At 35.6% G+C, this 144,179-nt stretch overlaps 4 protein-coding genes across 6 annotated transcripts; 2 read left to right on the top strand and 2 right to left on the bottom strand.

Moving 5' to 3' along the window:
* Nucleotides 1–15,813: 15,813 nt before the first annotated feature.
* LOC129264645 (POU domain, class 3, transcription factor 3-like) lies at nt 15,814–29,231 on the bottom strand. Of its 2 annotated transcripts, XM_054902555.2 has the most exons (6): nt 29,126–29,211; nt 22,245–22,458; nt 21,068–21,109; nt 19,758–20,013; nt 18,744–18,931; nt 15,814–17,760 (listed from the first exon to the last, which is right to left on the bottom strand). In XM_054902555.2, exons 2-6 carry the CDS (start codon nt 22,279–22,281, stop codon nt 17,237–17,239), a joined length of 1,047 nt encoding a protein of 348 aa, XP_054758530.2. In that variant the 5' UTR covers nt 22,282–22,458; nt 29,126–29,211; the 3' UTR covers nt 15,814–17,236. The 2 variants fall into 2 exon arrangements, with proteins under 2 accessions (XP_054758530.2, XP_063958437.1); XM_064102367.1 differs by lacking the exon at nt 22,245–22,458 and having other exon boundaries at nt 29,126–29,231.
* An 18,564-nt stretch (nt 29,232–47,795) lies between these two features.
* LOC129264646 (neutral alpha-glucosidase AB-like) lies at nt 47,796–77,115 on the top strand. Of its 2 annotated transcripts, none has more exons than XM_064102365.1 (25): nt 47,796–47,908; nt 49,627–49,866; nt 50,452–50,625; nt 55,411–55,435; nt 57,618–57,738; nt 58,521–58,617; nt 59,254–59,355; nt 60,090–60,168; nt 60,887–61,060; nt 61,347–61,408; nt 62,212–62,289; nt 63,037–63,112; nt 63,701–63,827; nt 64,515–64,738; nt 65,429–65,525; nt 66,592–66,693; nt 67,596–67,654; nt 68,228–68,412; nt 69,037–69,101; nt 69,856–69,929; nt 70,374–70,448; nt 71,567–71,680; nt 72,693–72,802; nt 73,126–73,226; nt 74,604–77,115. In XM_064102365.1, exons 1-25 carry the CDS (start codon nt 47,796–47,798, stop codon nt 74,705–74,707), a joined length of 2,778 nt encoding a protein of 925 aa, XP_063958435.1. In that variant the 3' UTR covers nt 74,708–77,115. The 2 variants fall into 2 exon arrangements, with proteins under 2 accessions (XP_063958435.1, XP_063958434.1); XM_064102364.1 differs by having other exon boundaries at nt 55,333–55,435.
* Nucleotides 77,116–77,294: 179 nt separating this feature from the next.
* Nucleotides 77,295–111,466, bottom strand: LOC129264647 (nuclear valosin-containing protein-like). Its single transcript, XM_054902559.2, has 26 exons — nt 111,297–111,466; nt 106,371–106,506; nt 104,268–104,341; nt 103,088–103,137; nt 102,078–102,171; nt 100,997–101,063; nt 100,285–100,566; nt 98,882–99,077; nt 98,470–98,534; nt 97,922–98,056; nt 97,215–97,316; nt 96,349–96,466; nt 95,554–95,692; nt 94,315–94,452; nt 92,921–93,183; nt 92,321–92,400; nt 91,171–91,293; nt 89,852–89,956; nt 88,689–88,751; nt 88,327–88,449; nt 87,812–87,911; nt 87,219–87,325; nt 86,677–86,753; nt 85,323–85,509; nt 78,291–79,596; nt 77,295–77,604 (listed from the first exon to the last, which is right to left on the bottom strand). The coding sequence occupies exons 2-25, from the start codon at nt 106,467–106,469 to the stop codon at nt 79,483–79,485; spliced, it is 2,901 nt and encodes a 966-aa protein (XP_054758534.2). The 5' UTR covers nt 106,470–106,506; nt 111,297–111,466; the 3' UTR covers nt 77,295–77,604; nt 78,291–79,482.
* Nucleotides 111,198–137,142, top strand: LOC129264648 (elongation factor 1-gamma-like). The gene is made up of 10 exons (XM_054902560.2): nt 111,198–111,563; nt 111,703–111,861; nt 114,484–114,547; nt 114,927–115,069; nt 116,147–116,290; nt 120,169–120,298; nt 121,176–121,362; nt 124,210–124,388; nt 129,048–129,172; nt 135,843–137,142. Exons 1-10 carry the CDS (start codon nt 111,552–111,554, stop codon nt 135,993–135,995), a joined length of 1,296 nt encoding a protein of 431 aa, XP_054758535.1. The 5' UTR covers nt 111,198–111,551; the 3' UTR covers nt 135,996–137,142.
* The last annotated feature ends 7,037 nt before the right edge of the window (nt 137,143–144,179 follow it).

Genomic DNA, 144,179 nt, shown 5'->3' with positions numbered 1-144,179 from the left:
GCAAAGTAATATCTCTAATCATGAAGGGCCCAAAATTGAAATAATGTTGGATTTGTGGTTCAATCTACCCAAATTGCAAACCTTGCAATCCTACACTCACATTCTTACAAAATGACAGGTGTCCAAACTCATTAACTTTCAGGTACAATAATAATACTCTCTTTTCTCCTGCAGCAAAGCTGAACAAAATGGATGAAATTCACTATTTTAATTGTAGCCGTTTCATATACTAATGCCCATGAAGAAAACTAAATAGAACAAATTTGCAATTTTCTTTCTAGCCATTTTTGGATAGGTCTACAAAACATCGTAAACAGCTTTAAAAAGGAGGAAAAAGGGGTAAAAAATGGCCACAAAACACCGAGTTGCTCACTGTGTATATATCATCTACGCATGGACCCTATATAAACCAACCTGCCCTTTTCTCAATGTCTAAAATGACTGCCCTACCCTCATGTGAAAACAGCTTGTGCAAATATTCTTTGGTGTTTCTATTCAGAAAGGAAAAGAAGACGAAAGAAGACCAAAAGACCACAGGAAATGGTGGACTAAAATGTCAGCCCATAAACCACACCCCCAAAAGACTAAAACACAATGTCAGTCACATTATTAAAGATCCCCCTTTAAATTTAGCCCGACCTACTATTTCCTGAATTTAAGGAAAATTTTTGTTGTCTGAAAAGTAAATAATTATCAGCTTATTGCCATTAGCACAATGCAAAAAATTTCATTTGTAAATCAATCCACCATTTACAGCTATGAAAACGGCTTTGAAAAATCCCATTAAATACGAAATTTAAAAATCTAACTGCCCATATAATGGATCAAGATCATCAACCACACATACAGGAAAAGCCACAAAAATCATTTGAAGGTGTAAAAGAAAAGGGCTAATGTCTATCAAGGATAGTCGTTTTATGACAATTGAATTGTTCATGCCTGAGTGCCTTATGTCATCGGAATATATATTGGCTGCATTTTAACATGGTTCACACCGCAGTGTGTGTGTGTATGAGAAAACCAAATGAAAGAAATCTCATGTTTGCTGCTATATATAAAAAAGATTCATGCAGATCAAATGTATTCTCCATCGCCAATCATTCAGACTTGTATACTGTCGAAGTTACAATGCTGAATTTTTTTAGCTAGTATTCATTCTTCAAACTTTTTTTTGTTCCATTTCTCTCTTGACAAAAATCAATGTCTTGCCTGGTTGAGTCCGTTATTCAACCAGTATTTACTCAAGAATTCAACAGACTGTAATTCAATGGATGAAGAAATCGAAAGCCCAAGGGTAGGGCAGATAACTTCCTGTATGACAGACAAAGCTAACTATGCATACACTCAGAGTTCTTCTAGATAATTTGATCAATGACCAATATATAAAAAAAACTCTGACGAGTGAAAAATTGCGCAGATATGAGGCAACTTCTCAAAATGGCACCAGACCATGCAGGGTCCCTATCAAAACCTACTTTGCGGACACATCTCGGCAGTCAAACACAGAACACCATTTGATTTTTAGCTTGTTGGTAATATTAGAAGACAGATTTTATGCAAGAGGGCCCCAGATGTATTCTGAGACATTATCACATATAGGTCCCTACCACAGAGCTTTAGAGATGGAGTCACAGAGCAATGTTCAAATGTGATGCCACATATCCTAAAAATGGTCTGAGAATATGCCTAGATATGCAGTATGTAGCAGCCTCACGAATAAAAGTTATAATTCATCAATAGTTTATACATGTACTTTATCATTTAGTTTCCTAGCTCTTACATCCCTTCAACATAGCCTACACTATAACTTTTTCAAACAAATAGTAAGGTAACTGCATGTATGAGTGTAAACCAGGCTATACAGAGAGACTCTTCCTGGTTTTGCAGGAGAGCTGTGGATCATGCAGCCTTGGTATAAATTGGTTCAGGTAATTCTTTAGCCCACTAATCAACCAGTATCCTGCTCAATTACTCATGAAAATTTGGAGAAGAAAAAAAAGGAGTGAACTGAACTGAGTGCGATTGAACCATGGAGCTGTTAATAGCTCTATGATTGAACATTGGGTAAAATCTAACTACATGTAGCTGGTGTGTATTATTTTACAATGAAGTATATCACATAAGTTTAAGGTGGAATGGTGTACACCTTTGTTCTAATTTGAATTGTACAATTTTGTTCCATCATCTTTTAGCAGCTGGAGATAATTTTCACTTGTTGGTTTAATTCCTTTGTTCAAACTAGTTTTAATTCATGACTAGGATTTTAAATTATGTGAAGTACAAATATCTGCATACACATTTCAGGCATAACCTAATCAGAAAAAAGGTTAAGAAACACCAGTTGCCCCTTCTTGTTCTTAATCTAATTCAATGCATTTTTATCAACATCTCACATTCTACTTTCGAGAACATCACAATTTCAAGTCTAGTTCTTTAGTGTAAGAACATTCTACCAGCTCAAACCATCAAGCATCTTCCAAACAAACAAAAATTACCAAAATAAAATTTCCACAGGAAATCTTAAGAATTAGCATTCTGTTATCTGCTGTTTTCATGCTGACAACTGTTAATGAGTTATCTTAATTACATGTAGGAATGGCTCCAAGTTACTCATTAACTTTATATGGTCACAGTGTAGTACAAGACCAATACAAGGCCTATACAAATATCAGGCTGGGTACTTAAAATATAGATATGACTTCAGCACGTCTTAAAAATATCTCCATCAACTTTTCAAGAGTATTTCATTGTGTTTCACAAGAAACACAGTTGTAAAAGATTTTTTAGCCTAGAATCATAAACAATTACTTTTTTAACTTGGGCTTTAATACACAATGATGATGATGATGATGATAATAATAATAATAATAAACTGTGCTTATAATATATACTTGGTAGCACACAGTCAATTAAAACTGCTCTATGCACTTTACATATACAGCTCTCCAATATAACACTACCAAAAAAATAGTGTTCTGTAATGTGACAGGGATGCTTCAAAAATGAAAACCAGAAAGCGGAAGAAAAAATCACCCAAAAAACGGTCTAAATATCGCAAATAAATGTGCAGCAAATTACTCTCCTACCCTTTGGACCCTGTAAACAGCATTATTTTATGCAAGCCAGCCGAACCACGTCGGCCATTGCAGTACATCGCATGCACTCGCGCAACAGATGTCGACTTTTTCCTATAAGGCATTGCAAATTTCGGCCTGTCCGCTGCAAACGATAGGTGGCGCACCATATTGTAAATCCACCGAAGGCACCGCTTTGTATGTGTAGAGGTGTATTATTATACCGGTTATATTTAGCAGTAAAATGAGACCAAAATCAAAGGTCTAGCACCTTACAAACCAACGATACGCATGTTTGATACTAGCAATACAACAATGCTATAGAGTCCCATGTAATGTACTGATTCCACCACCCATTGTAGGTCATTTTATTCATTCTATCCATGATCACAGTTACAAAATGATGTAAATATAATTTATACTATCAACCATAACAAAGCCTCTACTCAGCTTTCCAATGACACCGATTTCATAATAAACGTCTCCATTTGGCCCAAAAATTGCATCATAAATGGTTCCTTTGGGAAAATTTTTGGTGTTCTTTATGTAAGGAATTTTAAGGTTTTAATTATTGCTAATAACAATCAATTAATTGAAATAAATTGTAGAGTATTGGATTATTATACTACTCACTTCAAGCTTTAAAATGAGACCAAAATTAAGTCTCTAGCCCCCTACATACCAAAGTTATTCGTGTTTAAAATATGAAACATGATTTTCCCATAGACTTTATGTGTACCACTTCCCCCCTCACCATTTTTCATTCTACCAGGTGTTGAGAATTCATGTGTGCTAATTTTTTTCAGAAATAATAAAGTAAATATTTAGCTTTAAAATGATATTAATTTCATTACACTATCTCTCCATTCAACTAAGATATCATATTACCGAATATAAATTGAAAAAGCGTTTACAACACCACCTTTTTGTAGGGCGAGTTCAAGACACATGACCAAATACAAGTTGACCACCTTACTCATACCTTAAGGCTAAAGGGTACATGTATTTTTAAGCTAGAAGTCTTAGAAAAAAATCAGGAAAAAGGATGAAATTGCCTGGGGTAGCCTATACATTTCCCCATCATGATTTTGAGACATTTAGCACCTAGGAAAAGATGACAAACTAATTTTTAAGGTGTTCTGAAATCGAGGGATGATTTTAATACTTTTTAGATTTCATTTTTTAATTCCATACAAGCATCTTTCAAATTATATTTTTATCACTTCAAAGATAACCTTATAACAAAGCCTGACCCCCCCCCCCCCCCCGGTCATTTTTTCACAATATTCTCAATACAATGTTCACCTTAAATGTTAACAGTACCCACCCTATTCCCCATCCCTCCCCAGATAAAAAAGTGAAAAGGAAAAGAGTTTTAAGAAAGGGCAAGACCTACCCTAGGTCGCTTCCATACAAATGGCCTTGGCGGTTTCTGAGTATAGAAAATACTTTCATCAACTGCAGGAAAGTAGGGGTCCTCAAACAGAGTGCCGGTGCTCCTGCATTGTCTCAGGATCTGGTCATATTGCGACCCCTGTTCTATCATCTTCTTCGTGGAAGTCATGATGGAATTGTAGCTCCTTTGTATTTCCCAGAAAAAAAATCCAAAACCTGCTCCTCAACTGTATAAAAAAAAACAAGTCGGGAAAATGGGTGATAATAAAAATTCAGTTTTAAAATGTCATTTATTCCAGTCAATGAAATTTTGCTTTATATCAAAACACAATGCTGCAGGAAACTGAATTCTAATCAATTACAGACACTATGCAAATCTGCAATTAATATCATTTATCTACCACTTTACTTTCAGTTCCAATGCAAAGAATCATGTCTATACTCGCAATTGACTGCAAGACTAAATATTTGGACACATGACAACTGTAATGTCAGTTTAGTTAATTGCTGGTGTGTTTTTTTTTTGGCTCTTATTAACTTAATTAGGAGCAAATAAATTACCATGGTGCAAAATAACAAAATTCAACATGTGTATTATTATTATTATTTATTCGTATCTCAGTCAGGGAGTTTTGCCTTTTGGCCAGAGAAAAATTGCATTTCTTATATTATGGTATTGGTAATTTAAATTTCATTACTCTATTCCTTTAGCACTAAAAACATCAAATTGGTTGAAGGTTGCCTTAAGCGTTTCGAATTTCGTGTTCCATAATTTGCAAAAGGTTTTTGGTCAACTTATACTTCAGTTCAAACAGTCTGAATAACATCTTGCTACCGGTAGGAAATTCTATGGAAAGACCATTTGCGTCGCAACGCGTCTTCTCGAGCCGTCAGTCACTTTGATTCTCTATTAATATTAATAATATTAAGATTGAAGAATAATCTAATAATATTCAAGTGAATCAATGCCGTTATCAAACTTTCGCTTCAATAAACGATACTCAAATATCAAAAGATAAGTATTTACAGTCAAGAACCAACCTTAAATCTTCAGCTCGGTCCACTTCGCTTCGGGCACTCTCGTCAGCGAACAGGCAAGGAAGAAGTACATGAACATAGCCAAGCAAGGTGAACGTACGGCTCGGCTAGGCTCAGCATGGACGCGATACCCCTCGGATCCAGGGCCATGTCTTTAATGACCACGCCCAAGGTGGAGCTGTTTAACAAACAGGTGCATTACATTGAATTTCATTCCAAAGCTGCAAAGCATGGAACAAACCATACATTGTTGGAATCACAGAGGACTTTCCTTTATAGGCAAATTTGCAGTGATTAAAGTTTTAGTCTTGCCTCAGTTACTATATTTGTTTTCTGTGCAAAGTCCTTTTTTAAAAAGCTTAACACGCTTCTCTTTAAATTTATTTGGAGTAATGGAAATGACAGGGTCAAAAGATAATTACCGTGACATAATGATTTTGATAAATGTGGCTTGCGTATGATTGACCCCGAAACTTATGCAAATGCGCAAAGGATGGTGTGGGTCAAATATTTATTGGACCCTCAGTACACTAGTTTTTGGAAGAATGTGGAATTATAATTTTTGAGGCACTTCCATCAACTGAAGACAAAACAGTGTTATTTAAGACTTCTCCCCCTAAATGTGTTCTCAATAAAATACAAAATTGCCAGCTTAAAGAATCTCTTATCACATGGTACAAGTACAAGGAAAATGCTTTGATTGATTTGAATTTAAATAATTTTCATTTTCGGGATTTCTTGTGGTGGAATAAGATGGTATCGTTAAAGCATCGACCTTATTTTTACTACCCAGTCTGGTTCCAGAGGGGAATTTGTCAGGTTTCAGATTTGTACCAGGGACATCATGTGAAAACTTTTGAGGAATTAGTAATTCAATATGATTTACCCATTCGGGACAGAAGAAAATATGAAAGTCTTCTGAATGGCATTTATCTATCATGGTTTGATAATATTGCACAGGTTGATGAAATTGTACATGACAAGATTGTAACAGATCTATTAAGAGTTAAGAAGATTCATCGATTTTCTTACAAGAGACTGTTAAAGAATGTCGATCCAACTAAGGCTGAAAGAAGGTGGGAAGAAGCTCTCAATTTAGAACAAAGGGATTTGTCAGTACTTCATTCCAATAATTTTAGCTGTACAATTGAAACACAGGTACGTTCATTTTATTATAAGGTATTTCACAATGCCATCGGCACCAATGCCTTTTTGCACAAGATAAAAAAGAAAGAATCTCCAAATTGTTTTTATTGTTCAGCTTTCCCAGAGACACTGGTCCATTTGTTTTGTGAGTGTCCAAAAATTACCCCGCTTTGGCAAAACCTATTATCTTTACTCAGTACAAAAATAGGAGATCATCTAAATTGGACAACTTTTGAGAAGATGTTTGGTGTTTCTAATGATTCAGTTCACATGCAATGTATAAATTGTTTAGTCCTTTACCTGAAATTTTACATATACCATTGCAGATTTCAAAAACTGGAACCAAATTTTGACGCCTTTATGATTTTTATCAACTACAAAAAGAAACTTGAATATAAAATAGCAGAGAAAATAAATAAATTGGGTATTCACTTTAGAAAATTGTCTTTTTCATTTGAAACTACGAGGCCTCAGACTCAGTCCTGATTCTTTGGTATTTCTGTACCAGACATGTTCTTAATCAGTTAGTGTGCTTTTACTATCTATACAATTTACTCCTAAACGTATGTGTTTTTATGTATAGTCAGTTCAGTTTATTATTCATTAGTGCATAAGGTTTTTGTTGTTGTTATAACATGTATGTAGGCAGTTCTGTAAGCGTGTTGTGTTTGTATATTAACTTGTATTAAGTTAATAAATATAAAAAGAAAAAAAAAAGGTGCATTACATTGAAAAAAAAAATTGAAGCGATGCAGTAATGCTGTGCCGTATTTTCAAACGTATTCACTTTGTCCAAAATTTAGATTTCCTTGACAAAAACGTTCAACCCCTATTACGGTTAAAATTTTCCTCCCAGAATATATAGAAGAAAAAGAGTAATTATGATCATGAACTGCTACTGTCGACATTTTCTGAGGCAACAACAGCAAAATCAACCGGACATGATTTCCTTACATGCACTATAGGGTCTTTATTATTATTATTATTATTATTATAGTGCCATAGAACTCTGGATTGCAGCAGGATATGGAGATTAGTGTGTTGCATTATTGCTATTATTATCATTTTGGGGTTTATTTTCATACAGAAACAATACATTTCATCGTTGCCTTTTTGCTTAAATAATCAAGCCCGTCCCCTTGCCCCCCCCCCCCCGTATCCCTTTTCTTCTTCTTCGACCTTTTCTTCTTTTTTAAAAACTGAATTTGAGTTGGTATCACATAAATTTCGGAACCAACTTTAAATTACCTAAACCAAGAAAATATTACCTCTAAATATCTTTCAATATAAAAGCGCCATGGTTTCTTATTCCCGTCCTCCTCAGTTATTATCATCCCTTAGCTCCATCCGGGCCCCCATCCCTGTTAAGTTACACCCTTTATTTATTCATTTTTTGCTCTGTTTGTTGTGTTTATTCATTGTGCATGTAGAGTAGACCTGTTCTTAAAATTTGAAAAATTATTCATTTTTGTCTCGCCTGCATAGCAGAGCGAGACAATAGGCGCTGCTTTTCCGACGGCGACGGCGGCGGCGGCGTCAACATCAAATCTTAACCAAAGGTTAAGTTTTTGAAATGACATCATAACTTAGTATATGGACCTAGTTCATGAAACTTGGACATAAGGTTAATCAAGTATTACTGAACATCCTGCCTGAGTTTCAGGTCACATGACTAAGGTCAAAGGTCATTTAGGGTCAATGAACTTAGACCATGTTGGGAGAATTATTTTCAAAATCTTAACCGAAGGTTAAGTTTTGATATGACATCATAACTTAGAAAGTATATGGACCTAGTTCATGAAACTTGGGCATAAGGTTAATCAAGTAGTAGTGAACATCTTGCTCGAGTTTTAGGTCACATGATCAAGGTCAAAGGTCATTTAGGGTCAATGAACTTTGGTCAAGTTGGGGGTATTTGTTGAATTACTATCATAACTTTGAAAATGTATGGATCTAGTTCATGAAACTTGGACATAAGGTTAATCAAGTACCACTGGATATCATGTGCGAGTTTCAGGTCACATGACCATGGTCAATTGTCATTTAAGGTCAATGAACTTTGGCCGTGTTGGGGGTCTTTGTTAAATTACCATCCTAACTCTGAAGGTTTATGGATCTAGTTCATAAAACTTGGACATAAGAGTAATCGAGTATCACTGAACATCCTGTACGAGTTTCAGGTCACATGACCATGGTCAATGGTCATTTAAGGTCAATGAACTTTGGCCGTGTTGGGGGTCTTTGTTAAATTACCATCCTAACTCTGAAGGTTTATGGATCTAGTTCATAAAACTTGGACATAAGAGTAATCGAGTATCACTGAACATCCTGTACGAGTTTCAGGTCACATGACCATGGTAAAAGGTCATTTAAGGTCAATGAACTTTGGCTGTGTTCGGGGTATTTGTTGAATTACCATTCTAACTCTGAAGTTTATTGATCTATTTCATAAAACTTGGGATATAAGAGTAATCAAGTATCACTGAACATCCCCTGTGAGTTTCAGGTCACAAAACCAAGGTCAAAGGTCAGTTAAGGTCAATAAACTTAGGCCATGTTGGGGTAATTGTTGAATTGCCATCATAACTTTGAAAGTTTATGGATAGAGTGAATGAAATGTGGACATGGGTGTAGTTGACAAGTCTTAAGTCACCGTTCAAATGTCATCTATGGTCAATGAACGTGGTATTATGTCATTATATGAATGGTGTTTTTGTGAATGATTATCTTACAGTAGTTTTCAAAGTTAGCACTGCTGCTATATTAAATCGCGTAATGCAGGCGAGACTGCCAGAGGCGTTCCACTTGTTATTCTTAATGATTATATGTACACATTTGTACAATAATTTTTGTCGTCTACCTATGTTCTGCGTTGATTACTTTCAATTATAATTTTATGTTTCTAATATTTCGAACGATCATCTTCTGTATGTTTGTTTATACAACTTGTTATTCAAAGGAATTTGAAATTAGAAAACGAAACTTGCATACTATAGTGAAAATTTCATAAGAATCGGATGGTAAAATAAGGAACAGTTATATGCACATTCTGGTAGCTATACGGACCAAAAAATGACGTTATGCACTCATTATTATTTTGTTTATTTTTTATTATACAAAATATTGAATATTGCCATTTTCCTCATTTTATATTATCTGAAAAATGCTTTGAATCTTCAATGAATTTATTTACCCCTAAAAACAACCAAATGCAAAATATAAATCAGAATTCAAAAACATTTTTGAAAGGTAAACTAAAATACATGTATTAAAAGTACAAACGTTTCTACTTGTCTGTTATTAAAGGGACAGTACTCCGGGCTTAAGATATTTATATCTTAATAAATAGAAATTTCATAACAATGCTGAAATTTCATCAACATCGGATAACAAAATAACGAAGTTATTGAATTTTAAAAATTTGCATTATCCCGGTGAAACAGTTCTAGGCATGTCTTCATGAATATTCATTAGATAAAGGCTGTTGATGTCACATCCCCACTTTCCTTTTTCTTATGTTATTAGATGAAATCATAATTGTTTTATTTTTTCCTAAATGTGTAGATGATGTGTGTCCATTATGCTGAAATTAGTTGCAACAGCAAGAAATTACTAATGCACTTTATCAGCTGTCAATTCAATTATTTTAGTTGTCGGTAGAAATTTTTTGAATAAACCCAGTTTCATCTAATAAACTACAAAAGAACAAGTGGGGATATGACGTCATCAGCCCACCTAATTAATATTCATAAAGACATGCCTAAAACTGTTTCACCGGAATAATGCAAATCTTTAAAATTCAATAACTTCGTCATTTGTTCTCCGATTTTAATTTGTCAGCATTTTATTTGCTTAATATCTTGTGAATTTTACTCTATTTATTGAGATATAAATATATTCAGCCCGGAGCATCCCTTTAAATATAGTAACAGTTTACGGCAAGGTGACTCTTTTTTTAATTGTATGAATGACTTTCATAATTATAGTTAAGGCGATAAAATTTGAAATTATGAGAACAAAAAAGCTTCATGGGGGCGGGGCAGGGATTGACCCATTCAATCTTAATCCCGATTCTTAGGCCTATAACGCTGTTTTAACTTTCAAGCATGTTGTTTAAGCCTTTCACTTTAACGACTATTGTTTTTAAACAAGTTGTTTAAACTTTTAAAACAATTTTTTTTAAACAGCGCATACAGTGAATTATTATTTCTGACCTTGCAAGGCATTGGGGTACATACTTCAATCCACTGGAGTATAGGTGAGGGATGGGGCCCTATAGGCACCCCTGCAAAAGAAAAACTAAAGAAAAAATAGAGAAAGTGAAAGAAAAGACTAATTATGTCAAAATATATTTAAAAAATAAGATTTTTATGTAAGAATGGTCATTTTTTGCTTGCTAGCGGCTTTTTAAAATTTTGCCCCATTCGAATGGTGTTCCGAAATTTTTAGCACTTTACGCTGCAGCTTCATACTGTTTTTGTTTGTATGCCTACTATCAACTGTACAGAAAATGATTCAAATGTACGCATATATTATAGTGCTCTATTTTTTTTTGGTGGCGAAAGCAGTTGGGAGACAGGGGGACGCCCCTTAAATTTCAGGTGTGGGAATTCTGGCCCCCAACCCCAAAACATATCTTAAAGGAATAAATGAAAAAGGGGATCAAAAGTAGGTGAAAGAAGGGGGAAAATAAAAAATAGATAAGAAAGAAAGAAATAAAACGAAAGAAAGAAAGAAAAAGAAGAGAGCTGAAAGAAAGAAATAAAGAAAAGAAAATAAGAAAGAAAAAATGAAAGAAAGAAAAAGTAAGAAAAAAGAAAGAAAGAATAAAAGAAACAAAGAAAGAAAGCAAAAAAAAAAAGAAAAGAGAAAAGGGAGAAAATAGAAAGACAATAACAAGAAAGAGGGTGGAATTTATATATATATTTAGACCCCCATTTTTGATCAATAATAATGCTAATGCTAATAAAAATAATAATGCTGATAATAATAACAACAATTATGATAATAATAATGATGAAGATGATGATGACAACAATAGTAATACAAATATTAATATAAATAATCAGACCTATTGATTGTTTCTGACCGCAAAACATTGGGTGAAAAATTCCCCTTTCTTTTGTTTAAATTTTAAACTGTCAAGACTATTTATTCAAATACATATATTTCGCCTCTATTCTTTCATGAAATGAAAATATTTGTTCACTGCGCCCATCCCCTTCAGTAAAAAATAATTAGATAATTTACACAGCATCATTATTCACAAATTGCCAAATGCTTAATAAATCTCGGTGCATTCTGTCCCTTTTAATTCTGTTTAATAAGTCGCCCCTCTCGTCATTTTCTCTCCCCATTTATTAATCTTTCTCTGTGTTTATCCCACTCTCTCTTTCCTCCTTTTTCCCACCACCTACTTTCTGTCTCCTCTCTCTCCCACCCCCATTTTTGCCCCCCCCCCTCTGTCCTTCATATCTTTCTCATCATCCTCTATCTCACTTCCTTTTTGTCTCTCTCTCTTTCTCTCCTTCCATCTCCATCTCCCTATCCCGTTCTCTCATTCTTTATCTTTTTCCCCCTTAATTTGTTTTCTTTATTTCTCTTGCAGGATATATCATTAATTGCAACATTCAGAAAGTTACGTCTTTGACCATGCTTCTGATTAAACATTAACCCATACATTGAAATGAGGCATAGAATAATTGAACTGTACACCAAACATATACACATGAAGGCATACATGTAGATTAATTTAATAATTTGATTTCTATAAGTACTGATGCTAAAACATCCTGAAAGGAAATTCTTAGTTCGGGTCAACCTTTATATCAAGCTAAAGATTTAATGCATGAAATACCAGGAACCTCTGACCTAGTGCTATAATAAATTAATAGTATTTGAACTATAAAACACACACACACATATCAAGGTATCAATAAATGTAATGATGTGAATCCATACATTATAGTGATCCTGAAAATGAATTCATTTGCGTTTGAATTATTCTTCCATCAATGAAAATCAGGGGGAAAAGTACCATGAAGAACTAAAGAATTTAACACAGGGTTCATTTTGATCTTTTGTTTTGGCTTGCACATTTGAAATATAAGAACATGCAGACTTGAAAGACAAATTATTTTTTATATTCAGCTCTGATAGCAAAAAATGCTATCATGGGCAAACATGGCACTATTTTCAGAATATTATCCCTTGTTGTGAGCCTGCCCTTGAATATCTCAAATTGACAGGTTATTATATCATATTATCAGCCTCTGAAATAAAAACAATATTCTTGAAGCGTACAACATACAAGGCTATAAATCTAAAAATAAAGGTATTAAAATTTCATAATGCCATGGAGGCGTAAACTTTGCCTTCTAAAATTGTATCTTCAATATCAAGATATCAATTAATATTAAGATATAATCAAATGATTAAAGTAGTAAGACATTGCACAATGCATAAAGTATTATCTCTACATGTATATTCTCTAACAGTACTTTAGATACCACAAATACTATATAAAGGACGGACAAACAGTACACAATATCCTTTAAATAAATGAAATGTAAAAGTAAACAAAATCATTTTAAATCATCATCATGAGACATAGATGACAGTCAGCAAACTCTATTAAAAAGTTGGACTATAGTTTAAGAACTACTTTGCATTTTCCAAACAGTTTTCCTATAGATAATAATATGTACATAAAAATAGAGAAATGAGGGCCCAGAAGCAATACTGTATAAACAAGAGGCTACAAGTTTAGTTCTAGGCCAATTAAGTACAACAAAGTTCAACTCAAAGTCAATTAGATGCAAGGCAACAACAATGTTGCACAGACATGAAACCTTTTCATTGTTGCCTGGCTACAAAAAATGGATTGATAAAACAACGCAAATAATTCTTGCCAAGATTTGTTAAAACAAACAAATGACATCATAAAATAGGACTCATCTGAACTTTCACCTCTATTAAAACTGAGAGCAAATAAAGGACATTTTTTTTAAAACATTAATAAGTGTTTTGACATGATGTGTTTGAATGCTGATGTATCTTATTAAACTGGATCTGAACCATCTATTCCAAATTCTCTTGGAAATACTTAAAAAGCCATAGGTCTACCAGTTGCTCTCAAATGAATAAATATTCTTTCTTTACAAACACATAAAATATAAACATACATATACATGTATATGCAAATATCTTTAAAACCTAAAACAGTACTAAAGCTGCTCCTCTATAATGTGAAAGACATGCATTAAGTTGCATACAATATATATACATATATATATATATGACAAGGTAAAATTCATATAAATTTAGTAAGATATGGTAAATATTTAGATTTAGTGAAGAAAGATCAGCCTTGATAGACAAAAAGTATTTCACCATAAACGCAAATGTAGAGCATGAAATATAATTATTGTATAAATTTCTGAGTGATTGGGATATGCTGATTATAATGAACATCAGAATGTATGTCAACTAAAATATTTTTGAATTTCCAAAATGATCAACAGTCAACTCTGCATAAATCAGTACACAATATCCTTTAAATAAATATCAAGTGAAATAATTGAAGAAGTTTAACCAAGATTTCAGACAAGCATATGCAAGACAATGTGTCATGTACATTCTGTGAGTCAAGTTTCTCCTAACACATCCAATTTCTGTGGTCTCAAGATTAACAGATTAGGCAGAGTTAGCTGTAACTCTATTTTGCAGAGAGTCATATGAACATTGCGCACAGAAAGGCATGTATGGGACTACACACAAATGATTATCCCAAATATTTAAGTGGATTTTTGTCATATTTTGAATGCAAGGGCATCTGAAAAGCCACCCTTTCAGCAGATTTATTCACTACAATATTGTTTCTAAACAACATAAAAAGAATATGATAAGAATTTTTTTTAAATTGCTTATGATTGTTTAAAACAACAATATTGGGTGACAGATTTGTTAATGAAGTTAGACATATCTTTAATGTAATTACAATAGGTGAACAATTATTTCCCAAATAAAATCATGTTTGAACTAAATATCAATGTCAAGTTTAAATTTTATTTTATTTGATCATCCCCAACTGATGAAGAATCATTTCCCATTTGTTAAATTAGAAATATTGATATTAAGACAATTTCTCTTCATTTGTCCAAAAACATCTAACTACATAAGAGAATTATCCTTATGAACGTTTGTTGACCGTTTTGCCTGAATAAAGTTTGTTTGTAACATGCTTAAATATCTAGAACACAGCAATATAAGGTTTGGCACAATTTGTATATATCTTCAACTCAACATTTTCAGCCTTTGTGATAATTTTTTTACCATTCAAACTTCATAGAAAAATAAATTTAATGTGTTTAGGTACTTTACAATTGAGAACATTATTGTTTGAAAGCAACCAAAATGAAAAGTTCAATTTTGCTATTAATAAAAAAAATACAGCTACAATTTCTATCATAATTCACATGTTGACATAATCTGCATTCCTACAAATGTTAGAGGCACAGAAAAAAAATGCAGGTTTGTGTGGTCATTTTACAGAAGAATATTTAAGGCTCGTTAAAAGGAAAACCCCCAAACCTGTTCAATTTATGAGAAAATCATATAACAGCTGTATAAAGACCTGTTGTATTGTATAGTGAAAGTAGCATAAGGACAAATCAGTAAAGTGATGTTTTACATAGAAAGCAAGTTCAGGGGTCCGTTTCATAATACCTGTTATAATAACAAATTAGAAATAACAGTTGAAAGCTACTGAAATTGACAGGTAGTACATTTGTTATAGAAATTGCGCATTTGTTACTATAACAAGTCTTTATGAAACAGAACCGTGAAGTTGATTATGCTACATTATACACCCATACTTCAAGGATTCAAGGATTTCACAGGTGCATTATAGGTCATTGGCTGCAGGCAGAGGAGAGACATAATTATATATATATATATATATATATATATATATATATATAATTTTTTTTTGCCTGCATAGGTGCGGCATCAATGCACACTGATACACATACTCTTTGCATACCTTTACCAGAAGGGACTTTGCAGATATCATGTTTATGAAAGGCCTTGTTTCAAAAGTATGATGAATATATAATATAAATATAATTATAGAGGATGCAAAAATATTTTTTTCCATTTTAGTATTGCACAAAACACATTCAAACCCAATTTTCCATATGGCTAAAATTTGTGGTTTAACTGGGGTAAATTTAACCCTATTTATTAACCCTAACTAGGCCGGGCTTTTTTGGCTGTTCTGTGGCTGGGGGGGGGGTTGATACAACCCCCCCCCTGAGATCTCGGCCGCCGATCGCGCGAGCGCCGCAAGGCTGTATGGTAAAATTTTCCAAAATAATGAGATTTTATTTTATATGAATTAATTATGCTAATTTATGCATAAATCATACTTTTTGCTCTAATTCACTAAATAAAGCTCCTAGAATGCTAATTTTTGGTAAAAATATTCTTTGTAGCATTCTTAACAATGGCAATTGAAAAAAACTTCGGTTTGGAAATCAATTTCTTATGTATTTTATTGTTTTATGAATTTCTTATGTATTTCTATGTTTTTCAACCTTTTGTTTTTCTTTGTTTTTTTCACCAGATTTATTGCACAACCTTTTTGAAGTATAATTATCCTAAAATCAATTGCTTTCAGCTTTTTAAAGTAAAAATAATCATATCTTTATGAATAAGATTAGAAAACTCAATTTGCACTGACTTTGTACACAAAATCACGTTTTGGAACAATTTTTGGTCTGACATGCACTTACAAAATGTTGCGTAATTTCGGAACCGTGTACCCGGGCATCGTAAATTTGGTCTCAAAAGATGCGCGAGACTTAAATGTATAAACTCTGCGAGTGGCGCGGTAAAAAAATTTCGCGCGGCGGAATGATCACAGAAAATGTTGAGGGGGGGTTGATTCAACCCCCCCCCCCGGCCATTTTAGGGTTAAGTCGACGGCAAATAAATGGACTCAATGCCCAGGCTTGCTTGATATCTACAACTATGATCCATTATGTCCAATTAAATGCAAACTCCTTCAAATTAACATACAATACAATTATATGACAAGAAATTTCACGTCATTAATACAAGTAAAAGTACATCTATGTAAGCTAGAGTACTGACTTCCTAGTACCTTCCTGCCTAGTATTATTTTATATGTTTTAAAGTAATAGTCTTTGGTACTAAGAGCTAAAAATTATATAAGTCCACAGGACAAATCATAATACCCTTATCAAGTTTCATAGATTTGTCAAGTGGGATAATTTGATTTGTTCATACAGTGAAACCTGATTCAGCAGCCACCCATATTGAAGGACCACCTGTCTACATAGAGCCCACAGGTATGGCTTCCCACACTCCAGTTAAAACATACATCAAACCCATCAATTTAACAAGTTACCTTGACAATTTGAATTTCAATGGAAAATAATTAAATGGACATTAGTTTTAAAATAAAAGTTATGGTTTGGTCTTTGTGCCAGGTACACAAAACAGCATAAGAATGTTGACATTTGTGCATAAAGGTTTAGATTCCCAATTATATTTACTTCTCATTCTCCGCCGAAATCTCCCCCACCAAAGTCCCCTCCGCCAAAGTCCCCTCCACCAAAGTCCCCTCCGCCAAAATCTCCTCCTCCAAAATCTCCTCCTCCTCCTCCAAAATCATCATGACCTCCGTAGCTGTCGTGACCTCCAAGATCATGGTGGTGATCGTGGTCATGGAAGTGATCGTGATCATGGAAATGATCATGGTGATGATGGTGATGACCACCGAAATGAAGGCCACCACCCCACCCATGACCGTAGTAACCACCTCCGTAGCCCCACCCCCATCCGTGGTACCCTCCTAGAAGGGAACCGGCAAGGAGCCCGGTGGCAAAACCGTCCCCGCCCCTGGAGTACTGTCGGGAGTCGTCCCTGATGACCACAGTCTGTTGCACAGGCCGCGTTGCCACTGGTCCGCCTGGTTGTGTAGGGTATGCGGGTCTCTGTTGCTGGACTGGATACGGTTGTTGGGCGGGGTATCCACCTGCCTGAGGATAGGGTGATGCAGCAACAGGTGGCGGCGGTTGACCTAGCAAGAATAAAAAAAAAATTCCTTTCATTATTTTTCACAACTTTTAGAGGTATCCTAGAAATAATCGTACTATTACAATTGATAAATCATAACAGTTAAAATTCCCTCTTGTGTTGTCACTGCTATTTGAAGTATAGATACCATGCTTGTACATGGACATTCAAATTGAACCCTAAACCAGTAATATGCCAAAGAAAGATTTACATTACATGAGCACATATGGCAAGGTGATTGATGTAACCGATTGATTTCATATCTAATTTCAAACTTTATCAAATGAAATAAATTTTCATTTCGTATCTCCCACATCAATCTTGTTTTAGGGCAAACACATCACATAATCTAGTCATGAATTGGAATAATGATAGAGACTTTAGCAGGATTTACTAAACCTTAGAATAGACTTTCAGGCCAATATGTCTGAACTCCGGTTAATCTTAACCTATGGTTTAAATATGTGGTTTATCTACTGGTAGCCAAATGAATCTCTCTGAATGTTCAGTTTTTCAGCATTATTGGCACTTAAACTTTGAAAAGCTGTCTGAAAATGAAAACTTCAATTGATTTCTTCACCGTTAAGGATGAGAAAGAGCACAATAAACATAACAAAGAGAGTGTAATTCTAAGATTTCAACAATTTTAGAAAAGACTAAAACCGTGGCAAGTGTAATCCAATACAGGTTTCTTTCAGAATATAGGCCTACAGCAGTCGCGATAAACTTTTTCTTAAGAAACATTTAAACTGTTTGTTTGACAAACAAAATTGTGACTCCATAAGCAACTTGAACCAGTGATTTCCAGCATCAAGACAAATCGACCCCCTGTTGCAAACAAACGAGTTTCAGTTGAACACAGCATTAAACAAATCAGAAGTAAATCCAAAATAAGCTGCTTCTGACTGGTTGAAGTTCAAGTTATGTTTTTTTTTTTTAGTTGCATTTTTTTTAGCAATGGACTACTGATCACACAAGATAACTTACCAGTCACATTAGGATTGAAACCATACGCAGGGGGTTGGTTTGGAGGAGGGGCTTGTGAGGGGTACGGGAGTTGACCCTGAGGTCGGGGCATCCCCCCTCCTCCCACTGGTACTCCTGGTTGCTGCTGCTGCTGTTGTTGACTAGGATGAGGGACTCCTTTAGCATGGTAAAGTACCTCCAACCACTGACTACAATATGACAAAGGAAAAACAGTTCAAGTTAAATTTCAATTCTAATCATGTGACTTGGATTTTTCATATAAATAACTTATTTACTGATAAACTGATAAACAAAAGTAATATAGTAAAATTAGGGATAAAAGTATTCAAAGCGACTGGCCAACTGAGGTTTGATTTCATTTAATTTGAATGTTTTTTTTTTTTAATAAAACAAATCTTCAGGTAAAAAAGGATACTTGAAAAATCTTATGCTGTTAACAGGTACATGACATGTCCAACTGATGAACTTAAAAATGGCAAAGTACATTTACATGTAATTGATTCAACAAATATCAGGGAGAGATTTAAAGAGCAAGAGAAAAAAACGCTATTTCAGTTGAGTTTCTCACAAGTATGAGAACAGACCTGTTCAAACTCTAGGCAGTAAGAAAACAATGTCTGACAGAAATTCTTGAATTATAACTGCTTTTGACAAGGATTTTGAGTTGGAAGATCGAGGGAGACTTCACCTTACAGATGAGTCACTTTTGTAGATTTTGATTTTTTAAGCCAAAATGACTGTTCAGCCATTTACAAAAAACAATGAACCGTGACTTAATTATATGTATTGGAGATTTTGAGCAGGGTGAACAACAATGCAGGGAATAATTTTGCTTTACAAATTTGAATAGCATTTTTTGTCATAAGAAAAAAGCTCCCACCTAAGTAATGTACAGTCCTATGTAAAAATATGCTATACAAAAGACTTCATGCATTGCAGTCTTTCAAAAATGTGAAGTGAATTGCGATGCGATACCAGGAAAATTAATACCCTGCAATGTAAACTTGAACCTACACCAAGTCTTGCTCTGTCTCTGCCAGAATGTAATAATTCTTTCCTCTTGCAGTCATGGAAAACATGAAATCTTTCCGCGATCCTGAGGGTACCGATGGTGCATCCGACCCAACCTGTGCTCCTACCCTTAGCATGGAGCATTCTGTACGGATATTGATGACCTTGTCAGGAGTATGACCGCTCCCATCTGACCAGGCCAGCTGACCGTCTTGGTAGATAGTGAAGTGTTTTCGCCTCCATCGTGTCACAAGGTTACCTTTGAAATGTTCAAATAGGGATTATTTTTTAAATATACATCAGAGTTTCCTCATCACCATTTGCCATTTTAAAGTGTTCTTCTCCAGTATATAACTAAATATTTTAGAAATTGTTAAATTTCAAGCATTTTATTTTACTCTTGATAAAACCTAAACTACAGTAATACAAAATTGTTTCTCCTAACATCAACATATCACTGATAAAAAGATTACACGAAGTAAAATTCATCACAAAAGAGGGAGACTACTCTGAAATTAATATAACCCAAATTCTCCAACTACTGACCACAGTCATTAAATCTTATACAAATTTTCAGTTCGATAAAGTGTGGAAGCACAAAAAAGTTGTAAGTTTCAAAGACTTGACTCTCGGCTTTCCCCACAGCAAGAAATCTGCTCCTAAATGGTAAGCATGAAAATTTGATAAGGTTTAAGATGTATGTGAGGACGCTGACAATTACAAAAGTCGGTGCTACTTTAATAGGGCTAGATGGAAGTTTGACTTGATAGTACCAATACTGTTAGTGACAAATCATTAAAAAAAAGCCTCTTTATTTACTATCTATTGTCCACGGCGGCCTGCATTTGCATAATGAAAAAGAAAGTAGAGGATCGGGGGTATTTGAATTCCAGTTTATCGTGACTTGGCTGTGAACCAGAATAGCCTGGTGGTTAAGTCGCTGCCCGGCAAGCAGTAGATGACAGGTTCGAATCCCACTGGTTCCAATTTTTTCTGACTTATGATTTTCATTACAGATCAAGCATGCGATCTTAAACACATAGGAGTAATGAAGAAAATTTGTTTACAAATTATAATTTCTCCTATCAAAAAGCCTCTTTATTAACGACTAAAGAGCAATTGTCATTACTCCCCCTCAAAATCAATAAAGTCAGAAATGTCTGAATGCATGTCTTCTTGGGCAGGAGTTGCAATTCAAAGCAACTCTAAAATATTATACCACAGATAAACATGCATGCTTTTAGTTACAAGTGACCTCTTGTATTTGGTACTATTTGAGTGCAAATACACAGGGCCTCTGGTTGTGTACTCACCATATTTCTTGAGGTATCCTTCTTTCAGTCTCCCTGTACCAGCTGTATACATATACAGAAAAAAATATAGAACTGTTAGGTTGGTATTAAGCACATCTTTTAAAAACAATAATGTGATTTGGGTCTCACTAATACTACATTTATAAAATTTTTTGAGGATGCACAGTAGTCCCATTGGGCAATCTAATTCATTTCAGGGGAGTGTTTCATGAAAGGACTTGTCGGACGTTTTATCCGACAAATCCTGTTTTATCCGACAGTTACCATAGTAACAGTGCCTCTCAGCCAATCAGAATCAAGGAAAGATGTCAGATCTGATATCTTGTCGGACAAAATTGTTGATGAAACGCTCCACAGAAGTAGGATAACTTAAAAAAATTGACATGCCATGTGCAAAGTAGGACACAAGAGCCAAAAAACTTAAAATTGGGATGGTGGATCAAACAGACAAAAAACCACTCAATCTTTATGAATAAGCCATGCATTAATTACAACTTTAACACACCCCCTGGGGGGTGTTTCACAAAGATTTAAGTATGACTTAGAGTTGCACTTAAATGCTGATGCGTACATGGTTTGCAATGCGTAATCTTATTGATCAATATGCATTAGTGCGCGTCCTCTTGGCAAGATCTGACCAATGCATTCATGCCTTTTATACCGTAGGCAACCAGGCATTTAAGTGTGACTTTAAGTCATACTTAATTCTTTATAAAACATCCCCCAGGTCTACTTATTTTTAGTTCATCTGCTGAACTTTGCTACATATGTTTAAAATGGAATTTCAGGGGCCTTTTTATTTCTAAAGCTTTGAGGTGAATTCAGATCATGCCTTTGTGTAATGTTTTATTTGCAGTATTTTGCACCCACATCAGATAGAAATGGTCATATGATTGCTCAACTGCCTTCTAGGAAGAGAATTCAAGATAGCTCATTGGCAGCTCAGAAAGGTAACACAATCCTTACAGGGGTGGGGGGATACCCCTAACAAATTGATCATACCTTTCTTGGCACCTTGCAAATACCATCCCTATTGAATTCTTTCTAAATTGCAAACATAATTTTTCTTTTAATGAGAGTTTGCTTTACATATGAAGCCACACTGACCACTACATTTCATAAACTACCATAAAAAAAATTCACCACCTCAAAAGATTAATGATGAAAAGATACTAACACAGAACTTTAACCGAATCTGCAGTGCTGCACATCATGCATATCACCCAATCTCCAAGACAGGCTCAAGCACATGTAGATTATTTCACGAGTGATTGCAACCTAAAGCTTTTGTGCCAGTAGATTTTGATGATTCCAGCCTTTGATGTCCGTTTTACCACAGTTGTTATTAGTATTACAAATGTTAGTATTGCACTGTCTTCCCCACTTTCAGCCTGTGAGTATTATAAAGCAAAATTAATTAATTTTTTTCAAATAATAATCTTACATACATGTAGATGTATGTAATGTTAATAAATACAGGAAGAAAAGTGAAATAACTGTTAATGTAAGAGTAGTGCAAAGAAATAAGATAAGTCCCACTCCAACAAACAAAACCAAAACTACAAACATATATGAATATGTAACAAAACTTTTGGGCTAAATGAAATGAAAATAATAATCCAACTTATAATTTTACAAAATAGATAAAATTATAGTCAATGACAAATACAGAAAGTGAAAAAAAGTGAATCCCCGGCCCTGGCAATCTTGCATACAGTATATTACAAAATATAAAGAGCAACACATGGAGTGCCTCTGGCAGTCTCGCCTGCATTACACAATTCAATATGGCAGCAGTGCTGATAAAATAATTATTCACAGGAAACACCATTCGTTTAATAATATAATACTACGTTCATTGACCCTTAAAGGACAAGTCCACCCCAACAAAGAGATGATTTGAATAAAAAGAGAAAAATCAAACAAGAATAACACTGAAAATTTCATCAAAATCGGATCTGAAATAAGTTATGACATTTTAAACTTTTTCTAAATTTCACTAAACAGTTATATGCACATCCGGGTCAGTATGCAAATAAGGGGACCGATGACATCACCCACTCACTATTTCTTTTGTATTTTATTCATATGAAATATTTGAATTTTCTCCTCATTGTCATGCGGTAAAAGTTTTATTCCTCCCTGATCACGTAGAATTTGATTGTTTTAACAGTTTGTGGTTCAAACAAGATGGACATAATTGTCAAATCCGTCAAAAATGAAATATTGTATAATTCAAACAATAAAAAAAAAAAGAAATAGTGAGTGACATCATCGACTCTCTCATTTGCATATCACTGAGTTGAGCATAGAACTGTTTCGTTAAAAAAAAAGTGACACTTTAAAATGTCATAACTTTCTTATTTTCCATCCGATTTTGATGAAGTTTTCAGCATTATTCTTGTTTGATTTTTCTCTATTTATTCAAATCAACTTTTTTCTGGGGTAGACTTGACCTTAAATGACATTTGACCTTGATCAAGTGACCTAAGAATTGTGAAGATGAGCAATGATACTTGATTACCCATGTCCACATTTCATTAACTATATCTATAAACTTTCAAATTATGATGGCACTTCAACAATTACCCCCAACAGGGTAAAAGTTTATTGACCCTAAATGACCTTTGACCTTGGTCATGTGACCTGAAACTACGGTAGAATCTTCACTAATACTTCATTACCCTTATTTCTAAGTTTCATGAACTAGGTCCATATACTTTCAAAGTTATGATGACATTTCAAAAACTTAACCTTAGGTTAAGATTTTGATTCCCCAACATGGTCTAAGTTCATTGACCCTAAATGACCTTTGACCTTGGTCATGTGACCTGAAACTGAGGAAGGATATTCAGTAATACTTATGTCCAACTTTCATGAACTACTAGTCAATATACTTTTTAAGTTATGATGCCATTTCAAAAACTTAACCTTCGGTTAAGATTTCATTGTTGACACTAAAATTTAATACGTGATTATAAATAATTAGTATAATACTACTAATTATTTATAATCACGTTAAAATTAAAGTTTAGTATTTGTGAAATGATAATTTTTATCTATAAATTGTTCTTCAAAACGGCATCGCTAATCAGATGTACATCATAATGAAGCGGTTCAAGGGTCAGGCTTTATTGTATTTGCTTTGTTGACAAACAGATCGAGGGATCTACAGGAGATCGGTCTGGTAAGAAACGTCTCATTTTTACAATTTATAGTGAAATAAATTTTATCCCTTTATACGCACTAGGCGCATCAAGGTTCACAGATAAATAAAATTCGACCCTACAAATCGATTTCACCCTCTAACTATCGATTTCCTAGGAAAATCCATCTTTGTTTACATGTGTCTCTTATACATATATGGCCGGCGGTTCAAGACTCCATGATGAAGAAGTATATGTCAAAATATTTAAAAAAACATCATCATGGAGTCCTCAAGATTATATTCTTTAAGATGCAGAATAACTATGTTAGTTAAAATGGAAACTCTAAGTTTTAGCAGTCGTTGACAACCATCTTTTATGATTTTCCCTAACCAATATAGTTACTTGTCTGTTAGAGAAAGTAATCATCATGATGAACAGGAATTCACTTTACTTGTTAATTCTTTCAACTACGTTTTTCAGTTGTTTTATTAGATGAGTAGAGACACAAAGACGGGAATCTTTATTTTGTCATGAGTCTCTAAACTTCAAGGCAGTTGACTGTCTTGAAAAGAGCATTATAAACAAATATCAACAAGTAAAGCAAGGCATTGCGATCAAGGTTGTTACACGAAGTAGGCGTTCATTATCAGTCCTTAAAGAGGTGAAATCTCACTCCTTACTTTACATCACTCTACTACTTTTATCATTATCATCGGATGTGGAGCTAAATCCGGGCCCTTACCAACCCAAGTATCCTTGCCAAATCTGTCACAAGGGAGTGACATGGGCTCAGAGAGGTGTTGCCTGCGATGTTTGTGATCATTGGTTCCACGTCAGTTGTATGCACATGTCAACCCCAGTCTACATCGCTCTCAATGGAGGCAATGCTACATGGGAATGTACCAACTGCGGTATGCCACAGTTTTCTTCCAGTCTTTTCTCATCGTCTAGGAGTATTGATTTATCAAATTCATTCTCAAGTCTTGACCATTCATCACTCAGCAATGCTAGCGATTTACAATCAAGCATTGTACCAGGCAACATCGGATCTCCATTGATAAGCTCTTCTCCAAGACGGTCTTTAAATCATTGGAGAAATCGTAACAACATACCCAATCCCTCGAGTATTAAAGTTCTTACCATCAACTTCCAAAGTTTGAAGAACAAGAAGGAGGAATTGAATGCCCTCATCGATTGTGAGAAACCTGATGTTATTATTGGAACAGAGACCAGGCTGAACAGTACAATTTTTAGTTCAGAGTTCTTCCCACCCTTCTTTGATGTTATCAGGAAAGACCGACAAGATGGCTACGGGGAGTGTTATTAGCAATAAGAAATGATCTAATATACAAACAGATCCTGAAAGACGAGGATGTAGAGCAAGTGTTCATTAAGGTTCATATTGGTCAGAAAAAAGATGTTGTGATTGGATCTCTTTATCGACCCCCAAACAGCGACCATCACTACTTGGATGAAATGTGTTCCTCAATCGAATCACTGTGTAGAGAAGAGAGGAAAACTGTTATCTGGATTGGAAGGGACTTTAATCTGCCTGGCATAGACTGGTCTTTACAGACAGTTTGTGGTAATAGGAATCCTGCTCAAATTAACAACAGGTTCTTGGATATGGTTCAAAATTGTACTCTCCAACAGATGGTATTATTCAAGACTAGAGGGGTCAATACCCTTGATCTTTTTCTCACCAATCGTCCATCCTTTGTTACGAAGTGTTCACCTCTTCCAGGCTTAGGGGATCATGACATTGTCCTGACAGTGTCCGACATATCTGTCCGAAGAAAAAAACCGGTGAGGCGTAAGATTCATCTTTGGAAGAAGGCCAGTCTAGATGAAATGAAGAAGCGAGGAAAACTTTTCCAGCAAGAGTTCCTTGGGAAGTACCCTTCAACGGCAGACTCTGTTTCTGATATGTGGTATGACATCAAGACATCATTGTTAAATATCCTTGATCAGTGTGTACCCTCCAAAATGTCTTCGACCAGATACAGCCAACCTTGGATTAACTCAAATATCAAGAGGTTGTCAAGAAGGAAGAAACGGAGTTACAAGAAAGCGAGAATGACAAAGAACAACCATGATTTTTTGCGATACAAGCAACTCCAAAAAGAGTGCAAGCAGGCTTGTAAAGTAGCATACAGTGACTACATTACCAACATTGTCAGCCCAGAATGCTCCTCAAATCCAAAAATATTTCGGAGTTTCATCAACAGCAAGAAGTGCGACAACAATGGTGTCTCCACTTCATTTTCTCCAAACAACGGAATGGTGTCTGACAGTTCTACTAAAGCTAGTCTTCTCAATAAACAATTTTCTTCAGTTTTCAATGGAAACGAAGACATCACCAGCATACCACAGAAAGGTCCCAGTCCTTACAAGAGTATGGAACCCATTGATGTGTCACCAGCAGGGGTTTACAAGCTCCTACACGATTTGAACCCACACAAAGCTTCTGGACCTGACATGATTCCAGCGCGGCTCTTGAAAGAACTTGCACTTGAGTTAACACCAATCTTTGTTCACTTCTATCAGGCGTCCCTTAATCAAGGTACCATTCCTGAAGATTGGAAGAAAGGAAAAATTGTCCCAGTCTTTAAGAAGGGTGATAGATCGCTGCAAGAGAACTACAGACCTGTATCACTCACTTCGATAGTATGTAAAACCTTAGAACATATTGTGTGTAGCAGCATCATGAAACACCTGGACTTGCATCATACACTATCTGATGCCCAACATGGCTTCCGGAAAAGGAGATCCTGTGTAACACAGTTAGTTAAATTTGTTGATGATCTTGCTTCAACAATCGACAGGAGAGGACAAACTGATGTAATCTTGTTGGATTTTTCCAAGGCGTTTGACAAAGTTCTACATCAAAGACTGCTGTACAAGGTTGGATACTATGGTATAAGGGATGAAGTACATCTTTGGCTTGCTGACTTTTCGTCTCAACGCAGTCAACGAGTTGTTATTGATGGAGCAACATCAGAACCAGCAACTGTCCTCTCAGGAGTACCGCAGGGGAGTGTCGTCGGTCCTTTGCTCTTTCTCCTGTACATAAATGACTTGCCAGAGTATGTGACCAATGGCTCTTCAGTTCGTCTTTTTGCTGACGACTGTGCCCTATACCATCCCATCAGTTCACGAGAAGACGCCGAAGATCTGCAGCATGATCTTGATGCTCTGCAGCAATGGGAGAGGGACTGGGGTATGACATTCCATCCCGGAAAGTGCCAGGTTTTACACATTACAAGGAAGAAAATTTTTCCACACAACAGGTACTTCATCCACGGCCAAGGTCTGGAAGAAAAAGGTAATGCCAAATACCTCGGCATAACCTTTAGCAATAATCTAAGTTGGAACGCCCATGTAGACTCCATTACCAAGAAAGCAAATAATACCAGATGTTTTCTGCAAAGAAATCTCACAAGCTGTCCAAGAAACACTAAGGTCATTTGTTACAAGATGCTCCTGAGGCCAATAATGGAGTATGCATCTGAGATCTGGGACCCATTCACACAGTCAAAAATCAGAAATCTGGAAATGATACAACACAGGTACGCACGCTATGTTTGTCACAACTACCGAACTACAAGCAGCATTTCTGCTATGCTTCGACAACTACAGTGGCAAACCCTTCAAGAGCGTAGGGCCCAAGCCAAGACTCTACTAATGTATCGCATCATTAATAATCTTGTAGACGTCAAGCAACAACTGAAACACTCATCCTTCAAATCCCGAGGTCATTCTCAAAAACTCATGATTCCATTTGCAAATACGGAATGTTACAAAAATTCCTTCTTTCCTGCCACTGGCACTGCCAGGTTATGGAATTCCCTACCTCAGGACGTCGTAGACAGCACCTCAGCAAACATATTCAAGAGTGAGGTGCAACATGTCAGACTATGTTAGTCTGCATTTGTTTGTAAATATGTAAATATTATATATATGTTGGCTTTTTTTTACCACAACTTCAACGGTGGATACTCAGCACTCAGCATTCAAGTCCACAATACAGTACGACAATACACCACAGGTGGTATGTACTTATATAGGAAGAAGAAGAAGACTATATGTAGCCCCCAGTAGAAAATTGAAAAAAAGGAAATAGATACCACATCAATTTGCCTAAAATACTGGTATGGGCATATCAATGCCAAATGCCAATTTCTATTCCGTTTTCTTGAAAAAGGACCTAGACAATAAAGTTGATGATTCTTCTTCTTCAGGTTACATCTGCCTCCTTCAGGGTTGAACATTTTTGCAGATAGATCTAGTTAGATTCTTGCAAGTTGCAGATGGTCAGATTTCAAGATGATGGAGTAAAGAGTAAAATTATGCTTAGAATACAACCCAACACTAAAGATTTCTTGCAATTGATGTAAGCCTAGCGGACTCTGTGATATTTTATTATAAAAATGTCATCACAGTCCCCACACAGTCCTTATTAATTTATTATCAAATTTATCATTATCAATATTCAATAATTATTACAAATGTTAATAATTACTTGCCGATTTCTCATTCTCACAGTCACAGTTGACAATCAAAGCTGCATTGCATTCTTAAAGTACATCCTTCGTTTTATTTTAAATCAATGTCAATAATGAGTTAAAAATTAGAGATGGCATATTGGCATGTCCCCGCGAGTCTCCACAATGCACCACCACGATCTTGAGCTCCGCCGCCGCGGCTTCCCACCAGAAACCCATTAGTTTAAAAACCAAGGCGAGGCGGCCCGGCCCGGTAGTAAATTGGTCTGGCCTGGGCCTGGAGAAAAAAGCCAAATCATAACAAGCATACATGTAAAAAGAATTCATTTCGTATCATGTGTAGTCTTGAAATCTTCAACTTAATGCCTAACAGTTATGCATGCTATGACTCTCTTTATATTTACCCATTTATCTGCAGTTAATCAGTCTTTGAATCACTCGGCTTCACCACCTTGCTGACAACAGCGTAGGCATGGCACGGCGTTCGTGTTGTTTGTTTACCGGGGGTACGGTATACGTACGGTACATTCAACGAACTTATCTTTGCTTCCGATCCTAGATCCTCAGTTCATTCAGATCCGGAGGGCCGATTTTATAATATGCTAGCGACAGGTGAATGCGGGGTCACCCATTTTTCGACCGACTGATATTAATTATTTTTAGGGTGAAAAGGGGTGAAAAGAGATGCATTTTCAAACACAGCTCTGTCCTATATGGGGCAACTATATAATCCCGGCTATAATCAAGAGCAAATCGGAGCGTTGTTTTTTTTTTTTTTTTTTTTTTTTTTTTGGGGGGGGGGGGCTTTTGGGACTGAACCCCCCAGGCGACCACAAAGAAACAATAGATATATATTATGTTGGTCGATCATATTGCGTATAGTTTTCCATTCATGTTGTCAAGTGCTCTAAAATTAAAGTTTTTACTACTCAAATTTGAAAATTTTCTCGCTCGCGGTCGCTAAACGCTCCCTTGCAACGGATAGCATCTTAATGCAGAATATACATTTATGCTCTCTTGAAGTGCGAGTATAAGAAAATCTCATGTCCCCAGAAGCCCCCCCCCCTATTACTAGACTATTAAAACTTATAGTCTAGTAATCCCCTCATTGATTTTTAATTCTGCATTGATCACCTTCGAAAAAGATAGGCCTACCCGGAAGAGATATAACGGATTTTATGAACAATTGAAATTGTTTGGTAAGATAATTAAAACTTAGTGTTTGAAATCCAATCTCTTTCGAATGTGCAGGCCTATGCAGAATGAAAAATCAAGTGAGGGGATGGAAAAATATTATTTGAAAAAAAATACCCGGAAGAGATATAGATTTTATGAACTGACAATTGAAATTGTTTGGTAAAATAATTAGTGTTTGAAATCCAATCTCTTTTGAATGTGCAGGCCTATGCAGAATGAAAAATCAAGTGAGGGGATACAAAAATATTATTTGAAAAAAAAAATCCTACAATAGATACTAATATGCATGGCATTAATTGAACATGATGTGATCTGCCTGTCTGAAATGTAGACCTCATATAAGGCTAATATTAGCAGGATTAAAGGAAGAGAAAGAGACATTCATTTCGCTGATATTGCTTGTTATTATCATAATTATTATTATTATTTCAAAACCTCGATCTGTATTATAATATCCTGATCAAGTGGGCTTATTTTTGAAAAAAAAATGTGTAGGCTTCCACAATCGACCAAGAAGAAGAAAAAGAAAACAAAAGGAAAGAAAAATGATATGTGATGCTACTTTCCATAAGCATTACCTTAAAATCCATCACAAAATTAAATTTTCATTAAAAAAAATTAAGGTCAAATTAATGTTCGATCGCTTTAAAGTTGCATGATTTTGCATGATTTTGGTAAAACAGTATAAGTATTCATTGAATGACAATATTCTCCCTTTTTCGGAGGGAATTGTATACTAGTATAGTCTGCAGTCACAGATCCTTGGTTTTGCATGGTGCATATAATAGACCAGTTCGTAGTTAGGCCTACTTCATGGATAATTTTGGTCAAATGACCTTTCATTTCTTTCATTATGATAGGCAGATTTCAAAGCAAGATATTACGTAAGCATGCCTTACATAGCAGGATGAAGAAATTGAATAGACCAGGTGACTAGAATACACACCAATGAACACTTTATGAAAGTATTTGTTGCATTCCTACTTTGAATCAGCGGCGTAACAGGGGTCGGTGGCCAGGGGGGGCAAGAGCCAAAAATTTCCCGGTCATATCATGGAACAGGCAATGGCGTCATAAGGCAACAATTTTGAGGGGGCGATATGGCGTATCGGGCAAATATATATATATATATATAAGCGAGCGAGCGAAGCGAGCGAGCAAATTTTTTTGACATTTTTATTGCAAAAATCCAATTTTGTGATAGATTTTGACATAATGTTAAAAAGATGATATCATATTTCACCCTCCTCTCTTTCCTTTTTTCTCTCTTTTTTGTATGCCACGGTGAACAGGATTTTTGTTATGATAGTCAGCATCAGGGCGAAGCTCTTTATGCTCGAGGGGGCCGAGTATGGCGCTTCTGGCAAGAAGTAGCTTAATATAGGTCCCGAGCGAGCGAAGCGAGCGAGATAAAAAAAAAATCACCTTTTCATGAGAATCTAACATGAAGATAGATTTTAACGTGATATTCAGAAAAATATAATACACTTTCCTTTCTTTCCTCTTTTTTTTTTGTTTGGTTGTAGAACTTTTGTGGGCCATGGTCCAACTCATCCATATAACAGTGCTTTATGGGTGGGGTCCAGGGCAGAGCCCCGGAACCTCTTGATATCAAAGCCATTTTAAACCTTACAGATGGCCACTTGTTTTAATCAAATTGCGTGTATATTTATATAGCTTTAACACAACACATAAATGCAATGCAGTTGTGTATCGTAATCATCCAAATATTGTGAGGGGTACACCATATAGCAAATGTGGGAAAATTTGTAAAAAGTCGCCAGCGAGCGAAGCGAGCCAGAAAAAAATGGCCTGTTAAAATGAAATTCTAATTATGTGATTGATTTTTACATCATTATAGCAAATATCATGTCATATATTTTTTTTCATTCATCTCATTTCGCTGCCTCCTTTATTTTCTTTTATTTCCCCTTGGCTGTGGAACCACCCCCCGGTACGCCAGTGCTTCAACGTAAAGCTTAATGCAGGAAGGGTCCATATAGGGGCCCTTTATAGAACCCATAAAAGGTTACAGATGAAGAGCCCCCACTGCACGGGGTATTGACTCTAGGACAGAGCCTTTGGAGATTTAGCAAGTTTATGATAGACTTTCATACGACATTATGCTATATACCATCCATTTTTCTTCCCGCTCGTTATCTCAATCCTCGGCAGCCCGGTATAGTGTACGTTATCTTGTCCATATTCTTTATTTTCCAATTTAGATTTTGGCTAATTCCATTCTGCCCTTTTTTCCCGCTTTTGTTTGCCTTTTTGTCATCTTTAATTTATTTCCCTGTCTTACTAATCATGCTAATGTATTATATCGGGGCGAATTGTTCTTTCTCACTTGTTCTTTTTCCTTCCTTTTCCCGCTATCTTTCCGTTTTCCCTTTTTTATGTTTTTTCTTAGTTTTCTTTCCCCATCCCTTTCCCCTTTCCCTTTTTTCTTTTCTTTCCTTTCCCTTTCCCTTTCTTCCTCCCTTCTTTTTTCTTTTTCCCGTTTTTTTTTTATTTTCCCGGTGAGCTCCGCCAGGGGGGGCAGCTTCCCCCCCCTGCCCCCCCGCCTGTTACGCCACTGCTTTGAATGCATATATCATAGCATGTTGCACAATGTACTTGGCAAACTGTGAAATACCAGTCGTTCGTGGACGCATTGTTGTTGTTTTTGGATGTAAATGAAAAACACAATTCAAAAGAATATATGAATAATCAAGGCATCAAAGTTGGTGCTTATCTCATTATATATTTTAACCGGGGATTTTAAACCACCATGTCATTTTAGTACAAATGACGTTAATTTCTCTGATCATGCGCAGAATCTTTTGATCATGCGCAGAAAGGAACTACGAACTGGCTTACGGTAGTGAGACTAGATTCATATAGTAGGCCTACTGTGTATGATAGACATTGTGCAGAGCCTTTATAGTATATAGTCTTCATTCTAGACCAGTTATTGGTTAAAGTGTCAAATATAAGTCTCTAATTGTAGACTATAGGGAAATAGCCTCTAGGCCTACATTCATCCGTCCCCACACACTTTCCGACACAGAAATTATTTTTTTAATTAGTCAAAATGATTGATATTAGGCCTATAGGCCTATAGCTACTAAAGGTCAAGTCCATCCCAAAGAATGTTGATTTTAATCAATAAAGAAAAATCAAACAAGCATAACGCTGAAAATTTCATCAAAATCAGATGTTAAATAAGAAAATTATGACATTTTAAAGTTTTGCTTATTTTTTGGAAAATAGTTATATGCACAACTCAGTGGTATGCAAATGAGAGAGTCGATGATGTCCCTCACTCACTATTTCTTTTGTTTCTTAATGTTTGAATTATACAATCTTTCAATTTTTTACAGATTTGACGATAATGACCAACCTGACAGAACCATATTAAAACAATGCAAATACACATGTTCAGGAAAGAACTTTGTTTCACATTACAATGGGGAGAAAAATAGAATATTTCATGTATCGACCATGCAGGAATATTGCTTTGTGAAATTAAGCAAAACTTTAAAACGAACTTTCTTATTTTACATCCGATTGAAATTTTCAGTGTTGAGCTTTAATTGTTGGATTTTTTTCTTTTTATTCAAATCAAATATCTGCTGGCGTGGAATTGTCCTTTAAAACTTGGATTCGTCTTTAAATGTCGCTAAAGTGCAGGGGCAGATCCAGCTTTCGCCATTATAGGGGTGGGGGAAAATATTTTCATACATTTTTTCCCCGATCAGCCGTTAAAAGTTTTTTTTTAATGGTTTTTTTTGGGGGAGGGGTAGTCTTTACTTAAGACTTTTATCAACATCTTATTGCTTTCTTACAAACAAGCTAAGGCCTACTAATAATGAGAGTGCGAAGCGTGAGCTAAAATTTTGTGGTTTAATGCATTTAAACCTAAAAATTGAACCTGAAAATTGAGCTTTTGCAGTCCTAAGCATCATGAGCAGGATGGGTATCTAATAAAAGGGTTACTCACTCCAGGCTTAAACTCATATGATTTGAACGAATTTGAACAAGTTAAGAAAAATCAGACAAACAAAACACTGAAAATTTGATCAAAATCGGACAAGGAATAACAAGTTATGGCATTTTAGAATTTGCATTATTACATTTCTAGGCATGTCTTTATAAATGTTCATAATGAGCAAACTGATGATGTCAGATCCCCACTTGTTCTTTTGTATTTTATTATAGGCCTATATGAAATTAAGTATATTCAATTTTTTTTCCTCAAGAACCAAAAATATATTTTTGGAATAAAAACTGATTAAGTGCATAAGGTATTCATTGCTGCAACTTATTTTATTATAAAGAAAGGGAGACATATAATCATTCACACATTGTGAAAAAAATGAAACAATTATGATTTCATTCATGACTGTAATAACGTAAGAAAAATGAGAATGGGGATGTGACATCATCAGCCCATCTAATGAATTTTCATGACGACGTGCATATACTGTTTTCACAATCATAATATACTGCAAAGATCTAAAATTAAATAACTTCGCTATTTGTTATCAGATATTGATGAAATTTTCAGCATTTTGCTCTGTGATTTTTTTTATTTTCAGACCGGAGCATCCCTTTAAACAATATTGATGCGAACACAAAGAACTGAAAATTCGAAATTCAAAATAATATATGAATAATCAAGACATCAAAGTTGGTGCTTGTCTCATTAGATATCAAACCACCATGCAAGGACGGAAATCTTTCCCCAAAGGTAGGGGGGGCCAGGGGCTGGAAAATTTGACAAGCAAAAAAAAAAAAAGTAAGGTCAACTCGTCCAAATTAATACATATTTTATTTTTATTTTGAATGATGTATTTCTTTCCATTATAAAAGACCACAAATAGTAGGGGGTAAATTTTGATAATGTGGCCCCTACTTTTTTGGCATGGACCTGGCCACGGAGGATTATCTATCATTTATTGGGTGCTGTGACAATCATGCTCAGTACCCCCAATAACAATAGATTAATCCTCCGTGGACAGGTCCATGTATTTTGGATAGGCCGCGGGAGACGCGTTCCCCCTGTCCCCCCTTGGGGCCGCCCATGCCATCATGCCACCTTTAGTCTGAATGACCTTCTTCTGATCATGAGCAGAATGGAACTCCGAACTGGCTTACTGTAATTATTTTGAGCAGAAGCTTAATCCCCTGCATGTTCTTGAGAAGATTATCTCCATCAACTGGCAATTTTTTTTTAAATATATTTGTATAGTTATAATGAACCGAAATTCTTTCCACTTTCCATTTCACCTTGCCTTATTCCATTCACCTTTGTCGACATCTCTCCTTTTTTGTTCTTTTTTTTCTCCTCTCTCCTTTTTTGTTCTTTTTTTTCTCCTCTCTCCTTTTTTGTTCTTTTTTTTCTCCTCTCTCCTTTTTCTTTCCGAGTTTTTTTTCTTTCTCTCCTTTTGTTTTTTTGGCGCCGCCAACAGGGAGGGGCGCCGCGGCCCCTTGGGCCCCCAACTGGATCCGCCTATTGAAGTGAAAATAAAACCGCAAATTTTCTCATTCAAATCTTTATGGAATATGATGTCAACAGTGGCGTACCTAGGATTTCTCACAGGGGGGGGGGCAAAACCGTCCGCCAAAAAAATTGACAAGCAAAAAAAAAAATGAAGGATTTCGTACCAGAAAAAAATTTGACAAGCAAAAAAAAAAAAAAAAAAAAAAAAAAAAAAAAAAAAAAAAAAAAAAAGGTCTTCAAGCTCGTCAGGGGGGGGGCAAAAAAGGTCTTTCAAGCTCGTCAGGGGGGGGCAGGGATACGTCCTTTGCATGGGTTGTGGCTCGTCAGGGGAGGGGGCAGACTGCCCCCTCTGCCCCCCCGTAGGTACGCTAGTGGATGTCAATGATGAAAACAAATATAAAAAAAACCCTCTTAGCAAAAAGTTTAATCCGCCACGCAGTCCACCACAGCAGAAACATGTATTTCACAGCTTTGGTGATCCCTTCATTCAAAGCTACCATAACATGTCATCATGGCGATGCTGAGAGCGACGTGTAATAAACTGTAAGTTTTCGCTTCCTGTTTATTTGATCATTTAATGTAGTGGCAATATAGCTTTGGTGATTTTTCCGTAATTCAGATATTTTTGTATTTGTTTCACATTGATCAAATAGTAATAAACAATGGGAAAGGTGGATATGGTCGATTGTTGAGAGGATAAAATGAGCAGTGTGATGCCACAGTTTCTCACTGGCACACTGCACTCATCTCGGCGCGGCAGCGCAGACTCGCAGAGATTCGGTGAGAAAGCGGGAGCGATGACGTCGTTCGTGGTGTCGGTGTCGAAAATGTGGGATTGGGAAGGAACTGGGATATAAAAGAGAGGTGAGAGGTAGCCAGGAGGTTCCGGCCTTATCCTGAAATAAATCAACTCTCTTCTCGTGATCGTGTGTGCGCTCGTTGTGAACAAACTAGGTCAATGGGAGATGAAACTGAAAGAAGTCACCGCCGCTTCTTAGCCTGGATAGCCTGGAGGCGTCTGGGGAGTGAAAGACTTATACTGTACGTATGGTCACTCCCCTAACGCCTGGCACTGTGTCCTATACTATCCTACACACCGAGGGAAAATGCAACTATAGAAATGCGCCAAACTGCTAGTTATGTTTAGATTCTAGCTTTAAAACTTATGTACATGGGTAAAAATATTGGTTGGCAACGTTTGGCAAAAAATAAGTGTTGATGGATTTGAAATGACGAATAAATTAATATGAATAAGAAAAGTAGGGAAATAATAAGATGGCAAATATAGCGATCTTCAACGCTTATATATAAGCATCGAAATTTGTAGCCATCTCCTTGTATTAGTCTATAATATACGACGTGTCAAATTGTAGCGAACTAGTTCGCCATTTCCAGATCTCCTCTATATATATATATACGAGGGGGAATTGTAGCGAACTAGTTCGCTATTTTCCAGATCTCCTCTATATACAAACGACGGGAAATTGTAGCGAACTAGTTCGCTATTTTTCGGATCTCCTCGATATATACACGAGGGGAATTGTAGCGAACTAGTTCGCTATTTTCCAGATCTCCTCTATATACAAACGACGGGAAATTGTAGCGAACTAGTTCGCTATTTTTCGGATCTCCTCGATATATACACAAGGGGAATTGTAGCGAACTAGTTCGCTATTTTCCAGATCTCCTCTATATACAAACGACGGGAAATTGTAGCGAACTAGTTCGCTATTTTTCGGATCTCCTCGATATGTACACGAGGGGGAATTGTAGCGAACTAGTTGTCATTTTTTCCAAAGCTTACATTATTGTGAAGGCTTCAAAGTGAAAATCTGCAGGTTTTGGCTGTATATATTGATGCCATATTGTCAAATTGTAGCAGACTAGTTCGCTATTTTCCAGATCTCCTCTATATATATATACGAGGGGGAATTGTAGCGAACCAGTTCGCTATTTTCCAGATCTCCTCTATATCCATACGACGGGATTTGTAGCTAACTAGTTCGCTACTTTTCGGATCTCCTCTATAAAATTATATACACGAGGGGGAATTGTAGCGAACTAGTTCGCTACAATTCCGTCTCTTGTATATATAAAGATTAGAAAAATAGCGAACTAGTTCACTAATTCCTCCTCGTGTATAAAATTTTATAGAGGAGATCCGAAAAATAGCAAACTAGTTCGCTACAATTTTCCGTCGTATATATAAAGAGGAGATCCAAAAAATAGCGAACTAGTTCGCTACAAAAGAAGAGATCCGAAAAATAGCGAACTAGTTCGCTATAATTTCCCGTCGTATATATATATAAAGAGGAGATCTGGAAAATAGCGAACTAGTTCGCTATGATTTCCCGTCGTATATATAGGGAGAGGAAATCCGAAAAATAGCGAACAAATCCCGTAGTATGTATCTAGAGGAGATCTGGAAAATAGCGAACTAGTTCGCTACAATTCCCCCTCGTGTATATATCGAGGAGATCCGAAAAATAGCGAACTAGTTCGCTACAATTTTCTGTCGTATATAGAGGAGATCCGAAAAATAGCGAACTAGTTCGCTACAAAAGAAGAGATCCGAAAAATAGCGAACTAGTTCGCTACAATTTCCCGTCGTATATATATATAGAGGAGATCTGGAAAATAGCGAACTAGTTCGCTACAATTTCCCGTCGTATATATATATAGAGGAAATCCGAAAAATAGCGAACTAGTTCGTTACAAATCCCGTAGTATGTATCTAGAGGAGATCTGGAAAATAGCGAACTAGTTCGCTACAATTCCCCCTCGTGTATATATATCGAGGAGATCCGAAAAATAGCGAACTAGTTCGCTACAATTTCCCGTCGTTTGTATATAGACGAGATCTAGAAAATAGCGAACTAGTTCGCTACAATTCCCCCTCGTATATATATATATAGAGGAGATCTGGAAAATAGCGAACTAGTTCGCTACAATTCCCCCTCGTATATATATATATAGAGGAGATCTGGAAATAGCGAACTAGTTCGCTACAATTTGACACGTCGTATATTATAGACTAATACAAGGAGATGGCTACAAATTTCGACGCTTATATATAAGCGTTGAAGATCGCTATATTTGCCATCTATAAAATACCGAGAAAAGTAGAAGAGAGTTCACTTACACTTGTTGACATCGCCATCTTTGAATCCTTTTAATTGCAACCTAGTTACGTGACGCGTATAGAGGGCGGCAAAATCATGAGCGGTGCTAGATTAAAAAGTGCTAAAATGTCCCGCTTCAACAACTGAACTAGAAATACATAGAGAAAACATATTGCATTTTGCCTTCTACGGCGCGGCGCGTTCTCGAACAATTGACCTAGCAAAATGGCGGCGGTCATGTGACTTATCGAGTTCGCCAGCGATGTTTTGCTTGGGTGTACACGGCTTCCACGTATTTCTAGTTCAGTGGTTGAAGCGGGACATTTTAGCACTTTTTAATCTAGCACCGCTCATGATTTTGCCGCCCTCTATACGCGTCACGTAACTAGGTTGCAATTAAAAGGATTCAAAGATGGCGATGTCAACAAGTGTAAGTGAACTCTCTTCTACTTTTCTTATTCATATTAATTTATTCGTCATTTCAAATCCATCAACACTTATTTTTTGCCAAACGTTGCCAACCAATATTTTTACCCATGTACATAAGTTTTAAAGCTAGAATCTAAACATAACTAGCAGTTTGGCGCATTTCTATAGTTGCATTTTCCCTCGGTGTGTAGGATAGTATAGGACACAGTGCCAGGCGTTAGGGGAGTGACCATACGTACAGTATAAGTCTTTCACTCCCCAGACGCCTCCAGGCTAAGCCTGGAGGCTTCTGGGACTGGGGATTAAAAACCTAGGCCTACTTAGCCTGGAGGCGTCTGGGGAGTGAAAGTATATACTGTACGTATGGTCACTCCCCTAACGCCTGGCGTTGTGATGTATAGACTCCTACGTACCGAGGGAAAAGGCAACTATAAAAATGCGCCAAACTGCTAGTTATGTTTAGAATCTGAGGTCACCAATGCTGTACATGGGGAACAATATTGGTTGGCAATGTTTGGCAAAAAATGGATGGTAATGGTTATAAAAAAGACGAATAAATTATATGAAGTAATAAAAGTAGAAGAGAGTTTACTTACACTTGTTGACATCGCCATCTTTGATCCTTTGTTAATGCAACCTAGTATAGAGGGCGGCAAAATCATGAGCGGTGCTATCTTAAAAAGTGCTAAAATGTCCCGCTTCAACCACTGAACTAGAAATACATAGAGAAAACATATTGCATCTTGCCTTCTACGGCGCGTTCTCGAACAATTGACCTAGCAAAATGGCGGCGGTCACGTGACTTATCGAGTTCGCCGGCGATGTTTTGCTTGGGTGTACACGACTTCCACGTATTTATAGTTCAGTTGAAGCGGGACATTTTAGCACTTTTTAAGATAGCACCGCTCATGATTTTGCCGCCCTCTATACGCGTCACGTAACTAGGTTGCATTAACAAAGGATCAAAGATGGCGATGTCAACAAGTGTAAGTAAACTCTCTTCTACTTTTATTACTTCATATAATTTATTCGTCTTTTTTATAACCATTACCATCCATTTTTTGCCAAACATTGCCAACCAATATTGTTCCCCATGTACAGCATTGGTGACCTCAGATTCTAAACATAACTAGCAGTTTGGCGCATTTTTATAGTTGCCTTTTCCCTCGGTACGTAGGAGTCTATACATCACAACGCCAGGCGTTAGGGGAGTGACCATACGTACAGTATATACTTTCACTCCCCAGACACCTCCAGGCTAGGCCTACTATAGTACTAACGTAGGCTTACTCCCCAATGAAGCCTGGGTCGGGTACCCATATCTGGCCGTGGAGGCCATGATAATTCCCATGGTGAAACTAGACCTAAATCACCAATTTTACGTTTTGTTTTGTGCCCAAACTAATGTACATGGGCCAAACAATATTAACTCCCAGTTTTTAATAAAGTTCCTAATATTTATTTTAAAAATAGTAGTAAAATTGAAAAAAAATTTAGAGCACGAGCGTTCACTTACCCAGTCTGTTTACGTCGCCATTTTGTAGTCTTTTGTTATCGATACCTAGATACCACACGCGTGTAGAGCTGCAACTTAGATTTTGAAAAATGTATCGGCCGATAAATATCACGAATCATAAAATATTTGTTTCGGTCGATAAATATAAAGTAATTTTAATGATATTTATCGACCGAATATATATATATTATAAATATATAAATATTTTTTGGTTTTTTAATAAATATTAGGAACTTTATTAAAAACTGGGAGTTAATATTGTTTTTGCCCATGTACGTTAGTTTGGGCGCAAAACAAAACGTAAAATTGGTGAGTTAGGTCTAGTTTCACCGTGGGAATTTATGGCCTCCATGGCCAGATATGGGTACCCGACCCAGGCTTCATTGGGGAGTAAGCCTACGTTAGTAGATGTTTTTTACTCCACAGAAGCCTCCAGGCAACCGCCGCTGACGAAATGATCGGCAGTGAATGGAGTGGTGACTGAAACCAGGATAATGCCGAGCCTCCTAGACCTAGAGAGTTAACCCAGGGAGCTCCGGCCCACGAAGAGCAGGCCGGAGCCCAGGACTCGTCCATGTAATACGAGGTGGACATAGGCGATAGGGTCTATCAGGGTGCTACATAACTTTTAGAAGCACTTGCCCGGTTGGGCAAGTGAATTTCTAAATAGTTGGAAAATACTTGCCCGAAAATACATTTCACTTGCCCGAATAAAATCCTTCAAAATAATGTTTTACCGCTGCAAAAGAGAGTAATATGGTTTTATATACCATTGCCCCTTTCCTCTCTTTAGACGTGAACTATTGTACTTTGTAATTTTTTTTTCAAGGAAGGAAGAAAGAAAGAAAGATAAAGGGAAGGTGAAAGAATGGGTGAAGGAAAGATTGAAGGAGAAAAAAAAAAGAAAAACGAGATGAATGGAGAAAAAAGAAAGAATAAAGGAAAGAAAAAAAGGTTTCCTTCATTCTTTGAATTGATAAAGAAAAAGGGAAAGAAAAGAACAGGAAAGGAAGGGAAAAAGAATTAATGGGTGAAAGAAAGAATGGAGAGGGGGAAAGTAAGAAAAAGGAATGAAAGAGAGAATGAAGGAAAAAAGATTTTCTTCATTTTTTGAAAGAAAGAAAGAAGGAAGGAAGGACTGAAAGAAAGAAAGGGGAAAACAGAAAGGAAATTGCAAAAAAGGAGAGAAAGAATAAGGAAAAAGAGAAGGAAAGGATGAAAAGAATGAAGTGAAGAGAGAATAATAAAAAAAATAATGGAAGAAGGAAGGAAAGAAAGAAAAAAAAAAGGAAAAAGGTCGGGAAGGGAGAAGGAAGCAAAGAAAAAAAAGAGTAAAGAAAAAATGAAGAATTTTTTTTAAAAGAAGGAAAGTACATGTAAGAAAATGAAGGACAGAAAAAAAATGAACAGAGAGAGGGAAAAAAAGATCAGGAAAGAAAGCTAGGAAAGATTGAAAAGAAAGATAGATGGAACAAAAATGGCAAGCGGGAAAGATAGAAGAAAGGATGAAGAAAGGATAGAAAAGAAAGAAAGAAAGGAAAGAAAGAAAGAAAAAAGGAAGGAATGAAGGAAGGTAGCAAGTAAGGATTACTTACGGAAGGAAGAAAAAGAAAGAAAGAAAGAGGAAGAAAGCTCAAATTTGAAACAAAACAAAAATGCAATCTAACAAAAATCTTGCTGATATTTTTTTTTGTTTAAAATATATTTTGAAAATTGTTGGAAAAATAAACTACACTGATCACAACAACACTCAAAACAACGACTGAAACTAGTAATGAAAACTCAATAACTTGCTCCTCCGATCACATCACCAAATCAGTAATCTGAGAATCCATATAAGTATAAAAAAATTCCCGCCGATTTTGTGATTATTTTGTTGGAAAAAGTATTTTTCATGTGAGCTTGTTCACTTTGATTCGGAGTTTGATCGGGGATAGTACAGGGGAGCGTTTCATGAAAGGACTTGTCGGACGTTTTATCCGACAAGTCCCATTTTATCCGACAGTTACCATAGTAACAGTACCTCTCAGCCAATCAACATCAGAGAAAGATGTCAGATCTGACAACTTGTCGGATGAAAATCTTGATGAAACACTCCCCAGGTGTACACAGCAGCATGCAGATCCATGCATGCCTGCCACACAGGCTGGAGGCTGTGCGCACCAGCCACATGTATGTATGCTGACTCTGTGTGTGTGTTTTTGTGTGTAGATCACAAAAAATGTCGCAAACTGGCTTGCAATTTGAATTGAAGGAAGTTGTTAACTTCGTTTTTTTTTCTCTCTCTCTCTTCTTTATTTTTGCATGTGAAGTATGGGGAAACTTTGTAAAATTTCATTTCACAGTGAGAATTTTGCTTGCCCGATTCGGGCAAGTAGTTTTTGTCTTTACTTCAAAACACTTGCCCGACTCTAACTTCTACTTGCCCCGGGCAATCGGGCAAGCGCTTATGTCGCACCCTGGGTCTATGCTCTCCAAAATGGGGTAGAATGGGGTTGCAATAGCACTCAAAATAAAAGGGGAAAATATAAATTATGCACTTACCTCGATTATATGGATGAAGGTCTATCGTGAAAAACAGAATCCTGACATCGAGGCACAAACTGGACCCTCAAAATAAGGAAATGTTCTGTCTCGTTCGTTCTCCTTCTGTCAAAATTGAAACCAAAGTGGCCGATCGATACAGAGAACGAATGCGTCAGAGGTCTAACTCCCTGGGTTACTAGAGAGTAAACGTCATGCACTAACGTGTGCTTACACTCCACAGGCACAGAGCCAGGGATTGAGTCCCATTCATATGCGTGTACCGCGAAAAAAACTGAAACTTTCACCCCGAGATTTCTACTTTCCTTCTAAAAGATCTAGATCTAACTTTTAGCCCTAAATCATGTAAATGGGATACATCTTCATTTCCGACATTTCTACAATATTGATTTCATTTTTAAACTAGAATTCATTAAAAAACTAGAAAAATATTATGAAAAGACAGGAAAAACTTGTGCGATGTTTACACCGCCATCTTGTTTCTTTTTGTTCTTCGCCAACGTTACAGACGCTAGTAAGGGGTAAATTAGATAGATAGTAGGAGTGGAAAAAGTTTACAATAGCAATTCTTATAAATCAAGATTTTGTACATGTATATGAAAGAAAGAAATTATAAATATCAATGAGATTAGTCTAACAAATTTTCAGAATTAAATGAAATATGACTGCCCAATTTCTCTTACATAACAATGTGAAAACAGAGAAGAAGAAAAAAATTACATCAATTGACAAATAAAACAGACTGTGTTAACTGTTAAGGATGACTTTTTTTCTTTAACAGAATGAAAAATGGATAAAAAATTATTTGTAAAGGTTAATTAGAGGAAGATTATTTTGCCTAAAACATCCCTACAGTGACTCACCTTACCCCCTCCCCCTCATCACTCTCCCCAAACACTCACACATGCTCGCTTCTAAAATCACCACTACCCCCCTTCCCTTCCCCCAGTCACAATACACATCCATCCACACATGTACACCCATACTAGTGCTGTAGCCGAACCGCCGAACCGAACGGTAGTTCGCCGAACATGGCACTTCCGAACCGAACCGAACACTAAGACTTGGTTCGGAAGTTCGGCAAAAAAAAAAAACGGCTTTCAGCTAATAAATTTATAAGTTTACACCCTTTCTAATCATTATATTTGCGCATTCTCTAATCTTCTTTGCAATTGTATGTTGGAAGTATGCGCTTATTTTGCGGTTACTAGATTTTGTTTTCATTTTCATGTTGACATTGTGGTTTTTACGTCCCTGATTAAGAAAGGAGATCCGATGAATGATGTTGCGCGAGCTTGCGCTATAATCATTTTACTGGCTTTCATCATCTCTCGCTCTGTGGCCGAATCGCCGAAGCATGGTAAAGAAAACCAAAACTGTATGAGTGTTCATTGGTTAAATCTAATTATTTAAATATTGTTGTTTTTAGGTGGCGAACAAGATTCTTGTTTGAAAATCTTCAAAGTATTTTGAATGAACGAGCTGAATAAACTGAAAGTGAAAGATGAAGTACCATTAATATTACGAATTACGATACGTGATTAAGATCGTAACTCGTGTATTGTTGCGGCGGAGAATAAAGATCTGATTGAGGTGATTAACATTATTATTGAGGTGTCGGCTCGCTACTGTCTAGTTTTCATGATTGAAAACGAGAGATCCAGTGAAAGTGGGAAATAAAGTGAGTGACTGTTAAAAATGGAAAGGAGAGACGCAAAACAAATAATATAGAAATGAGATGAGGTGAAGTTATTTTTTTTATTATTAACAATCAGATGAAAATAAAAATCAAACACTCATGAATGATTACGGTCTAGCATATAGCAAGATCCCCTTCCCCTTGTTGAAAAGTTGAATGAAGATAAAGCGGAAACATTCATCTCTTGGGGGAAAATGACCCCCAATCTTTACTTTTTTCCCTTTCTTATCAACTTCTCAAATTAACCATAAACAATTTGATGATCACTCTACTCCCCCTGTCCCATTACAGTCGTAAAACTTTGCATCCCACTTTGTCTGTATGTTCATGGTCGAATGAAATCTGACCAATAAAATCATAGAAATCTCGGCAATTGCTCTTCAATCGGTGAGCTGAGTTTCGCGGGCAGACAAAGCACGTGGCTGTATGTACCAATGCGACAATCAGCCACATGCGATTGGTGGTTTAGTTCACCCATCGAGCCAATTAGCGAAAGGCGCATTACATAAGCACGCTTTCTTCGACACGCCCCTGGCCCTACTATGCCTGCAGCGCAGTTCAATGCACTGGCGCTGGCCGCCTCGTATGTGATGCAATGGCCAATCACGTTTGGCCGGACTGTAAATATAAATATTCATGAGCTCAGAGTCCCGCTACAAGGGGACTGCATGCGCTGGCCTAGCTGGTACGAGTGCGAGCGTAGTTAATTTGGCAAGTATCCAAAGTGTGGTCCAGGTATGGACGACGAGGAAGAGTCGCCATTTTAGAACTGTGAGTTACCCAATAAATCTGTCATCAGATAATCAAATTCGAGATAACAGTTGATTCGTTGAGCGCTATAACTTTCATAGTTTCATGTCAACAAGATAGAGATAAAATGGTTTGATGTGACAGAGGACACACGAGCACATGCAGTCAATCAAGTACAAATTGTCTACCGGTACGCTACGTATACCTGAATGAACTATAACTTTATCAGTCTATCATTACCGAACCCCGAACCGAACCAATGTTCGGCAATTTTCTGCCGAACCGAACCGACCCCGAACATGGCGCCTGACTTGCAGCATTATACTAACCCATACACTATGCATCCTGCTGTGGTACATCTATCTGTATTGAACAAATAAAACAAAACAGAAACAAAAATGAAGCAACCAAGACATCCATAGCATTAAGACAAGTATGCACTGATTTGTTCCCATTTTCTTTATAAGTGCACCCCCAGCTTCCTCTTTTTAAACGCTATTTGATATTCCGTATCTCTATATTCTTTAACCACATGTGTCACTTTCTGTACGGTTGCCAATATTCCCTGTTTTCTTGAACTAAAAATATAATACAATTTATTAAAGATATTCTTAATCCCTCTTGCCTTACTTACACTAACTTCCCTTTGTGTCTGCCTACTCCTTTTCTTTCATTCCCTTCACTAACCTGATTGGTCTTCTCTACTCACTAATGCCCCTTTTGTCTCCTTGTTTCTAGTGTTGCTGTAGCTTGTTTGTGGTCTATATTATGGTTGTTCCACTTTATATGTTTGTCATTTTGCCTCCGACGAAGATTCTGCTAGGATCGAAAGCTTAGGCCCCTTTTTGACTTTCTAAAGATATTCTTGTAGTATTTCCAGATATCCCCATGAAAATTGTTTTCCAACTGTCACTGCCAAGTTTATTCATTTGTAATATATTACTCATCTCTTCCCATAATCACTTAATTTCAGGACAATTAAAAAATGATTTTTTGTAAGACTCAACTTCTTTTTTTACAAAAATGAACTGTCTCAAAACCAAATTTAAAAAGTTCTGTTTTCGTGTACAGCCCCTTGTAATTGTATTGAAATTATGTGTTTATTCATTAGCATTGCCCATTTCAGTCTCAAAAATACTTCTTTCAGTTCCCCCATTCCCAAATCATATTCAGATTGCCCATCTGTAACATGAAATACATAATCATTTTGAAATTTTTCAATGAAGTGATCATATACTTGTCTAGATTTTATATCACATAGTTTCTTAACACGCCCAAATATCATCAATTCAATTTCAAAGTTGTCTGTATCCACTTCCATGAAATCACCTTGTATCATCCACTCTTCTGTTATTACTGAAAATATCTTTTCAATTCTGAGCAAGTTTTCAGATGAAAATTTCATATTTCTTGCACAACTGCTACAGCGCCATCTGCTTTCTTGGGAGTGTCAAAAAGTAAAATGCTTTAAAAAAATTCAGTTATATAAATTCCTAACAGCTGCATATTCTGTTAAATAGGCCTGTGGCTGATATTGCTGACAGGAGTGAATTTATGACAATAAAAACAAGAAACTTTAGGGCGATTCCATAAAATGATCAACCTTTTTGTACGTCTGAACCCATTTTTCTCAAGTCTTACTTCACTTCATAAACTGACCAAGTCATGGTCCTTTGAGAACATTACAGACTGTCAAATGAACATGAAATCAGAGATAGACAATTTCATGAAGGTCCCACATATAGGGGGTCGGACGTACATATGTTATGGAATTGCCCTTTATGCATTAAAATGTGGCTTGATGGACAAAACTAATTTGTTTCATATTGTATGTACCCTTATCCAAACTTGGGGAAATTATTAGATATGTTTGATTAAAAGAGAGTCAAAGATGATAGCATGTAAAAACATGAAAAGGTCAAAAGTATGCCATGCTTAGAGCATTAGGAGAAAAATGAGTTACTTTTAATTTGATGTTACTCTCCAATGCCGTAATGCCTTTTATTTTTGCTTACCACCTTACAAATATCATAGCGATTTGGTCATAAGAAACAACCACCAAATGTCATTTCGTAGCAGCAGATTGTCTTATTTTGTTGTAAAAACTTCTTTCTTTGTACTGGTACAATTACTTTTTCTGTTGATATTCTGTATGAGATAATGAGAACTTGGGAAGGGGTGGCTTGCAGCGGATAGGTTACTTGTGACATCTGAACTTTAACCTGTATACATAGGATTCTGCAAATAGAATCATATTTGCATAAAAAGAAATATTCCTTGTTTATATTCTCTCTCTCTTGTATTTGTCTTTTTCATTGCATCCAGGAACATGGGTCTCGCACAATTGTCTTTGATTGGCCTTTCCCTTGTGCTACTATTTGAAGTAGGACACGCAGTTGACAAGTCCAATTTCAAAACTGTTGATCAGTGTGGTTTTGCAAGGTAAGTTCATAAAACAAGTATGTATAAAGGATTATCTCTCATCTAATGATGTGAAAAGTAGTAGAATGGAAAATAAAGAGAATGGTAAATAACACACTTTTGTTTTAGCACTTTGGTTTTTAATTTCGATGAAAAAGTACAAAATATCAGTTATATTTTGAATGATTGATACTTTAACATCAAGAGCCCTTTTTACTGGTAAAAAACACATTTTGGACTGCAAAAATTAAAATATGATATCATTTTATTAGGGCACTGAGATGTTTGAGATCTGACCAGGGCCCTGTAATACAAAGCTTAGTGATGAATAGCAAATATGAAAGAAAATTTGTGATTGGTTCCTGGTGGGTGTTTCATAAAGCTGTTCATAGGTTACGAATGGCTTTATGCATGACTGGTAACCCTTTCTCTTGCCAAGTGATATATCCCTATGTAATTGAGTTAGGACCTAAGATCATGTTCCAGTCGTGTCTTAAGTTGTGTGTAAATTTATGAACAGCTTTATGAAACACCCATCAGGTCAGTCCATTTAGCGATTGATTGCAAATTTGTGTGTTACGGAGCCCAGAGTGGTCATAACTCAGGAAGGAAAGAGTAAAACTTTGGACTGGGCCTGATTCCACAGTCAAAATCTTTAACTAGATTGGAAAGGGGTATTTATATGCCTTTTTGGATGTAGAGCCTCTTTATGAATGAATTGAAGTATACATGTACACTAAAATGTCCAATTCATTATTCTTACACTATATTTCTTTGCAGATAACCTAGCACTGTTTAAATTAATAAGATATACCTGATACCATTCACTGAGGAGCTCCAAATAAAAAAAATGGATCAATATAAAGTTTGAAACACTTTAGTTCGTAGGTCATACCATTGTTCTTTTGTTGAGGCAAGGAATATAAATGTTGTAATCCTTTCAGTTACAGAAGAAGGTTGATTGATGTTTGTTGAGTGCTGACCCAAATGTATATCCAGTAAAGTACCTTAGGAGATATTTGTACTCTGATGATATTGAGTTTTTCCTAAGGAAGTTGGATAAAAAATGTGTGTGAATGATTTCTATCAAACAAATATGGAGTAATATTTTGCTTCTCTAGGCATTAAGGAGGTGTATTTGAAAGCTCATAAATGATAAATAGGTTTTACTAATTAATTTGTGGTGACACAACATTTGCTCCTGCGACAATTGCTCTGGGATTAATTTCATCTAAGATTTAGGGTTAGGGTTGCAATATGTTAGGTTTAGGTTAGGGTGTAGTGTTGAACCCAGGGTTAAAGTTGGTAATTCGATTAGTGTGTGGAATTTAGAGTGGAGCAAATGTCATGGAACCCTATGTTTTGTATAATTATAACTTCAAGTTGATTTTTAGACATTTTTCTCAAATTCGAGTGGTATACAAAATGCTTGTTCAGAGATACAAAAAGTACCCACATTCTTTAGTGTTCAGATAGAACATGAGAACCACATCACTTAAGTTATTTTTCATAATCGCACTATAATGTGCTATCTATGTGCCAACTCTTTTCTTCTCTTTTTTTTCTCCAGTGTTACACAATCAGACTCATAACCTATATTGTATTCACTTTCTGTTTATTCATTTCATCTGCTTTTTGCAGCCATGTGGCAAAAAATGTATCCCATCCGCAGTTACATTTAGGGTATCTCAATTGTAGTCAAACATGCTATAAACTTTGCATATTGAATCTTCATACAGGCGACACAAGGACATTCCCGAAGGCCAATCACCCTATGCAGCTGTCCTTGATTCCTTCCATATCGAGTCTGATGGAGTGATGCGAGGGAATATTCTCAACACCAAGAATGGTATCCTGCTCAGTCTTGAGGTCTTTGGCCTTGAGGATCGGATGGTCCGCTTCAAAGTCAATGAACTGAGTCCTATCAGACCGAGATATGAGGTTCCTGATGTCCTGGTACTCGAACCAACTCCTGTCAGGTAAGTCATGGCAAGTCAAGTCCAAGCTGATCGTAATCCCATTACTTGCCGTTTCCATGAAGCAGTATGGCCTTGAAAAAATCTCATCATAGAGGACATTTTAAGATGGCAACTAGCAATAATTCCTTCCTTCTCCAGAAATGGTCACACTGCATATGCTATGACATTGCATTGAATTGATGGTACATTTATGGATTTCATAAAATATTAATGAATGCTATCAATTGATTATTGCGAGTAATTGAAAAACTGTAATGTGGAAACATGCCATGATTGTGTACATGTTATCCACAATGCGTAATTACTTCAGTACTGGTAATGCATAATGTACAAAGTTCCATTACATAAATCATTGTAATTGTCATGGTAACATGGCTCAACTGCCAATCACTATTAAGGTTTCATTTATTCCCATCGTAACCTGATGATAATAGTAAAGTTTTATGCAATATGACCTAAAACCCATTTTTGAAATGCAGTTGTCCTTAAGTTTGCTGAAGCTGGCTTCATACTCTACCACATTTTGATGTAAAATACTTATTTCCTTATCTCCATTATTTTCTCTCTGACTCACCTTCATAAAAGATGGACCATTAACAAGCAGGACTCGACGTCCATTGAGGCCACCACCAGCTCTGGCATCACCGTGCTGCTCTCCTCCCAGCCATTCCGTATGGACTTCTACGACAACAAGCAGCTCGTCTTTAGCATCAACCCTAGAGGGCTCATGAAGTTTGAACATCTGCGGGAAAGGAGAAAGTAAGATTAAATAAGAATTTGGTAGCGTGGCAGTCACTTCAATGCCTAGACTTGCAAAAGAGAATGACGTCAAGCACAGAGTACATCTGTACTGGTGGTGGGATTTTGATTTTACATATTTTTAAAAAGTAATTCTCTTAAATACACATATTCTCTTTAAGATTCTTCTTTGCTTGTAGTTATTGGTATTCTTTGAACATATTTTTCAGTCCTTCACGTTTATAATCTCATGGAGCTCAATAAATCGCTCTCCTTACTTTTTTGAGGAGCTCATTTGAGCTCCTTAGAATCGCTCTATCAAAGGAGCTCAATTTAATACAATACATGTATGCTAAATTGTAGATTTTCTTATAATTGTAATTGCAATATCTGTTAATCTGTGGTGAAACTAGGCCTGGGTCATTACGTTTACAAAATATTGCGCTCCTTCAAAAAAAAAAATTATAAAAAATTGCTAAAATTTCACATTTTACATCTTTAAAGAGAAATTCCAGTAGTTGCAGTAAACACTGATTTCATGAGAAAGTCTGTAAATCCAGGCTTAATTATCAGTATATATCATCGAGGATCTAGATCTGGTACAGTTACATAAACTGAACTTTGTGAAATCTTGAAATCTACGCTGAAAATGTTCAGACTGAACTTCCCCAACACAGATAAGCGCACGTGGGACAGTGTATAATTATTGCTTTGAGCGTCGGGCCCAACGCTCTACCCGAATCATGTGCTTATTTGCTGATTTCTCAGCAATTACACAATTTCTTCCAGAATCCTTTGGCACATGCGTTTTATTCATACAAACAGACACTTTGGTGGTCATTTCATTGGATTCTGTACTAACTCATTTTGATATCGCTACCAAAACTAGCATTTACCTTTAAATCCATGAAATGGCCATCTGTTTTCCACAATTCCTTGAAATTATTTTAATTTAGTTGAAAACTATCAGGAAATGAAGAATATTCAGCTCTTTCTAATTGACTCTGATTGATGATGGTACAATCTGTAAATATTGTAGCCCACATGTAGACTTCCATGGTGTTGCCACATTAACTGAAAACGATCATTGATTTTTTGAACATTTTACACTTGGTCAACAACATGAAAATCTACATATGGGACTGCAATATTTACTGAGTTTAACATCATAAATCAGAGTCAAGATATTAGGGGTGAATTTTCTTCATTTTTTGGTAGTTTCCTACTAAAAGTAATTTTAAGGAATTATGGAAAATAGATGCCTATTTCATGAATATAAAGATGTAAAATGAGAAATTTCAGTAACTTTTGGTGAAGTTTTTTTTTAATAAGGAGCACGATATTTTGTTTGCCTTATATTTTTTTTAGGAATGCGGTAGGAGCGCTGGCGCGATCGCGCTCCTCAAAAATGAAGGTCTGATTTTTTAGGAATTCTGAATATTTTGCATTAGATTATCCGGAGTCAGTAAAATTAATTTTGAAACCATTTTAACCACTTTTTGTCTATAAAAAGGTAATTTGTTCAATTTTACCTGCAAGTCTCATAAGACAATAAATTTGCCATCGCTTAACACATTTACCTTTCGCAGATATACAACATTTATTCAATTATATTACTCATAATAAAGGGGAGGGGTAGGTGAAAGGGATCAGCATTTAATGAAATAGCCCTTCTGAAATTTCATAGGATGTTGCATTCTACGGCTGGTGTTTTCACAATGACCAGTTGATACAATTCTGTTGCATCATGATGGTGATCATGACATATATTTTAACAAGTTGGCAAGGCATATATCACTCATTCCTTGTTTTGAAAAAAGGATCAATGCAAAAGAAAAATCTATGCAGGGCCTTGTTGCGAAAAAGTATAATATTGATAATTCACCCCTAATGGTAGTGGTAACGATGCTCAATAACCAAACAACAATTCCATGCAAATTACACAAGGATGGCTAAGATACAACATTAGTCAATTTAATGTATAAAGGGTCAAGAGAATATGTTTGTCCTTCTCTCAAATCAATCATGGCGGTCTTGACCAGCAACTTCTCCCATTTTTAATATTCTTTAATGATTTCTCATATTTTTTTATATAGATATTTCTTCCAGCCGATTGCCTCAGCTGGTATTCTATCACAATATTTGCAAAGAGCTAAGCATGCTACTTTTTACATGAACTGAAAAGATTTTTTGAAGTGCTTTAATGATTAGGATACTAATATTAGAGCATCACCATGTAAGTCAAAATCTTTGTGGAAGAAGTGGGAAATGGTCCTACTTGGCAAAATCATAGTCTCAATCCATCCTCAGAACAAATGATAAAAACGATTTTTCATAAATTTAGACCATGACAGTGTATGCTTTGAGATAAACAGGTACTGTAAAACTGGAGTTGTTAATTGCTGATGAAAGAAAGTTTTTTTTTTTTTTTTTTTTGGGGGGGGAGTGTGATACAGGCCAATATAGTCTAGCATAATTTGTGATTAAATCCTGTATACCTTAATCTGCCAGTATTAATGTACGTGTATCTGTGTCATCCTCCATATTTCTGCCAAAATAGATTCATGCCTTTGCTCTGAATGACATTTCTTGCCATGTTGATGTGGATGTGCATGTGTTTAAATGCCTCTGTGTGCGAATTTCTGTTCTTCTTGTTCAAATCCATTATGTACTGAGAACTATTTCACTAGAAAACTACATATTTAAAGTTTGAATGCATTTGAGTTGATCCATTGGCCCATATTTTGAACTCTGTCTGAAGTTAGTCCAGGTTTGTTTATTGAAAAGCAATGAATCATAGCCACAAGTCTAAAAAAAATTATTGTGCTTCTTTACCTGGCGCATCTCTCAATCTTTCCATTAATGGATAGAACTTTTGTAGTTATCTTTTCCATACAAAGTTAATGATTCAAATATCATATGTGGTGACAAAAGAAAGTGAACATTTTGTAGAGATGGCTGTCCGTAATTAAACCACTATAGACCACATTTTAAAATTTTAACCCAAGTTCAGAATATGGGCCATTTCTTCAAAAAAAGAAGAAAAAGAGACAATCTCCTTTTACAATGTAGATGTTGTATGTGTGTACACGTAAATGTATGCACTCCTAGGGATGAGAGCAGTTTACTAACATGCATTCAATCTCACACTATACTGTACTAACATTTTTATTTTCAAGTGGCAGATTATTATCTTTTTAGCATTTCATCCAGAAATTTGCGTGGACTTTTGCTATCTTAGTCTAGACCAGTAGACCACCTGATGACATCATAGAAGATTTTTTTCTTCTGAATTTGAATTATTTTATGCATTTGACAAAGTACTTTGCATGCAAAAAAACATGAATGGGATTGATATAATGGGAGGCAGGATGTTTCTTGAATTTTTATTTAATATTTGAAAAAATTTGAAAGAATAGAATAAATGTGCATGAACATAGCTAATGTTTTGTCCATAATGTCATAAGATCATAGTATAGTTGTTGTTCTGTTCATACCCATAATATTTCAGTAATTCATGTCATTTAACCATATTCTGAAATTCTGTTTGACTACTTGTCATTGTTCTCGCATGCCAGTCTGTATCTTTACTTTTACATTTTTGGTAGTTACATTATCAACACAATTAGATATTTTATGTGCCCATTGGAAAAAAATGAAAGGGTTGTTAGACATCCAATACTTGAATTTCAGTCAAAGCACCAATTCAGACAGTTTCATGTACAACCTACCAGTTGTTGGTTGTCATCTGAGCACTTATCATGGCATTGTAATATCTCAAAGTTCAAACTTGGTGGAAGTTGCTGCTGGTATCTGCATGCTTTCCATGGCAACGAATTGATTAAAATTGGATGTTACATGAAGGTAGTGAAGGTCAATTCGCATATCATTCAATATTATTGCCTTTCTCGTTTGTGCTTACATGTATATACATGTATCCATGGAAACATTTCATCTCTGCTATTAACATCTAATTCCATATGTTGTAAACCAAAATAAAATAAAGAAAATGTTTATTGTATTACCCAAATGACTGTGCCATTAGCCAATTAACCATGGTGGTGGTTTTTATGGTATGAACATGTCCATATAATTTTCAATCCAAATGGAGAGCATATCAATTTTCTAAGTTTAAAGAGGGTAAATTTTTAGTTACTTTCAATATAAAGTGATCATTTTGTGTAAAAAAGAAAAAGAGGATAAAATTCCATATTCCATTAAAAGGCAGATAGTATAGAACTATCTGTGTCCAGAATTCAAAATAAAAATTTAGCTGCGCTGCGTATTCAACCAATATTTTTAATTCTTTTAAGTTTGACAGGAATTCAAATTTAGTATATGACAAGTGGTCAGTTTATTCATCAAAATATTTAATAAGTGAACCATCACACTGTTAGAAATCCTTTAGTAACTGGCTGAAATTGTCTCCATGTATCAACATGCTGCTGCACTCTGTCATCCACATGGTTTGCCTGCCTGTTGGTGTTGCTCTCGGGCGTGGTATACCTCGCTCTTTCATTGCCTTTTTAGATTAATGACTTCCTTGTCATCTACCAAGTTCAGGTATTGTTGATAAAACACTAAGAAGAGATACCATATACTTCTGATTCCATCAGTAACAAATTGTTCTACTGTGGACAAAGTTCATTCATCCCTTACAAGGGAAGTATGGTGTCTAACAACCCTTAACCTAAATGTATCTTACTATTAACATGTATACTACCCCAGCTCTCTGGACCAGGGTGAAGAAGGCCCTGGTCTACTTGACCTTGCTAAAGATGCCATTCTTGATTTGGTTGGTTACAGATCCGAGGAAGACCAAGACCAACCGGTGAGTAGTCCAGGAAGCTGTCTCATGAAGCTGTTTGTAGGTTACACATGATTTATGCACGACTGGTGATCCTTTGTTGGGATAGATGATATATCCTAATATAGCTGACTTTGCACCTAAGAACATGTTCCAGTCTTATGTACAGTCATGGGTATCATGCAAACAGCTTTATGAAACACTATCCTGCTTTTAGTCTTGGGCAGCATACATGTAGAACATCTTCCAAATTCTAAACTTCGTGAGCATTCTTTCTATCATCTATTTAATCAATTCTCTCTCTTTTTAAAAATTTTGTTTGTCAATTCTTATCCTTTCTAAATGATTATTGTAACTGCCAAATCACATTCCATAATCCAAAGGCATATACAGTAGCAGTACAAAAGAAACTGTTAACATATAATTTGCATAGCATTTGCACAAAAGAAAAAATATATAATGAAAACTATCATAGTTTACTAATTTAATTTTTATCAAACACTTCAAAAGATGAAATGAAATTGCAGTACCAGTATGTGATATTTTTGAATTTTTTTTTTTTTGTAGTCAGTAAAACATCTGGCAAAGAGTATTATACTGGTATGGTTTTCCGTTGAAAAATTTGAAATCATACATTTTTTATTTGCTTTTACATTTTAAAGTCAGCATAATTTTTTTCATACAGTCTTTTTCGAGTGGTTATTTCACTCTATATCCAGAATCTTTGCTCTTTCCTTGAGTAGTAGATATAGATGACACATACGGTGGAGGGAAAGGTCCCAAAATTTATTTAATAATAAATAATAAACAGCATTTATTATACGCCATCTATCAGTAAACTGTTTGAAATGTTTTTAGAGTTCAATTATTGCTGTGTTATATCGACCTACATGTATTCCATACACTATATGGTCCTGTTGGATACACATGGTGGCCATGAACCTATCAACTTCAATTTGCATCAATTTGATAACATAACTTTAAATAAATAAGATGGTTTTGATCACCAATTTGACGATTTCAGTTTGCAAATTTGCAACTTTTGATACCAATATTATGATTTTTTGTTACTATTATAGTTTGGCAAATTTATAATGAATTTTACCAGATGGATATGGCCAGAAAGCACTTATTTGCCATCTGTTTCTTCAATACTATCAAAAGATGATCAATTCGCATTATAGAAATTGTGAAGTTTGCTACTTAAAATGTAAGCTTGATGGCAAAATTTTCTCAATGGTTATGAAATTCACAGCAATTTGAAATGCCGTGGAGCACATTTCAAGGCCACCATACATTAAAAAGCTACCTTTGAACTAGTTAATCTGATAGATGTAATATGAATATGGTTACCTGAAAAACTATTTGCAGACTCGATACTAAGTATTTTAGATTAAGTATTGAAGATGCATGTAAGTTAGTGTGGTGCAAGGTTTCCTCTAAAGGTATTTGAATATGCTTCCAAACCAATAATTTTTAGATATGAGATGTAACATAAATTAATAGCTTCATAAATTTGTATTCGACAGTGACAATTTTTTTTTCTGGTGACAGCTTTCTGAAGTGATGCTCTGCTCCTATGTGCATTTATATTCATTTTCAAAAAAAAAGAAGAGGGTCATACTCTCTTATTTATGCCAAGTCATTTATGCCAAGCCAACCATGAATCAATAGAGATAAATTATTGTAAGTTAAGAAACGAACAAAGACCAAAAAATATTTAGAATTGGATGAGGAATGACAAAGTTTAAGGTTTGCTTTCTTTCATGAGACAGTCAAAACTTATGCTGTACCAAAACCATTTCTTTTGTGTTAAAAAATTGCTTGGGTTATATCTTGCTTAGCTTATGCCAAACCAGAGAATTTGAATTTTTTCAATGCTGTCTTTCGTTCCTCTCTCTTTAAAAGCTATTTCAAATATCTCAGATTTTTCTTATACAAGGGAAAATGTAGCTAGGTACAATATCCAACAGAAGTGAGTACACCCCTCACAAAAGCACTTCCATTGCAGCTCTTCACCAAAGTTCTGCTTCTTAATCAACATACCCATGAGGGCTGTGCTCTCATTCATTTGATATTGTATGTCACAATGAAATGAATTTACTTTTAAATTGTCCCAAACATGCGACAGGGCCAACTTTTCCTTTTTCTTGGGATAGTTGGAATATTTAGTTTGTGATTTGAAATGACTCCTTATATTGATCAGGTGGAGGAAGGGGAGGAGGTGGAGAATGTCGAGCAGGCCGAGGAGAAGGAGCCGGAGGAACCGGAGGAGCCCGATATGTGGGAGGAAACCTTCAAATCACACACTGATAAGAAACCATACGGTGAGTCCAGGACCCAGTAACACAAATCTGAGCAACTGATTTTTGTTTGCGATTGATTATTGTAATTGATATTGATTTGATTGCACATAATGATCAGTGAAAGCAATCAGGAAATCGATTGTGTGATCAGTTAATGAGCAGTGTGTTATGAGGCCAATATTGGTGAAAATGCTTGTATTCAATTGAAAATTTTATCAAATCTGTCTGTTTCTGGACCAGCACTTTGGGGTCCCTGGGCAATGATTGTGCTGTATATGTTTACACTATTGTCATTGTTACTACTGGGTACTAAGGATGTCAAATTCTTAGAATATGAACTATACCCAAATTCTCATATTGCATACCTCCCTATAAGAACATTTGCTCAGGTACATGTAGGCTTGTGCCTAGACCAAAAGCTTCAGTCTCTGTATTTTGGTTGTTCCGCTGAACTACGTTGGCTCCACTACGGGGATGATACTGAAATGTCAGAAATTTTAAATTAATTTTCAGAAACGACAGTTATTCCTGTCTAGCTTGTGCCTTATTAAAGGCAAATACTTGAACCTTGGAATACTTGAACTAATTATTGTTTATAAGGCCATAGCTCAAGCCTTCTTTGGTATATAATCTCATTTTCTAATTTTTGGTGTTTAGCAAACTGGCATTCATGGCTCAGGTCTTAAAAAGTGACTAGTAGTCCTTTAGATGACTTCCCCTCTGGGCTACTTTTATTTGATGTCCTAAAATTTCTGCCATAGACTGTATAGTGCATTATGTTATGTTGTGTCTTTCATTTGCAGGTCCTTCATCCATTGGACTGGATTTCTCCTTCCCTGGATTTGATCATGTCTATGGTATCCCGGAGCATGCCGATTCTCTTGCACTCAAGGCAACAGGGTAAGATATCAGCAAAACAGAAATTACCATCTGGGTCACATCTGACAAAGAGTCGTGATTGATCAAATCAATCTCAACTATGCAAAAAAATCCATCAGTTTCGTAGTTTGAATATATGGGAAATATTCACAATTTCCCTGTGGAAACTTAGAAGAGCACACATATTTGTCAAGAAATGATGCATGTACAAGTAAACATATTCAGAAAACTCTTTAATTATGAATACATTCTAGATGTTTGTGTTGGTGGCTTTCTCTAGTTGTGAATGATCAAGTCAACCGCAACTATTTGTAAGAGTGGGACCAGTTCTTGGGGAATTCTTATAACAGTTGACATTTCTAATTTTTAACCATCATAATCGGTAGTCCTGCGATAAGCGGTATTGGTAGAAGAAATTTTGTCTAATGTATGTGTTTTTTTCTGATCATCATCTTGTTGGCATATTATGTAATTTTCTACCATCTCATATTGCTTGAGCTTGATTGATGAATATTCAAACATTAATAGTACTATGCGTTATGAAGATCCACTGGCTTAAATTAATCTATTTACATTACAATCCCAAACCGTTGCCTGCTGCTAAAACATGTTTAAAAAAAACTGTTTATTTATCATCTCTACCCATTAACCTTGCAGATCATCTGACCCCTATCGTCTCTACAATCTGGATGTGTTTGAGTATGATTTGGACAAACGTATGGCTCTCTATGGATCTGTACCTTTTATGCAAGCTCACAAGTAAGTGATTGCTAGCTCTAATCTTTGTTGTGTCTCAGAAGTGTTATGTCTTAAATTTGTTTGCTATTTGTGTTTTTTTTATAGATATTACTGAATTGCAACCGAAGACTTCATTAACATCAAGGCTCATATCATAAAGTTTGTTACAATAACAAATTAGCAATAACAGTTTAAAGCTACTGAAATCATTCATGATTAGTCAATAGTAAACTCTTTTATAGAAACTGTGCATTTGTTTTACCAGCTCTTTGTGAAATAGGGACATGGTCTGGGTCATAGATTGGGTCTGTTCCTGAATGTGATGCATAAAAAATGGTGGAAATAAATGATTTATCTAACTTTTTCCAAGGGATTGTAAACAGTAACCATGCTTATTTTTTATGAGATGGCTTTTGTGCTAATTTTATAAGCTTATAGGACAAGATGTCCAAGAATTTATTCAATATCACAATGCCTTTAGACTGATAGTGAAGTGTTCACACCCACCCAGAAACATAATCCAAGTACACCCCCTGGGATTTTCATCTACTAAGCCTCGAACCATTTGTCAGTAGAGTGAAAATATTAACGAATGGTGTTTCTTTTGTACTTTGAGTTTTTGCCTCTCGTATCCCTCTGCCTCTCTCTTTTTTATTTCTGTTCTTTTTCTCACTTTTCATAATTGAGGGGGGGATAGGGAAATTTGCAAGGTAACTGAACAAATGATCACTGCAATATATTTCTATTAATTGCAGTAAAGAGAGGACAGTAGGTTTGTTTTGGCTGAATGCAGCAGAGACATTCATTGATATTACATCAAATACTGCTGATAAGGTGAGATCGAGTATTCCATATATAAGCTCATTTGTGAAGTATAAACTTTGTTGTTATTTGTCACTGTTATTTCACTTTTTCACATGCTGGTCTTCTGATAAAGATAACATGCTTCATGTGTAACTTATATCGCAATTCATCATAAAGCATTCCTTCCCAAAATTTTTTAGACAGTATCTATTAAATTCAGATGAGTTTAATGAGCGTAAGAATTGTGTAATTCAACTTCTGTAAACTTGATTTCAATTGAAGTTAAGAATATTGCTTGATTTTAAAGCTAATGTCTGATGTATGTCAGTAATATCGATTTGAACCAAATAGAAACATGTTATTGAGAGAGTCTTATGAAGTCTTGGGGATGATTCCTAAAACTGGAATGGATACTGTTCGGAAGATTGACACTAATTACAACAATGGTCCAGGTAGGTATTTCATAAAACTGTCCATCAGTTATGAGCAACTCCACGAACGACTGGCGATCCTTTCTTGTGATAAATGATATTCACCAAATTTTCATCGATTTTGATTTAATGCCTAAAAAGGATCTCCAGTCAGTCGTAAAGTCGCTCGTAACTTACAAACAGCTTTATGCAACATCTTCCTGTTCATGATCAAAATCAATGTTGATCTTATGATATATGTTGACCTTAAAATTGATTTCACCTCACTTGCAGTTGATTTTGATTGTTAGTGAATGACACCTTTGTCCTTATTCTAGTCTTTCTTTGGAAGAATGTTTGACTACGTGAAAGGGGAGAGTGATGTCCCACAAGTCGACACCCACTGGTATTCTGAATCTGGTATCATCGACACCTTCCTTCTTTTTGGGCCTTCTCCAAAGGACGTCCTATCTCAGTATACCGATCTGACTGGCAAGCCATTCCTTCCTCCGGTAAGCATCATTCCATGATTTGTTCGGTATTAGCAAGAGATTTATTCACATTGTGCTGCACTCATCTCAGGTGAGGTGAATCGGTAGCCAGCAGGATTTAATATCTCAAATGCTCAGAGTGCTGGAGGTGGGAGCTTGAGCAGTAGAATCAACAATAGTGTGTCCTGGAATTGATTATTTCTAGATAGATGATGCGCTATAAATACCTAATATTATGTTTTTTAAAGAATAAAAACTTATTTGTTGATATTGCTGTCATTTTTATTTCAAATTTCTTTCATTGCAGCTCTTTTCCATAGCATACCATCAGTGTCGCTGGAATTACAACGATGAAGATGATGTGTTACAGTGAGTATAACAAGATATTTTTTGAAACCATTATTTACAATGGAAGTCCACCCTCATGTCAAGTTGGTTTAAATGAAAATCAAAAAATGAAGCAACCATACAACTCATTTTAATTCAGAATCATAGTATTCTTGAAAAATAAAATGAAAACATTAAATTCTGTGTGAATACTTGTATATAATGGCATTAGAGCAAGAAGAGAAGGGCAACACTTGAAAAATAACCCTCCAAAATACAACAAAGCATGTGCCTGTCAGCCGAAGACCCATTTCCTCCATTAAAAAAGTAATAGCATAGGAAGAAATAGTGAATACATACACATGCACACATCTTCACATACAAACATGCCCAGACCTTTCATCCTCTCATTGACACTTATTAATGAACATAGTCATCATAGTAAGATAAGTTTGGTATTGAGTTAATGAAAGTATGGCAGAAAGTCCATCAGTGATGGTTATATATGTGTAAAGTTTTGATTTTTGATGTCGTACGCGAGCAGCTCCGCTTCGGAGATCACACACATGTATTCCATAACATGTAATGTTTTCAATAAGCTGGGATCAGAAAAACCTACTCAGATTGAGATGATGAGCATCATGAACATCAAGGCTGATGTGTACAATATTGTAATTTTATTTTTTATGTTATACACTAGCAGCTCCACTCTGGAGATCCTGCATATGTATTTCATAAAATGTCATTTTCTCACTAATTTGAAAATAAGAAAAACCAACTCAGTTTGAGACAAGCATTGTGAACAGGAAGGCCAATATGTATAATGTTTTATTTCATCCTTTCAGAGTTGATGCTAATTTTGACGAGCATGATATCCCCTGTGATGTGATCTGGCTTGATATTGAACACACCAATGGAAAGAGGTATGTTATTCTTCCTTTTCCAATCCTTCATTTACAGAAAAATAGTAAATTCAAATTATTCACTCTAATTATGATAAAAAGTAATTTTGGTCATTTACGATGTTGATAGCAACATGAAATATTGATCTGAAACTGACTATTAATCCTGACATATTGTTTGACTTGGATATAAATGTGTCTGATCATCTGATATTCCTTTTATGACTTTGGGAGAAATTTTGTTATATGCTAGGGCAAAATGATGCTTGCGTTTGTTTGCGTTAAAAGGCGCATGGCGATTCATTCAGTGCTTGCGAATAACGATGGCCTGCTTATGTGATGTGTTAAATGTCCTGTCTCTGCCTAGTTATATAGCATCCTAGGTCTAACCTATTTTTACATCCTTGTTTGTTTAATGTGTGTATTCACGAGGGCATTTAATGGAATGTCTTATTTGCAAGATCAATGTAGGCCTGAAGTAAACATTCATCATCCAAACAGCACATTATTTTCCCCAAGTATGGCAATCCTGGCCTTATGATAATTTGATTTTTTTTTTATCCATGTTGATAATAATCCTGTGCTGAACTCTAACTCCAAGTCATATCTTCAATCCAATTCAATCAATTCATAGTCAATATGTAGAATTCTTCAGATATATGTTTAATGCTTTCTGTGCATATTTTTTTTGTATTTTGAAACATTTGTATTATTACGTTTTTTGTATCCATTGTTTCAATTATGAAATTATTTTTTTCTTTGTCATAGATATTTGACTTGGGATAATCATAAATTCCCAGACCCAGGAAGAATGTTGGATCAATTGGCTGCGAAAGGAAGAAAGGTAAATATCCAATTATTGTTTTGACTTGTTTATACACCAGCTTCCAATGAAAATTGAACTGGCAGAGTACCCTCCTATTCATAAAAATATGAATACCCAATTATTTATATCATGTTGTAGTATCATCACAGACACATACTTTCTGTGATTTTTAATTTTTTTTAATTCAATTAACTTTTAACCTGATAGTCCAGTTGTAGTAAATAAATCTTATCATGAGTTTTCACTTCATTTTCATATTTAGGGAGATAATGTACATGTAGAAAAATGTTTAATGGAAAAGGATTGCTCTCAATATTTCCTTACCTACATGTTATGATAAGCAACTGATACTTTTGGTCTGACCACTTGTGTGTAGTCCCATATATTGATTGCTACATGTAGTGCATGGGGCTCTGCAAAATTACATCAAAATTTCATAATTTTGTTGATTACACTACCATACAGCAATTGCCAGTTTTTACATGCGCTTGGTGCTTGTGATAGATCCTTTCACAATTTTTCAACAAAACGACTTATTATTGTAACCAATTGTTATGTAAAACTTGACACTTGGTAAAATGTTTCTATTAATTGCCTTCTATGTAGATGGTGACCATTGTGGATCCTCACGTTCACCGAGATAACAACTATCACATGTACAAAGAAGGCAAAGACAATGATTATTTCGTCCACAAACAAGATGGCAGTGAATATGAAGGCTGGTGCTGGCCAGGTGAGGAATTTCTTTTCTATTTTGTATTTGTGATTGAGTACACCATAGACTGCTTAAATGTCTATATTATACCCTGTGAACACTTTTTGAAATATACATTTCCAATTGAATGGCAAAATAAGACTGGCACTTTATTATTTTCTAATTGAATTACTCTCCATAGTGTGTGACAGTATGGGATTTTCTCGAAGGTATACATACATAATGTAGTTATTTGTAATTGGGTTACAGTGTAGACTGCCACTTCATAGATTATACCCTGTAAACTAGTACTCTATTCTTTACTGTATTTCTGTTGGAGTGACATTCCTCTCAGACTTCGGCGGTGACTTAGCGACCCTTGGCTATATTTCAGATTTTTCTTTCAGAGGGGAATATCATGACTGTTAATAGAAGTAACAGTATATTGTAAACATTTAAAAGAATTGAAATGTATTAAACTGCTGGGATTTCTTCTAAGATTTCCACTGAAACTTGCAATAGATTACTGGTGGTCTTGTTGCTGTTTGAACATGATAAGATTTAAATTTTGAATAATGTGATGATAAACAATTATGGTAAATGGCCATTATATTTGGCCTCATTCTCCAGTTATTTTTTAGGGTTCTAAAATTGATTTTATATGTTATATAATCACTCCCCAGATACTGTAAGTATATGTTTATCCCCTTGTCTCTGGTTTCCTAGGGTCATCAAGCTACCCAGACTTCACCCGGAAGGATGTCCGTGATTGGTGGGCAAGCCGACTGAGTCACGACAGCTACCAGGGCAGTCGTCCCAATCTTTTCAACTGGAACGACATGAATGAGCCGTCTGTTTTCAATGGGCCCGAGGTCACCATGCACAAAGATGTCGTCCATGCCAACGGCTGGGAGCATAGAGATGTTCATAATCTGTATGGACTCTATTTTGTAAGTTGGCTCTTCTAAGGGAAAGTTCTCATCTTTTGGGGTAATCAAGATCTGAATTGATATTAAGCTTGATTTTCATTAATTACTGCCAGCATGTTTATGTATTTTAATGACTTTTGAATTTGAATATTATTTGGATGTTATGAGATTCTACAGTAAACCCTGTTATTATCTTGTATTGAGTTGATTTCTACAGGAGTGTGATGCCATACCTGATAGACCATTGTTCCAATCTAGTTCATTTTATATACTTTTCATTCGACCAAGTGGTCATTGGAATGGATTACAATTGTTGGAATCATATTGATAGTATTTGTTATTTTGTATGACAAGTATTGAAGTTGAGAAGCACATCCTTTTTAAAAAAAAATGAAGAAGAATACATAATATGAACCCCTAAATTTTTAAACTCATCACCTTACTTTACCTTTTCTAACTTTTCCGAATCAGGCAGAGGAATGTCTGTGATTTCAAATCGATGACACAGTCCAATGTGCAGATTCACAATGCTATATTATGTATTTCTGTTGCTTCTCACTAACCTGTTGTCCGTAAATTGTAATCTATCACCCATGAAATCTCAGTATTTAATTTAATTGTTCTGAAGATACATGTATGCCATTTTGAGCTTTAGAATTGGCTATTATTTCCATTTTATATGAATTGTATTTGCTTTCTTTTCCCATGAAGCATATGGCCAATGCTGATGGTCAGATAAAAAGATCTGGTGGAACTGAAAGACCATTTACCCTGTCAAGAGCATTCTTCTCTGGATCACAGAGATATGGTATGTCATTGCAAATATTCCTTAATCACTGTCAATGCAAGTGTGCAAACCATCACTCTATAAGCTGATTATTTGTAATAATGTAACAATAATATTGGATTTGTATAGTGCGCATATGCAGCTTGTTAATGCTCAAGGCGCTCCTTTATTAACCTGGCTGAGGTAGTTCCGGTGCTCACAGTATTAAAGTCATGAAAATATTTGCCTGATTTAATATTGGCTTTTACAGTTTCAATTCAATCTTTATTGCAACCTTATACAAGGTTGGATTATGTACAAATAAAAATGGTTGACAGTTATAAATTTCATATCTTACAAAGATTGATAATTTATATTTTTAAATTGAATAAACATCATATTAAAGAGTATCTTAAAATATCTAAAGTAAGAAATTATGATTATTAAACATTTAAAAGGAGAAACACACACATAGGCATACATAAAATCAAGAAATATTGTCTTAAATTGCACAACCATAATAATGCCATTAACTCAGTCCAGACAAAAACAAGAATTTGAAACAAAACATAAATCATTGCAAATTCTATAAGCACCAGGGAATAAAACTGTTTTTATACCTATTGGTTCTACACTTTGGTAAGTCAAAATCATTGGTTTTTCTCAGTGCGTATCTGGTTTCACGTTTTGCTGGTAAGAGACAGTCAACGGTTAAGTTTGTGGTTGGGGTATTGTATATGTTTGAACAAATTAAGACAGAGCTTTCTTCGACGACATAATATTTACACATATCCAACTTACTTAGGCCTGCTCTTCGTAATTGGACGAGAAGGTACAAACGTTTTGTTGCTTTAGTGTACATTTCTTTTACATGGCTTTCCCAGTTCAACTTGTTATTAATAAATACACCCAAAAGTTTGGCTTCATCAACTCTCTCTACGATGTTACCTGCAATTGTAAGGTTAGGTAATTCGAGAGGATCTTTCCTAAAACAGTATGTCTTTTCTACCATGGAAAGCATTATTCACAATGCTGTTTATTCATAATGCTTGTTGGTTCAGTGTGTTTAGGAGTTATTCAAGGTATTTGATGATGTTTTTTTCCATAGGTGCTATCTGGACAGGTGACAATGCAGCAGAGTGGGACCATTTGAAGGCTAGCAACCCTATGCTTCTGAGTATTGGTCTAGCTGGAATTCCATTCATAGGAGGTCAGTAACTAAGATTAATAAGGAGGATCTGTAATGATAACAATTTGTATAATATTACATAAAGGCATGTACCCAACTGTACATAACATAGTCATAAGGGTATGTAACGGCTGTACATAATAATAATGGTAATGATATTAATAATAATAATAGTAATAAACACATTTATTATGCACCATCTATCTAGTAAACTATTCCGAGGCGCAGATGGATGGGGGGGGGGGGGTTACAGAAAAAATGTTTGCTTGTGTGGGTGCTTATATGGTCAGATCAAATTATCTTAACATATTCAATAAAAATGAGAAGAAATTGTTAGGATTTTAAATACTTTTTAAATGCATTACATAGTCAATAGGGCCTGATGTATGATGTCAAATCATGACTGAACGTAACAATTTAGCTGAATTGGATAGTGGCATTTTAAATTCAGTTATGGAATGATATTAATAATAATAATAGTAATAAACACATTTATTATGCACCATCTATCTAGTAAACTATTCCGAGGCGCAGATGGATGGGGGGGGGGGGGTTACAGAAAAAATGTTTACTTGTGTGGGTGCTTATATGGTCAGATCAAATTATCTTAACATATTCAATAAAAATGAGAAGAAATTGTTAGGATTTTAAATACTTTTTAAATGCATTACATAGTCAATAGGGCCTGATGTATGATGCCAAATCATGACTGAACGTAACAATTTAGCTGAATTGGATAGTGGCATTTAAAGTCAGTTATGAAATTATGAGACCACCTAACTCCGAAATGAGCTATTACACCTGAATACAGCTCATCATGGCTGAACAGACATCACTGCTGAGTGTGATATTGATTGAATATTCATGATAATGAACAAGGAATCTGTCAATGTAATGTTTCAATATGTTCATTCCTTCTCCAGCGGATGTTGGTGGATTCTTCAAGAATCCAGATGAAGAATTGCTCACCAGATGGTATCAGGTAAGATGTTTGTTTTGGAAATTCTATGAATTTCTATCCCTCCTCCATATCGTCTTAATTTTTGTCTTTCTCTTCTTTACCTGATCATTTGCCCTTGTCTCCCACCTCATGTTTATCTTTCCTACATAGCAGCAGCAAAACATAGCAGTTGTCATAAAAATTCAGTCAAAACCTCTATTAAGGTACCTTGTCAAAAGTCAAAGCTGCCTTTCATCACCAATTCATAGACATAACAATGGGGAGTGCAGGAAAGCCCCTATGAATAGACTCAAAGTGCCATTATAGCGGGATTTGTGCTTCAGCAAGTGGCACAGACTTCTATTAAGGTATGTAAGCGCTCTCCTCCCTGCCCCTCCCCTCATTGTCCTCTTCATCCTCCTCTCCGCCTTTCATATACCACACATCCTCTTCTCTTCATTTTCTTAAACTCTCTTACAACTTCTTTTTATATCACTGAATTAAATGTACATCTATAATAAAAAGAAAATGCTTGCTTGAATTTTCTTCTTTTAACAAAATAGGGCTTTGCATTATTATATCATATCATTCCAATTTACTACACGTTTCCCCCAGGCCGGTGCCTACCAACCATTCTTCCGTGCCCACGCTCACATCGACACCAAGCGTCGGGAACCGTGGTTGTTGCAACCGGAGAACAAGCTCATCATACGCAACGCTATCCGTGCAAGATACGCTCTCCTTCCTTTCTGGTACACCCTCTATTACAACTCCTCACAGACGGGTCTTCCACCTATGAGGTATGTTTGTCCAAAATTTGGACAGTGGTCGAAAAAGATGTTGAATTTATGAACTTATTCTTCACATAATTACTACATTTTTTTCTCATGATGTCATGTGAACCACAAGAGTGAAATCATTGTCGCAATAGCATTATTTATGTTATGCAGGGCCGACTGGATGATTAGCTTATAGTTAAAAGTGGCCATTTTGGTAAATAATGGACAATTGTTATTTGTATATTATTATAATTGAAGACATAGATGAAAGTACTGAGAAATGCTGATAAAATCCGAAGAGAATCTGACTGTAAAAAATAATTTTTTTTTAAGTGATCAAATCAAGAATGTGCTTTCATCCTTGGAGAAATAAAACACAGAATATTATCCAGCAAATACAGTGGCATGTCTTTTAGTGCGTGCAGTCCAGGAGTCAATATATTTCCTGTTGTAACACCCTCTTTCCCTTTCCTTGGTTAATTCTTGTATGGCACTGATTGTAGTCTGGTATACTTATAGTCTTAACTGTAATTTTCAATTGTATATGTTCATGATCAGTGTTATCAACTGTCACTACTTTTATGAAAGCTATATATTTGCGAATGAAGATTTAACTTATCAGATTATTTCCCTTCTTTTTTTTAGACCTATGTGGATGGAATTCCCCAAGGATATGGATACATTTTCAATGGAAGACCAGTTCATGCTTGGTAAATTAGTTCTTAATATTAACAAAAGATATTGAATTCGTGTTGGTAAAATGGTCAAACTAACATTAGGTGTTGGAGATAGCAAATACTGTAAATTGTGTTTTCAACAATAGCACCAACACTGAACATGAAATCTCCCATTGTGTGATGTCAATATAAGCTCAAGCTTATTTCAGGTTTAGTGTTGGTTTAGTGTTGTGGCTGGTGCTTCATTTCAGTTTTGTTGTTGTGGCTGGTGCTTAATAAAATCAGGCCAGCTTTCCACACTGTACTTGAAAGCATCCAATGAACCTGGGTAATTCTAGATGAAAAAACAATCACACCACTTCATAAACAAGGTAAAAAATATTCACATTGATATTCCAGAAAATTCAAATCCTTGGGTGAAAAGAAGCCTATATAAAAAATGGTCGTACCATGATGATCATTAGTGCTATAGTATACATTTGATTGTATAAGGCACTCTAATTGTTCTGTGTAAATTGGTTTAATTTTTTTTTATTTGTCTCCGTTGTTAAATCGTGAATTTCATTAGAAAATAGATGGATTGAAAGAATTCAAATGAATAAAGAATTATTATTCTGATCATTGCATGTTACAAAAGAAGTCAAGGTATAAAATGGGCATGCAAAATATTAAAAAAAGGAACTTGTATAATTGCCCATCTGTGATTCATGTAATAGGTAGAGTGAAAAGTCCTTGTATTCTTTATGTGTATAGCAAAAGAAAATGATGTACATCTGTTTTGTTGCAGGTAATGCCTTGTTGGTTAGCCCAATCACAGAAAAGGGATCAAGAGCTACTTCCATCTATTTCCCTGGAACTGATGTAAGTCATTTAGAAATATTACTTGTTAAAAATTTTATTCAAAGGTCAATCCATTTGTATGTAAAACACAGCATGCATTTAGTTACAGGGATGTGATGATGATGATGATGGTGATGACGATGATGATGATGATGGTGATGGTGATGATGATGGTGATGACGATGATGATGATGATGATGGTAATGGTGATGATGATGGTGATGATGATGATAGTAATGATGATTATGATGACATGATGATGATGGTAATCATGATGATGCTTATGGTAATGAGAATATACTCACCGACACTCTTTATTATTAGAAACTTAATTTTTGCAAAAAAGGGTATATGTATCTTTCGTTTGCTCAGACCTTCATTTTAATTCTAGACTACAGGTTTGTTAAATCTTGTTATGAAATGTCTTGAATATTCTCTGTGCACCTTTTTTCTCTTTCTTTCCAGCCATGGTTTGATGTTGATACATTCTTTGCCTACCAAGGACCAGCTACTCATAATATGAATGCTGACCTAGATAAGGTATTCTTTCACTTAGTTCACTCTATTGCACTTTAAGCCATGTAACTAAATTACAATTAATTGTAAATATTAATCAACTCTGCAGTATGACATATAAATGGATTGTACAATTAAGCATAACTGTAATTCTATGGCAAACAATATCATGAAAGATACAATTATGAATATTAAGCAGATCTCTATATATGTTACACATCCTTTCTGATACTAAACGATAGATTACGCATTGTACTTTACATGTTATTCAGAGTCTTCAAAATGTGTGTTGTTCTGAGTTGCAAAGACCTGTGATCTGATTTTATGCAGGTCGATAGTATATGTCTTACAGAATGGGTATGCATTTAATTGAGAAATAATGCAGTTGCCGAACAAAATGAATGGAAGATTAAGTGGTAATGATTAATGCTACACTGACGATCTCCAACGTGTGATCAAATCCAGAAGAAAAAGGTTATTCAGTGATGGTTGTTTACAATTTAATTGTAAGTGCTCATACAGGTCATATTGTTTCTGGAATACGAGGAAATTTTGAAAATTCTTTTTCAGAAGCAAAAAGTCAGGAATTATGTTCATTTCTGCTTGAAAGTAATGGAGGGGGGGATGGGTGTGTTCAAAACATAGTTCAATTTAGATGTATCTTTAATGTTTAAGTGATCATTGCACAGTTTGCTAATTTACTCTTGGGGTGGTCCTGCATGAATGACTCTAATTGACGAGTCTATGAATTTACGGTATATATTTTCTGATCTATTGGTCATGCAGAGTCAGATGATTTTGAAAATATAAGTGTATTAACAATATTCCCACAATTTTGATTTTGATTGTCAAATAATGAGAATGAAATTACTCAAAATAGCTATGATAACTGTTGTTTTGGCTCAGTTGATAGAGCGTCAGTCTCACTACCGGGAGGTTGGGAGTTCAAGCACTGGCCGCATCAAGCTAAAAGACATTTAAGGATTCAAGGGATAGAGCATTGTCAATCTGGCACACAGTGGCTGCCGGGCCCACAGTCAATAGGACAAAACAAATTTTTTAGTATTTCTGTTTCAGATTTCTATGGCCGACAATAAAATACAGATTTTTAAAACTTTGCTTCCTTGATTTGTATCTTGTAGATCCCAGTCTTCCAGCATGGTGGATCCATAGTCCCTCGTAAGGAGAGGGTCAGACGATGCTCATCTCTAGCTGTAGATGATCCTTATACATTGACTGTTGCCTTGAATAATGCTGTAAGTTTATCATTCCAGTAATTGCTAATCTTTCAAATATTTTCATGTAAAGGTGATGCATACTACCATATTTTAGGGTTGAGGAACTGATCTTAACTTATTTTCAGATTTTGATAATTTTCTACTTAGCAAATACATTTAGATGGGAAAACATGTCAGTACCTTCTTGTCTAGATCTGTATATTTTGTCATATGGTAACAATTTACCTTGATTAAAAATACTTTTCCATCCAAATTATTGCTCATGTGGAATACCCCAGTTTAGCTTTGAGTAAAAGCATGCCTGTAGACCTTGCTTGACCATATCAGTGGCCAAGGGAGGGGGATTTCCATGCAAGATAAAAGCATATCAAATGGTTGGTATACTCTGTAGATCTATCCAATCTATAGATATCTACCTTAATATGCTACATTCACATAGTTTCTGTTTTCCTACCCCTCAAAACAAAATCCAATGAGTTATGACAGAACCACGTTGTCCGAGTGTCTAAAACTTGAAAGATTTAGACCTTTTCATATGAACTAGAAACCCTAGACAAGACACAATAAATAATTTAGGAGTGCATCTGCATTTAAGGAATCTCATGTATTAAAATTCTTTGGGGGACTGCCCAAATATGATTTTTTTTTTTTTTTTTTGGGGGGGGGGGGAATTTATGCTGTAAAATTTCATCCCATCAACTACTGAATTCTTTTATTCTCATTTAGGCTTGGTACAGGAACTACCAGTAGGTGATGGGTTAAGAGGATGTAATGCTCTTTATATTGCTCCCAATTAGGGGAAAAAATTACCCTGGGGCTTGCTGCTGCGATTTAGCCCCTGAAATGCACAAAAGAGCCCTGGAAATCGCCATTCATCTCAATGTTAAAGCTTATCCAATATTGCAAATTTAGACAGTAAGTTAGAAAAAGTAGCTCTCTCTCAAAAAAAAAATTTGCCTGCTTCCACTAAACTCTGTAAATGTGTACTATTCTGAATACTAATAAATATTTAACATTTCTTTGATGACAGGGCACAGCTACTGGTGATCTTTACATCGATGATGGTCATAGCTTTGATTATAAGCAGCAAAAATATATCTATCGACAATTTACCTTTAGTGCCAACAAATTAGAATCAAGGTAAGGAATTTCGATCTCTCTCTCTCTTTGTCAGAAACATGTTATAGCGAAATTTTGGGACCTCCCTTTTTTATTACTTCAAGGAATGTCCTGTAAAATCATAGCTCTCTATCTAAAGGGAAATGAAACCACTAATGAAAGTGATGTTTTAAGAATGTGAATTTTACTTGAAACTTAATAGCTAAAGCCAATACGAATAGTTAGTGGTGTGGTCTGGTAACATTTTGGAGCCATAAGGTTGATAACAACATTGATATTGCTTGTTAACATTGTTTAGAATGCTATAATCAATACTTTCATACATTAATTATTTTCATGAACAGGGCATTATCTGGCACTGGATTTGAAACCAATTCTTGGCTGGAGAGAGTAGTCATCATTGGATTGAAATCATTACCAAAGAAAGTAGAACTTATTTCACAAAGTGAGTTTATTGTGAATGTTTATACCATTCATCGCATGTTATTTGTTCTATTTAGGTCTTGCTACAGACCTGCCAACCAGTACGTTTTTGCAACCAAAATACGGCAGTACGTTTTTCTTTTAAAAATATGTTTTTTTTTTTTACAAAATCATAATTTATTGAGAAAAATCATCTCTATATGTCTCTATTTCATAAAACTTACACAAATATGGTTATTAGATCAATGTAATTTCAGGTAACTTGTTTTTTTTTTAATCATTTTGTTAAAACCAGGGTGAGATATACACATGTTTCAATGTTTTTTTTTTCATCTGCAAGAGCAGTGTGCATTTAAGCTTGCATGCAGCTTGAGCGCCGCGATGAGCGAGTGCGCCACGCATCTTATTATGAAATACACTTTATTTGGGAAAAATACAGTTTTTTTAATCACAGAATGCATTTTTTCATTCCCAGAGGTTGGCAGGTCTGCTGCTAGATCTTGTATACTAAATAATTGCTGCTATTTTAGAAGTAATTTTTAAAAACGAATGTGTCAATTTATGTGTTTTCTTTCATTTAACTTTTAATATTTCATGAAATGGTATTTATTTGATTTATCTTTGCCAATACAAACAATACACTTTTTCATACACCTTAGCTCCAAATTACAGGGACATGGGTTAATTTGTTTGAAATATTGATTCAATGGGCCTTTCTAGATTTCTTTCATTCAATACTTGTTGATTATTCTGTATTTTGAAAAGGAAAAGGTTAAATTTAGGAAGTTATAAATATGCATATATGATGTACTGGTAGTTTCAGGGTCAAGATATAATCAACAGAACAAAAGAATTTGGTTTACATTTTCCTAGAAGCTGATGAAATTGTTAGAATCATTAAATATGTTGGAGATGAGGAAATTAATAATAATAATAATACATATGATTTATATAGCATCTTTTCCATTTTGTTTAAATGCTCAAGGCGCTTAGAAGAGAGCAAAACATAAAAGTAAAAAGAACTAAGAGAAGTACAAGAAAGGGTAAATTACAAATGAGGAAAAATATCCGTCTTCAATCCTAGTACCTGCTGGTGAACAAATGCAATCTTAGGTTGCCCTTAATCGATGTTGCGGAGTTTGTGTTCTTCAGCTCCTGTGGTAGTGAATTCTACAGGGCTGGTCAGGCATGAGCAAAGGCTCGATCGCCCCAGGATTTTTTAGAAAGTGGAATATGTAAGAGACTAGATTGGGATGATCGCAGTGTGCGTGCAGGTTGGTAGTGGTGTATAATTTAATAAAATAAAATTTTATTATGTTAATAATATTATTATGTTAATAAATTTCAAAAGTTCTCTTAAATTTCATCTCATTCTTTTGTTCACTTTATCTCTTTACAGCTATCACCCAGTTGTCTTTCACTACCTCTCATAACAGACAAGTTTTGACGATACGTAAACCAGGCGTCAACATTGGTCAGGATTGGACAATACGTTTATCTTAGATAATAATAACCAGCAATAAATCATTATTTTAAAAATTGGATTAAGGTTAGAGCTTGTTACAGCAGAAACCCCAAATCCTCATAGTATTCCTAGGCTTGAATATACATTTATGTTTTGAATTCAATTGAAAAATGATTTAAATTTTACTGCTGTTTTGATTTGACCATAGTACACACAATGGATGCCATAAGAACAAGGACCTCAGAATTACCAAAGTATATTGTTCCATCAAAAATATTGTTTTATCTGGTCAGCCTTTCTTGTATTGTCGGTGACAAGTTAGTAAATAATTGCTGCCATAGTAACAGTGCTTCCCAGCCAATCAAAACCAAGGATTTCACCTTTGTTATCATAATCATTGAATGATGACTAGTCGTTGGGATCAACCTATAAAACAACTTTCAAGGGAGTATATAATATTAGAGGTCCCCTAGAGTATTTCTCTTCTAAAGACTAACATGCTAGTCATTGGGGAGTTTTCCTAGACCCTTGTATTTGAGCTTGAAATGAACAAGTTTTACCAGATAAAACTTATTTCGAGAAGTACACGTTTAGTTGACAATATTAACATTGGCTTTGCATTGACAATTCAGACTATTGATATAAAGGTAGTATTGTTTGAAAGTTTTTGTTCAAGGATTTTGCATTCTTAAACATAAAAGGAGTTCATTTGTACAAGATATTCTTCCTAATATGATGTGAACTTATTTTGATGTAGGAATTTATTTGTATATTGGTGTTATAGAGGATGTAGTTAGGATGAATAGATATCAAATATCAGATTAAACTATTAATATCTTTGAGGTCACACATTGTATTGTGCCCCAGATAAAGAAATTTGATTCCCCCCTTGATTGTACAATACAAATCCTATCCTTCATCACTCTTAATGTTTCACAGCTTCCATTATTAATCAATATGTCAATTTATGTAAAAATTATGAAGATGAAGAATTATATCAAATTATATGAGTGCTAATCTCGATCTCCTGCAAATATATCACACCCACATGTATGCAAATACACCTCCATATATTGCCATATATATTTTGGTGTTACCCATTGACTTTTTTGGTATGGCACAAAGAATCTTGCCTTGTGGCCAAATGTGAGTGTAGAGCCTATACATAGTCCCATTGGTGTGTGTACTCCAAAGCCAGTATTCAGCACTATACTCGAGTCAGAAAATTGGTGATTTAAGAGACATATCTTAGCCCAATATATACCGTGTATATGCAAGTTCTGCTTCTGTATTTAATTGAATTCCAGCCCAAGAAACCTGTCCTTAAAGACCACCTCACCTGACTAAGAAGATCAACTTTCTTGACTCCAGATTTAAGTGTAAACAATATTGTGTTAATGATGTAACATTTACATTCATGTTTGGTTTGTGTTGGTTTAAGTTATAAAGTACTAGACTCATGCCTAAGGCTCTATTGTAATTTGTTTGTACTTTATTTCTCTTTCTGATCTACACAGATCTTTGTGTCGTATTAGATTACTAATTATGCTAATTAGATAGATAATCATTTGAATGGAAACATCGAAGGTATTTGATACTTTATATTTCATGCATACTTGATTTAAAATCATTACTTGTCATTATCCATTCACTTTGTTCTTTTGTCATGAAGTTTGTTTTGTTATGTGTATTCTATTACCCTTGCATTCAGTGAAATTGAATCAAATCATGTCTCCAATGAAAATTGCGTCTTTTGTTTTGATGCTGGCATGCTGCACCATGTACGAGATGGCCATAGGTCACAGTTTCTCAAGACAAAACCAATTGGTGAGTGTTTCATAGAGCTGTTCATAAGTCACACACACGTACCCTCACACACAAAAACACATGCACCCAACACACACACACAACTGCTGAATCAGATTTACCATCATTTTTTTTTTGAATTTGCAATCAATCTGATTCCCTTGTGGTAAAGTTGTTATCTGACATCTGTCAAGAAAATTTTCAATTCAATACTGTCAAAAGTTTGATTAGGGTTATAGGAAATGCCCTTCCATGAATGTAAATTTGGGGTATCCCACCAGTCGTACCTAACTTAACCAACAGCTTTATGAAATGACCCCCTGGTCCTTATTTCTAGAAAATTACAAAGTAATCCATGGCTGAATAGTGAAGTTATCACTTGACTCGAAAGAAAAATGTATAATTTTTAACATAATCTGTGCCCATGCATAATGCTGTGTTCCATTTGTCTTTTCTATTTGATTGTTGTAAAATTATACATAATTCCAATGCCTTCTAGTGAAGTAAAACCATGATATTGTGATGTGAAAATGTAATTATGATGAAATCACCTGAACATAATTTTGTACAAGTTGTAATGGCAAGAAGGAGTTGTATACAAATTGGAAATAAAAACCATGACATAAATTTGGAAAAGAAAGACTTGTTTAAACTTTGTTTGATGTTTTACAATAAATAATTGTATATTCATGTACTAAAAAGAAATGTAACAACTTATCAGAACAGATATGGTTACATACATGTACAATTACAATAGACGCAATTACAGAACTTACAGATAGGGGAAAATATATGACTAAATACATGAAGGGATTTCTAAAAAAAAAAAAATCCCTATTGGCCAAATTATTGCAATTCACGGTGATGATGGGAAATCTCACATTCAGTGTCTTGAGCATACAGTTGAACCTGTCTTAGTGGCCACTTCTAATTCCCCCACATGAAATTAATGTGTTTTGGACCCTGTCTATAGTGGCCAGTCTAATGCGGCCAGTGGCCACTCATTTTGCATCCCTTGGTCAATAGCAGACCCTCTATAGTGGCCACTACAATCAAGCTTCCCCAAAACTTGACTCCGACAGTGGTTGAATAGCTATTCCTTAAAGGAGAATGAAACCCTTGAAACCAGCTGAATCCATATCAAAGAGAAAAATCAAAGAAACATATTGTTGAAAGTTTGAGGAAGATTGAATGAATAATAAGAAAGTTATGAGCATTTGAATATTGAGATCACTAATGCCATGTAGTTCCTCCCATTGGCAATGCGACCAAGATCTGTGATGTCACACACGTACAACTCCCTCATTACTTTAGTACTTATTTCACTTTATATATTCTCACTTTTAAAGAGTCTATCACAGGGTGAGGTGTTCTCTTTATGAGAGGACAAGTACAGAGGTTTCACAACATTATAATCATCGATGAATCGTTTGTCATATGGTTAGAATGAGCAATAAGAGATGTTTTGGGGTATATTTTCAGTGTCCAAGAGGGCAGGAGGGGAGAGTTGTTCATCAGTGACATCATAGATCTTGGTCGCATTGCCAATGGGAGGATCTCCATAGAATTAGTGATCTCGACATTCAAATGCTCATAACTCTTCTATTGCTAGTCCTATTTTACTCAAACTTTTGTTGATCTTATTCTTTGATTTTTCTGCTTTCACAAAAGCTAACTTGCTCCAAGAGTTTCATTCTCCTTTAAGCTTGCAACTGTATCTAAACATGAATCTTACTCTTAAAATAACTATTTTGCAAACATAAGTATTTGGTTGCTTGAAATAGATACATTGTATGCAATGTATGAAAAAAATACTTTAAAAACACATACTGTATGTCCAGTACATTGTACAGTATCTACAATACAAGGTGAATTCAAGATGGCCGTGAACCTGTCTATAGCATGGGCCACATTGCCGTTTCGCTTCGGTGGCCACTATACACAGGTTTGACTTCTAAATAAAATATAAGTAAAATTAACACCAATGTTTGTACCTCAAAGTTAAGAAATTGAATTCTTTTCTATCTACATTCCTGTAATGTATTTTGCATTAGAAACAATGAGTAGAAAATATGAGGTAAAAATTATTAAGATATTGAAACTTGAGAGAAAAATAAGGGGGTGAATAAAACAGAAGGAAGAGTTGAACAATATAAATCTATGTCATGATTGGAAGATCTTGCACACATTTATCTCAAATCATTCGAAAAGTCCATACCAAAATACCACAAATAATAGAAAATCCAGGTACCTAGCTTAACTTTGTATAAAATGAATTTCACATTTTACTGAAAATAACTGATTTGATTACAAAGGGTACTATTAGAATTAAACAAGCAAAACACTCAAAATTTCAACAAATTTAGATGTAAAATTGCATGTTTTGGCATGTCTTTTATTTGCATTATTTCGGTGACATAGTTCTATGCATGTCATCATGAATATGCATTGAGCAAGCTGATGTCATCTTCCACATTTCTTTTGTATTTAATTCAAGAATTCAAATTTTCGGCTCCAATAATGAAAGAATAGGATTGATTCATAATTTAATTTGTAAGATCTGAGCCGGACTTTGTTTCATACAACAGATATTTTCTTCTGAGAATAAAATGAAATAATTAAGATTTCATGTTATAGAAAAAAGGATGAGAATTTGATATCATAAGCTCATTTATTGCATATTCATGATGTTAAGCATATTTTGTAGTGTTTTGCTTTTATAAATATTGAATCCATTTATTCAACATATCAGTTCTTCATCACCCTGAGTAGAATAGAGTTTTTTTTATGTTTCATTTTATGAAACTGCACAAGAATCCACAGGCAGTCAAGGCACATAGGTTTCTTTTCCATACTTTCATTAACCTCTGTTTTGCTCTTATACAATAATGTATTCAAGTCCATAAGCCATTCTTATCATCAATCACTGAACAGTGCTAAAAAACATCAGTTGCAAAAGGGGCGAATCAGACCAGCTATTGGCTTCCAAGGGACATTCTGATCATGGTCATGTCTTTGGATCCTCATTGCTTTCCTCAGGTTTCTTTGGCATAGCATCCTCGTCACATGCAGACGCATCCCTGAGCACGCTGCTTCTCATCCTCTCGTAAAAGATACGATCCTGCATAGGTGCAAACAGAAATTATTTCATGCTTTAGGATATTATAATGAATCTCTGTTTTATGGAAGATGAAGTGTAAAATGGTGAATGAATCAATGTGACTAGATGATTAAGACAAAGTTCTAAAATATTAATGAGTGTGAAGTAATAGTGACATTATCACTTTACATTATGAACATTTTGCTACATATCAGCAATGGGATGAAATATTGGTAAAAAATATAGATACATAATATCATATAATATATATCATATGAATGGTTACAATTTTTTTTTCTATTTCAGTCTTCATCGTAATTACAATATGTCAATTATAACCATATATTAAGTTTTTTTTTTTGCTCAAGAATATTGTTTAAGTAACTGATACCAAATATACATGAAGTAAAGTGTTCAGAAATTGTATAAGAATTCTCATTCTCAAAAAAAAAAAATCAGAAAATTATTGATAGTAATAAAAATACATTTCTGATAAACAGCACCTTTTCATAAGATACAAGGCACATAATACATAGAAACAAACAAGCAAACAGGGGACAACCTCTAAAATTTAAAACTATACAAATGTATGGAAACAGTAATAGAGGTAGGTTGTGAGACACTTATGAATGATGTTAGAGCTTATGATTTTTTTTTAAGGTAAAAGGCAGGGAGTTCCATATTTTGGGGGGCTACATCTTAAAAGGTCCTATCACCTATAGTTTACTGATTCAAGGGACTAGTGGTAGAATATGTGTGCATGTACTAGTAGATCAGCTAAATATATTGGGGCATGATTAATACATTTGTGAGTGAGGGTTAATGTTACAACGTTCTCGCCAGGTTCACTCTGACGCTTGGCGGCGCGAAGCGACGCAAGCCGCGCAGCGGCCTCGGTGCACGCACGGGGGGTGTCCCCCCTCCCACGCAAAGCGCGGTAGCTATCGAAAATATCAATATCGACGAGCTTAGATTGCTGCTAAATGCACCACATTTTATGTCTATTTAATGCTTCTCCGGCCACACAGCCGTAACGGTTGCGCGAATTGCGATCAGCCGTAACGGTTGCGCGAATTGCGATTGAAGCAGAAAGGCAATTACTGATTGTTGTTTCTTATGTCAATCACCGACTGCATCTACGGACCGCATGCGTAGCCCTTTGAGATTGCGCTGCGTCACGCCCTTACTAAATCCAAAGATTGTTCCGACTTTATACCTCGGTCACATTTGTTCTACGGCGGCCGTACGGCGAGTCGAAAACAGCCGTTTTAACATTTTTTGTACCAGCTGAATATGGGTGGTTTGAATAAAAATGAATAAAACGGCTGTTTTCGACTCGCCGTAGAGCAAATGTGACCGAGGTATTATTTGGAAGCCTCGGAAGTTTTCTTCCGAGGCTTCCAAATAATGGGCATCGGTATTCATGAGACGGGGTCCCCAACTTATATAATTTGCATGTTTTTTGTGTGGTTTATTCGATACTCACTGAAACTGTAACTCTCATAAGACTTCTGTTGATGATGTTTATACTAATAATTTCCAATCGAGATTCTTTTATCACTGTCAATTATTGCAGTGTTCATTTGTATTGTTCGTTACTCACCTATAAAATAATGAATGTGCTGTGCTCATCACGAGCGTGAGAAATATTTTTAGTCATTCATAATACTCTAATATTACGATTTTGTTGTTCTTAACTGCGATTTAAAATGTTTTGAAAGTATAGGTTAATTGACAGGAAATAATATTTCTATTTTTACATAATACATTATGTAGGCCTACAAATACAGCGTGTGTGAAAGAGAGGAAGAGGGGTGGGGTTGTAGGATGGTCGAAGGGAGAGAGCGATAAGGGAGAGAGCGATAGGGGAGAGAGCGATAGGGGAGGGGTCGTGGCGTGGACAATGACAAGGGGATGTTGAGATCGTGTGTGTGGGATTGGTGAAGAAGTCAATATTCGAAGCGAATACATTTTTATAGACGTGTCTATACTTCTACCGATGATGACGGCCGAATAATCTTTCTTTACATGTATATTTTGGTGAATTAAAAAAATATTTTCTTGCACCATGAGTGGGATGATCGAGGTACGTGATCCAATAAATTGCATCACAATATCACTATAGGTGTACTTTGAAAATCACGAACAGTTTATTAAAAATGAATAAAAGAGAAAGATCTTCTTAATTTTATAGCCCCACTCCAGCGTAAACACCATGAAGAGTTTTTAAGGTCACGAAATCAGCTGATTCGCACTCAAACAACAGGTTAACAGGTCACACACGTGGGACACATTCCAAGGGCGGGAATTCGGGGAAACCCGTTTTCAAGCACAATGATTGGCTCAACCCAGAAAGTGAATACTAATTAGATCACGTGCCATCGGCTTTGGGGCGTCTCGTTCACATTCCAACTCATTTCATAAATATCATCCACTCGCAGTATAATTAGGCTAGATATAACTCATATATTAAAAGCACAATTTCGATATAAAACATAAAGACATAAGTGAACTTGAAAAATTCATCCAACAATATTCAAATTATACTAGCAACTCATTGTGTGCGTGAAAAAACGATATACATATCCGATATCCTCTAAAACGTTCACACATATCAACTTCAATAATTCGTACTTGAAACGAATATCTGTGAATGAATTGCCAATTCCACTTTCTTGAATGTGTACTTCTATCGATATCTATTGAATCACGTACCCCTCCCGACCCAAGGTGGATTTTCCAATCGCCATAAAGATTATGCAGCCACAATCACAGTAGACACATCCATAAAATAATGAATATCAATTTCATTCGCTACGAACAATCCCCTCCCCACAAAGTCACAAACATCCCATTATTTTCATCTACATTGCCCACGGCCACCCCCCATTATTCTCTTTTTTTCCTTTACACAAATTAATTTCAAATGATATTTTATTTTAAATCGTAGTTAAGCAATTGTACAACAAATTCATAAAGCATTCACTGTGATGACTAAAAACATTTCTCAGGCCCGTGACAGATGCGCTCATTATTTAATTGGCAGGCAAAGAGTAATAAAGAACAATACAAATGAAAATACACTACGTAAACTCACATTCAAAAATGAGTCGTAATGATAAAAAATGTGAATGATATTAATAAAGATTATTAATTATGAAAATTATAACAGATTCAATGAATATATGAAAAAAATCAAATTAATTAGTTTTGGATCCCATCTAATTTTGGAAGACTATCGGATCCCCGGATCAAGGATTTTGATGCCATGTGCGATTTGTATTATGAATGTGACCGTTGCGAGCGCAAGTGCAGTGGCACAGAACTTGGTAGACACGCCGTCGCGAAATTAATCAACAGTTTCAAAAGATCGATGTAGAGATCATGACTTTGGAAATAATGCAGTAAAATCGGAATTTAAATGTGAATAAATCATTTTGATGTAAGTAAATGAGTTGGACATTATATCAATCCATTCCATTGGCTTTGTCATTATTAACGTGATCTTTGAATAGTTTTCTCAATTCGCTCTACGGCAGTGTCATCAGAAATGCATTCAATGAATTCAGGTAGATGTAGCTATAAAGGCTGGGGCCTTGGACGAGATGAAACTATATTTCGATCGAATTTTGATAACAATTTTGACACACTTTATTTTTGACAAAATAAGTGACAATATCAACTGAAATTCGTAATAACATAAATTACATTGCCCAAGCCAGTAACCCACGATACTCCTCTCCCCTCACTTGTTTTTGAGCGTATTTACTACCATTTTAAAGACGTAAATAATGTGAGCAATGTGATACGCAAATGCGAGGTAAACATCATTCGCGCTTCCCACAAAAGAGATTGGGCCTCGAGTCGAGGTAGTATCGTAGGCCTATCTAGCGCACTAGTAGTAGTGAGTGAGTCAAAGAAATTCCGGGAAGAAATCGTGGTCGAAATAATCGACAAGTTTATTTTAGGATCTGAAAAGCAGATTGTTTTTTAATATAATATTCAGTTTTTGTGTAGATCTAGGCCTGCTTTACAGTTGTCGGCCACGGTTGTCGGGGAAGTTCACGGTTGGCGGATTTGCCCTGAAAATTTTCAGGGTTGGCGGCGCCCGCCAACCGTGACGCGTGGTAGCGAGAACGTTGGTTACATACACATATTTTAAACGGTTATTAATATTTATTCAAGAAAATGATATCCCAAAAGACTGCTATTTTTTTCTCCGCTTTTCATCCAACAAATGAATGAATAACTAATTTAAAGAAAGAAGGAAATAAAGAAAAAAAATCAGCCAGCCTCCTGTATTATGTCATTATTGGAGACAACAATAGCTACAACAAAATTCTTTAAAAAATCAAAATGTGCAGAAATTATTCTGATTTCATATAAAAATATGAACCAATTAAAATAAAGCCCAGCAAAAGATTTCATTTTCACCAGGTCAATGCTCTCCATCTATTGTAAATTACACATTCCTCCCTGTTTATAGATTTTGACCAATAAATTACTTGGTGGTAGTTTTCATCCTGTCTGTAATCTACATGCAGGACTAACTATTGTTTCAACATACCATGATTGTGAACTTCACATCAATGGCATGCTAGAGTAATATAAATGCCAATCAAAGTCAGCTGATGAACTTAGTGACCTGGGGAGTGTTTCATCAACATTTTCATCCGACAAGTTGTCAGATCTGACATCTTTCTCTGATGTTGATTGGCTGAGAGGTACTGTTACTATGGTAACTGTCGGATAAAATGGGACTTGTCGGATAAAACGTCCGACAAGTCCTTTCATGAAACGCCCCCCTGATTCTGTTCTTTGAAACTGGTTTGAACCAGTTTAAGGATGACAATGATTTAGTGAAGTGTGCAAACCCTGTTTGTATTCATCTCATTTTTGTTATTGAGTATACAGAAAACTGTGAATTTAAATAACCAGAATTACCACGATTTTGTAAAGTAAATGTTTGCAAATGGATTCAAACAATATTTGTAAGAAAAAAAACTCTTTACAGCATCTGCAGTGTGTCTGCATCATATGAATTGTACTTCTGATTTATTTCTGCTTCATTTGTTCAAGTATAACTAATGAAATACTTGATTATTTGCAATTTTCTGGGGAGCGTTTCATGAAAGACTTGTCAGAGGTTTTATCTGAAAAAAGTTTTTTCTAACTGTCATAGTAAAAGTAAAAATTAAACTAAAAATCAATGAGATCTGACAAATTTTCAGGTGACTATTATTTTATGAAGCATTATGAAGTAAAAGATGAGAATATTTCATCAGTGCTTTATACAAAATTACAGAGATATAATCATGCTTACAAATGATAATTTTTTTTTTATGGTTTGCCATCAATTTATAAATTTCATCAACTGAAAAATCATTTTATCTGACACAATTCCAAAGCCTTTTACAATGACGCTTTAATATGTAATCAAAACTTGTTTCATTATGTATAAAATGATTTAGCAAAGAACTGCATAGAAGAACCAGGGGGTATTTCATAACGCTGTTTTTTAAGTTACAAGCTCATGACTTTACCTACGACTGGTAACCATTTCTTGTGCTAAACAAAATATCTGTATGTAGCTGACTTAGCACCTAAGAATATGCTCCGATCTTGCGAAAGTTGTTCATATTTAACTTTACCAACCGCTTTCAAACACCCACCCTCTCTATACAACGAACAAACATTTTTTCAATAGCTATACATGTACATACTAAGACGTTAATAATATTTCTCACCTTTCTTGACACTGATGGTTTCACTTTCCTGAAAGCTGCCTCAAAGTCATCTCTGCAGACAACAACATTTGAGTCCCTCTGAGAGGAAGCAGCAGGGTCACCCCTCTCTAATAATAGACCATTCCTAATGACCTTTCTCAGTGCTGACATTGAAGCTTCACGGACAAATGCTGCTAAGTCTGCACCCCTGTTAGTAAAATGCAGAATTTGATTCAAATTATAAACACTGCTCATTTATATTCATTTCTTAGTTCAAAGGTAAAAAAAAAATTGTAGCAAATATGGATCCCATCACTGTGAACTATCATATTCTTTCTGTGATTTAGACACCGTTCTCACTACCTTCCTAAAACTAGTTTACTGGAAACTAGTTTAATGTGTAATGAGAACGGTCTTAGCGATCTTGGAAGCTATCTTCCAAACCTCTTCCACACCTCGCGATGTAGTTTTCAAGATCGCTTTGCATTGTTAAACTGGTTTTAGCGTGAGGACACAACCGTTCTTCGGGAAGCGATCTTTGCACATTTTTAGCGCGCTACTCCACACGACAGGTGTAGAATGCCTACGCTGCGGTTTCGAATTTCGCGCGAAATATGTCACCCCACTGAGAGCGTTTCCATAGCAACAAGATCGCTTTACATGAAGTGATTTAAAAACCACTTTCGTGTGATCAAGTGGGAACGCTAGCAAAGCGATCTTCCAAACTGGTTTCCTGAATCAGTTTCCAGTAAACTAGTTTTAGTAAGCGTAATGAGAACGGCCTCTTTGTTCTCTTGTTGGAATGATCCCCAGGGAGTGGAGAAAGTACATACAGCGTGTGCAGGCATGCAATGATCCGATGACTGGGGTAATAATAATTGCAATGTAAAGCACTTAGAAACATAATGTTTAAACGCTCTATAAATGCAACTATTATTATATTGAGGAAGAATATCATGGCAAACTGGTCCATTGTAAAGGAATGCTCTTCCAACGCCCATAACATTCAACATATAACAAACAACTGCTCAAACTGCAGGGTTGACAAGTCCTATATGTGTTAGATTTTTGTGAAAATAATTATTCTGAAATAATCAAACAATTCTGTAAACCATATCAGGAAAATTGTAATGAAAGGTCCTACTTCATCTATTCATGAAAAACAATGGAATTGAAAAAAGAATGAGGGAAATATGTCACAATGTGTCAAAATATGTCGAAAAACAGACAGGTCGATTTTCAAAACCTTTCACAATTTCACTATCTATCTCCCATAATATCACAAGCACAGGAGAAATAGTGCACAAATAGTCCACACATGGATGTACACATGGATAGCTGCATATGCGGTACAGGCCATATCTATAAAACTTACGTGAATCCATTACATCTTGAATCTTCTGCAAGATCGTTCAAGTTTACTTCTTTCTCCAAAATGGGTTTGCAACCATTCTGAAAATCAAATCAAAACATATAGCTGCAAATAATTAAAACATTATGACACTCACAGCTGGACATTTCTTTAACATTATCAACCATTTGCATGTCTGATTCCAACTTTTCCTGAATTTTAATCCACGTCAAGAAATGAGAGATAATTTGAAAGCTGCATAATTTTTCATATGAAGTAAAATTTGATTTTTTCGGACAAATCTTTTCCCAAAAGTCTCAAAAATAGACTAAGAAGACTTGATCACCATTATCATCATCATCACCAACATTATCAAAATCACTATCATCATCATCATTATCATTATCACCATCATCACCATCATCATCATCATCACCATCATCATCACCACCATCATCACCACCACCATCAAAATCATCATCATTATCAAAATCACCATCACCATCATTCAAGCACAAAAAAATAAAAACATGCAAGTTGCAGCCACCACAGGGCAAGAACATTACCTTTGTGATGGTTCTGAGTATTGCTTTCCTATCTTGATTTGAAGGAATTCCTACATATAGGATCTTATCCATTCTTCCTGGACGTAGTACTGCCGGATCAATAATGTCTATAACGATATCAAAACAATATTACAAGCAGAGCTGCAAAATCTGTACTTTTCTTTAAAATTATTCGAGAGCATACGATGAATGATAAACTTTGATCAATTTTCATGATCACTTTGTGCTTCTCTTACAGGAAAGTAATGAACAATTCAAAATGAGTGTCCCTTCGCCATAAATGCATGACATTGATATGATAGCACCAAAGTATACAGGTAGATTATAATGACTATCGTTATAGAATGTTGGAAGAGTTTTAATGCTGGATAAAATAAATGTACATTATCACAAGAACAGCAGTAAACATAATCCAACATGAAAATTTTGCAAAAAAGTGTTGCTCTGAGTTGCTTTAACATTAAGTTAAGCAAAAGAAGAAGGCCAGTGATTTATTTTTTCTAAATCAACATATTATCATTCACAATTTGGAATGACAACTAAAGCTAATACTGTACAAGTCTAAAAAATGGGTAAATTCAAAGAGTGTATACCTGGTCTATTGGTTGCCCCCATGATAAAAACTTGCTTCCGAGCTTCTAAGCCATCCATCTCGGTCAACAACTGATTGACAACCCTGGCACTTGATCCAGACTAAAATATAAATTACAATTGATAATTTTAGTAAATATGTAGTAAATATAATATTACGATGGTATTGCAGCATCATTTTATCATGAGGGAGAGTTGATTTAACTGTGAAACTTAAATAAGGTGAATAAGAGATAGAGAGAGAGAGGGAGGAAAAACAAAGCATAAGCAAGTGGAATGCACCTGGCAGCCTTGCCTGCATTATGCAATTCAACATAACAGATCTGGGGGGTGTTTCACAAGCATGTGGGCATGCCTTTTATACTGCACGCAACAAGGCATTTAAGTGCGACTCTAAGTCATACTTAAATCTTTGTGAAACACCCCCCAGGAGTGTTTAACTTTGTGACAAAATAGCTATTCCCCCAAAATAACCAACCTCTCTTTGAAAAGATAAATCTGTAGGTTGGATACTTACATCAGAAACATCTGATCTTCTTGGACACAATGCATCCAGTTCATCAAAGAATATAACACATGGTGAGGAATTCCTTGCTCTCTGGAAGCATTGGCGAACTGCTCTCTCACTCTCTCCTACATACTGTAATAATTTGAATACAGAAATATAGATTAATTTTCACTTAAAGACATGTTAAGTCTCTTGCAGTAGGTATAAGACTCTCATGTGAGGGAGGGGCTCTTGTTTAGGCCCTAACCTCCTTTCTCATGCCCCCCATCTCCATCTCCAAATTTTGAGAAATAAGGTATTGTCGTGCCATCATTAAGATATATCATATATTCATGGTTTTTAATCTTCATCAGGATGTGGACAGTACTTACCATATTCATCAATTCTGGACCTTTGACTGAAATAAAGTTGATTCCTGATTCATTGGCTATAGCCTGCAATCATACAATAAATACATTTGATAATTATTTTCATTTACATACAATTACATTGTGTAAATACACGCATTGTTTCTGCAAAAAAAGTATATTAGTGAGATAATAAAAAAATATATTTTGAGGATATATTTACAGCCTCCCTTGTCCTTCCTAATCTATTCAATGTAGACAATTTATTGATAACTTTGACATAAAATTGACAAGGGGAAATTGATAAAAACAATATTTGAATTGAGCTACCTAAGGCATATCATCTAGCAAACCTTAAAAAATGTAAAAGAAACATTTCTAAAGGCTAAATTATATGTCAATATATTTTGCTAGAAGTCTTGTAAAAATCAGTAAAATACAAAATCAGAATACCAAAATTTCAAATACTATTGCATTATTTGGAAGGCCAAAACAATACGTTAAGAAACCAGTATTTTCAACTTGTTTTTTAAATAGACATCTATGGTAGTAAACTTTCCATGAAACTATTTTTAAGCAAAAACAATAAAAAAAGAGTGAGCAAAAAAAATGAAGATAATTAAGACTTGGTCTTCCAAACTAAGTAGCATTGCTAGAAATTTATGACCATAAATAAGGCAATTTTATGTCTTGAAAAATAATCATAAGTCTTGTAATTAATTGCAAGTTTACAATTGATATTTGCAATCTGCTCCAAATTAATTTCTTGTATCACCCCCCTTTATTGTATAGGTAAATATAATTTCCTAAAAATTTATCCTGTTTATATATGCTAATACCACAACATTTATATTACAGACGCATAGCAGTAAGCCTTTTCCGAAACCCAACTTCATATATGCTTCACGATACTGCAATGTACCACATTTTTGGGGGGGTTTTTGCCTCAAATTAAAGAATTTTATTTGCAACAAAGCAACATAACATGTTATAAAATTGAAAATACATGAGATGACAAGACATTTTGGAAAATATAAGTACGGTAATATTGCAGTCCCATAATTCACAAAATAGCCACAAAACAAGCATCAAGAAGTCAAAACAGCAAAGTACCGATTTATGTGGTATTAATGATTTATTCATTCAATGTTATAGGTAACCAAGTTGAGCCCTGCTATGTAACTTACTTTAGCAAGGAGTGTCTTTCCACACCCTGGTGGTCCAGCTAAGAGAATACCAGGAGGGTTTGTGAGGCCAAGGGCGTGGTAGGCTTCTGGGTTACGTACTGGGGCCTGATAGGTAAGACATAATGTTATAATATTTCTGGCATCAAATATACAAAAGATTTACCATCAGTTTCCGATTGTACCAAATGCTTCACAAAATTGAAGATGTAATGAAAATTTATTCAATATCGCAGACAGCAATAATAATATATCATAAATACATCAGATAACTTAAGAATAATATTTAATTTGGCATGACTAGTGCTGTTGTCGGGAACCAAAATCCATGTCGACATGTTGCTTGAAAATAAATCCTGACATCGACAATTTCGACATGGAAAAGGTACTGTAATTTCGGCTCCCTAACTTAGTACTGGTATGTGGCAGATAACACTCACTCAATCAAATGTATTCACCTTGACACGAGTGATATCCCCACACTAGATCTAGATCTATACAGGCTCAGTTCAGGAAAAAATATTTTGACTAAGCTAGAGTGATTTCACTTCCAAATCGCTGATTTAATCCATATTTATTCTGGAGAATCAAGTTTTTGTACCACGATCCAGTCTCAAAAGTACTGCGCAATCACACTCGGAGCCAATTTGAGAATCACCTATTGCAAGTGATCATTGTGTATTATACGCTGGTACACATGTGCTGCAAACACAAGCTCCTCAAATTGACAATAAAAATAATAAAAATCAATTGATAATTTCAGTACCACTTCTGCAGCAATCCGTGCAACGATCTTCAAACGAAGGAAGGCAAGTTTTCTGTGACTTCGTGAAATGAAGTAAGCGCTCAATTACAGCAGTCACAACTTTGACAAAAACACGTGTTTGCTACTGCTCACGTCTATGTGAAAAGTAATACATTGAGAAGCAGCGTTTTATCAAGCACGGTGAATGCATCGATATTGATGGGTGAAATTCGCTAGCACGCCGCATAGAGATATATCAGATTATTGTCTGGCTAGGGCCCCGCACATATCTGCTGCCGCATTGCTCGCAGGCATTCTTTCTTAATTTTACGTGCTGCTAGGCTGAATAAACCTTTTAATTGCACCAATTACTGTGGATAAATGCTTGTAAATTTTCAGGTTACATTTAGACTCATGACTTAGGCTAGACTCCTTTTTATTTCATGTTGACATGTCGATATGGGTGCGTGCATGTCAACATGTCGGAAACATTGAAAATCCTTTGTATGTCAACATCAATGTTGATATGAGGCCTATTGACAACAGCTCTAGGCATGACCAATGTTTTGAAACTGACCAGGATAGCCATTGTGAGTTCCTCCCTGACCCCTTCTAGAGCTCCGACATCATCCCACGTCACATCAGGTATGGTAGCAAAACCTTCTCGTTTAGCCGATGGTTGGACATTGGGTAACGCTACCTGATAATAAGAAAACAGAGAACACTTGCTTTCAGAGAGAAATGACTCTAAGTAGTACTGGAACAACACAAAGGCACAACCAAACCCCCGATATGTGAGACCCAGACCTGCCAACCTTCTACAAAAAAAAAGTATTCTTAGAAGGAAAAAAGTATTTTTTGACAAAAATGAGTATTTTTAAAAATTTGTCTCAACGCAACAATTGCCAGCCTGAATGAAGTGAGATCGGTGAAAAAACATGCGATATGACTCTACTTGAAAACTTGATAATTCACCCTTTTAAACATGTGCTCGTAGGCAAGAATTTACTTGTTCCTTTCATGCAACAAGTTATTGGCCTGACAGTGATTTTTACCAGTCTCGGACTGTCGGACCGGCACTAGTGTCACGCGCTGTGTATAATACATACTCCATGATCAGAAATATTAAAAAAAATTAACAAATCATACAAAAAAAGTATTGGTGTATTCATAGCAAAAAAAGAGGAACAAATACTCTAAAAAGGGTTGTCATGTCTGGAGACCTTCTTGAAATGAGTATCTGTGTCTACTATTTCAGATGAAAAGTAGTCATGCTCTAAATCTATCATGGACTGAGCAGTTCATGGACTTTGCCAATAGAAAGATATAACAAGATTGGAATATTGATTTATTCATTGAATGGATTTGAGTCAAACTTGTATTGATCGGAATTAAAGTCATATTGGTATAATTTGGTATTGAAATTACATAAAGCGTTTTGGAAAATCATCCTGACTTTTGAAAAATGCAATCTATGGAGATGCGACCACTATCAAAAAGTCTCTCACTATAATATGTATACTATGCACTGACATGATGAAAAATAAGAAATGAATCAAAATTGAGAATTGAACAGAGACATTTCTAGAATAGCAAACTGACATTGACTCACCACAGCTACTATGAAATGTATTATTCACTGATATGATGAAAAGTAATACATTAATGAAATTAAAAGTTTCAGTTTCGACATTGACTCACTATCTTATCTGTTTAAACCCTCTTACCTTGAAATCTTCCATAGTGATGTAGAGACCTTCTAACTGGCTTTCAGAAAGAGGAGGATGTTCCTTTAACCAACTTAGAACTGAAAAATCACAGAAAACCCCCCAAATAATTGGACAGTTAAAGGATGGTGAAGATCTTTAATTACAAAATTTATTTGAGTACTTGTGGGTGTGTAACATAAAACAAAAGAAGCTTTCAATATTTTAAACTTACAGTTTAGCAAGATTATACAATCAATTTATCTTGAGTTATAGAGCCTAAAAGCAATTTTCAATGGTGGAGGAGGGGGTAATTTTGACCCAATACAATTAGATCGGAGAGTTACAGTATGTTACACTATGGTCCTATTATATAAAATTACAAATGTCACTGAACATAACTTGGAAAGTTCAGACATCAAATTACATTAAATTAAAATGGCATGAATGTAAGCCTTTCATTGTGCCTATATTATACATGATGGGATGTCTAATATGGGATCCTGTGTATTATTTCAACCTTTCATAATGAGAAACATATTTTTTTACAGCTTTTCAAAAAAGAAAGTGCAATTTGGGGGATATGTAATATATTTTGGATACAAGCATATTTCCTCTCACCCATTTTGTAACTCTCTGATTCCTTCAAATCTGAATCACTTCTTGTAGACTCGCTAACCAACTCATTGACTGACCCTGTGTCCATCTCCTCTGTTGCTGAAGTTGCCTGTCCTTGTAATGTGGCAGTGACATGTTGTGACGATACTGCTGTGTGTTGTAGCCGTGGTTGGTCAGAGGCTGATGCAGTTCCATTAGGATGCAGTGATGTCCCGAGAGTTGTATCTGATATTGGTTTTCCTGTGTTTTGGAGGTAGGTGAATACCCTGCAAGAGAATTATCAAAGGGTGTTTAATTACATTATTTGTGGGAGTAGAATGGTTTTATCATTATGATGTCATGAGTGTGTCCAGGTAATTTTGGATCACATTTCGGGACTTGAAGTGTACTATATGTATACATTAGCATAAGTGGTGCGATTATAATATCACAAGTAAACTCTCTGAAAATGTTTATGAAATTTGTACTATCACACCTCAACAAGGCTTGGTGGGAATGGCATGGTTTTACCATTATAACGTCTTGAGTTTGCCTGCATAAATTTTGATCACTTGTTGAGACTTGAAGCATACAATGCACATCTATTAGCGAAAGTGGTACAATTTATCCCACCATATATTGTATGGCAAATGTTGCTGAGCTTTATTTGCATTAAATCTGATCAAGGCTTCTTTCAAAGCAGTGTGGAAATAGAAGAATAGACCACACCTCTACATCTCAAGGTGACAAATCTCTCTATTGATAGCGAGCCTTTGAAAGAATGGGTCGTTCTTGACATCCTGTTGTTGGGAGGAGGATCTTTTTTTTTTTACTCACATGTTATGTGGTGTAAAGGGATCAATGTTTTTGTTTTTTGTTTCGTGCTGCAACTTCCCACAATCGAATATGGGGGGGGGGGGTCCTCCGCTGCTGATTTGTGGGTGGGGTGGATGATGTCCCCTTCTTTGTTCAAGCCTTGTTTGAAGAGTGTTTTTTTCTTCTAAACTTCACCTGTCTGTTATATATACAATGTACATTTGGTGTAAATTGATTAATGATTTTATGCTATTTTCATTGCTTGTTTTTTATTGCTTGTATTGTGTTGTTTGTTTTATCAGTATGAATGCACTGTGTCTTCAAAAAAATAAAATATTGATTTTCCCACTGATGAACAATTATTGAGCCTAATCATTAGTTAAAACCCTTTTCCAATTTTTTTTTTTTCACACCTACACAAATTTTACTGTAACAATAGACTTTTGAAATAGAATCATAACACAAAGCATCATCAACTAGTTCTGTTCCTTTGAAAGGTGTTGGTATCACATACCTCTATTGTCTTTTGTTACAAACCTTTCAAACTTCTCCATGATTATTAAGATCAATTCACTACATTGAAGGTTGGGATAACTTGTTACCTATTAACAGCAGCCATAGCTGCTTCCCTGCATAATGCTGTCAGGTCAGCGCCAACATAGCCAGGGGTCAAAGCTGCCAGGGTGTGGTAACTGAAGTCATCAGACAGACGCAGCTTACGACAAAGCACATGTAAGATCCTAGATGGATGGCAATAAAAAAATAAGTGCAATTTTGTGACTATCCTCAGGATAATTCTATGAAACATGTATGTCTGACCCTCTATAAGGGTGACCTTCCTTTATCAATCATGATTTGTCTCTGTTTTCTAGTTTATAGGAATAGTTGTAATGCTCTCAAATTATCATGGATTGAGCTAGTTTTGAAGTGAAAAAAAAAAAAAAAAAAGAATGGAGAAAAAAGGGGTTGGATGTGCCTCGATTAATTTCATAGAATTGCCCTTCACAGATTAAAATCTGTACTCACATTATTTTATACACTTTCATGAAGACACTATAGTCTTAATATTTCTATTGCAAATCACAATTCAGATATTTGAAATTTAAAGTGTAATGCTACCAATTCAAATAATTTTTTCTTTATATATTTTGTATTTTAACAGTAAAGATAGGCAATGATTAGTCATAAGGGGAGATAACAGGATAGTACACCTGATCAGTTGTCACAAATTGGTGGACTTCCTTGTCTTCCTACACCATGATGATCACCCTTATCCATGTATTCAGGGGGATGTTTCACAAAGATTTAAGTATGACTTAAGGCCACCGCACACCTTACCTTACATGTACCTTACTGGTCTACGACTGGTTTGTGACTGAGTGAGGGGAGATGTGACGTCACAGATCTTGTCAGCTTGAGAGTCGCAGACCGGTCAGAGACAAGTCCCAAGGAAAATCAGAAGGATTTGACATGTTGAATCCTTATGACTACCTTGCGATTCATCTCTACTCACTCAATCGCAAGCCAGTCGGTCGTACTTAAATGCCTAGTTGTGTGCGTTATAAAAGGCATGACAGCATTGGTTAGATCATGCTATTGAGGACACGCACTACTACGTATTGATCAACATTGATCAATAAGATTGAGTGTTGCATATCATGTACGCATCGGCATTGAAGTGCGACTCTAAGTCATACTTAAATCAATGTGAATCACCCTCCTTATCACCAAATATATATAAATAGATTTTTTTGCTGCTTTTATTGAACATGGGGTACTAGTTCATTATGGCTAATACTATGTAGACATCTCTACAAGCTCAAACAGAAGATAAAATGTACCTTGTCCTTGCTTTCTCATCTGGTATACCCAATGAGATCTCCCGATCAAACCTTCCAGCTCTCCTCAGGGCGGGGTCTAAAGAATCTACTCTGTTTGTCGCACCAATCACCATCACGTGTGAAGTTCCATTATTCAGTTCTGTAGGGGGCAGTATTCATAGAAAATAAAAAAATACAAGCATTTGTGTCGCTAAAATGATTATTACTGAAATTCAACTTGAGCTTTGTCTTCCTTTCATTTTTCAAATACAGTAACAGAATAGAAGATTTTCCTAGAAAGTTTAGATGATGATTTGAAAATTAGTAAAATTGTTGGATACAAATAGGAGCATAATTTGTACACAATTTAAAACATGACTCTTTTACAAAACTGAAAAAGGGTGAAGCAATATTTAATTAATTACAATTCGTTTATCATCAGATGATCCATCATTAAAAACAATGGCACTTCGTTAGAACAATAATATCAGTAAAGAAATCAATTCATTATACTAATTTTACCAAATCACCTGGGTGACTTTGAACAAAATACGAGTGGTGTGCATTGGCAAGCCTTGTATCCCAATGAGTGCTATGCCCAAGATATCTTGGGTTAGGGTATATGGAAAACATGTATCATTCTTATATCAAATTGTGTTCAATTGGAAATATATATTAAAAAAAATATGTAAATACTTGAATATACCATAATTCACCAGAGGAGCTTAAATTTTGATTACTGTTACCGTCAACAACTAAATCATATCTAAGCAAAAATCTAGGAAGGCTAATTCTCTAGATATGAAGTTGGCTTACCGTCCATACAGGCTAACAGCTGAGCAACTATTCTCCTCTCCATCTCACGTTGAGCAGTCTCTCGTTTGGGAGTGATAGCATCTATCTCATCTATGAATAACACACTAGGAGCTAATGCCTATCAAGTAAAATGAATGACATCAGAATAAATAAATGAATAATCTTTTGATTGCTATTATTTTCCCATGCCATTTCTTCACTTTCCCCTTGACTGCACCCCCCCCTCTCTCTCTCTCACACAATACACACACAGGAATACACTCCCTTTATCCCTTTATCCCTCTCTCCAGCTTTTGCTTGAAAGAAATCAGTAATTCACTCATTTTCACAATAAACTGCATGAATATGCTTGAAAAACAAAACATCATAATTCACAAAATGGATTCACCTGATTACTAATATTTGTTTGTCACCTGAGAGGTGAAAAGCAAACTGAATCACTATGACCCGCAGGTCTCTCCTCCCAATATAACTGATTGGGGGAGTGCAGTTGGACCACTACACCGGGGTTTCCCCTTACTATTACACAATTAGTGATAAGATATGGAAATGCTTCCTTTCCGACGATCAAGAAAAAATTGTTGAAGTAGAAGCACTCACTTGCCATAACGCATGCTTCCTCACACAGGGCTCATATTAATCCAAGGCCTCACCATACATAGCCTTGGATACCCTATTTCTTGGCCTGGTGCTCCTCTCATTGTCCTTGAATAGTTGTGACCTCTTTGCTTTTCCCCATTTGTGTTGCAATATTGGAATGTGCCCTGAAGAAAATAGGCCTTGCCCTAAAATATCACAATTTAATGCCTGCTATCATCAACTGTATTTAATTTCCACTACCCAAACCAAAATGGTATCAACCTTACCTGTGCTTGTTCAAAGAGATCTCTGATGTTCTCTTCCGACTCTCCTGATACGCCAGACACTATCTCTGTAGCTGCAAGCTTCAGGTACGGAAGGTCCAACTCCTAAATACCAAAAGAGAAAGGCAAGGAACAATATTCAGTCATCCCATGGAAATTTAACAAGATTGTCACTAATAGGTTGAGAAGCTTTAAAACAAACCCTATTTTATATGTTTAGTAGCTTTATGACATGAAAATAAGCCACACTTAAAAATGTTTGTTTTATATAAATGTTGCATATTATCATCAGGGTTCAATCTCCATTGAAAAATCTTTCAGAGGTTGATATAAACCATATAATAAAAACATTTTCATAGTACTGACAATTATTGCTAAACTGCATGCTTTCATTTTTCAAATGCACTCTTGTAAAACAAGATTTGTGTAGAGTGAATCTCAAATCATTAACCTAAAAGAAAAGTGTAATGTACAAAACATAAAAATCAAACCCCAATCCTAAGAAAGACATTGTCTTAAACACTTTCATTGTTCTTCTTTAATGAATATAGTGATTAACGGCAGGATTGTCAAACTAGAGGGTTACAGTGGACAGGTATGTTTCTGTAAAGTAGTAAAATACATTGTCCTGACAAATCAAGTAGAACGTTATCACTTTTAATATTGGGGTGAATCCAAGCCCCTCTTACTACATCTTTAGCCAAACTCACCCCAGCGATAGCATTAGCTAGGAGGGTCTTGCCACACCCTGGTGGTCCATGTAATAACACCCCTCTGGGTGGAGACACTCCCAGTTGTTGGTAGACTTCAGGATGCCTCATGTGGACCAGAAGCTTACATACCTCCTGAAAATTAATATAGAAAATAATTTTTAGTTATAGTACACATCTTTGTTATGCAGGGCACACTGAGAGAACAGTTTGTAGAACTCAAGTGGCTAACCTGTAAAGTCGTCATCATTATTACCTCTGATTAGGTAATAAAATAGATGGTGCAATAAAGAGGCTTCATAGTGGTAGTAGTAGATAGTGGTGGTGGTGTAGTGGTGATGATGTTGACTGTAATTGTGGTAGGAGTGGAGGAGGTGGTGTGTGGTGGTATCAGTAGTGGTGATAGAAGAAGTAGTAGTAGTAGTAATAGTAGTATTAGAAGTAGTAGTAGTAGTGGTTTTAGTATCTGGAGTAATAGTAGTAGTAGTAGTTGTTGTTGTAGTAGTAGGAGTAGTAGTAATATCGAATATGTTCAAACCATATTTTACCTCTAAGGTGCTATCATTTCCTCCAATATCAGCAAAGGTGCTTGTGGATCGCTGAGGTTCAATAACTGTTAGGAAAAGCAGATATGTACAGTTTAATGAATTACAATTAGCTGATAATGAATAATAAGTATTAGACAAGAAGTGAACAGTCGAAAAGGACATACATCACAAAGTAAAAATCCATCTTTTTTCACAGTTGAAGGTGTTTTTTTTAAAGCAAATTACCACTATTAATGAAATTAATTTTTAGACTAAAAATGTACAATAAATAGTTAATTAAGATGTAAATTGTTGATTGAAACTTAAAACAGTATAAAATGTGTCCCCTGAGATCTCAAGAACTTAACATATCAAATCCTTTCTTTCCATTTCAGTAACATATCAATTCCACAAATACAGACAAATGAAATACCTTTTTTCTTTCCTTTCCTACTGGGTCCTTCAGATTCTGAGGATCGAGGTTTCTTTTTGGTGCTGGCCTCCGTCCCGTCTTCACCTTTGGTAGATGATTTTCGACTAGGTGTCTTGACATCTTTACTGTCTATCTTGCTCGGTGTTTTAGATATATAAAAACTACTGTTTTGAGATGACTTATCTGATACAGGTTCCTGTCATAGTGATACAAATAATTTACCATGGTTTCAAGAAACATGCTGCATAATTGGTCAAATAGGACATCATGTGATAAATTGACATTTGCCTACTAATGTCATTGGTCAAAAGTAAAATCATGTCATAAATTGAAGTTTTGCAAATTGATGTCATTGGTCAATAGTGAGTACATGTCATAAATTGAAGTTTTGCCTATTGATGTCATTGGTCAATAGTGAGAACATGTCATAAATTGAAGTTTTGCCTATTGATCTTGAGGTGTAGTTTTATCTTTGATTAATCTCTCAAATTAACAGTTTGGTACAAAGAATGACAATAACAATGAACATTATCAAACTTTGAGGTACAGACAATATGGAAGTGTGTTACACTGTACACTGTCTCTTGGATAGAACTTTGCTGCAGCATCCATAAACAATTATACATTACCCATGTACATTCCTAAAGGTCATTCTTAAAGTTCAAGTCCACCCCAGAAAAATGTTGATATTAATAGAGAAAAATCAAATTAGCATAACGCTGAAAATTTCATCAAAATCGGATGTAAAATAAGAAAGTTATTACATTTTAAAGTTTCGTTTTTTTTTTTACAAACCAGTGATATGCGTAACTCAGTGACATGCAAATGAGACTGTCGATGATGTCCCTCACTCACTATTTTTTTTGTTATTTATTGTTTGAATTATACAATATTTCATTTTTTTACAGTTTTGACAATAAAGACCAACTTGACTGAACCATATAGTATTAAACAATGCTAATTCCATGATAATTTCACATGTTCAGGGAGGAATTAATTGTTGTTTCACTTGAAAATGAGGAGAAAATAAGAATATTTCATATAATAAAATACAAAAGATATAGTGAGTTCATGATGACATCAGTCTCCTCATTTGCATACCAACCAGGATGTGCATATAACTGTTTTTAACTTTAAAATGTCATAACTTTCTTATTTTACATCCAATTTTGATGAAATTTTCAGTGTTATGCTTGTTGGATTTTTCTCTTTGTATTCAAATTAACTTTTTGTTGGGGTAGACTTGTCCTTTAAATATAATACATGTATGCAAGCAAAAATTCTTTGGCCACTTTGACAAAATTTAATTTGGTGTTTTGGACCCAGTACTAATCACATCCCTAGCAACAACCCCTTCAAGATATCAGTACAACTACATATATATAATCATCCTGAAAATTTACCTCCTTCTTTTTGACATTTGGCATCAATAGCTTTGGCTTCCTGGATATCTGCTTCCCCTCATCCTCCATCAGGTCACTGAACCCTGCAAGGTCAAGGGTCACAGTACCCATCTCCATGCTGTCTCGATCATCATCTTCCCTGTCTGAAGGCCTGGGTGTGGCGTGGGGTGTGACAAGGGGAGTGGCAAGGGGCGTGGATGCAGCACTCCGGCTTTTGGGGGTGCTGGTGGGGGTTCTCTTCATGTAAAGGTTGCTCAAGGAACTGTTGACTAGGTTGGAATCCTACATGTGATGGAAAAAGATTGGAGAGTACCTAAATTTAACAATGAATTATTGTGCTTTAGGCTTAATCATAGTAACGGGGCAGGGGGGCGGGGGTAAATATCCCTGCTACCTTTGCAATACAAGTTTCCATGACTCTTTTTTCTATGATCTGTCATGTGTACAACTTCCAATACACAATTTATACCTGCTTTTACCTGCTCCCTTCCCTTATTCTAACATAACCAAAATTAACTTGGTACTGTTTATACATCATTAATCCAGATCATATCAGTCAACATGTTTTAATTAAAGTAATTTTTTTTTTAAGTTATCACCTTCAGTGAATTGAGGAGGAGTTAAACAGGGGGAGTAGAGGGGGCAAGTAAAAAGGAGCACACCCCCTCCCCTGGATCCAAACCACAAGAAAGGAAATTAAAAGTATACCTACCTGAACCTGAACGTAATCTGGATTATCAGATGAGAAACTATCACTGTTTGAGTCTTCCTCAGCGTCGCTATGAGGCAAATTATGCAAATAAAACAACAAACAATTACAATAGGTTTCAATTCAAAAATGGCATATGTAAAACCACGGACTGAACAAAATAAGATAAGTCAATATCATGGACTGAATTAACAAATGACAGATATTCTGTAGTATTTGAATTCTTCATTGAGTGGCATTTTACCTAGAAATTCAAAATCATAACCCATTTCATGTATTTTCTACCACAAAGGATAATAAAATGCAGTTTTTTTTGTATATTTTACAATTACATGATAGTATATTGATATTTCAATAAAGTCATCATGTTCCTAGATTACACTGATAAAGCAAAGCTTTAAATCATTGTCCAATTTAAGGAATACCATACCATGGATAGGCCTACAAAGATAAAACTTAAGAGAAATGATTCATCTATCAAATTTTGGTCCACTCCATTTCACAAAACTGATTACCATACATTGCAAAAATTTGGTCTTTTGGGCATCACAGTCGTTTTTATGGCATGATAGAGACATTTCATACCTCGTTTCCTGTCCTTTTGTTAATGAAACTTATTGGAGCGAATTCACATAGGTGGCTTTTAAAACCATAAGTTGAACCCACAATTTATGCAGATTTCCTGACTCAATTACGCTTATTTACCGCATATATTAACAAATGTCCAATGCTGATGCGCGCTTTTGTCACAGTGCACCAAATTGACGCCTGTTGCCATGGTTAAGTACGCTATTTTATTGAGTCCACTGTTTGAAGAGTGGACTCATTAATTCAAAACAGTGGACTCGTGAATAAAAAAGCGTACTTAACCATGGCAACATTTGTCAATTTGGCACACTGTGACAAAGTGTGAATCAGCATTGGACATTTCTTTTAACTACGCAGTAAATAAGCATAATTTATACAGGAAATCTGCATAAACCATGGGATCAACCGATGGCTTTAAAAATCACCTTTGTGAATTCGGGCCTTTGTCTTTTATCACGTTCCTAAATGTTTAATAATACTTTAATCATAAACTTACTCCTCTTGTTTACGTCGTTTTGACAGATGCCTTGCCTCAAATTCATCCAGATTATGATCAGATCTGGACTGCCTGGATTCAATGCAATTGTAAGCTATGTAGACAAAACAATGTAAGGCATGAATTAAAATATATAAAAAAAAACATGTCATATAAACCAAATATACAGCTAAATAGGCCTATATAAGGACCTATGCATTCTCAAATTCAAACTAATATTTGTTTTTTTAAACCTCAAATCTGTTAAAGATTTTTTAAACAGTTTGCAAAGTAATAATGGTAAATATTCTTAGTATTACTTCTAATAATAATAATAATAATAATACTCAACATTTATAACGCGCTTTTCCCACATGGCCCAAAGCGCTCACAATTTCATTTAACTTATTTATACAAACAAAAATCAGAATGACATATTAAATGAAGGCAGTTGCCTAGAACAAAAGGGTTTTAAGGGATTTCTTGAAGGACTCAATTGTTGGGGATTGTCTTATTGTGAGAGGGAGTTTGTTCCATTCCATTGAGGATGCAACGGTGAATGTTCTATCTCCGGTCTGTTTTCTTTTTGTTGGATATGTTAATTTAAGTGGGTCTTCAGAGGATCTAGTTTTTCTACCTGGGACATAAATTTCTAAACAATCAGACAAGTATGTAGTATTACTTCTAGCTCATAATAAGCTTTTTATCACATTACATTGATCATCCTGCAATAAAGAGTTATATGAACTTCTCCCATCTGTGTCTGTACATGTATGTGTAAACTTTGAGAGAGAACTGTTTTTCATTCAGTTATCTCAGTCAACACCATTTTGTACTCAAATACAACATTAGTTACATGTATTAGCCAATATGATACACAGGAAAGAATTACAAGTATGTAGATTTCTTTGAAAACATTATTACCATTATTAAAGGAATGATCACAACAATGTATTATGATTCCATAATTTTTAAAACGTGTCCTGGCAAAAGTATATATCTGGCATTCTATTTACCACAATAAATAGTACCTTTTTCAGCAGCTTTCTTAAAGACTATTCTTTTCTTTCTGCCATACTCTCTGAAAAGAAAGAAAAAGCAACAAGGTAGTAATTTTAAGAGATACATGTAATATGAAAAGATTATGTCCACCTCTTGATTCCTTAACCAAATATTTTCAATGAGAACAAAAACATTTATTACTCATTGTTACATAAGAAGTAGTCAGATGCATTCACGTTTAGAAATAGAAAATATATCAATTTGTGTTACTATCCACTTTCAGAAGTAGATTTTGTTGACTTTTCAGCATAATAAAATCTAGCAAAAAAAAAAAGGTGAAATTTCAAACTTGCTCCATTGTACCCTGTTTTCATTTCCAAAACAAATGACTAGAAAAAATATCCAGCCTTACAATTATTTATTGAAAAATATGTTGACAAAATGACCTCTCGTCACAACACATTAGTTTCCAGTCTAGCATATACTGTATATACGAGTGCAAGTGCGCATTCTCATCAATTATAAAGACAAATGATGCATCAAGGGGGAAGGGAGATGGGCAAGAGGGATGGACCCGAGGGCCTGTAATTCTGAAATCAGGTTTAAAGTTGTGGTTTAAGTATGAATAGCAAATTGTTACATAAATCACTAATGGTAGAGATATTATATTTCAGCTCATTTGGCTATAAAATCATTCATAATTGTCTAGGAAGTGTGAATAGATGATTGTCTTCACCAACGATGAATTAGGAAAGAGCACAGTAAACTTAAGAAACATACAACTTAATAAAAATTTCGACACTTTTGGCTTCCCATAATTTTAACACAGAGTTAGACCATGGTCTAAGTTAAACCTGACTTCAGAATACGGGCCCAGGTGTCACTTTCAGGTGGATTTAAAAAGGGCAATTTTTATAAGATAAAAAAAATATTGACAGATGATTCAGGGACTAATGAAAAAGAAAAGTTGCATCAAACTTTATAAAAGTGTGATTGAAACACTTGCCCCTGCATCAGATGTTAGAAAGGGGCTAGATTCATACCTTGCCTTGGGCACTGTTTTTCATAAATATGCCTCTGTAAAAGCCAAGAAAAAAAAAAAAAGCACATCAAAACAACTTCATTGCCACCCACTATATCTAGGAAATAATTTACTTGATGATAAGATTTCGAAAAATTAATCAGTTTACAAATTAGAAAGCTTCTTACTTGTAAATATGCTGAAGATCTTCCACCATGGCGTCTACATCCACATAGCCATTCTTTGATTCGGAGTCAACATACTGCAAAAGGAATAGTGTAGAGAAAAAAAAACATATATTCCATATTCCCTCACCTATGCAATATATATAAAAAAATATTTTCCTTTATTTAGACAGGGGTTATAATGCAAATTAATCCTGGGGCAGAAAAATTGCAGAGATTTAGAAAGAGGTTGTAAAGATTTGAGTAACCCCTTATCATAGTGTCTGCACATCTCTCTGAAACTTGATATAAATAAAAAAAATAAAAGAACTGACAAGAGCATTTTTAAAGGGGTGTTAGAGAGTAAAGAGAGAGGGGGGGTGGAATAGTGCAATCAGTACCAAGTTGCTTGTATTATAGTTCTAATAATTATAAAATTCTTATTACAGCTAATAACACAAATGCCAAAATCAATGTGGATAGTCGTTTTACATAAAGTGTGTGAGGTATAGATGAATTGTTTTACTTTTACTGATTCTTGGTGCATTTTGTGGTTTCTTGCTCAGTATCTTAAACACCGTATTGGGAGAAAGGTGAAGATCACCTTATCACTTTCAATTGAAAATTCATCCTTAAGCAAAGTTTATGTTTTTCACAATACATCAAGAAGTCATATTTCGCGTCATAACATTTCCGAAATGGGAGTTATTACATCATTTTAAATATTCTTGGCCCACTTTTGTTCATTACTTATATAAATGATATTGATATGTCATCTAGATTGCTTCAATTTATACTTTTCGCTGATGACTCTAATATATTTCTGTCGCACCCCGACCCAGAGCAATTGACGCAAATATTCAATGACGAACTAAAAAATGTTTCTAATTGGATAACAGCTTACAAACTCTCTCTTAACCTAGAAAAAACTAGCTACATGCTATTTAGCAACAAGATTACGACTGTACCAAAAGATGTAATTTTAAATGATACTGTCATTCAAAGAGTGCGATCTACTAAATTTTTGGGACTGATCATTGACGAAAAACTTTCTTGGAAAGCACATATTGATAATATTTGTAAAATCATTGCTCGCAACATTGGTGTCATTAGAAAATTAAGTTACTTCTTACCCCATTATATTTTGTTATCATTGTATTCAACGTTAATTTTACCTTACTTGAATTACGGAGTTGTTGCATGGGGTAATGCAGCGAATTCTCAAATTAATAGACTTTTTATTCTACAAAAAAGAGTGATTCGTATTATTAGTCATGCAGAATTCAGGGCACATACAAATATTCTGTTTTTGAGAAATAAAGTCTTGAAGGTTAAAGATTTATATTCTTTTCAACTCGGACAGTAAATGTACAAGTTTATCAATAAACAATTACCGTTACCTTTTAATGATATGTTTGTAAAAAATGATACAATTCATAAGCACTTCACTCGCCAGGCGAGTTCCTTTCATTAACCTCTGAATAGAACATCGTTTGCACAGAAGACATTTGTTTTTACTGGTCAAAAATTATGGAATTCTTTTTCAAAGGATATTATACAATGTAATTCAATACAAAATTTCAAAGAAAAACTTAAAAAATATCTTCTGAAGTCATATTAGATTATCTTTTTTCCCCAAAGTAATGTAATTCAGAACTTATTATGTAAATGTGTTTATTAATTTCTCTTTGTATATATGTTTAATCGTTTTATGATTTCCGTATACTGAATCATTTATTTTTATTATTATTTATTTAATTTTACTTTTATTTGTTTATTTTTTTTTATTCATTATATATATATATTGTTTATTTCTTTATTTTATCTTATTTTTTATACATAAAATTTACTTAGAAAAGGGGGCCTTCACCCTACAAGCTCTGCTTATTAGTTGGTCTCCTTCCCTTTCGTTTTCATGGTATTATTGTATTGTAAAAAAATGATTTAAATGTTATATTTTGTAAATATGTATATTGAACTATCATTGTAAATGTAAAAAGATTGAAAGAGAAAATAAATGAATTGAATTATGAAATAAGGAATCAAACCTCCAATATCTTAAAAGCATGCCCAGAACTGGAGACGAAAAGGGTGGTTACTTTCTTTATGAATGGCAGCTGAAATTACCTCCTGTACTCTCTTGAGAAGTAAACGATCTCCGTAGTAATTGGTTGAGCACTGTTTGCGATCACTATTACTCTGTCTGGAATGTTTTCCTGGAGACATTTTGTACTTCAAGTAGAAATACTGTACAATTGAAGATCTACAGGAGAGTTGAAAAAGAGACTTTTAAAGACAGTTAAAGCTGGCAATGGAATGTTGTAAAAGGTACAAAAACACAAACAACTGGAATGCCCTCAGCAGTCTCAAATGAATTACCCCCAAATAGCATCTATTCGCATTCATGGCTGTTTATTTTACACAGAATTTCATTTTTGTCCTCTCCCTCAAACAGCAATATTAATTTTCCACCCTAGCACACAATGGTTGATAGTTTGAGGACATGTTGAGTTCTAATACCATTCATAAACACAGATGACATTAGGGCCTAGATATGTACATTTAAGTCATGCTCTGCATTCAGTAACAAGTGAGGAATGACCAAACTGGTAATGTCTTAATCCCCTACGGACTGGAACAGGATGGTGCAAAGTCCTTATACAGAAATGGGGCAACAGTAAGGATGGAGACACTAACTGCGACTGTAGAGAGGACCAGACAATGTCTTTCAACCCAAAGCCAGCACTGGACAAGCCTTGTGTAGTGACTCCAGAAGAAGTACCAAGGTTTTAAAGGGAAGGTTCACCCTGACAAAAAGTTATTGTAGAAAATGCAGAAAAAATCATTAAAAAATATTGGTGAGGGTTCGAGGAAAATCCATTAAAGATTTAAAAATTTATTAGAATTCTATTTTTTTTTAATTATGATGTCATATGCGTGCAGATTCCCATGTATCATATATTTAAAAATCAATAAAAATGTCATTTTTTCAAAATTTGAAAATGGGTTATTTTGTAACTTCAGTATATCAACAGAAAAAATATTTCACATCCGCTCCTGAGAGAAGAAATTTGTTATTTATCATGAACCCTTAAAAATATTGAAATTGAAACATTTTATAACATATGGGGCAGCTGCTCGGATGACATCACAATTCAAAAGTTTATATTCTTTCTAGGAACTGTCTTAATCTTTAATAGATTTCCTCAATCTTTCATCAATGTTTTTCTTTGTATTTAACAATAAACCTTTTGTTAGGGTGAACTATCCCTCTAAGAGGTTATCACTTTAAAGGGGAATACAACCCAAATAAAAACTTGTTTTAAAGGAAAATGAAAAACTAGACGAGTTGAAAGGTAAAAGTTTGAACAATATCAGACAAACAATAAGAAAGTTGTGAAATTTCAAAAAATCAAAATATTGGTAATCACTAAACCCATGGAGACTCCAAATTGGCCGCATATGTGATGTCATAGTGATGTATGGCAAGGACTACTCTTCCATTGTACTCCAATGCATAAAATTGCTAAAATGTCATTTTTTCAAAAGTTTTACTTTGAAGTTTAAATTATATTTTTCTTTCATGAGGACATAAAACAATACATTACCTGGGTTATATTTAGACTAGCGCCTCATGGGAATGGGTACTTAGGAGAAAACCATTAATCCCTGAAAATTAAGTACATGGCCTATGGGGAAAGTAGTCCTTGCCCCTGGTCATAATTTACTTACCCAGTTGCCAATTTGAAATCTAGTCTTAGGGATCTCAATTTTATAGCAGCCATAACTTTCTAATTGCTTGTCCCAATTTCTTTCAAACTTTCACCATTCTATTCTATTTATTTTTCTCCTCTCCAACACAACATTTTATGACCATATACTGAATTCCCCTTTAAGGAACCTTTATCTAGATTTTTTGTGATGATTTTGCGCTATCAGATCAAAAACTAGGAACAAGAGCAAATTTTTTTTTTTTAATTTAAAACGGCTTATTACAACAATTAGGGTATCTATAGCGGCTGAAAAGCCTAATTGCAGAACCCTTTACAAAATTTACATAAAAATACATTCAACATCAAATAAAAAAGCACAAATTCTACAGCAAAACACATAGAAATTTTGTTTATCATGTTGGGGACACATGTATTATATTATGACATGCATCCCCATTATGATAAGCCAAAACTTAAAATACATGCAGCCAAAAAACATAACAATGAGTTCTGACTAACCAGAAAGAAGCACGGGAGGAAAAAGGGAAAAGAGACTATGAGAAAGAGAAAAAAGAGAGGTAGAGAGCAAGAGGAGGAAGAGCGGAAAGATCGGGGGCGAGAGAGAGAGTGTATGAGTGTAAGTGTAACAATGACAATTTTTATTATCATACGTAGATCCTGGTAGCAAGGCTGCCTGGTAGGTTTGAATGGATCAGTATTAGGTGTACGTTATTAAAGTTAAGTGGCCGCAATGGAATGAAGCATATGTACAATACATAAAGGCAATCATATTATAATATAAAATAACATAAATAATGATGGTACATACATTTAGAGATAAAATTGTGTTTTAAAAGGGTTAGGCCTAGGCCGAATTCAAATATTCAATTCAGTACCCCAAAACTTTTAGAATGAGGCATACTTGTCATATACTTCTAATATGGTGTGTGGTCAATTTCGTAGTGGTGGGGTATTCTGCAATTAAGCTGAAAATTGCAATTGATAAATCCTAATTTGCTGCAAAATAAATTCAAGGTGAAGAAACTACCGTTACTTAATTTGAGGCTAGAGCCCATATTGGTAAGCCAAACTCTTTTACTTATATTGTATATGCCTTCAGGCATACTAGTCTCATCTTTACATTTCGCAATAAATGCGGACTCTTCTCACAAGCGAGTGTCTTAACGTTTTAGATTATTGAATTAAACTTTTTGACTTTCTTTGTTCATGTTGTTCTCAATCTTATAATGGGCCTGAGTCATGTTGGAATTTTTTTGTTCCGGAATCCACTGGTGTTGCACCGGACCGAATCCGGTATCCCGATAAATGAATTCACGAATGGGGAAGTACAAATAAGTCACAGATTATACAATAATATTGATTTCATTTTTAACCAAAAATTCATTTAAAAAAACGAGAAAAATATTAAGAGAAGACGAGGAAAAAACTTGCTGATGTTTACGTGGCCATCTTGTTCTCTTTATAAGTAGCTAAGCTACGAGACGCATATAGATTATAGAGGGCGGCAGACTCTATATGTGTCTCGTAGCTTAGCTACTAACAAAGAGAACAAGATGGTCAAGTCGTAATCGTCAAGTTTTTTCCCCTTCTTCTCATCATATTTTTCTCGGTGGTCACCTGAAATGTAACAAAGAAACCAGTTATCAGTAGAGGCGCTGGTCCAAAGATTGGGATTGTCCCAGAAAACAAGGATATCCTAAACCAATGCAAATCCTGTCTTGATAAATTGAGATTGTCTTTGTTTATGCAGACAGTTTTTTTCTTCACTTACCCCTGCGGGACATAGATGACAATTACGGAGACTGAGAGCGATAAAATACATTCAGTGACCTCCATTCCCTCCAGTTCACCATCTATTTTTCACGACTTGCCGTCTTCCAATAAACTTGTTATGAAACCCAACAAGTTTACATTTACTCGCACACTTGATTGATGTCAGCACTTGACAGGTGAATGAACTTTCCTAGATTTCTTGTGTGAAGAAATCTTTGAAACCTGAGGCAGTACATCCCCGAGTGTAAACTAGGAGTGGGACAATCCTAATTTTCTGACCAGCGCCTCTACTGGTCTGGTTATAATTGGTAAGACTGAATAAAACATACTCTGCTCAATCATTATGTTAACCCTAAAAGGACTGGGCTATTTGAGATGTATTGAGGACTGGGGGGAGGGGCCATGATGGTCCCCCCCCCCTTCTGATCTCGGCCGCCGTACACGCATTTGCGCCGAAATTTGGCACGCACATTCTTTATCACATAAACTACAAGCTAGTATAGGAAAAAATCTGAAAATAATTATTTTTTATTTATTATGAATCAAATATGCAAATTTATTCATGAAAAACATTATTTGCATATTTTACACCCGATTTCACTTCAAGTTTTCTTCCTTTTTTCCAAATGTCATCTTTGAAATCTAACTTAATTAAAGGTTTCCACAAAGAAAAATTGCAAAAGCCAATTTTTTCCTCATGTTTTTCTCTGTTTTTAGAATTTCTTATATACAATGTATTTCTTTGTATTTTTTTTTTCAATGGGAATTATTACAGTCCATTTAACAACTAAATTAAAACCTAAATTAATTAAGCAGACCAATTAGAATGAAAAATAATCCACCCTTTTATGAATTTCATCTCAAAATAGACTTTGTCTTTGTACAAAAAGTATAAAAATGGGCCATTTTCGGCACGACATTGTCTCGTAAAAAGTCATGTGATGACGTCGCGAAGCTATACCCATATCATATGTCACGAATTTGGTCTCAATAGTTGCGCAAAACTTCAGTGACAAAAAAGAGGCACAAAATTTTGTGGCGCTATCTTTTTGCGCTTCGGAAATATCGCGCAAAGCGTCAAGGGGGGGGGGCCGGGCATCATGGCCCCCCAGTTCTTTAAGGGTTAAGAAAATGTTAAACTACATTGTTTCATTGGAATACAGGACCAGAAATAAGAAAAACCAGAACCTGATACATGTCATTGGACAGATATTTTTTTATCAGATTCTGGTATTCCGTCCGTTAATTCAGACCCAGGCCTACTAAATACTACTACTAGGCCTAATTAATATAATAAAAAAAACATAATGGAAAATTTACCTCAAAATCTTCTACTTTTTTCTAGCTATCCACTGCAACTTTTATCAACAATGTGACCCAATGTAGTTTCTATGACTAAAATTTCGAAGTTAATTTTCTAGTTAGTGTGTTTTTATGGCATGCTTTTATTATCAAAAACGTAAATGTGCATGCATGGGACTGAAGATGTTTGCAACGTTAGTTTTGGAGCATAACATTGCAATTAATTATACAAAATTGAACTCACTGAGAATTCTAAACAGGACTGATGTTTCTTCGATTGTGTTTCGTTCAGATGACTTCAGGAAGTAATAATTTTATTCCGGTTTCAGGCCGTACATAAATCAAAAAGTAGCTATTGTCACTGGAACATGTGCAGGCCGGCAGCTGACTACGCCGCTACATACGTATACAGAGGGAGGGGGATCTCCCGGCGTGTTGTTCGCGCAGCTATTCTGCTTCTCTTTTTGCAACGTCAACACGGTCTTTCCAGCTAGCAGCCATGGCTTCCGGGGTAAGTCCACACGTGTATCTTGATTTATATCCACTTATATTTCTTTCATCTTATGAATATACGCTCTAAAATACCTTTGTTTGTGTTGATATAATACTTAATATTGTGATGATCTATTCATTATCATCTTGTTTTGCAGACTTTGTACACCTATCCCGAAAATACTCGGGCATACAAGATCCAGATCGCTGCTGGTTACAGCGGCACACAGCTGACCGTTGTGCAGGACCCACCGGCTTTCAAGCTTGGCGAGACCAACAAGTCAGCCGACTTCCTGAAGAAATTCCCGTTGGGAAAGGTAGGCCTCGCTCTCTCTCTTTCCTTCTCTCTCTGTCAGTCACGAAGGGCTTTGCTTTAATTTGGGAGTCAACACCATTGATGACAGTTTTTGAGTGCTGTGGTGAATCAAATTGAAAAATACAAAGTAACGGCAGTATCTGAAAGTGAAAGTGAAACATTTTTTCATTTTGTTTGCATGCCTGCCTAGCCAGGAGGCTTCTAACGTTAGAGAGTAAAAATCATTTACTAACGTATGCTTACTCTCCACGAAGCCTAACCCAGGAAACTCCCGCCCGCTGCGCGGGCGGGAGCCCAGGAGCTTACCGTGTATTTGACCATACTCACGGGACTAGGGTGATTTATAATTATGGTCTAAATATTTCTCCAAATGAATTGTGAAAACAGAAATTATGCACTTACCACGATTACGGTATTATTAGCCCATTAGGGTATATGGATGAAGGTCTAACGAGTGACAGTTTCCTGACATCTGGGCACAGACTGGAACCTCAAAAAATGAAAAGTTCTCTCCTTCTGCCCCCGTCTCGATCGGACATTTTTGTTATGAATTGCGCGGGCGGGAGCTCCCTGGGTTACACGAAGCCTAACCCAGGGAGCTCCGGCCCGCTGTGCGGGCCGGAGCCCAGGGGCTTACCGTGTAATTCACCATACCCACGGTAGTAGCGTGAAGTATGGTCTAAATAATTATCCGAATAAATAGTTAAAACAGAAATTAAGCACTTACCACGATTTTATGGATGAAGGCCTAACGAGTGGCAGCTTCCTGACATCGAGGCACAGACTGGAACCTCAAAAAACGAAAAGTTCTGTCGCGGTAGCTTTCCTTTCAAAATTCAAAACAAAATGGCCGATCGAGGCTGTTGGGCGCATGCGCGAATTTGGCAAGACAATGAAATCAAGATGGCGACGTAAGCACGGTGGCAAGTTCTTCCCGTCTTTTCATAACATTTTTCTTGTTTCTTCAATGAATTCTTGTTTAAAAATGAAATCAATATCGTAGTAATGTTGGAAATGAAGTTGTATCCCATCCCATGTACATGATTTAGGGCTAGATCTTTTTTTAGAAGGAAAGTAGAAATCTCGGGGGCGAAAGTTTCAGGTTTTTGGGCGGTGCGTGTAACTATGGGAAGCAATTCCAGGCTCCGTTGAGAGTAAGCATGCGTTAGTAAATGATTTTTACTCTCTAGGAGCCTCAAGGCCAGGCTAGGGCCGATTACACGAAAGGGTCTTTTCAAGGACCGTCTTTCGTGTCGCCCGTCTTTTATGATGCGCTGTATGCGGGATATTTCTTAAATGTATGATAAACAAAGAAAATTTGTTAGCTAGCATTTAAATCAATTTGTATACAATTTCATGATACATCACATCATTTTATAAACAAAGATTTTGTTTACTTTAACGGATGAATGAAATATGTTTGCAGGCAATTTATTTAAAATGCGTTTCACATGTTGCATCATGATAAATGGGCGACACGAAAGACGGTTCTTGCAAAGACCTTTTTGTGCAATTGGCCCCAGGTTTTCTTCGATTGCCGTCAGCGCAGCTACAGCTAGCTGAGCGTACGAACATGCCAGCCATTCCACTGGCACGGCCGTACGCTCAGCTGTAGCTGCGCTGACGGCGATCGAAGAAGAACCTGGCTGATCCTGATCTATTTGTAATAAAAATTCACTATTTTCCCGGCATATTTTTTTGAAAGGTGGTAAGCAGAATGTATTTAATATAAATTTATCTTTAATGGGCATAATGGCCCCCTCCCCCTATCATTGCATTAATTAAATTTTAAAATTTTCAGGTTTCTAGGGGCAGTGATTTTCCGTTTCTAAAATTTACTTTTTCAATTTAAGAAAAGCTTGAATTCTGTTTCAGCATGTCTGAAAACGGAAATTCTATTTCCCCATAGACTTTGTGTACATGAAAGAGTGACAATTCCGTTTACATAGAAAATCAATACGCAATGAGTAGTGATGTAAAAATACTTGTGTTGGTCAAACTTTGTATCTGCCACTTTACTAACAACGCTATTAATACATCCTCACCTTTCACATTATTAGCATTATTTTGTGGTTAAATGAGATTTTATCGATGATTTGGGGACTTTTTGGACATCTTTTTGAGCAATCAACGACTTTCGCCTATCCGCCATTTTGGATTTGAGGAATACCGCGATATGATATTATGATAGAACGCAGAGGGCAGCAACACACGGCCATGTTTCTGCCTTCATGCGGACGTGAGTGTAAACTAATTTTAAGTGATGGAGGGGCTCGACTCGCTCGAGTGCAGTCACGATGTGTGGATTGTCATGATTGTTGTAGCGAAGTGAGATCGTGTTTTTTGACCAGTTGATATTCGTATTTCGTTGAGGATTTTGGAGTAATTTCTGTTGCTATTCTGTGCATTTTGAGAAAAAATATGTTTTCCGTGATTTTAGTTTGAAAAGCCACTTTCCGTTTCAAAAGGTCGATTCCGTGAATTCCGTCTGTTTTCCGTGATCATGGAAAATCACTGTCCCTATGTTTATGACCACTCCCAATCACTTTTGACAGTTTCCTCCAGATTTTACTTTCATGACCAGAACTAATGTTTAACTTAAATTTTTTTTTTTTTCATTTAGGTTCCAGCCTTTGAGAATGGAAGTGGAACAACATTGTTTGAGAGTAATGCTATTGCATACTATGGTAGGTTATACAGTATTTTTGTGGTTTATATACTTAGCCTTATTGAAAGGCATTCTTAGGGCCTAGGAGATTGGCCTTAAAAAAAACATGTGTTTGATTTTGTTGCCAATTCACTTGGGTATTGCCTTTACATCGTTTTCAAAAAGATAGGAGCTATAGCTGTTATGGTCACAACATTGCAACTGTTGTATAAATGTTGTTTAATTTATTGTGTAATTTGTATAGCAAGACTTGTCAAATACTGCAAATTTAAACGTGTATAATTTGACATTTTCCGAGATGTCTTGTTCATTTTAACATGGAATTGCCCATAATCAAATATTGAATGATGCAATTTAAACGGATTAGATTTTCACATTGTAAATGTCTTTTTATATAGTGAGCAATGAGCAGCTGAGGGGTACTGATGATTTGTCAAGAGCTCAGGTTCAGATGTTTGTCAACCTAGCTGATAACGAGATTGAGCCAGCTGCCAGCACATGGGTTTTCCCAACATTGGGTGTAGTACAGTACAACAAACAGGTATTTCTAAAAGACTTATTGAAAAGCAATTAGAATATTTGAAAAAGATAATCCTGTGCACCTCTTTACAAAGAATCGTGGATCCTTGTTTCTTCCATTAGTACCAAACTTGTTTTAAACCTACTTCTACTTCATCTTTAAGTAGATAATAGAATTCATAAGCAAATTCACAGAATTTGTATATTATCTGTCATTGTAAGAATATTTGATGGTTGGGTTCTGATTTTGGTTATATAAGAGTACTTTAATTTACAATAATTAATTACCCAGTTGTGTTGATTAAGTTTATGCTGGCGAGAACATAGATGAAAATCAGTGTATTTTGAACATTTTGAGATTGTTATGGTCAGTGGTCTCGGGCCATGGAATATATACCTGGGGGCCATTTTGTAAAGCTGTTCGCAACGTTAGAGTGACTTTAAGAATGACTGGTGATCCTTTGTTGTGGTAAATGATATTCATTGTTGATTATTTAACATGTAAGAAAGGTTCACTAGTCATTTTTAAAGTCGCTCTTAACTTACAATAAGCTTTATGAAACACCCACCTTGTTTAAAGAGTGGAAGAGACCTTTTTTCCCTTTAATTCAATTTGCAGTTCTGTAAATTGTACACCCCCCAACATTCAATGATACAACTGGTTTTACTGCCAGTAGTTGTTTCATTTGGAATTGGGGGTACATTAAGCATGTGAGGTTTTCGTGTTTGGGAGAGTCTTTCTATACTCTTTATCCAGACCCCGTGCTTCACTGACATTTTAATAATGAAGAACAGATTTTTTTTTTTTTGCATCCCAAACCAACAAACTTTCTAGTGAATATAAAGTTGTGTAATTCTTTTCTTTAATTTATGTTTTTATATTTATTAGTGGATAGATACCATGTAAATTAAATGAATGAACTATTGAGAAATGATGAGTAAACCCTATTCCCTGGAGATAACTTTGGCTCAGGCCCAAGACTTTGTCTATTATACTGAAATCAAATCATGTGAAACAGGTCATTAGAGTATGATTTGTGACTTGTCTATTCAAATTGACCTGAGATTGACTTAAATTGACCTCCCTTCTTTAATTCAGCAAACAGAGAAGGCAAAGGAGTCATTGAAAACTGTTCTTAGTTTCCTCAACGAGTACCTCAAGACAAGGACATTCCTGGTTGGTGAGAGGGTCACCCTTGCTGATATCAGTGTAGGATGTCAGCTACTCCTGGCATACAGACAGGTCAGTATAATAGCGATCTCCTGGTGAAAAGGATTAATACTTCATGATAAGAGCATATGAAGTTGTTACAATTTAGAAGTGTTAATGAGACCGTGTGTTGACATTCATATCGTTGGCGGTAATCCGAACCATCGTATCACACATATGACACTGCAAACCTATTTTAGAGAAAATCAACTTAAAAGTTTACTATAATTTCTACACTTTGTTCCCTAGCCTTACAACATATTTATTGCTTAAAAAATACATGGTTGGAAAGACCAAGACAATTGCTTGACTTTGGTATCTTTATTTTTACACAAAAACCAAGAATCAGAGAAATTACATTCTTGTTATTTCGTCTTGAGAGGTTTTGATTTTCCCTGTACAAAAACTCCATAGGGGATGCAACAACCCTGACCACAATTTCAGTGTGCGTGATCAGTCAAAACGTCTTCCACGTGCAAAGTCAATCCAATGCCGGTTTGACTGACCGCGCATTTGCATATGAAGTACGCGCAGCTGTTATTTGCTTTGCTTTAGTACACATTTCCAATGGGATTTGCGCATTTATCAACAATTTGTAAGGCACTGCTGTGAAAGTCCCCACATATCTCACAAACTGAAATAAATTGCTGCCTAGAAATTTAGGTATGCTTAGAATAGGACTTTTTCTTTCATTTTCTGCAAAAATCTCAAGATCGATTTTTTTTAAAACCAAAATTGACTGATACGACAGTTTGGACGAATGCTGATGACATGTCACATCATGAGCTTAGGCCTAGAAATTGTTGCATCAGTGGGAAATTGAGGTTTTAGGTGAAAGTTACTGTGGATGGACAGTGTAGAAAATTTATTCAATAAAGAATTGGGAATGGTGTTAAAAAAGAAGGCTAGGACCCAAGGGTTGTCCAACAGCATGATCATCACACCTGGTGATATTCGCATAAAGAGAGAGATACAAGTAGTCATGAAATACGCCCCAGGGAGATTGACAATAACAACCTTCCTGCCAACTGAATCTCCCAAACTTTCTGTGAGACAACTATTTTATTGTGAGTTGTCTTAACATTGACCATTCAAGAGATCTTTGAATTGAATTATAGGCTGTCTTCAGACTATGGATATATAAGATTGGTCCAATGCTATTAACTTTATTCCAGCTTTGTGAATACCCTATTATGCAGTGTGCAACAACGAATGTTTGGCCTAAATCCCTCCAGTAGCCCATATGGGAAGCTAAAGTAACTATACATTGGTGGAAAGATAAAGAAGGAGTAGTGCTGCCACCAAATGGATATCCGAACTGTTTCCGCCCGCGTGGACGGATAACGGTTTTCATTTTTCGGGTTCGGGTATCCATGGACACTGATTCACCACTTTCCTGTCACAAAACCTCATTAAATTTAGTAAGACTCACCAACAATATTTATAAGTTTTAGTCGCCAATATAATCACCAATATCAATTAATCTTCTTCGGTAATATATTCCCGCCGAAAACCATCGTTTTTATCAGTTTTGAAACATGACCTTATATCAGTTTTGGAGCATGACCGTCCGTGAATGGAGTAAAGTTCCGTTCTGACAACGATGGCGATTTTACTATGGTGTCGCTTAAGATCGTTTTTCTTTCCCGTCTTATTTTTTGATGATTTCAAATGCGTAACTCATCGTATATTTTCTTACCTCAACTTTCAATGCGAGTGAAGAATGAAGATAATTTGAAACCATTTAAGCGTCAAATAAATGTTGATCGGGTTACTCAGGTGTGTCATGTTGTTTCTTGTAATTTATTCATCAAATGCAAAATGAATTCTACTTTTTCTCACAGCAACTTTGGTTACCAATGAAGATGATTATTTTTGAAATTATGAAAAGTTGAAAACGTCGAATGAATGTTGATTGCGTGTGTCATGTTGTTTCTTGTAATTTATTCATCAAATGCAAAATGAATTCTACTTTTTCTCATTATGAAGATGATTATTTTTGAAACTATGAAAAGTTGAAAACGTCGAATGAATGTTGATTGCGTGTGTCATGTTGTTTCTTGTAATTTATTCATCAAATGTAAAATGAATTCTACTATTTCTAACAGCAACTTTGGTTACAAATGAAGATGATTATTTTTGAAACTATGAAAAGTTGAAAACGTCGAATAAATGTTGATTGCGTGTGTCATGTTGTTTTTGTGATTTATTCATCAAATACAAAATGAATTCTACTTTTTCTCACGGCAACTTTCGTTACAAATGAAGATGATTATTTTTTTAACTATGAAAACGTCGAATGAATGTTGGCTGCATGTGTCATGTTGTTTGTAATTTATTTAAATTGAAATGCGTAACGACATATTCATTTTCAGTCCTTTTTTCTCACATCAACTTTCGATATGAACGAAGAATGGAGATAATTTTGAAATCATGTAAACGTCAAATACATGTTGATTGGCCGTTTTATTTTGTTTCTTTTGATTTATTTATCAAATCCGAAATAATGAATCATCCCTTTTCTTTCTTGAATTGTCATTAATAATGATTAATTAGAATGAAACTGTCCATTATCTAGATGTCAATTGTATTTGTGTTATTGCAAATTTTAAATTGTTCACATATGTTTATATTTTGATAACTTGTTCATAGAAACTTATATCAGGATCAAAACTTCATATTTTATTCTACTAGAATTATTGAATTATGAAAGAATGATAATTGTCAATTGAAAATCTCTTTCATGAATTAATATTTTATATATAAATTACAAAACACACATTTTCCTTTATTTCAGTTTAAATGGCATATCCACTATAAATTTTGATATCCATCATCACGTAAACAACAATTATTTAAAAGGCGGTATCGTGCCAGAAAGGTTTATGATGTGCGCCCGCCGAGTATGTGGTCGGTTGTGAATCGACGTGTTTTGCAGTAAAACTTACTGGTGATGAATGTAAGTGATTAGTTACTGTTACTGTGATTAAATCTTGTCTTGAATCTTTGTTAGAAGTGTGATTATGTTTCAGAAGTTGAGAAATGAGAAGCTTGGCTATAATTTGGGGAATGGGGAGAAACCCGACATGAAAATGAAAATATTCCAAGTACGATCCCATTTGAAGGTGTAGCGAGTATAATGTAACCAAATATATATCGGACGATTCGCTCCAGACAAGGCCAGACAGGACAGCACGTGCGTGAGCTGAATGATGTAGGCCTGTCTGGTTTTAGACTTTTAGTAATAGTAGACTCGCACTTACACTCGACTCGGTCAAATTCATTGCATCTTATTTCATTCGATCGGAACTAAAAAAGAAACACACATACTCTCGCAACCATTAAATGGGATCGTAACTAGGCCCGACTTGTATGACTCAAATAATAGTCATTTACTAATAGCTTACAGTGTCATACGATCTACATTTGAAGCCGTGCCTGAGTAGTCTCATGCTAACTCACATTAGTCAAATCCGATTGCAAAACAGATTCAACCCAAAATATTCAGCTCCTCGTAATTTCGTAGTTTTCAGAAATATTTCAATTAGCGCACGCTGACTCTCGCTATCATCGGATAGGTTCAAAACTCAAATATAACTGAAAATCTTAAATATAACTCAAATAAGTGCAAATGGATATTATTTTTTATATTTCAGGGTAAAATTTCGGATACCCGTCCGCCGTCCGGTTTTCAGTGTAGGGTATCCGAATATTTAAATATCCGTTTCAAGTCAGGCCTAAGAAGGAGTATAATAAAACACATTTGCTTGCATTTCGGAATACTCTGGAGCATGGACCTTGAAAAATCAAACATTTCAAAATCTCAAAATCATACAGAATTTATATTTTAAAAAAAAAATGTCTTAATTATTTGTATAATTTTCCCCCCATTTGTCTTGTTTTTATTCCAGGTATTCGATGTAAACTATCGCAAGGCCTTTGTCCATTTGAATAGGTGGTTTGTCACATTCATCAACCAACCAGAGGTCAAAGCAGTCATTGGAGAGGTCACACTTTGTGAGAAAATGGCACAATTTGATGGTAAGAAGAAGGAGTTGTAGGGCATTGTGGGCAAAGAAACCGTTCATTGACTTGTCCTGCAACTATGATTAGAGGGGGGGGGGTTAGGTTTAAAGAAAAGGAGCCTAGAAGAATTTTTTTTTTTTTTGGGGGGGGGGGCGCATCTCTTGTCGCACTTGGACACATTGATGTTAATAACACCAACTGAAATTTCCAGAAACTATCGATCTTCCAGAGTCAAGAAAAAGGAAATATTTTTCATTTTCTTGGTAGTTTCCATCGAAGTCAAAATACTTTCAAGGAATGGTGACACAACATTTGCTCCTGCGACATTGCTCCGAGCTTAATTTTGTCTAAGATTTAGGGTTAGGATTGTAATAGGGTTTTATGCTAGGTTTAGGTTTAGGGTAAGGTATAGTGATGGAGTTGGTGTTTCAATTAGTGTGTGAAATTTAGAGTGGAGCAAATGTCATGGAAGCCAAGGAAATATGGGCAATAGGTGGGTATTTCATGGGTCTTGTCTGGGTTGAGTGATGTCTGGAAGAGTTATGCTAACAATGGTTTTAAAAGACCTATTGAAAACCCTTTTCAGTCAGGATTAAAATAACAAGTAGCCCCATCTTACAAAGAGTTGCAATTGATCCGATCAATCACAAACATCAAAATCTATTATGCATGTTTGTTCAAAATATTTTCTAACTATGATGTATATTCATTGTTTTCTTGAAAATTCACTGTGCTTCTCTTTGTTTACAAAGGACATTGTGCAAATTTCCTGTAGAAAAAATTATGACACTGATGTATTTTCATAGTTATGATTGATTGGATCAATCGTAACTCTTTGTAAGATGGGGCCCAGAATTTTTTTTTCATGTGTAAAATTTGTTTTGACTTACAGCCAAGAAATATGCTGAGCTATCTGGTGGTGGTGGTGGTGGTTCCGGTAAGAAGGAAAAGAAGCAGAAGGAACAGCCCAAGAAAGCCGAGAAGAAGCCTGAGAAGAAGGCCAAGAAAGAAGAAGTAGAAGATGAAGTACATCTTCCACCTCCTAAGAAGGTTGATCCATTTGAAGACTGCCCAAAGAGGTAATGTAGTTCTGTCAGTGTCTAAATGGCTCTTGGAGAATGGGATTTATTCAGTTTGAGATATATTTTTGGAAGCAAACTGGTATAAAATGTTAGTCTCGACTTGTCAGTGTAATCTTCATAAAGATGATGAATGATCATATTATTTTCTTAATTTGTATATCTTTAGGTATAATATAAAATGGTAGAATATATATTTTTGATCGCGAAATCAGGTGAGACTCTTGGTTCGTGAACCACCTTGTTTGTATATTCATGAAAGCTAGATGGAAATCACAGAGTAACAAGGAAATTACTGTTGAGCGGTCTCTGCAGTTCAGTTTTATCTTTTGCCCAAACACGTGATAAACAGAATTCATCACAATTACTTAATTCTTTGTTTCAGTTATTCCTGATTATTGCTGCAGTTTCAATCTGGTTTTCATAATTGCAATGGCCATTTCATAATTTTGGAGAAAAAAAAATGAGTATGAATATACTTAAATCTTTTTGTTCCTCGTCAAATATCCTAGTATGAATATTATGAAGATGAGCAAAAATTATTTGTTATTGAAATTAGCATATACTGTAAAAGTTCGTGATCAAAATGTTGCTGGGCAAGGAACCAGTGAGTATTTCTGTAGTTTATGCTTAAAGCAGATGCTACTCAGAAAAGGGCTCTGGCTATTTGGCTTTAAGCCTTATCAAATGATACCAACCGACTCTTTTGATGCATCTTTATTGTTCTTAAACGATGCTGGAAAATTTACTTCCTAAATCCCCCAACATTCAATGATTCATCTGGTTCTATCGCCAGTAGATGTTTCATTTGGAATTGGGGGTACATTAAGCATGTGAGGTTTTCGTGTTTGGGAGAGTCTTTCTATACTCTTTATCCAGACCCCGTGCTTCACTGACATTCCTATGAAGTTGAAAGGATGAGTGCATTAGTTTAAAAGTGTCTTTGGGGGATTTCTTTGTGTATGTGTGTGAAGAAAATATAGATTGGCAGAAAGCCTTGTTATACAATATTTGCTCCGAGTCTCCATGTCCCAAACCTAATCTTATTTCTTACAGAGCAATTGCATTAAAAACAGAATGTTACAATTATTAAGACATTATGCATTATTGGTGTGACCAATCGCTTTTGAATTATATCCACATCAATTTCTAATGTTTTCATGCACTGGGATGGTGCATGGAGTCTGTTCAGTGTGCAGGGACTTTTATGTGAAACTCACAAATGTTTATAGAGAAATTTTATGTAGATCAGTCTCCTGTGCAGGAAAACATGTAGCACTAACGTCTATGGTTTGTAAACTGATGGAATCCATTGTCACTAAATCTATCAGAACCCATTTGAATGAGTACTCTGGTGAATCCCAGCAGCACAGGGTTATAAAAGGTTGTTCATGCGTAACACAATTGATGAATGTAATGCATGGTTGAATATCCTTGACAAAACTGCCTCCCAAAATTGGTGCAGTATTTTTAGATTTTGCCAAGGCATTTTATGTAATGCCTCATGATGTCCTTAAGAATAAACTAGCTACAGTTTAGTATAATATATTGTAAATTCTCATGGCTTTCAACCCAGTAAATGAGATCGCATTGATCGATCTGTCTGATAAGTCAGACTTATCAAACAGATCGATCAATGCGAAAGCCATAAGTATTTACAATAAAACTTCCCCAGCAAGCCTTTAACATTCCGTTTAGTATATGTTGTAATATCTTGCAAGAATGCCAACAACGGGTTGTTTACAAGAGCTGTTTCTCAACTAGGTACCTTAGAATACGACAGGGTAGTGTAATCGGCCCACTCTTTGATTTACTCATTAATGATTAGTTTTATTCTCGAACTATTGTTTTGACTTGTAAAATGTTAAGCTGTTCAATTTAACATTCATGTCATTCCAAGATATTCTGAAATCATTTAATTCAAGCAGCTAAAACATTGACTGCATGGTTCTGTCATTCACACAGTTCTTTTTGTTTGGGATTCATTACCTATTTCTCTCAACGTTGATATTGCTCTGCTGTCATTTCACACATGGCTTTTGTAAATTTCAGGAACAAGTACCAACAATCTGTTAATTTCTATTTCTATAGGACATTCCCTCTTAATTACTTTGGCCCGTATTCTGAAGTCAGGTTTAACTTAGACCATGGTCTAACTCTGTGCTAAAATTATGGGAAGCCAAATGTGTCAAAATATTTAGTAAGTTGTATGTTTCTTATGTTGACTGTGCTCTTTCCTGATTCATGGATGGTGAAGACAATCATATATTTATAATTCCTAGACAATTATGAATGATTTGAGAGCCAAATTAGCCAAAATATTTTATTTCTACTGTTTGCTATCCATACTTAAACCACATCTTTAAACCTGAGCTTAAGTTAAACCCGAGTTCAGAATACGGGCCTATGGGTTTGCTAGTCTTCAGGCACCTGAATTTTAGGCCCTGATGGCTTTCCATTCAAGGGAGGTGCTTCACAAAGAGTCAAGTATTGCTTAGAAATCATGCTTAAATGCCGACACGCACATGGTTTGTTACATGCGATCTTATTGCTTAATACGCAGTAGTGTCCGTCCTCTTGGTATGATTTGACCAATGCGATGCACGCAACTGGAAAGTGCAACTCTAAACCACACATTTTATTAACTCTTTGTGAAACACCCTCGGGTTTATTTAAGCTTTATATTGTACAATGCACGAGGGGATTTCACAAGTTTTTTTTTTCTCTCCTTTTCTTTCCAGTCATAGTGTAATATACCAATACCAACGTCCAAGTGGTTGTATTTGGAAAAGGATGTCTTTGAACCTTAAGATTTACCTTACTACCTTTTCCTCCTTCCTATTTTAGTGACTTTGACATGGATGCATGGAAGAGATGCTACTCCAACAACGAAACAGACACCGTTGCATTGCCTTATTTCTGGGAGAAGTTTGACAGAGAAGGTTACAGCCTCTGGCATTGCGAGTACTTTCCATTATCATACCTTGCAGACAACATGGTCTTCCAGACCTGCAATCTAGTATCAGGTCAGTAGTCGATAGTTAGCGTGATGAGGAAGAAGAGCAGGATTTAATTGCATTTTATAAAATGCTATTTGGGGTGATCTGGGAGATTTTATTAAAATACAGGTAACTTTGCCTATTGTAGTCAAAGCTATAGACGTTCAGACCTGCCAACCAGTACGTTTTAGCCGTATTTAGTACGTTTTTGCAACCAAAATACGGCAGTACGTTTTTTCTTTAAAAAATACGTTTTTAGTATTTAAAAAAAAAAAAACGATTTTTTTTTTTTTTTTTTTTTTTTTTTTTTTTTTTTTTTTTTTTTACAAAATCGTAATTTATTGAGAAAAATCATCTCTATATGTCTCTATTTCATAAAACGTACACAAATATGGTTATTAGATCAATGTAATTTCAGGTAACTTGTTTTTTTTTTCAATCATTTTGTAAAAACCAGGGTGAGATATACACAAGTTTCAATGGTTTTTTTTTTCATCTGCAAGAGCAGTGCGCATTTTAGCTTGCATGCAGCTTGAGCGCTGTGATGGGCGAGTGCGCCAAGCATTTTATTATGAAATACACTTTTTTGGGGGAAAATACAGTTTTTTGTATCACAGAATACAGTTTTTCATTCCCAGAGGTTGGCAGGTCTGGACGTTAGGCTTTTGACGTCATCTCGTAGCGACCTCCCTCATCAGCTATATATGCGTAAACAGAGTTGTTAGAGATGCACCAATGCACGCTAGGCAATGGCACTGACCCCTAAGATGACGGCGTGGTGATGTCAATGTATAAGGTGTATTGAGACCAAAGAAATCTGTTGGTCTTGGGTTATGACATTTTCTTATGCATACTCTGGTTTAACCCTAAATAGACTGGGCTATTTTGATGCCTAAGAAGACTGGGGGGGGGGGGCTGATTCAGCCCCCCCCCCCATGATCTCGGCCGTCGACCGCGCGATCGCGACGAAAATTGGCACGTGCATTACCCATGGCATAATCTCCAAGACTAGGATCAAATTTTCCGAAAAATCTCATAATTCATTAGTTATGCTAATTTATGCGTAAAATCCAAGATTTGCTCTAATAAACTAAATAAGGCCTCTAAACTGCTAATTTTTTATTCATAGACTCTTTGAAGGATTCTGATCAAATGTACTTTAAAAAAATCAATATCACAATTCTTTTCTTATGTATTTTATTGTTTTTTAAATTTCTTATGTATTTCTTTGTTTTTCGACTTTTTGTTTTTTATCTTTTTGTTTTTTATTGTTTTTTCAATTGTTTATTCTGACCATAAACAAGATGAAATTAATTGAGTTTGATTAGTGAAATTGAAAATAATGATACATTTATGAATTTTGGCTAAAAACACAATTTGCATTGGATTTGTACACAAATTCACGTTTTTGAGCAATTTCGGGTCGACATGCACTTACAAAATGTTGCGTAATTTCGGATCCACGTACCCGGGCATCGCAAATTTGGTCTCAAAAGTTGCGCAAGACTTGAAAGAAGAAAGTCATGGAACGGCGAGGCGCCAGCTTTTCGCGTTACAGATTTATCGCGAAAAATGTCGAGGGGGGGAGCTGAATCAGCCCCCCCCCCCCCCCAGTCTTTTTAGGGTTAAAGTAAAAGTTGCTTTGACTTTGGTTAATATTCAACTTCTGGAAGGTTGTCTTTATGCAAGTGCTATTCACTTGCACATTACACATATGGTATAGTGCATAAAGCAGGCATTGGTACACATAATCTTGAGTTTTGCCATTCATAGAAGATGCAGTTTTTGTCTCACCTACATAGCAGAGTGAGACTATAGGCGCCGCTTTTCCGACGTCGGCGGCGGCATCAACTACAAATCTTAAAAGTTTATGGATCTGATTCATATAACTTGGACATTAGAGTAATCAAGTATCACTGACCATCCTGTGCGAGTTTTAGGTCACATGACCAAGTTCATTTAAGGTTGATGAACTTTTGCCATGTTGGGAGTATTTGTTGAATTACCATCATAACTTTCAAAGTTTATGGATCTGAACTTAGACATAAGAGTAATCAATTATCACTGAACATCTTGTGCGAGTTTCAGGTCACATGACCAAGGTCAAAGGTCAATGAACTTTGGCCATGTAGGGGGTATTTGTTGAATTACCATTATAACTTTCAAAGTTAATAGATATAGTTTATAAAATATGGATACAGGGGTAATCAAGTATCACTGACTAGTCTTAGGTCACATGATCAAGGTCAACATAGTATTGTATCGTTATATGAATTGTGTATTTTTTGTGAATGATTATGTTATAGTAGTTTTCAAAGTCAGCACTGCTCCTATATTGAATCGCGTGATGCAGGTGAGACTGCCAGAGGCGCTCCACTTGTTTAATATATCTTGGTCAGATATAGAGGCAATTCCTAAAAAAGTACCCCCATGAATGAAGTTTTTAGGATTGTCTGTGTTTTCTTGATTAGTGATTTTGTCTTTTTCTTCAGCAATGATTTTTGTCTCACCTGCATAGCAGAGTGAGACTATAGGCGCCGCTTTTTTGACGGCGGCGACGGAGGTGGCGGGGGCAGCGTCAACACCAAATCTTAACCGGTTAAGTTTTTGTCTCACCTGCATAGCAGAGTGAGACTATAGGCGCCGCTTTTCCGACGGCGGCAGCGGCGGCGGCGTCAACACCAAATCTTAACCTGAGGTTAAGTTTTTGAAATGACAGCATAACTTAAAAAGTATATGGACCTAGTTCATGAAACTTGGCCATAAGGTTAATCAAGTATTACTGAACATCCTGCCTGAGTTTCATGTCACATGACCAAGGTCAAAGGTCATTTAGGGTCAATGAACTTAGACCATGTTGGGGGAATCAACATCAAAATCTTAACCTAAGGTTAAGTTTTTGAAATGTCATCATAACTTAGAAAATATATGGACCTAGTTCATGAAACTTATACATAAGGTTAATCAAGTATCACTGAACATCCTGCATGAGTTTCACATCACATGACCAAGGTCAAAGGTCATTTAGGGTCAATGAACTTTGGCCGAATTGGGGTATCTGTTGAATTACCATCATAACTTTGAAAGTTTATGGATCTGATTCATGAAACTTGGAAATAATAGTAATCAAGTATTACTGAACATCCTGTGCAAGTTTCAGGTCACATGATCAAGGTCAAAGGTCATTTAGGGTCAATGAACTTTGGCCACGTTGGGGGTATTTGTTGAATTGCCATCATATCTCTATAAGTGTACTGGTCTAGTTCATAAAACGTGGAAATAAGAGTAACCAAGTATCACTGAACATCTTGTGCGAGTTATAGTAGTTTTCAAAATCAGCACTGCTGCTATATTGAATCGCGTGATGCAGGTGAGACGGCCAGAGGCATTCCACTTGTTGAAATGACAGCATAACTTAGAAAGTATGTGGACCTAGTTCGTCAAACTTGGCCATAAGGTTGATCAAGTATTACTGAACATCCTGCCTGAGTTTCAGGTCACATGACCAAGGTCAAAGGTCATTTAGGGTCAATGAACTTTGGCTAAATTGGGGGCATTTGTTGAATTACCATCATAACTTTGAAAGTTTATGGATCTGATTCATGAAACTTGGATATAAGAGTAATCAAGTATCACTGAACATCCTGTGCGAATTTCAGGTCACATGACCAAGGTCAAAGGTCAATGGACTTTGACCATGTTGGGGGTATTTGTTGAATTACCATCATAACTCTGTAAGTATATTGGTCTAGTTGATAAAACTTGGACATAAGAGTCATCAAGTATCACTGAACTTTTAATGCGAGTTTCAGGTCACATGACCAAAGTCAAAGGTCATTGAGTTTTAGGTCACATGATCAAGGTCAAATGTCAATGAACGTAGTATTGTATCATATGAATAGTGTTTTTTGTGAATAATTATTTTATAGTAGTTTTCAAAATCAGCACTGCTGGCATATTGAATCGCATGATGCAGGTGAGACTGCCGGAGGCGCTCCATTTGTTATGAATAATGGTTATAATTGAGAAGGAATCTTGAAAGAGTGGGAGTTAAACTTTTTATAGAACCTCTTCAATCCTTCACTGACTATTGTCAGCATCTTTCTTTCTAATCTATGGAAAAATCATGATTCAGATTTACGTAAACAGGCACCCAATTGTTTTTGTTTCCTGATGCTCTCTTTAGGATTGTACTGAAAAAGAAATTTAATATGAAAGCTTGTTCATGAAAGTTCATAAAACAAATGTATTTCTTCTTTTATTGTTTTAGTATTTGTTTCCATGTAATGTGTTGGCAAGTCAATTTTGATCATAAACAGCAATACATCTATTGATTTCAATCCTCAAAAGTATAAATGACCACACGTGAACTTAATGACTCCAAGGTCAAGGTGTAACTCATGGCCTTGGATACCTTATCTTTTGGCCTCATTGCCCTTTTCATTGGCTTGGAAATTTTTGTTCCCTTAGTGGCAAGTGGTCTTGCTTTATATGCCTTAGATGATGTTAGTCAGTGGTGATGATGATAGTGTTGATTATGATGATTGTTGTGGTGGTGGTGATGGTGATGACAATGATGGTGGTGGTGGTGGTGGTTGTTGTGGTAGTGGTGGGGTGGTGGTGGTGGTGGTTGGGTGATACTGTGTTGGTGATGATCATGCCATAATCCTGTTTTTTTTTCTCCAGGATTTTACCAACGTGTTGATAAGATGATGAAGCATGCGTTTGGTGTCATGCTTATCTTTGGAGAGGACAAAAGCACCCAAGTACAAGGTGTCTTTTTCTGGAAGGGACAATCTCTAATCTTTGATGTAAGTAATGCTCTGTCAAATTGGCAACTCTTTTTAATTTTCCATTAGTTCTTTCTGTTAAATTAATTTGTGGTATTGAGTGCCCACAGTCTTTGAAGTAAATTTTCTTGTTTTGATCAAAGTCTGCTTATGTTAATTCACTAGGGTTTACAGAAGTAGCCTTGACCTGGACAAATTTTATGAGGACAAATATTCATAAAGTTCCGCATGGGTTTGATTTATTCATTAGTTGACTTATCATGAAGAAGCAGTGGCGTAACTACGGGGGGCATGGGGGGGGGGGCACGTGCCCCCCCCCCCCCCCCCCATCGGTTGGCAAAAAAAAAACGGGGAAAAGGAGAAAGGGAGAGAAACGTAGCGGGAAAGATGAATTTATTGTTAATAATAATGTTGTATTATAATTATATTACATAAGAAACAGTTTTTTCATTAGTTGACTTATCACGAAGAAGCAGTGGCATAACTACGTGCCCCCCCCCCCCCCCCATCGCTTGGCAAAAAAAAACGGGGAAAAGGAGAAAGAGGAGAAAGGAAGAGAAAAAAGAAGAATTTATTGTTCATAATAATGTTGTATTATAATTATATTACATAAGAAACATTTTTTTCATAACTTTATGAAACATAATTTGCTCAGGGCCTATCTTCATTGTTCCTGGTGCTCGCATTGTCTGTTTAACAAGATATATAATCCTGCTGTACTAAAACCTCCCATTTTCAAGTACACACCAAATATATTTCCTCGCACTTCCAGTTATTATTGTTTTATGTAGTGACATTTGCTTCTTTTTTATGACTACTTAAAGTGATTGCCCCATTTTAAGGTCTTAAAGTAGAAATATATTGAAAATCATAAAAATGAAGAATTATATATCAAATTAAAGGGGAAAATAAGAAGAACACGATGGTGTACATCATTTATCATGGAGACCGATGAAAATCACTTAATTGATATTTCAAAGTTCTCTCTCTAAATGCTTCAAACACGCTCAATTACGTGAAATTGTTTTTTATTTATGACGTGTATAAGTGTACGAGATACGTGATTGGCTCTCCCACGTCAAGCTCCACTTGCATGCAAAATCTGTTGCGAGGTTACGTTTTCTCCACACTGTCACTGAATACTTCGATCAGTATATGAAAGAAAACCCAGAAGTTTATCTAGATTTTGGATTTTCAAATTGATGATTTTGAAGATGAAGAGAATGATGATGAAATTTCTAGTTCTAGTGACGTGGATGGAGGTAAATTAGGGGAATTACGTGTATGATGATGAGTCTGACAATTCAACTTGCATGCCGATTTGCTACCATAACTCATGCAGCTGCTAGTGCTAGCTGCACGCACGTAGGCCTACCACGGGCCAAAATAAATCCATGAAAATTCCAGCCTGACCATCCATACAGAGTCTCTTCCCTCTGTCAAGGCTCTAAAGGTGGAAAATAATGATAAAATTGTACTTACAAACAAGTGAATATATATGAATCTGAAGGCAAATCAACTCAACGGATAGCAGCAGACGATATTCACCGATGATAAACTTCACGTGGTTGGGATAAATTGTCACTCGTTCTGTTAGATGTAATTTCTACCTCATTATTTTGACAAAATTACGAAACTCGGGGAATTATTTATCTATATAAAAATATAGGAACACCTCGTACGATTTTAAAATTACGATAAAACCTTTTTTTGAAGCAAAAAGTTCAGGTAAATTAAAATTAGATGTAAAAGATCATCCCCAACATGCGTAGCTCGTATGTGATTGTAAACAAACCATCCAAAATGCCGATTGAGAGCTGTGCAACACGTGCACCTACTCTCTCAGCCAAGGCGAGCAAGCAATGTGTGTTTGTGAAGGTTTGTTTACAATCACATACGAGCTACGCATGTTGGGGATGATCTTTTACATCTAATTCTAATTTACCTCAACTTTTTGCTTCAAAAAAGATTTTATCGTAATTCAAAAATAGTACGAGGTGTTACTATATTTTTATATAGATGAATAATTCCCCGAGTTTCGTAATTTTTGTCAAAATAGTGAGGTAGAAATTATATCTAACAGAACGAGTGACATTTATCCCAACCACGTGAAGTTTATCGTCGGTGAATATTGTCTGCTGCTATTCGTTGAGTTGATTTGCCTTCCTTAGGATATATTCACTTGTTTGTAAGTACAGTTATATCATTATTTTCTTTCTTTAGAGCCTTGACAGAGAGAAGAGACTCTGTATGGATGGTCAGGCTGGAATTTCATGGATTTATTTTGGCCCGCGGTAGGCCTACGCTACGTGCAGCTAGCACTAGCAGCTGCATGAGTTGGTAGCGAATCGGCATGCAAGTTTGAATTGTCCGACTCATCATAGACGTAATTCCCCTAATTTACCCCCATCCACGTCACTAGAGCTAGAAACTTCATCATCATTCTCTTCATCTTCAAAATGATCAATTTAAAAATCCAAAATCTAGATAAACTTCTGGGTTTTCCTTCATTTCGTGATCGTGGTATTCAGTGACAGTGTGGAGAAAAACGTACCCTTGCAACAGGTTTTGCATGCAAGTGGTGCTTGCCATGGGAAAGCCAATCACGTCTCTCATACACTCATACACGTCATCAAATTCGAGTCAATTCAGAGACCGATGGGAGGCGTATTTCGGAGAGGCATTTTAGCGCTTTTTAATTGGCGATTTCCACCTTATGTATTACTTTCGTTATTTTTGAATGGCCAAATGATAATCCCCACATCATGATCTTTCCACTGATATATAATAAGGCCATATTCATAATCAATATATTTCTCCTTTAATAAAAAATATTTACTGTCCGTGCTTACGTTCGCATTAGGGGGTTCGTGAGATGTCTGCTCTTCATGAATTCCTAAAATCAGTCCTTAAAAATGTCTCTTTTTCTGATCTGAATATCAGAAATTTTCAGCTTGCGCTTCGCGCTCGCATCATTTTGTTAGTGAAATACGTGTGGTCTTATAGTGAATTCCTACAAACAAGCCTTAGAATGCTCTTCAGGTCTTAATTTCCTAAATTTTTAGCTCGCGCTCGCAATATTTGATTAGTGAGATGCGTATGCTAATCATGATTACAGTGACCACAAGTGCTTCATGTGTTTAAAAGTAATTCTAACAAAATCAGCAAGCGCTTGGCACTCGCATTAGATGAGTATGGTAAGAGATGTATACTCTTAACCCTTATTAAACGGGGGGGGGGGGTCAATTTGACCCCCCCTCGAAAAATTTTGTCACTACGCTGTCGCGCCAAATTTTTTACCGCACCGCTCACTGACTTTTTACTGTCAAATTTTGCGCATCCTTTGAGACAAAATTTGCGACGCCCCGGGTACGTGGTTCCGAAAAAACGCAACATTTTGTAAGTGCATGTCAGACCCGAAATTGCTCAAAAACGTGATTCCATGTACAAAGTCAATGCAATTTGTGTTTTTTAACCTGAAATCATAAATGTATGATTATTTTCACTTTTGTTGGTTTTCATGGATTTATTTTATGCTATTTATGATCGCAAAAGGGTCCCTGACAAAGTTCATCGGAAAAAACAATAAAAAACATAAGAAATTAATCATATTTTTGCAATTTTTTTGTAGATATTTGTTAGAAATGTAATAATTGATACTCCCACCAAAAATTAGCATTCTTCTAGCTATATAAATTGAGTTAAAGGCAAAAACATACCGAAAAAAAACAAATTTAGGGCAAATTTCATACGCTTATTTGCATAATTAATTAATAAAAAATAAAAACAATTAATATGTTGAAAATTTTTCTATACTGTCTTGTAGTTTACATCCGGCTCTACGCGTGTGCAAATTTTCGCGGCGATCGCGCAATCAGCGGCCAAGATCTGAGGGGGGGGGGGTCAAATTGACCCCCCTCCCCAAGTATATACTGGTCCGAAATAGCCCAGTTAAGATAGGGTTAATGGATTCCTAAAATATAGTCCTTAAAATGTCCGTTTGGGGTCTATTAAAAAATTTCAACTCGCGCTTCGTATTTTTTGTTTAGCGAGACAGGTACGTATCATGATTACAAAAATTTGCCTATAATGTCCCTTTTTAGGTCTGAATATCAAAAATTTTCAGCTTCGCGCTCGCATTATTTGACCAGAGACCTACATATCCGTTTAATGGCTCTGTCCTTAAATATGTCTCCATTAGGTCAGTATACCTGGCAACTGAGTGGGCTTTGCGCGCTCACTAAGTGACTCAAAATTTTTGCTGGTGCCCCCCCCCCCCCCCAATGCCGCGACCCACGGTACGCCACTGCGAAGAAGTATCGTCATGTCGGCTGTTTTAGTTGGAAGCAGGAAATGTTCGCTTCATTTTAGGTTTTTGATTTTTTGTGAAATAGTTATTCAATCTCATGATAACTGTTATTCTCATATGCTTTATATGTTGTACAGGAACCTATTAATTACAAGGTTAGACACACATGTAATCACATCCATTTGTGAATTTATCAACCATGTACTGGCTTCATTGCTTTCAATGATTGGAATTTACATCCTTAATCCCCCAACATTCAATGATTCAACTGGTTCTATCACCAGTAGTTGTTTCATTTGGAATTGGGGGTACATTAAGCATGTGAGGTTTTCGTGTTTGGGAGAGTCTTTCTATACTCTTTATCCAGACCCCGTGCTTCACTGACATACAAATGTGTTGTTCATATCATGATCCAGGTGCAACCACTGTTCAATATAATGATAGGCATGTGGGCTGTCCACCTTTTCCTGAGACCTACAAAGAGCATAGCCCATGAGTGAAAATTTGAAAAAAAGTTTATATGATGAATCCAATTCCAAAGCACAAGGGCCGAAAGAAGAACTAATTAGAAAGTTCTAATGTATAGTTAATATCCCACTCTTGCATATACGGAGTTGAAAGATTAATGCATGCTGTTCAGTCCACTGTGATTAGCATGGAAGAGTGATATTACAATAAGTGCACAATTTGTTTTGAATCTCGCAGATTTAATAGGTTTCCTGGTCTAGTGGCAGACCTGCCAACCAGTACGTTTTAGCCGTATTTAATACGTTTTTGCAACCAAAATACGGCAGTACGTTTTTGTCTCACCTGCATAGCAGAGTGAGACTATAGGCGCCGCTTTTCCGACGGCGGCGGCGGCGGCGTCAACACCAAATCTTAACCTGAGGTTAAGTTTTTGAAATGACAGCATAACTTAGAAAGTATATGGACCTAGTTCATGAAACTTGGCCATAAGGTTAATCAAGTATTACTGAACATCCTGCCTGAGTTTCATGTCACATGACCAAGGTCAAAGGTCATTTAGGGTCAATGAACTTAGACCATGTTGGGGGAATCAACATCAAAATCTTAACCTAAGGTTAAGTTTTTGAAATGTCATCATAACTTAGAAAATATATGGACCTAGTTCATGAAACTTATACATACGGTTAATCAAGTATCACTGAACATCCTGCATGAGTTTCACATCACATGACCAAGGTCAAAGGTCATTTAGGGTCAATGAACTTTGGCCGAATTGGGGGTATCTGTTGAATTACCATCATAACTTTGAAAGTTTATGGATCTGATTCATGAAACTTGGACATAATAGTAATCAAGTATTACTGAACATCCTGTGCAAGTTTCAGGTCACATGATCAAGGTCAAAGGTCATTTAGGGTCAATGAACTTTGGCCAAATTGGGGTATTTGTTGAATTACAGCCATAAATTTGAAAGTGTGTTGGTCTAGTTCATAAAACTTGGACATAATAGTAATCAAGTATCACTGAACATCCTGTGCGAGTTTCAGGTCACATGATCAAGGTCAAAGGTCATGTAAGGTCAAAGAACTTTGGCCACGTTGGGGGTATTTGTTGAATTGCCATCATATCTCTATAAGTGTATTGGTCTAGTTCATAAAACGTGGAAATAAGAGTAACCAAGTATCACTGAACATCTTGTGCGAGTTATAGTAGTATTCAAAATCAGCACTGCTGCTATATTGAATCGCGTGATGCAGGTGAGACGGCCAGAGGCATTCCACTTGTTTCTTTTCAAAATACGTTTTTGTAAATCGTAATTTATTGAGAAAAATCATCTCTATATGTCTCTATTTCATAAAACGTACACAAATATGGTAATTAGATCAATGTAATTTCAGGCAACTTGTTTTTTTTTTTCAATCATTTTGTAAAAACCAGGGTGAGATTTACACAAGTTTCAATGTTTTTCTTTTCATCTGCAAGAGCAGTGCGCATTTTAGCTTGCATGCAGCTTGAGCGCTGCGATGAGCGAGAGGCCAAGCATTTTATTATAAAATACACTTTTGGGGGGGAAAATACAGTTTTTTTTATCACAGAATACAGTTTTTCATTCCCAGAGGTTGGCAGGTCTGTAGTGGATAGGTCTCTCATAGATTGCAAGGTTCCAGGTTCAAATCTTGACAATGCATGAAAGTTGTTAAGGTAGACATTGATCTACATTGCCAAACTTGACCCAGATTAGGTTAACAGGTACATGACAAGGATGTATTCCTTGAATAGCTAAAGCAACTCCTTGTAGTTATGCTAAAACTGGGGTAATGATTGTGCTCCACCTGAAGCTTCATATTGAAGCTCTGCAAAGCTACCATATGTGCTGCTCACTGATACTTTGCTGTTTGTCTTTTTCCATTCCAGAGGAATCCAGACTGGGCGATCGACTCCCCCTCATACAAATGGACCAAACTAGACCCTGATACAGAAGAGACAAAGGAGATGGTCAAAAAGTTCTTTATCGGGGAAGGAGACATTGGTGATCTCACGGTCAACCAAGCGAAGGTCTTTAAGTGAAAGAAAATCGTCCCTACTATCGTGAACTGCAAAACCATTTGTGTAATTTTGTTTCCATTCATAGTGTAATCCAGCAGTACCTGTCCAGTAACCCCCCCCCCCCCCCTTCACACACACACCTATGTAAAATCCCATCCACTCTTACATATGGTTTTGATGCAGTATGAAAGTAACTAATTAAAGAATGGTGGTAAACTAACTTGTAATTCATATCCACTCTATTATTTTCAAGTGTAATCTAATTTAAGACAGTCAATGACTTTAAGTATTGTTTCTAATGAGGGTTTTATTTGTATTCTTGTATCAGTGACTTGACATATATGCCAGAGCATTAACAAGCCAATCATGTTTATTCCCTTGCAAATTTTGTGGTCAAATAATGTGTGCGAGTGTGTTCTTTTGGTTTAATAACCAAGTTATTTCCATCTGTGCCAGCACAAAACTTATTTTACCAGCTTGTCTATCATTCAAGGCATCACAAATTATCCTTTCCTTTTCTGATTATCGAGGCTCTCAAATTGGGTTTTTAATTTAATTTCAATTTCAAAATGTCCAGATGTGCTGTGTCCTTTTGAAAAAGAACACAAATTTCTCACAATGTAGGTCTCCATGCAAACATCCGCAATCCCATGTTTTTGTCCCTTCCCTCCTGAAAAACCCAACCTTCTTTCTCTCTTTCTATCTCTCGCGTCATGTATTAGATTTAAAGACATGCCAGCAGTTGTGCTTTATTTTCAGACTGTCATAGATCAATAGAAGTATATCAAACTTCTAGAAACCTTGTTCGGTTTCTTCAGTATGTGATGCCAGCAGAAGCCTATTGTAATTGCCTTCAGTTGATTTTATGTTTTCTCTAGATTATCCTTGAACAAACTACTACTGAAGATCAGATCTTAAAACCTATTTAAGTCAGTTGAAATTGTAAAATATACTTCATAGTGAGTTATAGAATGATGTGAAAGAATTACGGTGATGTAATCATGATCTGTTTACATTAATTTACTGTGTATTTATTTCATGAAAATTATTCATTATATGGAAGGTGGGAATGAGATTCGCCAGTCCCATACCTGGACCTCCAAGAGGTTAACAAAGTCCCGACAGCCAAGGAAAGAAGATTTCAATAAAGTCTTATTATTTACAACTATCTGTAAAAGCTGTTTCTCTTTTAAATTTTTTGATGTGCTTGGTTTTACTGTGTACTCTGAGAAAAGTTGGGGGAAAAAGTGAAGTATAAAATGCAAAAATGATTGAAATGAGGACTCTTGACTGAAATGTTTGTTGATTTAAATATTTGTTGGTTGAAATGACTGTTGATTGAAATGTTTTGATTAAAATGATGACTGTTGATTGAAATGACTCGATTGAAATGATGAATGTTGATTGAAATGATGACCGTTGGTTGTCGACATGGCCGTCAGCGCAGATTATCTTTTGTGTTTAGGGGGGACGCAACAATAGATGTCCCCCCCCCCCCCTCCCTAGGAACAAAAGATAATCCTTTACGCTGACGCCCATGGTTGCCGAGATGCCTTTTGATAGAAAGCTGACTGACTGGTTAATTTGATGACTGCTGGATGCCAAGATATCTGTTGATACAATTGACCGTTCATTAAAGGACAAGTCCACCCAACAAAAAGTTGATTTGAATAAAGAGAAAAATCAAACAAGCATAACACTGAAAATTTCATCAAAATCGGATGTAAAATAAGAAAGATACGACATTTTAAAGGGGAAGTTCACCCTGACAAAAAGTTTATTGTAAAAATAGCAGAAAAATAATAAATATTGCAGAAGGTTTGAGAAAAATTCATCAAATAATTAAAAAGTTATTAGAATTTCAATTATTTGATTTGTGACGTCATATGCGAGCAGCATTCCTACATAGCGAATGGTAAAAAATCAATGAAATGTCATTTTCTCAGAAAATTGAAAATGGTTTTCACTGTACCTTTTGTATATCAATAGACAAATCATTTCACACCCGATCATGAATAGAAAACAAAATTAAGTCATCAGGAACCATACAAAATTTGAAATTCATGCATTTTATATTACATAACACATGGGGCAGCTGCTCGTTTATGACGTCACAAATCCAAAACTTTGAACTCTAATAACTTTCTTACTCTTTAACGGATTTTCCTAAAAACTTCACCAATATTTTTTACTATTTTTTCTGCTATTTTACAACAAAGTTTTCTTCAGGGTGAACTTCCCCTTTAAAGTTTCACTTAATTTCACAAAACAGTTATATGCACATCCTGGTCGGTATGCAAATGAGGGGACTGGTGACATCACCCACTCGCTAATTCTTTAGTATTTTATTATTTGAAATATTTCCATTTTCTCCTTATTGTCAAGAGAAACGAGGTTTAATTTTTTCCATGTACCTGTGGAATTACCATTGTTTGAACATATTGTGGTCCAACAAAGAGGGACCTTATTGTCAAATCTATGAAATTTTGTATTTATATTGTAACTTTAAAAGGGAAGTGTGTTCCTTTTGTAAAAAAGAAGTTGAGTCTTACCAACATTTATTTTTTTATTGTCCTGAAGTTAAGCGATTATGGGAAGAGATGAGTAAAATATTTCAACTGAATGAACTTGGCAGTGACGTTTGGAAAACAGTTTTCATGGGGATATCTGGAAATACTACAAGAGTAGCTTTAATAAACTGTATTATATTCTTAATTAAGTATATTATTTTTAGTTCAAGAAAACAGGGAATATTGCCAACCGTACAGAAAGTGACACATTTGGTTAAAGAGTATAGAGATACGGAATATCAAATAGCGCTTAAAAAGGGGAAGCTGGGGGTGCACTTAAGGAAATGCCGGGAGGAAATGGGAACAAATCAATGCATACCTTTCTTAATACTATGGATGAATTGGTTGCTTCATTTTGTTTCTGTTTTGTTTATTTGTTCAAATACAGATAGTTGTACCAGAGAGAGCAGGATGCATTGTGTGTGGGTGTACGTGTGTAGATGGATGTGTGAGTTTTGTGACGGGGAAGAAGGGGGGGGGAGCTGTGAGTGGTGGTGAGTTGAAGTGAGCTTGTGTGAGTGTCTGGGGAGAGAGATGAGGGGGGAGGGGTATGGTGAGTGTGTAGGGACGTTTTAGGATAACCTTCCTCTAATTAACCTTTAAAATAATCTTTTATACTTTTTTTATTTCTTGTACAATTAATATGTGCGAAAGAGATTATTTCTATTCTATTCAGGGAAAAAGTCATTTTTTACAAAGTAAGTTTTTTTTATTTTGTCGATTGATATGGGTTTTTCCCCTCTGCTTTCACATTGTTATAAAAGAGAAATTTGGCAGTTTAATTTCATTTGTAATCATTTTAAAAATATTCGTAATCTCATTGATATTGATATGTTTATTTGTTTGATTGTTTATTAATTGTATACATACAAAGAATCTTTATTTATATGAATTGTGATTGTAAACTTATTGATTTGAAAGAGGAAGAAAATAAAATAATATTCAAAACAAAAAAAATTGTATATAATTCAAACAAAAAACAGAAATAGTGAGTGAGTGACATCATCAACTCTCATTTGCATATCACTGAGTTGTGCATATCACTGTTTTGTGAAACATAAGCAAAACTTTAGAAATTTTATTTTACATCCATTTTTTATGATGAAATTTTCATTGTTATGCCTTTATAATGTATCTATTGATTCAAATCAACGTTTTTTTGGGGGTAGACTTGGCCTTTAACAATGTTGGTTGCTTAGATGTCTGTTGATTGAAATGATGACAAATGACGGAGCACTGATTGTATTAAGTTTAAAGCAAATAAACAGTTCAAATTTTTATTTTCACTTACCATTCCACATTCTATAGCAGGAAACTAGTGAAAACGTGTTTATGTGAAATATAGCCATTACTAAGTTTATTTCTTGCTTATTTTTCCTGTTAAAAGTGTCATACTAATGGAGGAAATAAATGTTTATAGAATTAATATTTTCTTTTTTAAATTCAGACACCGCCCATCAAATAAATTTCGGTACCTTCTGTTCAAATTGTTCTCGTGGAAATGCATATCGCAAGGTTTATCAAATGAAAGAAGAGGACCTGCACTCGGCATCCGTTTCATTTCTGAAACATTGTTTGCAACTACTTTGCGATAAAACCTGGACAATCTCGTCTAATCGATGGTCCTGGTGCATTTTACACAAATAGCGCCACCACGCGACCTCTCGTCTTTAGCCGGAAGATATTATCCTCGAATTATTTATCCAACAAACTTTTATACTAATGTTGTTAATTTCGTTTGATCCCCTTTATAATACAGGTAATCCGACCTATTATATACCAATAGATTCTCTTTTTCCGAGGTGGAATTTGGAATGTTAGGAGTGGGAAACTGGGAGAATGATTGCTCAAGCACATGGGCGTTTTGTATGAAGTTTGTTTGCTCGCTCCGGTTGGGAGAGTGCTTATAATTCAACTAAATGTAATTGACCGAATATGTAGTGTGATTGATTGATTGATTTAGGTTATAATGATGTCGGGTTTTAAGTTTACAGTGCTTGTTATTACACCCACACCTGCACTCATAAACTGATAATGTTGACATAGTAGGCCTATAACAAGATCCCAACTAAAGACTGCGCACTCTCAATTTGGAAGAAAGTATTTTGATTTCTATCAAACATGGCTCTTGTTTCAATGAGTGCTTCATATTGTTTCTAGATAATCTATTAACACTCTCGGACCTCCCACCCAATATAGGGAAATAATGTTTCTTTCCGACACTGTCTTCATAAGGAAGGTTGATAATATGCTATGTCCGACCAAAAATATTGATACACAATTATTGGTTTTTGAAGGGGGGGGGGGTTGAACACATCTATCAGTATAATTTTAGCTCTTTTCGCTATCCCTTCATTGCCAAGCTTTACCACCCTTTTTAACGAGATGGTTGAAAGTTTTGATTAAGTATAGGGCCAACCATACTAATAATAATAGCCAATTTTTATAGAACACTTTTCCCAGAATGGCTCAAAGCGTGTTGCAGCATATTATTACCCCGGTCATTGGATTCATTTCAATCCCGCACGAAAAGTGCACAATTTCCACTCCCTGGGGAGCATTCCTTGCATTTATCGTATGGCGCTGGCAAAATCAAACATGCAATATCTTTCGCATCCTACCGGGTACCCTTTTAGCACCTGGGTCGAGAGTGGCAAAGTGTGGATTAAAGCCTTGCCAAAGGACGCTAGACCGCGGAGGGATTCGAACACACGACCCTCTGTTTACAAGGCGAGAGTCAGACCGGGAGTCAGAACCACACCACGGCCCTTCAACCATGCCTGCTGTGTATTTGTGTTGTTTGTAGAGACCCTCGATTCTGTTGTGGGGATGACGCCAGAGCATATAGCTAGAGAGTTGTCATATTCAAACAAGTTTTAACTGATATCATGTCAAAATTTTGAAATTTAATTATTAACGTAATCTAGAGCATGATAAGTCTTGCAGACTGCTTGATTACGCCGCTCTTTTATGCAACTCGAATCCCCCTCCCTTACGGGCCGGGGTGTTTATTATGTATATTTTCTCATGTAGACGAGGGGGAGAGGGGGGGGGGGGGGCATTTATCAAACTCAAGTAGGTCCTACATGCATAATGAAAATTTTATACATTTTGGTGTTATATAACTAGGCATTAAACAAAATCTGTTAACCTAAGAAATCCCTTGAATTTCCCTGTTCTTCTTCATCATTGCAAACGCAATTATCAATTAACTAATGCATTTGACTCGAGAAGAAATACCAATTCTGTTCCTTTAAATCTGAAACTAACTTAATGGATCACGGACGCCCCCTCCCCCCCCCCCCTCTCTCTCTCTCTCCCTCTCTATCTGTCTGTCTCTCTCTCTCTCTTCGTAATTTCGATGTGAAATAATTCTGCATTACGCTCAACTATCTTTTTGATAGACGGGATCACACAATCCAAGGTTGTTTTCTAACATGAAAAGAAAATATATGTCATATTCTGGCTGAAGAGACATCGATTCACACAATTTTGTTTTCATCCCCTACAAAAATATGTATAGCAGTGCACTTTTTTATTGTATGCTATGAGCAGTCATTCGTTACATCTTTTTGAGTTCCTGTCTGAATGCAAACAATAAAAATATCGTGAAAGCACGCACATTATTTTCAATCATCAAGGTCAATGTGTGCCTTAAATAATAATGATTTATTTGAATTAAAGAAGCACACTAAAATCATTGGATTAGACATAATATTTAATATTGCCTACGAGGGGAGTCATACTAAATTTAAAATCAATAGTTGTGGATAAATATCACTCTATTTGATCGCTCTCTTCTCTTACATTTTTTTTGACTGTGTAACGTGCTCCATTGTCACGTTCTGCCCCTCCCTAAAAATAGTAATTCATTAGACCTATGCCGTTGTAGGGGGAAATAATCAGGGGTTCAAACAAATAAGAAGATTTAGCCAGAAAATCAATTCAGTTTGGTGATTTATTTGCTATAGGCCTATGCCGTTTTGTGATCTTTTGGGGGTCTGGAAACTCTGTATTCGGGTATGCGAACAATTACAGCAATTAATATGATGCATTGAGCATGTTGCGCCCGAGTTCCATGCCGATGACACGACATATGCTCACACGACATTTGCTCTGGTCTTGATATCTCAGAAGGCATAGGTATGTAATGTAATAAGCTTTAATACGACACCCACACGCAATTCTCCGACATTCTCTGTGAGTTGAAAAGTGTTTTCCCACACAGGAACTAACCATTGCACAAGTTTTAACTTCATGACATAATCGGGACATAATATGCGAGATCAAAGTCGATGAATAATTGCAAGACCAAATCTTGGTTGACACAATTTTTACGGTTGAAATATCGCGACACACAAGCGCAATCAAACAATTATTGAAATAATTTCCGCGTTTGTCGCAAATATTTGACATTTTGTGGTGTGTATAGTTGTAATTGATAGCCAATACGTATGTATGTTGTTCCTGCCATTTTGTTGGTGGAAACAGGCTGTACATTAAAAGAAGTCAGTCAATCGTAACGCTAAATACCATTTTCAGTCCATTTACCACAATGATGATGGAATTCACATACGTAATGGATACAATAATTATTACATTTTCCGTCTGTAGATTGTCATTTCGCATTCAACAATTCTAAATCGTAAGATAAGATTATATAAGTTTACTCTCATATTTCTTTCCCCCTACCTTTCTATTTCTTTGTTCAACACCTCAATATACTCATCATTTCATTACCCCTATTCGTTTTTTTTTAAATACTACTGCTGTCGATTTTGTTGTTGTTGTTGTTCTTCTTCTACCACCACCACACCGCCATCACCACCACCAGTAGGCCTACTACTACTACTACTATACTACTACTACTATGTCGTCTACTACTACTACTACTACTACTACTACTACTACTACTACTACTACTACTACTACTACTACTACTACTACTACTACTACTACTACTACTAGTACTACTACTACTACTACTACTACTATACTACTACCACTTCTACTACTACTACTACTACTACTACTACTACTACTACTACTACTACTACTACTACCTCTACTACTACTACTTCTACTACTACTACTACTACTACTACTACTACTACTACTACTACTACTACTACTACCACTTCTACTACTACTACTACTACTACTACTACTACTACTACTACTACTACCTCTACTACTACTACTACTTCTACTACTACTACTACTACTACTACTACTACTACTACCACTTCTACTACTACCACTTCTACTACTACTACTACTACTACTACTACTACTACTACTACTACTACTACTACTACTACTACTACTATACGACTACTACTATAGTACACATACGCGCACTTCCTCTCCCTCGCACATACACACATTTTCATCGTTTTTCCCCTTCGTTTGTTATATTGTCGCCCCTCCCCCTATAAAAAGTAAATATGTAAATTTCAACAAACAAATACGTAATTGAGACAATCTTGTCAAGTTGACATACAACTATCTGTATGTCGACTTGGCGAGATATATACGTATCTCTGATCTCGTCACGTTGAAATAATAACCTCAGTATGTCGCCTTAGTGATATGACTTATCTCGCCATCTCTACAAGTCGATGACAATTTAAAG

Source organism: Lytechinus pictus, chromosome 7, assembly GCF_037042905.1.
Source record: "Lytechinus pictus isolate F3 Inbred chromosome 7, Lp3.0, whole genome shotgun sequence".
In the NCBI taxonomy this organism is placed as follows: domain Eukaryota; kingdom Metazoa; phylum Echinodermata; class Echinoidea; order Temnopleuroida; family Toxopneustidae; genus Lytechinus; species Lytechinus pictus.
The sequence above is the reverse complement of the archived record's forward strand: the minus strand, read 5'-3'. Positions and strand labels throughout refer to the sequence as shown.

Coding starts and splice junctions, on each gene's coding strand:
- LOC129264645 (XM_054902555.2), bottom strand. CDS start 22,281: ATGATGTGCAGCACTGCAGATTCGGTTAAAGTTCTGT. Junction 21,110..22,244: donor AGATTCGGTTAAAGTTCTGT/GTTAGTATCTTT, acceptor ATATGTATACAG/CTGGTACAGGGAGACTGAAA. Junction 20,014..21,067: donor AGGATACCTCAAGAAATATG/GTGAGTACACAA, acceptor AACATTTCAAAG/GTAACCTTGTGACACGATGG.
- LOC129264646 (XM_064102364.1), top strand. CDS start 47,796: ATGGGTCTCGCACAATTGTCTTTGATTGGCCTTTCCCTTGTGCTACTA. Junction 57,739..58,520: donor CACTGATAAGAAACCATACG/GTGAGTCCAGGA, acceptor TTTCATTTGCAG/GTCCTTCATCCATTGGACTG. Junction 69,930..70,373: donor TCTATTTCCCTGGAACTGAT/GTAAGTCATTTA, acceptor CTTTCTTTCCAG/CCATGGTTTGATGTTGATAC.
- LOC129264647 (XM_054902559.2), bottom strand. CDS start 106,469: ATGTCTCCAGGAAAACATTCCAGACAGAGTAATAGTGATCGCAAACAG. Junction 98,535..98,881: donor TAGGAAAGGAAAGAAAAAAG/GTATTTCATTTG, acceptor TTTTCCTAACAG/TTATTGAACCTCAGCGATCC. Junction 85,510..86,676: donor TCAAGATGTAATGGATTCAC/GTAAGTTTTATA, acceptor TTTTACTAACAG/GGGTGCAGACTTAGCAGCAT.
- LOC129264648 (XM_054902560.2), top strand. Junction 116,291..120,168: donor TACTCCTGGCATACAGACAG/GTCAGTATAATA, acceptor TTTTTATTCCAG/GTATTCGATGTAAACTATCG. Junction 121,363..124,209: donor TTTGAAGACTGCCCAAAGAG/GTAATGTAGTTC, acceptor TTCCTATTTTAG/TGACTTTGACATGGATGCAT.